This window comes from Lissotriton helveticus, chromosome 5_1 (genome assembly GCF_964261635.1).
Source record: "Lissotriton helveticus chromosome 5_1, aLisHel1.1, whole genome shotgun sequence".
In the NCBI taxonomy this organism is placed as follows: Eukaryota; Metazoa; Chordata; class Amphibia; order Caudata; family Salamandridae; genus Lissotriton; species Lissotriton helveticus.
In genome coordinates, this window is record NC_136065.1 from 132,690,016 (window position 1) to 132,834,194 (window position 144,179).

Genomic DNA, 144,179 nt, shown 5'->3' on the forward strand with positions numbered 1-144,179 from the left:
AAGGGTCCAATTTAGAGTTTGGCGGAGATGGTTCTTTGTTGTGATACAGCACTCTCCCTACCAAACTGTCAGTCCAAATTCCCGATTTTGAGTTGGGTGGAGTGGGGACACAGGACGAAGCACACAACTCCATCCATCCATCCTATTTATGGTGAACTTTGTTAATGTGTTTTTTTCCTGTCCAGGTAGATGGTGGGGAGAGGAAACAGTGTTTACAACGCTGTCTCCACAACGCGGTACCTTTACAGTGCGGTTGTTACAATGACTGCATTGTTGCCGAACGTACCATTACATCACAATTCGTTACAACGACTTTCTGTAGGGGGCATGCTGGAGTTGGATTTACAATCCAAACACCTTCCCTGCCGTTGCACAAACTGGAGTAGGAATAGTAAATACTATAGCACGGCCCCTAAAGCAAGTCGTTGTAACGACTTGCGATGTAATGGTACGCGAGGTAGCATTGCGTCGTTGTAACAACCGCATTGTAAAGGCATGCGATGTATCCACATGCATTGTAAACAGCCATATTTGGTGGTGAGGGACAGTAAAAGAAAATAATGACCCCAGCCCATGGGAGAAAACTTCCAAAGTGTGGGTCCATTTGTTTTTATTTTTCAAAAACAATCTCCTTCTTTGGGAGTTTGTTTTTGATAAACATAAAACTTTGTAAAAATGTGACAGCAGGCCATCATGTTTGACAGTGCTGTCCGATAAACCTTTTCAACATCAACAGGAACCACGTGTAGAGATGTGCGTAGGGCCGTCTGACATCTCTCAGTTTAGCAGGTGGGTTAAAGACAGGGTGGTGACTTAAGGTTGGCTCCACCTGTCTGCCTTTACTGCGCCCATCAAACCCTAAATCAAACCCTAAGTTACCAAAAGCAACCACTCTGCAGGCTCTTGTCTCGGAGCCACGCCTCAACCTCCATCCACTCTCAGACGGACTGCACACCCAGCTCGAGAATCCCCCGTGTTCTTGCATGAGTGAAGCGCAGCATTGGATTGGCAGGGCAGGCACGTTCCATTGCCAGAAGGTTCTGAGGCAAATTGCAGCTGGTGGGCCATTTTTTTCAGCTGTAGATAAAATCACGTTTTCCTGGGCAGACTTGGCCGCTGGCGCTTGGCCTTAGAGTGAAGAACTATTTTTTTCTTAGAGTTTTATATAGCACCAACTAGACCCGAGACATCGGGTAACAGAGTGCTTTACATGAGCACCAGTTTCGTTACAGACGGACACATTCATTTTGTGAGGCGCGGGGAGATTTGGGGCCAGATGTAGGTAATCTCAATTTACCTATTCTTAAATACCGAATCATACCGATTCAGTAATTAAGAGTGGGTAAATGGGATGTAGGTAATTTTTCGTTAAAAATTACTGAATCGTAAGTTTTGGTAATTACCGAATCGGTATTTACCAATTCGGTAATTGCCATTCATTCCTATGGGCCTGGAGGTAAAAGGGGGGAAACATTGAAGGGTGGCAGGGTGTCACTTTGACACCCTGTTGCACCCCTCAATTGTGTATGGGTGCACATGTGACACACATATGTCTGCCACATCGCACTGTTGGAAAAGCAAAAAAAAGGCTTTTTCAAAGGTTTTCATTATTTACCACCAACTTGTAGTTGGTGGTAAATAACGAATCCTTAACTGAGGAATGCACCAAGTTCAGTTATCCCTACATCCTGGATTTGGTAATTTACCAAATTGGTATGTTAAGAATTCGGTATTGTACCGAATCCTTAAATTACCGATTTGGTAAAATACTGAATCCTAAAAAAATGCCACCTAGATCTAAAAAGCCCAATACCGCTCGGTAACGGCTGAAATTCGGTAATTTCGGCTATTACCAACCGGTATTGGGTGACCTACATCTGGCCCTAAGTGGTTTGCCCAGAATCACGTAGTTGCCGAGACTTGAACCTGGTTCCCCAGGTCCAAGGTCGACCGCTCTAACTACAAGTCTACATCCTCTCCCTGAGCTCATTATAACCAATTACAGCACATAGCTGGCTCAGTGTCTTGTGCAGTAGGTCAAAAAGCCAAGCTGAGCAGGCACAGCTTGTGGTGGCCCTCCTCATATCCCGAGTGTCTTAGAATGACAGTGAGGCCACTTGGAGTGGCTGTGCTCTTTTTGAGTCTCACAGCTAGCACTAATGTTACTTGGGGTTGCGGTGAAAGGTGGCTGTGCCGGGAAACATATTGCATGTCTCTAGAAGCAGACAGATGAGCCAAAGGTGCCCACTGCCACATTGTCATCTGAGAAACTGGAAGAGGACTCCGGTTCACCACTGAAGGAAAATAAAAAAAAATGCAAACAACCACATGAGCAAAAAGAAAACATTTTTGACTGCACAAAACAATTTGTGTTTTTTAAACATTACTATGAAAAACGTTCCTTCTGGGCCAAAATGACAAAGGAAATGGAGACTATACATGGCAGGACAGTAACAAAATAAATGGATTGAGTGAGAAGAGCAATGTAGAGAGAGGCAAAAGGAGAAGCGAGTCAGCAGAGTGGAGAAGAATGACAACAATATGGGAACAGGAAAAGGAAATGAAGTGAGGAAGAAAGGAACGTAGAGGAGAGAGGATAAGAGTGATAGAGATGCAGACAGATGGAGGGGGTGAGGAGGTAGAGATTAGGGAGAAAAAGAAATGGAAGATATTGGTGAGAAGGACAGAAATTATTAAAGATAGAGAGAAAGCTTGAAAGTGGAGAAGCGGGAGACACAAAAGTGGTAAAGGACGTGATGTAACAACCAGAGCTGCTGACTTTGGAACTTGGGAACGATGTTTGAGTCTCGGTGTTGGTTCAAAATTCTGTGATTTAAGGCAAATTACCTAATCTCCCCGTGTCTAAAACACAATTTAAAAAAATGACTGCATCCGTGTATGGCACTCCAATACCTTTTGGAAGAGTTTGAGCTATATAAAACAACAAAAAACAAACAAAGACAATGGAAATGATGGAGAGGAGCAGAATATGGAGTGAAACATTTCATGGTCCATGGGAAAATGGGAAGGATGGTTACTACCTCACATCCACTATACAGATTTTCTCCCTTAGTCTAGGGCTTGGTTTAGAGGTTGTTCATTCCAGGAGGTAGTGCTAAACATAGATTACAATCCACCAGTGGAATTTCCTTTATCAGTGGGATGGAATGGTAAAGTAAATTCCACCTTTGGAATCTCCATTTGATTTAAACTGACCTTCCGTTACTTTCTGCAGCAAAGCGATAAAGGAGGCACATAGGAATATAACATTTAGGTATACTATGCAGAAATTCAAGGGGCAGATGGACATGATGGACAGCTGCTGGAAGGGTAATTATTGTAAACAGGCCAAAAGCAAATCTGCAATTCCTCCTTCGCACCAGATGTTGGTGGCCCACCATGTTAGAGTGAGTGGCCAAAAAGGGCTAAAAAATACAGTACTCCTCCACCTTGAGCAAGAGGTGGACATTTGATTGTCTATACACCACAGCCTCAAGGAGATGTCCCGAAACCGTTCCCAGGATGCTTGTTTCCAATCCATGGAGGTCCTGGCATGGCAGTTTGGGCTGGACTGTTCCCATTGGGCACAGTGTCAAGACTGACTTGCATATGGCTGTATCCAAACTGGAATGGCATGGTGAGCAAAAAAACGATGGATTTAGGCCCAGATCTCTGTACTGGGGTGAATGTATGACATTGTTCTGCATTCTGTCCATCAATTGTTCTTTTTGCATTTGTCACCCGAGTGGGGCAGGTATGCCCAGACGTGGATCCTGTTCTCTCCATGCCACTGGAGTCAAACTATTCTGGCTGGTGAGGGCTGAAAGCCCCAAACCGCTCCTAGGATGCTTGTTTCCAGTCCAGATAGGACCTGACCTGGCAGTTCGGGCTGGACAGTTCCCATTGGGCGCAGGGTCATGACTGATTTGCACATGGCTGGGTTCAAACTGGAATGGCATGGTGAGCAAAAAAATGATGGATTTAGGCCAAGATCTCTGTACTGGAGTGAACGTATGACACTGTCCATCAATTATTCTTTTTGCATTTGTCAAGGAGATGTCTGGCAGCGGCTGTACACAGTGTTGAGGTAAACATGGAGAAGGAGGCAGCCGCTGCACGTGCCCTGACCCTGGGATCATGAATTGAGCAGCACCAGGCACCAATGGGACCCCATGATCATGGGCTGTAGCAGTACCTGGTAGGGTTGCAACCCAGGCGCGCAGTCTCGGTTACAGCATCCAGAAGGATGGAGCCAGCTTGGCAGGTCTGCTTGACACCCCCACAGATCCCCTGGCCCAATGGAGGAACAAAGCCAGCTGCTGGGGGTGTTAGCACTGCTAGAGCTCTCTGCTCGCTCCTTTTCATTGACATTTATTGAAAAACTTTTGCCCGCCTTGAGCCATTCACAGAGATGACCAACTTTAGAAAAACACAACGTTGAACTAGCAAAGTTTTGTTTATTCAGCCACCAGTAACTACCATATTGATATCACTTTTTTTCTTCTAATTTTTAGGTATCCCCATAAACATATTCTCTATCAGATTACTTGTTTTGGAGAATATAGACGTACATGATTTATTCTAGGGGTGGGCCTAACTAGCGTAATTTGTTGTAAAAGAATGACGCAAAATTCCAGCAAAGTTACGCAAGATTATGCAAAATTACACACAGAGCGTACCTATGCATTTAGCGCTATTCTCAGCGCAAATTGCACAAAATGGACTAAATGAAACCCAACCTTAAAATGCATTTAAAACTAAGAAAATGGCTTTCAAAACAACTGAAATAGCAGCAGCCCCTCATGCTCTGTTCCTGTGCTCTTGGGTAGGAATGTTTTCGGTGAATTACCCAAATGGATGTCATTGCTTTGTTTTTGGGGATTTCCTGTCAAAAAAGGGAAAAGAGGCCAGCATCAGTAATTTAACTACAAGTTTATTAAATTAACCAGCACTGGTGGTCAGGCAGCAACTGCAGTCCACAGAATTTCACACTTCAACATCCACCAACGTTCTATCACAATATCCCACAGTTTTGTAATACTAGAATTCCAACTCATATCCTACAAAGAGTAATGTGAAATTTCTGAACTTACTCTGAGTACGCTGGCATAGAAAAAAAAAATTCAGGCCTGATTTATATACAGATCTGGTTCTTCCGAAGACCAGGTAGGACGCCTGATGACGCCATCTTTTGATGGCACCGAATTACTGAACAAGACCTGAAAAAAAGGATTCTTCTCAGTGTACGGGTATCAGAAATTAAGGGACAGATTTACAATTTCTGGCGCATCTCTGCTAATCAGCAGGGATGCGCCAGAAGAGTTGCGACGCATCTGCCCACCCGTGCGCCACCACTGATGTGCCGCATTTACAATGCGGTGCACCATGGCGCAAGGATGGGCAGATGAGTGTCGCATCCCCCAGCGGAAAGGTGGCGCATTACTGGAGTCGCGTCGCATGTGGCATAGGTCTTTACAACGTGACGCATCTCCCGTTGTAAATACCCATAGCATGGCTGGCGTTGCGCCGCTGCTGCATCACAAAAGTGACGCAACGGCGGCACAAATGTGGCGTCAGGGGCTTGTAAATCTGCCCCAGAATCCCTAATATGGAAGGCAGTGCCCCCTTCCAACTTAATAAACACATCCTGGTTGAACTAAAACACAGTTCATAAAGAATCTCTGCACAGCCCCTGGTTGGTTTGGCACAAGCAGGAGGAAAGCCCTTAGAGAAGTGTCTTTTAATGCCAAGCTGTTCCTAGTCTAGTGGAATGCATATCAAATTGTGTCTTTATGATTAAAGCCAATGCATGCAATGACTGGGTCAACGAGTCTGTGGGGAAGAGATGAGTAGGATTTCATTTGGAAGGACAAATAGAACATGACAGGAGAAACTTACTGATGTGGGTTCAGTTACTATGGGAATGAAATAAACATGTTATACAAGATGTACACTTTAAGGTGATGGCTCATTTGCTGTTTCATGCCAAATAGTACAAGTAAAATACGTTTTAATTGGTATTTTACATTTGTAGTGCCATGGCTGCATCCTTAAGAATATGTTGAGAACAGAAAGCTGTAGGAATTTTATTAGTGTTGCTTTTTGGCTCTCCTTAGATGTGTGTAATAGAAGCAGGACTCCATCCTTATTTTCAGATGAAACCTAAAATGCCATCTTTGACGATGATGTGTTAGATGTGTTGTTCTGGAACACAGTCATTTTAGGTCACGGTCAGATGTATGTGATCCTTCTATTTCATGTCAAATATTTAGTTTGCTCTTCCTAACCTTCTGACTTCTGTGGATCCCCACTGAATCACTACTGACCGAGGATCCCAGCCTAAGCCATTTCTATGATATGACGCACAACACAAAAATACAGAAACAATTCTATGTCAAACAAATACATAAATGATGCAATATTTTCTGAAAGTCACAAAGAAGAAATATAAAAAAAAATTGAAATTTTAATTTTAATGGGAATAGTTGAGCCTTTCAGAATTTGGTTTTATTTCAGAAAGACAAAGCCACCAATTGTTCATACTAGATTGTGTTTGCTGTACTTGCAGTGCTCTCGTGAATCAAGCCAAGTTTTCTAATATAATTTGTAGCCTCCAGTTTCAAATCCCTCCACATTTACTGAGCATATTAAAATGTTCAATTTTCTCATTAAAATTTTACCTATATATACTTTATTAATCTGTAAATATTTGAATTTCTGAACAGACGAGGACCCAGTGAGTAGGCGATGCGGAACCCATATCGCTTTGTGGACCCCGCGTTAAAAATCATTGCTTTAAAATAAATAAAAAAGGAAAATTTCTTAGATCCAGGATGTAACTAGCACCCCAATTGTAAGACTTAAAACAAAGATTGCATTTATATGTGTTATTTGCATGCTGCTGCCCTCCTCCCCCCCTATCACAGCTACAGTGATAATGCTGGTAATTAGAGACCCAGCTCGAATGCATCATTGTTGCTGCCTTTATATGACAGAAGAGATAATCTCCTGCTCTCGGAAGTCACAAAAGGAGCAATTCTGCTTGGAAGTTAAACAAAACATCATCAGCAGTGGTTAAGTAGAAGGTTTTCTAAAACACTAATGGCGTGGGAAGGAAGCGTGCACTTCTGCCCATTAGCGAGCAGCAAGATTACTCCTGCGGTGGAACAGGAAATGAGTGCCCTTGTCTATATGGTCACGCTTCTTTTTCAAATCATAAAAACAGTCCACTGCTTTAATGCATTTCTCACTGAAACGTGTAATTAGAAGGTCACAGGATTGAGTCCTTCCCTGGTCAGTGGGTACCAATGTACTATAATATAAAGGATAAAGTATCCTCTGCTGTACATTATAAGGATATTGCAAGTCACTGAGGTGCTTCGTGACCTTAGAGAGGAAAGTGGCCTAAGACCAAGGTCATCTATGAATTCCTGGAACTTCAATGCACACCATATGACACACAGAAACGCCACCAATCACATATGGAGGAGTTGGTGGAAGGATGGTAGACCAATACCCCTGTGGAGATATCCAGAGGGATAACTTACATACAGCAGTGACACTCACAGCATAGGGAGTGAGGGCAAGAAGGCATGGTCCTAGAGTAACACATCTAATGGGACCTGGAATATACTTCCAAGAAGATGTGGAAAATGAATCACAGTGACAGACTGGCCTATAAGGCAATCAGCCAGAGTCCATGGGGCTGATCTGATAGGTCAGGGTTGGGGCTGGTTTTATGGAGGTTTGTGGGCCTGTTTTATAGTCTGGTGGGCCAGTTTGTGCTCTTTGCTTCCCAGATATTACCCCAAAAATAGCCTGTAGCAAGCACAATTGCATGCAGTCTCCCATATCTTGCAAAACACATATACAATGTGTCATTACAAATTTAAAACTGCTCTAATTGCAAATGTGCACCAATCTTTTAGCTATCTGGTTCACTAACGTGCCTGCTTGATTTGATGCCCGGTCCTATTTCCTGTACCAAGCAATGGACGGAGTGCTGAAATATTTCGGGCACTCACCCCCAGTCACAGATCTGGGTTGAATCCATCATCATTCTTTAGCTTACTTCACCACCTCAGTTCAGACCCAACTATATATGCAAATCAGTCTTGACCCTGTGCCTCATGGGAACAATCCAGCCCGAACTGCCAAGCCATGTCTTCCCTGAACCGGAAACAAGCATCCTGGGAATCGTTTCTGGGTAGCACCCTTCATCAGCCTGGCTAGCTGGAATCTAGTGGCAAAGTGAACAAGGGATCCACGTCTGGCCTTGCTTGAATTCAGTGGTAAAATGAGCAAGGGACCCACATCTGGGCATACCCTGCCAACTTAGGGTGAAAAAAGCAAACACAAGGAGAGGATGGGCGGTCGCTGAAACTTTCCAGATACTCAACCCCAGTCACAAATCTGGGTTGAATCCATCATCATTCTTTAGCTAACTTCACCACCTCAGTTAAGATTCAGCTATATGCAAATCAGTCTTGACCCGGTGCCCCAAGGGAACAGTCCAGCCCGAACTGCCAAGCCAGGTCTTCCCTGAACCGGAAACAAGCATTTTGGGACCGGTTTCTAGATAACAACCTTCAACAGCCTGGCTAGCTTGAATCTAGTGGCAAAGTGAACAAGGGATCCACGTCTGGGCATACCCTGACAACTTAGAGCGAACAAAGCAAACACAAGGAGATGATGGTCGGAGCACTGAAACTTTTCAGACACTCACCCCCAGTCACAGGTCTGGGGTGAATCCATCATCATTCTTTAGCTCACTTAGCCACATCAGTTCGGACCCAGCTATATGCAAATCAGTCTTGACCCTGTGGTTCATGTCAACAGTCCAGCCTGAACTGCCAAACCAGGTCTTCCCTGAACCGGAAACATGCATCCTGGACCAGTTTCTGGGTAACACCCTTCATCACCCAGGCTAGCTTGAATCCAGTGGCAAAGTGAGCAAGGGACTCTTGTCTGGGCATACCCTGCCAACTTAGGGTGAACAAAGCAAACACAAGGAGATGATGGATGGAGCGCTGAAACTTTCCAGATACTCAACCCCAGTCACAAATCTGGGTTGAATCCATCATCATTCTTTAGCTCACTTCGCCAACTCAGTTAAGATCCAGCTATATGCAAATCAGTCTTGACCCTGTGCCTCATGGGAACAGTCCAGCCCGAACTGCCAAGCCAGGTTTTCCCTGAACTGGAAACAAGCATCCTGAGACCGTTTTCGGGGTAACCCCTTCATCAGCCAGGCTAGCTTGAATCCAGTGGCAAAGTGAGCAAGGGACCGACATCTGGGCATACCCTGTCAAATTAGGGCGAACAAAGCAAACACAAAGAGATGATGGACGGAGTGTTGAAACTTTTCAGACACTCACCCATAGTGACAGTTCTGGGTTGAATCCATCATAATTCTTTAGCTCACTTCGCCACCTCAGCTCAGCCCCAGCTATATGCAAATCAGTCTTTACCCTGTGCTTCATGGGAACAGTCCAGCCCGAACTGCCAAGCCAGTTCTTCCCAGAACCGGAAACAAGCATCCTGGGACAAGTTTCTGGGTAAAACCCTTCTTCAGCCTGGCTAGCTTGAATGCAGTGGCAAAGTGAGCAAGGGACCCACGTCTGGCATACCCTGCCAACTTAGGCAAGCAAAGCAAACACAATGAGATGATGGACAGAGGGCTGAAACTTTTCACACACTCACACCCAGTCGCAGATCTGGGTTGAATCCATCATCATTCTTTAGCTCACTTCGCCACCTCCGCTCAGCCCCAGCTATATGCAAATCAGTCTTTACCCTGTGCTTCATGGGAACAGTCCAGGCCGAACTGCCAAGCCAGTTCTTCCCTGAACCGGAAACCAGCATCCTGGGACCGGATTCTGGGTAAAACCCTTCATCAGCCAGGCTAGTTTGAATCTAGTGGCAAAGTGAGCATACCTTACCAACTTAAGGCGAACAAAGCAAACACAAGGAGATGATGGACGGTCGCTGAAACTTTCCAGATATTCAACCCCAGTCACAAATCTGGGTTGAATCCATCATCATTCTTTAGCTAACTTCGCCACCTCAGTTAAGATCCAGCTATATGCAAATCAGTCTTGACCCTGTGCCTAATGGGAACAGTCCAACCCGAACTGCCAAGCCACGTCTTCCCTGAACCGGAAACAAGCAACCTGAGACCGATTTTGGGGTAACACCCTTCATCAGCCAGGCTAGCTTGAATCCAGTGGCAAAGTGAGCAAGGGACCCACGTCTGGCATGCCCTGCTAACTTAGGGAGAAAAAAGCCAACACAAGGAGATGATGGATGGAACGCGAACACTTTACAGACACTCACCACCAGTCACAGATCTGGGGTGAATTGATCATCATTTTTTAGCTCACTTCCCCACCTCAGTTCAGACCCAGCTATATGCAGATCATTCTTGACCCTGTGCCTCATGGGAACAATCCAGCCCGACCTGCCCTGCCAGGTCTTCCCTGAACAGGAAACAAGCATGCTGGGATCAGTTTCCGGGTAACACCCTTCATCAGCCAGGCTAGCTTTTATCCAGTGGCAAAGTGAGCAAGGGACCCATGTCTGGGCATACCCTGCCAACTTAGGGCGAACAAACAAATTGCAAAGAGATGATGGACGGGGCTCATCAGCTGTTAATAACCTCAAGAGAAATAGAACCCTATTTAAGAATCGTTAATAATACTAATCATCGATTCTTATTGACAAAGTTCAGATTGAACAAATTCCATCTTCTTCTTACAGAACGTCCAGGTTGGACTAAGGAGAAAGACCTGGAGATCTGTTTGTGTGATGGATTTTCCATCATGGACACTGTGCACTTTATTTTCTTCTGTGAACATTTTCGCCCTATCCGCAAAAGGTTCATTATTCCTCTTATTAAAGACAAGGGCTTTAGACAAGTTAAACCTGCCCTCTTGTATTTGCAGCTACTGTCGAATGTTTGGGAGATTTTTAACATAGCAAACTTTTTGACAATAGCTATTAGGCTTAAGAGGAAAAGTAAGTGGATCTATTGAACATAGCGGAGGTGAATCGCTGAATTGTGACTGAGGGCTTTCTTTTTTTTAAACGTTCTTCTCTTAATGGTCTTTTTATATGTTTTTTGCAGATATAATGACATTTTCCCTTGCCTATATTGTTAGTGTATGTTTTTTAACTATGATAATGTACTGTATGGATTGCTAATTTGCACAATGTTTTCCTGTATTTGATTGTGGTCTTGACTTTTGATGTTTAGTATACTTTTATGGTTTCTGCTGTGAACCGAATAAAGTACTTTTGACTGACTGACTGACAGTGGCAAAGTGAGCAAGGGACCCACGTCTCGGCATACCCTGATAACTTAGGGCGAACAAAGCAAACACAAAGAGATGATGGACAGAGCGCTGAAACTTTCCAGAAACTGAACCCCAGTCTCAAATCTGGGTTGAATCCATCATCATTCTTTAGCTCACTTCGCCACCTCAGTTAAGATCCAGCTATATGCAAATCAGTCCTGACCCAATGCCTCATGGGAACAGTGCCAAGCCAGGTTTTCCCTGTACCATTCAGACTCTGCTAGGGCAGAGAAAAGTCAGACTCTGTAGTGGAGGACTCATACACACACTCACATACTACAAGGACATACACCCACACAACTACACCCCCAACACAAAAAGTTTGGCCTTACCCAATCAATTTAGAGGTAAAGTAAGCCGTGTATGCTGTTCTATATGTTAACTAAGCAATGTTCGTTAGATAAACTCAAACCAAGAAAATTGAGGCTAGTTTCTATTAAAATTCCAAAATTGTGGGATAAAAATTCCAACACTTGATCCTTCCACAGTTTGAAACTAGCGAGCCAGCTCTGTAGGCTGAGCACCTTCCCAAAGGCATGCAAAACAGAGCCTCAAGGAAGATCCCTGATGGGTGGACTCAGCCTTTCATCCGCCTGTGATTGGTAAAACAAATTCAGTAGAGTTAGGTACTGATAACACTTTTGGATGGAGGACTTGATGCTTGAGTTTGTCATATGTAGTTATTGTTTTAAAACTATTTGCAGCTGGTATTTGTCTCTTAAAAATCTTGCCCCCTCCTTTGTGTTACTGAGTACCATACCTAGGAGTAGGCCTGATTTTATTTTTATGTACAAGTCATCATTACCAGTCTTCTGAACATCCTCAGTCTTCCCGCCTGGGTGTAACTTGGGTTTTCCTGCGGATTTGATCTGGGCTTGCTGCTTTATTGGTATGATGGCGTCGACTGTGTTAATCCTCTGCTTATTTCCTAACATTTGCTCTTGACTTTCGGAAACACCACAGGAAAGGGATTAAAGCAGGAGCCAAAGCAACCCCTGGTGGTGCAGAGCCAGAGGCTGTGTTGTGCTTTTCACTGTACATTAGTGCCGGGTGACTTTTTTAGCTTGTTCTGTCCAGGAACCGCAGTGGAAGCAACGAGAACCGTGGCTTAAAAACATTCTGCGCACCACATGAATGTAAAATAAAAGCACAGACTATTAAAAGGGCGAAAAAGGGAAATCTGTGCACGTGGATAAAGGCACCTGCAATTCTGAAACAAGCATTGGCAAAGCCAATGCGTTACACTCGTAGGTGCCTTCTTTGGAGCTGTGGAACTTGGTTTGGGTCCTGGTATGGGCTAAACATTCTGCGATTCTGAGTAAATCACTTACCCCCAGATGCATCAACAACCCATTTTGCGATTCCTTAATAGCGAAAAATACCGATTCACTATTTAGGAATAGCAAAATGGAATGCATCAAGAAATCACTAAAAAAATAGTGATTTCTTAGAATTCCTTAATTGCGACTCGCAAATTGCGAGTCGCAATTAAGGAATACCTCCCCATTCATTCCTATAGACCTAGAGGCCCATAGGAATGAATGGGAAGACTATCTCAATTTGCGAATCGCAATTAGCGAATCGCAAATTGAGATTGCGATTTCAAGGGTGCAGGTGCACCCCTGAAATTGATCTGTGCACATATGTTGCGCACACACATGCCCTTAGGGCATGTGTGTGCGCAGCATGAAACTTTGAAAAATGCACTTTAGTGCATTTTTCAAAAGTTTTTGCAAATTACCATGAAGTTGTACTTCATGGTAATTTACGTGCCCTATTAGCGAATTCGCTATTTTTAAAACTTTCATGCATTGCATTTAAGGAATCTCAATTTGAGATTCCTTAAATGCAAATAATCGCAATTTAGCGATTTCTCAATTTGTGATTTTTGCATTTGGGATGATGCATCCCAAATGCAAAAATACCAGTCGCAAAGGGGCAGATTCTGAGAAACTACCCCTTTGCGAGCAGATTTTCGTTTGATGCATCTAGCTGGTAATCTTTCCATGTCTAAAAAATGAACTTGTGTAGTATAACTGGTGTTCAAGTAAGTGGTGGTGCGGGGGTGGGCGTGGCGATCTACAGGGGGCCCCCTCACACAGTACTCAGGCCTGAGAGTTCTGGATTAAGTTGCAGGGGGTCCCCCTCAACGTTTGTTATGCCACTGGTTCAAGTCATGTAAATTGCTCCATGGTATTGGGCTGAGTTAGTGCTATATAAAACTGCAAAACAAAAACGCAAATAAGGCCTTGCTTTAGCTGCAAGCCTTTTGTCTATGTAAATCTTTGACTTGTTGTGGCTTTGGTAAAACTGTATTGCTGGGAAGCTGCCAGACTTTCAAGAAAATAAAAACATTAGCTGAAAGCAAAAATCATTTTTAGGTCTCAAAAGCACACATTGCATTAATAGCCCCTAGCACTGATGGGAACTGCTTTGTGGGTGAATGCACTCCTTGTGAAAGAGAAGAATGTAATCAATCAAAACAAGGATAGCCAATGGCTAAAGTGAATACAAACACTTCTGTATGCTCTAGTGGTTGGAACAAAAATGGGAATGACTCAATCATAATAATAATAATAATAATAATAATAATAAAACAACAAAGATACAGATTGCTGGCTGAAAGCCTCTATATGAAAGTAGATTATATATATACTTTTACAAAAATGTAAAGGTTTCTACTAATACAAAATCTACAATGTTGGCCTGGTACACCAAAGTTGTATGGTAGCACTAATGCATAGTTACTGAAATTGCTCTGATTACTCCAGTATAATTAAAATATTGCCCAGGCCTAATATCGAGGTAATTTCCAGTCGCTCACATTCAAAAAAAACTGCCACTCTCATTTGGATTTGTAGTTTTGGGCACAAGTCTGTTTTGGGCAAGAAGATTGCAGTGCATCTCCGGAGAGAACGTGGGGGAAATTGTTTAGGTCAAGAAGGTTGAGGTGCATCCCTGGAGAGAACCGAGGGAAGATTGTTTTGGGCAAGAAGGTTGAGGTGCATCCCTGGAGAGAACCCAGGAGAGGTTGTTTTGGACAAGAAGGTTGCAGTGCATCCCTGGAGAGAAACCAGGAGAGGTTGTTTTGGGCAAGAAGGTTGCAGTGCATCCCTGGAGAGAACCCAGGAGAGGTTGTTTGGGGCAAGAAGGTTGCAGTGCATCCCTGGAGAGAACCCAGGAGAGGTTGTTTTGGGCAAGAATGTTGCAGTGCATCCCTGGAGAGAACCCAGGAGAGGTTGTTTTGGGCAAGAAGGTTGCAGTGCATCCCTGGAGTAAACCCAGGAGAGGTTGTTTTGGGCAAGAAGGTTGCAGTGCATTCCTGGAGAGAACGTGGGGGAAATTGTTTTGGTCAAGAAGGTTGAGGTGCATCCCTGGAGAGAACCAAGGGAAGATTGTTTTGGGCAAGAAGGTTGAGGTGCATCCCTGGAGAGAACCCAGGAGAGGTTGTTTTGGGCAAGAAGGTTGCAGTGCATCCCTGGAGAGAACCCAGGAGAGGTTGTTTTGGGCAAGAAGGTTGCAGTGCATCCCTGGAGAGAACCCAGGAGAGGTTGTTTTGGGCAAGAAGGTTGCAGTGCATCCCTGGAGAGAACCCAGGAGAGGTTGTTTTGGTCAAGAAGGTTGCAGTGCATCCCTGGAGAGAACCGAGGGAAGATTCTTTTGGGCAAGAAGATTGTAGTGCATCCCTGGAGAGAACCCAGGGAGATTGTTCTGGGAAATAAAAGATTGCTGTGCATTCCCTCGAAAGAACCCAGGGGAGACTGTTTTGTGCAAGAGGGTTGCAATGCATCCCTGGAGAGAACCCAGGGGAGATAGTTTTGTGAAAGAAGGTTGCAATGTATCCCTGGAGTGAACCTATGGGAGATTGTTTTGGGCAAGAAGGTTGCAGTGCATTCTTGGAGAGAACCCAGGGAGACTTTTTTTTTTGGCTTGAAGATTGTATTGCATCCCTGGAGAGAACCAAGGGGAGATTGTTTTGGGCAAGAAGATTGCAGTGCATTCCCTCGTAAGAACCCAGGGGAGACTGATTTGTGCAAGACGGTTGCAGTGCATCCCTGGAGAAAACCCATGGGAGGTTGTTTTGGGCACAAAGATTGCAGTGCATTCCTAGAGAGAACCCATGGGAGGTTGTTTTGGGCAAGAGGTTGCAGTGCATCCCTGGAGAGAACCCAAGAGAGGTTGTTTTGGGCAAGAAGGTTGCAGTGCATCCCTGGAAAGAACCCAGGAGAGGTACTTTTGGGCAAGAAGGTTGCAGTGCATCCCTGGAGTGAACCCAGGAGAGGTTGTTTTGGGCAAGAAGGTTGCAGTGCATCCCTGGAGAGAACCCAGGGAGATTGTTCTGGGAAAAAAAAGATTGCTGTGCATTCCCTCGAAAGAACCCAGGGGAGACTGTTTTGTGCAAGAGGGTTGCAATGCATCCCTGGAGAGAACCCAGGGGAGATAGTTTTGTGAAAGAAGGTTGAAATTTATCCCTGGAGTGAACCTATGGGAGATTGTTTTGGGCAAGAAGGTTGCAGTGCATTCCTGGAGAGAACCCAGGGAGACTTTTTTTGGCTTGAAGATTTTATTGCATCCCTGGAGAGAACCAAGGGGAGATTGTTTTGGGCAAGAAGGTTGCAGTGCATTCCCTCGTAAGAAACCAGGGGAGACTGATTTGTGCAAGAAGGTCGCAGTGCATCCCTGGAGAAAACCCATGGGAGGTTGTTTTGGGCACAAAGATTGCAGTGCATCCCTGGAGAGAACCCATGGGAGGTTGTTTTGGGCAAGAGGTTGCACACAAGGAGCATTGCAAACCTTGGAAAAGGTGCAGCTCAAAATCTATGTATTGGCATGCTGCACAGAGAAGATGAATGGGCTGCTAGGATGCATCTGTCCGCCAAGATAAACATATTTTCATGCCATGTTTTGTCTTTATTCACTCTCCTATGCTTAATGTTGTATGTTACAAATTAAACGAGTATGTTTTATGCTTAGGGTAGGTTATGTACTGTAGCTTAGCATCACGATGGCAACGGAATATAGAATGTAGAACAATGTCACTATGTTCAGCCAGCACAGGCAGTTGCTGATCCAGGTCTGCCAGGGTTGGTCGCACACGTATTCTTGGAAGAAATAAATAGAAAAAGAAGGAGTTTGTGGAGTATGCTCTTTTTTACTTAGTGTGCCAAGTACTGTTTATTTATTACATTCTTTTGGGACCGAAAATTCCCTGCAATGCTTTAGAGAGTCTGTGCCCCTACCCCATATTGATTTTCTGCTTTTCTAAAACGTTTTCACCAAACGCTTAATTTGTCCAAAGCTTTGCTCAGAAGCTCGGTCAGTGCTATTAAATGTCAGAGCACCAAATACCAAGGCTTCAAAGTCCTGAATCCACCTCGGGCCTCTTTAATGCATTGGCAGACACTGCCTGCCTCTTTATTTTACTCTTGCAAGTTCATTGTTTCTCCCTTCAATGGCTTTTCCATCTTTCTCTCCCTCCTTTTTTCTAGTTTGTGTGCTTTTCCTTCTCTTGCTCTTAGGAAATGTCTGTTGAGAAAAAATAAATGCTGGTCCCCAAAAATGAGTGCTTGTGATCCCACTGACAACCACTGGCTACAATTAACTACGGCTCACAACATACTTTCAAATGCCCGTTATAAAATGCAAACATGACACATCTAACGCAAATTAGGATTTACATTGGACAGTTCCCTAAAGTAACACAAAGTTGCTCTATGCACTGCTTTGCACTACACTGCATCACGAGGGGGTTCCATGGGCAGTACATGGGCACTCCCCTGCAACCTCCCATGTGTTTTGATGCAAATCCCTACCTACAAAAAAGACAGGGATTTGCGTCAAAATACCATGCATCCTCGAGGCAAGCATAACAAGGAGACCTTTTTCCTTTCTCCTTATTTTTACTACTTTGCATGTATCTTGCATTTTTCAGCACACATACAAAGCAGGAAGTGTTAAAGGATATGCACTATGGCGCAAAGGCGTGTACATTGGCTTATGGCAGCCAAAAGTGTGCCAGCTCAGGGAAAGAGGAAAACAGTGCCACAACCTATTACATATAGTGCTGTTCTGCACCCTCCCTTTAATGTATTTTATTTTATTTATTTTTATTTTATTTATTTTAAAAGTTTTATATAGCGCTAGCTAGACCCGGAGGTATCAGAGCGCTTTCCATGAGCATCAGATCATAGTAACAGGTTACATCGTTACAAAGGTTACACAGTTCTTAGAGCATGGCAACATAGTTACTTGTAAGGTAGGGATAAACAATAAGCACAAATACGAAAGAGGAACAGCAGGCAAGGAGAGAGATTCAGGGGAGTGGGGGTTGGAGCGGGGGAAGTATATAGATAATGAAGGCGGGAAAGAGGAGGGGAGGGTGAGAGACATAGCATGGGAAGAGGAGGGGAAGGGTGACGGGGACACAAACCGGTAGTAGAGTCAAGGCAACGTCCAAAGTCCAGTAAGCTGTGATCCCAGGGGAAGGGTTATCACTTTCCTATCTTTGTTGCAAGAGGCTCCCTTTACGCAGTGGACTCTTTACTCTTTACTTTTATTACTATTTAGGTCTCACCTGAGAGAGCCCATGAAACTTACAAGGGGTTGTAAAACATGCTCATTGATTGCCACGGTTGGCTTCATCATCTCTCTCACTTCCTTGCTTTTCTTTGGTCATCGCATGATTGCTTCACTTCCTCTTGGTGTGTGTGTCTCTCTCCTGGAGCATCACTCAAGTACTGCTTCCTTGCCTTGTCTCCTTCCACTGCTCACACTTTTACTTGCACACTCCTTTCAGCATTGTTGCTTGCCCCCTATCTCCATCCCTCATCCCATGGTGCTGTATGCATAGTCCCTCCTGCCTTGTTGCTTGCTTGAAGTACAGGAAGCGTGTGCTAATTCGTGAATAAATCAGGACTTGTTTACTTTTTGAATCAGGAAATAAGTGTTTTTTTCTTTTGCACATCCACTGCTCCTATTCTAAATGCCTTAGCTTTGCACAGCTCCTGTTAGCCCATAAAATGAATGAAGGGAAAGTAGAAGAAATCACTCGACCTTTCTCATTTGAGTGGCTTTTAATGACCTATGTAGCATTGATCCCACAATTCTATGAAACTTCTTACAATATCTTTGCTTGAAAATTGCTTTATGCCATCAGTGACCCCCACCACAAATTGCAGACCCTAATCCTTTCCAAGGTCAAGGTTTAAATACTTTATTTAGATAATCAAGTCTATTGAAGTGGCAGCAGAATAAAATATAAATATAAAGAAGTAAAGTCAATGAGTAGAAACATTGTCACCATGTACATCACAGTCGGTTCATGAAAAGTTAAGACGCAAATGGCACCTAATGTGCAATTGAGCGAAAGCATCGATCAGGTCTCAGGACATTTAGCGCTGTGTTCGTCTGAGCCTCACTTACTAACCACATAACTGTTTTCAATAAATAACCATAGCTGGAGGATGAGAGATCACGAGGAAGTCTAGTCTACTAATGGTGGTTGTCGTGCAAATTGTTGTTAATTAAAAACACATGGAGCGGGGCATAAAAACGTTTGCTTTATTGTTTATACATTCTAAAAAGCAAAAATTGGTAGAGGGCCAGGAATTATTACAATGTGCAGAAACAAAGTGCTGTGAACTACTGTTAAGAGTGCAGAGGGTTAGCGAGCAGCTGTATTAAACATTTTTCCTGCATCAGAAACTGGACAATAATCTTCTGGGATGGCAGGGTAAATAAAGTTCAGCAGTGAGTAAACGAAAGACGGCAACAGCCTCATGTAGCTATCAATAATAGTGGGGCAAAGGTTATTGATTTAGCAATGCTAGAGCTAAACATAGTAACATTTCACTGCTGATCTTACATTCTAAACAGTAGAAATTGTCGGGGACCAAGAAAATCATCTAAAGTGCTAAATCATAAAGTGCGTGCTAAACATTATCGTGATCTTGAAGGCACAACGGGGTTATGCACCTAAAGCCCTAAAAGGGATTGGGCGTGTGGCTAAATTCTTTACTAAATTGTCTACTCTGTCCATAAGTTTTATCATGCTGGCTATTACTTGTGTGTAGGGATCCTTCAGAAGGAAGTCGACGGCAGTGAAGTTAAGGGGTGATTCACCAATTTTGGTGCATAGCGGATTATTGAATCCAGTGCCCGTACCAGATCGCACACAAGCAAATTAAAAAAGGCTAGAGCTAAGACGCACCCTTGTTTAGCACCTTGTTCAGTTTTGTATCCTTTCCAAGACTGCTGTGTTGTTTCCCACTTTTACTCTGGAGTAAAGTAATTGAATACCACAAAGTAGTGCTTCTGGGATCTACCAGCCTTTGAGTTTGGACCAGAGGAGCTGACAATTGACATGGTCAAAAGCCTTGTTAAAATCCACAAAACAACAATAAAGTAACTCCTTCTACCTTATCTGCTTTGTCACCAACATCCCAATGACCACAAGGTTACCTGTAGTGCTCAAGAAGGGTCTGAACCCAGTTTAGTTTAGAGATAAAACTTTTTTGAGACTTACTATGAATCCAAGTCTTGCAGAAGAAGAGAGGCAACATATTTGGCCTCAATATCCAAGAAGGCTATAAGGCTGTAGCTGTCAGGGCTCACCACTTGGCCCTTTTTAGGTCTTACCTACGCAGCGCGCATGCGCTACAAAGGCAAAAAGACCTTTCCCGAACGCTTTGACTTTTCAGCCAAAAAGGTGCACGCGTTCCATTGCCATCAATGGCAACGCGTGCACGTGAGGCGATCTACTTGCCGGAGCGCGCACCACCATATGGCAGCAATTATCGCTCCCGCAAGTGCAGGCCCCCCCCTCCTCCCCTCCGCGAGCTTGTTGTTTTTTGGGGGCGGGACCGACCAGAGCTTTGCTTGTCACTGCTGGTGTTTACGAGGTACATCTTGATAGCGAGTGATCCAGACTTCTTTGCCCAACCTTTTATTCTGATGGATAGCTTTTTTTTCTTAAATTGAGAAATATATATTAACCATTCAAAAAGATCTACTAAATATTGCTATAGTTAATTCATGCCAGAGACTTGTGCGTGCACGAAGATCCCGGCTGGGCCGCTGACACTGGTTGCGCTCTTGGTGCACACTGGTCAGGCATTTGTTTCACAGTTAACATTTCTCGATTCTGGAACCTATTTTCTTCGAAGTATTTCTAAAAAGGAAGAGTGAAAGCCGACTCAAGAAAAGGCCTAATTCATAAGAACCTTGGCTCTGTGCCAGCAGCATTTATCACTTCTGGTGTTGTGTTTCCTGGATGCTCGCACCTGTGCATGTCCGGAATGAAGGCCTGGAGCGGGTCCGGCCTGCTGGGTGGGATTCCAGCATGAACGCACCGAGCCAGGACCACGTACGTCAAACTCTGCTCGTCGGGGACTAGAGCAGAGGGTGTGTAAGAAAGTGCAACCATAGTGCACTCTCACCAGTAGAGCCCTTGGTGCATAGTCAGTGTTCACTAGCGTGTTACAGTGCAGTGCTATCTGCGGCAGAAGTGCCAAGCGTCTCTCCTGGCATCTAGGCGCCCTGTTCATTCTATTTATTCACACTTCCCCAGTCTAGATTGACCCATCACCCCCATTTTCCGATGTGCACCGGCCCATATCCTTTTACTCCCTCGGATGTTACGTCAGGCGTTGCCTCCTGCAGCTTTATGTTCCTTGTTCGGAGAGTGCCACTAAAATGGGATCTCTTGGTTTATAAAACCATAGGCTGATGACGTCACCTCACAAGGATTTCAGAAAGTCATACCACGTGCCAACACTCGGATAAATACACCTCTAGCATTAATAGTTTTCAGAAATGTGGGTTAGATTTATAAATGTGCACAACAAATGGGGAATAACGTGCACAACCCGTGTTTGCAGCCGTATTGTTTCTATATTTTTGTCATGTGTCAGTAGTAAGTGCTTGTGTAGCCCTAAAGCAAGGACACTTAAAGGTCAGCCGAGTCACTCCAGAGATTAACATGGGTGTAAATTAACAATGGGCTTCATTGTGTAATTTTTCCTCATGAAATTATGCATGGCAATAAAAGAAAGTCACGCTTTTATAGACAATGTGGCTCGATGGCAGCTTGCTGGACTTGTTTGAAGCGAGTCTGCAACCTGCTGATTCCGGCAGTGACCGGTTCGAGCAGAGAGTGTCTGCTGAGGGACGTTTACTACTCAGAAATGTCTCCGGTGAGACGTGTTCTGTGTCAACCAATCTGTGCTGCAGGTTGCAAGACATCATTACACAAGGAGTGTATTCGCTTAAGAAAACACTACGCGAATCAAAAGTCTCTGGCATTTAACATGCCCCCTAACCTGATGCACACACAGGTTTACTACTTCCTGAGAGGGCTGAAGGGCCCTGAATTGAAATCTGACAGAATTGTATTTTTTTGTTTTAGGTAAATGAACCAAAATACAGTATGTGAATCATCTTTAAAAAAAAAATTATCTTGCGGGTGATATACATACTGATGGCTTATTTCAACCCAGAAGAGTGCATTCAGGCCAAAACCGAAGGGTAATCTTGCCCCTGTGAATGAATGAATGGATGAATCAATTCATGAGGATCTTGTACCGCACACAGCTACTGGGAGAGTGTCCCGGCACTATTTGCAGACGCGGATTCAGAGTGATGCGGCGCATTCAGCCAGGACAATAAATACTGCGAGGCTTATCTTGAATAGGGCAGGTAAAAATCACAAACATGTGACCACTACTTCTTGCCTTCTAAATGCAGAGCTGCCACAGCGAAGTGTAATGTAAGTTCGATTTGTAGAGCGCAAACCTGTCATCCACGAGGGTGTTGAGGCGCTGAGCAGGTGCAGGTTCAGCAAGGAGCGTATATGGGACACTTACAATTGTACCGTCCCTGTCATCCCCTGATGGTTTCACGCCACTGAGCGACCCCGCCCCATATGAACACTCACTCACCAATGTGAGCATGGAGGTCATGCCAAGGTTCACTCCAAATAACTGACTAATATCCACCACTCAAATGACTTTCATATTTCACCATACTAATTCACCACTAATCCTTTATGGGCTTCCGGAGTAGAGTGCTTCAACACCCCATCAGGGGTAACAAGCACTATATAAATACAAACCTTATTTCCCTCTTCTATCCTTCTGCTATCCTTCCAAATCGAAAAAACGGACTAACCTACCCACCACTTAAAATGTACTTGCATGTTTCACTATACTAATTCAACACTAATCCTTCTTGGCTCCCGGAGTAGCGTGCTACTTGCAGAAAAAATGCTTCGACGCCTTGTCAGGGGTAGTACGCGCTATATAAATGCAATTACAATGCAATAGATATGGAATTCAGAATAGTGAACCTGTACTTACCTTTATATGCCCTCCTTGGCAATATAGTGGCGGTCGATATCTGGGAGATGATATTTTGTATAATTTTTTTTTTATTATGAAACATGATAACGTAGCAGAGCACTGTGTCTGTGTCAGTGTGAGAGAGAGAGAGAGCGCTTCTGTGTAGTGGGCACCTGTGTCCTTGTATATATGATAGAATGTGTTCAGTGGTCGCTCTATGTTGCTGGTCTGGTTGACTGTGAGTCTGTGACTGTGCTGCCTGTTCATTTGTTGTTCTGTGTACTGTGGTGGTTTATCGTCTGTTGGTCTGTCGGTGTGGTGATTTGTGTTTTTGTGGATGTGTTGGCTTGTGTGTGTGTGCATGGGTGACTGTAGGTGTGTTACTCTGCATATCTGCATTTATATGTGGGCTTGGTCAATATGTGCCTGAATGTGGGGTGCACATGCACTACACAAACCCCATTCATTGGCTTTGACAGAGCTTGCTTGTTAGGTCGAGCCTCGGCAGAGTATGCGCTGCTCTGCGAGGCATGGTGTATTAGAGTATGGCTTAAAGCTCTGACCAATCCTCGCCCACATTTGTCATTGGCTTTCGTCAATGCCCTTCATAAAAGCTACGCAAACAAATGATGGAAGGAATGCTGAATAAATCATACATTCACATCCAGTCAAGAGATCTGGGTTAAATCCATTGTTCTTTTGCTCACCATGCCACACCAGTTTGGACCCAGCCATATGCAAATCAGTCTTGACCCTGTGCCCCATGGGAACAGTCAAGACCGAACTGCCAAGCCAGGTCCTCCCTGGGCCAGAAACAAGCGTCCTGGGAGCAGTTTCTGGGTATTACCCTTCATCAGCCAGGCTAGCTTGAATCCAGTGGCACAGTGAGCAAGGGACCCACGTCTGGGCCTACCTGGCGCACTTAGGGTGAAAAGTGCTATGCAAACAATGCTGGCTTCTGATTCGGTAATAGGTTTGTTAGTCCCTCCTCAGTATCGCCTTTTCTTAATTTGTAACTTCCCATGAGGACTGGCCCTTTTACTTCGGTTGTTACACTGTACATTTTTTTAGTCTGTAAGCACTATTTTCTTTAATGAGTTTCTCCTACTGCAGGCTCGACGTGCTTTCTTGCAACATTCAGCGCTGCATGCGCGCTTTCTCTTTCCAAGCAGCCAGGTAAATCGCAGGTGCTTCTTTGAAATGCAATAGGTCTCCCATTTACAAGAGTTTGAGCTATTGGATTGTAAATGAAAATGCCTTTTATGTACATGGTAAATAGCAAAACAGATAAATAAAAGGAATTATCATTTACAATGCCAATAGCTTAAACTCTAGCAAATGAGAGACCTATTGCATTGCAAATGCTTGTTATAAATGGGATGTAGGATCGATCCATGCCAGGATGAAGGGATGAATTCGGTGGCAAGGCAGATTTTAAATAGGTTTTCCATCAACATGGACCAAAACTCAACATCCTGCTTATAAACGGAGACAGGGATGTTATCGGGGCCCGGGGCGCCATCAGCTATACCTTTCTTGATCAGGTTTGCTATTTTTTGGGGAGTAAAAGTTAATGCATATTGAGGAGTTTGTGCCTTTAGCCTCAGTATTTCCATGGGGGGGGGGGGGAGGGGGGATTAGGCTTACTATAGCTAAGATGCAGGTTGGGACCTTCTGGTTAGGCTTTGTAGAGAGTGCTGATGTGTTTAATCCAGTTTTCAGAGGTGAAGGTGGGTTCTATCTCTCTACTGAAGCAATTGATGATGATTCAAAATCCTTTGGATTTTTCTAATGGCAGGCCAGGAAAAGCTCAATCTGGATGGCTTCCTCATCTTTATTTTGCTTGCCAAATTAGTTTTTTATATCTGCTGCGTAGGATGTGCATCTCCTCCGGTTGGACAGTGCTAAGACCAGATTTGTGCAATATCTTTTTGTTGAGAGATCGCTTCTGAATCTTACGATCATTTGTAAATCAGGGATGCAAAGAGAGGGGCCTGGAGGGCCTTATATTTGAACTAGACTGTTGGCTGCTGGTCAAACAACTCCTAAAAACTGTATGCCACGAGGGAGGGCTGTGGTTTGATAATGATGTTTTCCAGATGGTATATTTCGTAGCAACTTCTGAGCTCCATTTAATGCATCTCTGGTTGTGATGAGTGTCGTTTGAGCGAATAGACCTTAAAGTGATGTGTTCATTGCTGTAATTTTGTATTAGTAGGCTCTGGGGCATATGATCACTTTCAGAGTGCAAGATGATGGAAAAAGACTTAATAGAGATGATCAGTGGGATTGAACAAAATGTGGAATCTAAAACAGCAGATCTTTCTGAGGAGAAATGTGTAAAATAAGGTGGTTGATCTTCCCGAAGGAGACCATTCAATGCTTGCGGGACATTCCCTCTAGAGTTGCTATCAGAGTGCGTTCCGTCAAATCGGTACTTTGTGGAATTGTTGCCTGCGATGGAATCAACTACAGAGCAATTGCTGTTTCTTCAGAGAAACTGCGAAAAGGATTATGGAGTATATTTAGATTAAAATCTTTGGTCAAAAGGAGATGGGATTTGGGATGGTTATGTCTAATATCTAGTATTAGCTGCTCTAGCTCCGTCACCTTTTGTTTTTTCTGTGAGGTCATTGCATGGATATACACATTTAGCAGGAATAGTTTACTTTTGCAGGATTGTAGCTCCAGCTTTTAACCTTGATACATAGAAAGTCTTTAAGTCTGGGGAGTACTCAGAAGCCACAAAGTCCCAGCAAGATGATAAAAAGGATGTCTGTGCCTCCCCTTGCATGTCCCTTAATATGCTGTCTGGTGGCAGGTGAACAAAATATATAATAGCTTTCAAGTGGGGATTCCACATCTTGCCAGGGTACCTGGATGCATATAATGTCATATGATGTTGAGAAGGACATGGTTCGTGGTCCGGTAGGAGTTTATCATGACCTGTCACATTCCAGGAAATTTGGGATATATATAATTGCTGCTGGCATTCTTCAGGTTTGACTTTTCACTGGTGTGCCCTTTACATGCAAGTCAGTTGGATAGGGGTCTGGCTAGGATTGCAGCAATATGAGAATTGGTTTCAATAGCGCACTCCGTGATTATTGTAAGTCCTCAGTGTGTAGGTTTTTGAGCAAACTCACTAGAAACCGTTTTGCGTGCTATACAGTATTTGGAGGCTGCCGGTCCCCCACTGTCAATATTCAAAATGGTGTTCAAGTCAACATGTACATGAGTAACTGTTTGCACAGCTATGTGTCTTAAGGAATATTGTTTACAATCTTTACATAGTGAGAACACAAATTATGACCACATAGTCAATCAACATTTCTTAAAGTTTTCATTGATTCACATATGCCATTCTGACAAATCATCCTTAATAATTTAATCAAATTCGCTTCAATGTGTACAAACAGCAACTAAAAATTAAAAAAATACAAAATCATGTGGTTGATGGACACTTCTTCTTTGGTGTGACTCCATCTTATTCATGCGGTGCCCTATGAGGTTGGCACCTGCTAACTCCGTTTGTGGCAAGGCCCCTGAAGAAGGGACTACGTGTCCTGAAATGCATAGGGCACTGTATGAATAAGAAGGAGTCCCACCAAAGAAGAATGTGCCCATCAACCACATGATTTTGTATTCTGTATTTTTTTGCATTTTTAGTTGCTGTTTGTACACATTGAAGCGAATTTGAATTTTTAGGGATGATTTGTCAGAATGACATATGTGAATCAATGAAAACTTTAAGAAATGTTGATTGACTATGTGGTCACAATTTGTGGTATTACTATGTAAAGATTGTAAATAATATTGCTTAAGACAAATAGCTTTGCTCTCTGTTATCTAGGTACATGTCGGCTTGAACACCATTTTGAATAAGATGGCAGCAAGCCATCCCCAATCCTCCTGAGGGTTCTCAGCTGTTGGATACGTGAACATGCACCATCTCCCTACTTGATTGTGAGTGGAGATGATTCATATTTGTGGTTTAGTGGTGGCTGTTGATTTCAGGTGGACAAGCGCATTTCTAAGAAGAGATGGTGGGTTTGGTGTTTGCCTGAAGTCCATGTGCCTTTGGGTTTTGCCGTGGTTAACTGAGGGTTGACTGCTGACCTGCACGGGTTCCTTCTTTATGAAAGTTGTTAGATATTGAGGCTTTGCTGGAAGGGTAATCGGTATGCCTCACGGATCTAAGACTTTATAATTTTTACAGGTTATGTTGACTGATGATTGGGTAGGCCATGTCACTTCAGCTGCTTCCTTATGGACTAGTATATTAGAAGGAATGAACTTTATAGCAACTATGTTATTAGAGTATTAGTGACAGAGATTTGGGTGTGAGGGCAGAAGTTTGACAATGTTACCTAGACTCTACATGTTGTTATTTCCTTGAGAGGTGTATTCCGGTAGACAGATCTTTGTTAAGGTGGAATCATCTTGGGCGATGTTATTACGTGCTGAATATATACCTGGGTTGATCAGAGACTTTGGCAGGCCATATGATTAGGAATCCGGATTCCTGATTGAAGTATGACAGTGGGACTATCTGTTTTTTTGGATATATCGTGATCTGGAGTGGCGACAACATTGGAATACAGCCTTGGGGACGCTGGTTGGGTTATTTCATATTCTCAAAAAATTTGCCAATTTTATAGTTCAAGACCCTTGTCCACCTGGATGACAGGTGCTGTCCTTTTAGATACCACATACAGCTGATACTGTTATCTGCTTAACCTGTATCTTGGAGTGACCCATTCCAGTAAAAAAGCACTAAAAGAAACACTCATCCCTCCCACCCTACCTGCTATTTGTGTTGTTGTTCTCTCACCCCCCTTCCTTCTCTTCCATTTGTCTCCATGTTGCTTCCCATGCCCACCCCGCAATGGAAAAAAGGTCTGTGACATGGCCAGCAATGGATGCGCCGCACCACTTTTTAGCCGACACCCTCCGTCCATGTTGCCCCAGCCCCTTACCCCCTTAGGCACTCCCTCTGTGTTGCCATTCGCCCATGCAAAATAAACCGCCATGACAAGGGCAGCATATGGCCAGACTGAACTGGGGTGGTGGAGTAAGCTAAAGAATGATGATAGAATAAACCCAGATCAGTTGACTGGGGGTGAGTACTTGCAATGTTCAACACTCCGTCCATCATCCCCTTTGATTTTGCTATGGGCAGCACTGGCAGCATCTATTTTTTTCTTCATTTTTTATGTTCTTTGTAATTCTTTTACATCAGCAGAGCTCCTGAGCCATATGGTGTAGAGTAAATCTGGACCTGAGGAGACATTTTAATGGACCCCTTCAGTGACTGATGTCACAACAGGCTTTGAAACCCCAACCAGCATTATCAAAGAAAGTAACATTCCGGAATGCCTACTGATGATTGTTAGCGATGCAGGGCTAGGCAAAGAGAACCGTTTCTTCTCTATTTCCCTCCACACCTGATGACCCTTTAACCCCTTGGCTGCGGGGCAGATTCCCCCGCTGTGCTGGGGGGATGAGGGGTGCGCACAGCGCCCCGGTGCTCATGACGAGCTCAGCTCGTCATGAGCCACGTTTCTTGTGTGCTCATGAGGAGCTGAGCTCATCATGACCACGCCCGTTTCTTAGAACGACCAGCACAGCAGGGGAATTAGCCCCGCACCTGAGCGTTCTAACGGTCATGACGAGCTCAGCTCGTCATGAGCACACGAGAACCGTGGCTCATGACAAGCTGAGCTCGTCATGAGCGTCGGAGGGGTTAAACAGTTCAAAGTCTTGAAGAAGAAACCCTCCCAAATCTCTCGGACTTGCTCAGTGCGTGAGGACGGTGTCTGTAGACACTGACTCTACAGGCAGCCTTCTCAGGTGGAAGGTCGAGCCATTTCCTGATCCCACAGCCTATTACATGAAAAGAGTGCTGGTTATTCCCCGAAGAGCTGATAAATGGAACACAATTTACTATATTATTATTAAACTTAGAAATGGCAAACTTGTGATTGATGGCGGTATGTACAAAATGCAAGTAATAATACTGGTTTATAAATAAGGCTCCCCGTTTTCCATATTTACTGATTTTTACAGATAAATACATACCGAAAACCATTTATTTTCCTGTCTGTATTTATTTTTAAATGTGGATAAAAACGGAAATTGGGTAGTTTTTTGAGTGATTCTAAATGCTGTCAATCATGACTGCCAGGCCAATAGCTGTGCAGATTGACGGGCAATGGGATTAAAAAATATAGGGATTTTAGCAAAGAGCATTAAACAGCAGTAAATATGCACAACTTTGATACTAAAAAGGGCATATTTTAACATCTGAGTGTGTGTATTCACAATTGAAACCTGTCAGGCGTTCAGGCACAGGTGCACATTAACTGGTTAAATAAAAGCAGAAATATACACATTTCAGCTCTCTTTTTTCACAAAAGCTAAAATAAATATGGATAAATACAGGTGAAATTTGCAAAAAATAAATATGGATAAATACAGACGTAAATTACAAAAATATAAATACCATAAAACCGGGAGCCCTATTTATAAAATCTCTAGCAATATTCTGTGAATACACAGACATTAGTCATCGGCTTGTGGACTAGCAGGGGGGAGGGGGGTTTCTCAGTGAACAGAAGCCATGTTAGATGGATGATGAGGACAGGAACTTGCAAATAGGCAGGGGGGCGGGCCGCGTTTGGGGGGGCGGCAGCACTTTACCAGCCACCACCCGGGACCGCACCCTCCTCGCCCCGCTCCGGCATGGCCAACGCAGGGACCGCCACGGGCGGCAACAACCTCCACAAGGACAAATGCGAATTCCTACGCAAAGATATCAGTTTTTTTGGGTACAAGTTCTCCGATCAAGGAGTAGGTCCGGACCCGGAGAAGGTCAAAGACATCCACAACGCGCCAGCCCCCACGTCTGTGACAGCCGTCCGCAGCTTCCTGGGCATGGTGACATACTGCGGGCGTTTCATCAAAGACCTGTCGGACTTGACAGGCCCCCTTCGTGACCTCACAAAATCAACAACTGCCTGGACATGGGGCCCGGAACAGCAGGAGTCATTTGTAAAGACCAAAGCGGCTCTGTCAGCGGACACAACCCTGGCCTATTTCAACCCGTGACATGAATCACAACTGGTGGTTGATGCCAGCCCGACAGGCCTCAGGGCTGTCCTGTCTCAACAGCAAGCGTGTGGAGAATGGGCCCCAGTTGCATACGCCAGCCGCACCCTGACACCTACCGAACAACGGTATTCGCAGATTGAACGAGAAGCCATCGCCATTTTATGGGGATGCCCCCATTTCCACATCTACCTCTATGGACATCCTTTCTCAGTAATCACCGATCATAAACCCCTCATTCCACTCTTCCAAGGCTCGTCATCTCGCCCACCCCCGAGAATCGAAAAGTGGGTGCTGCAGTTGCAGGAGTTCCAATTTACGGTGGAATATCGACCTGGCACCCGGAATCCTGCAGACTACTTATCGAGGCACGCCCGCCCAGTCACCGACGCAGAAGCAGCAGAGGCAGCAGCCACGGAAGAGTACGTCCGGCTAATCGTTGAACGGTCAAGACCACGGCCGATGTCCCTGGAGGAAGTGGCGAGGGCCACCAAGGACGACGACTGCCTCCAGATTGCAATCCGAGCCGTAGAATCCGGTGACTGGAAGGCGCTCCAAAGCCCAGCGTCATTTCGCACCCCGGAAGCCCAGGCTACTCTAAGGGCTCTACACCAAGTCAGACACGAGCTGTCCATTTCAGCTGAGGGGTGCCTCCTGAGGGGTCCTCGCCTCGTATTGCCCAACAGCCTTGCCCAGCAGGCCGCTTTGTTGGCGCACGGATCACACCAAGGGATCGTGAAATCCAAGAACAGGCTCCGAAGCAAGCTGTGGTTCCCGGGGCTCGATAAGGCTGTCGAAGAGGTAGTCCACAGATGCCCAGTGTGCCTAGTGACAAGCCTACCCAACCCCCCAGCACCCGTACTCACCAAAGAAGGGCCATCCTCCCCGTGGGTGCGAGCCAGCGCGTGCTCACAAGATTTCTGTGATTCATTGGCTTCATTCTTTTTTAGCAAAGTGAATGACATATTTTCAGCCTTTAATCTAGCCGATAACCAATGCCTTGAAAAAATAAATACCCCATCCCCAAGTATAAATTTTTCCTGTTTTGCAGAGGTTACGGAAGTTTATATTCAGGACACTATTAAAACAATTAAATCTGGATCAGCCCTGGATCCATGTCCCTTAAACACCCTTCGTTCAATACTGGATACGGTTATCCCAGCCATTACCCAAATAATTAACCTCATGTTCCGCACAGGCATCTTTCCAAGCCAGTTAAAAAAAACATTACTCAAACCCCTTTTGAAAAAACCTGGCCTGGACAAAGCAGAACTTAAAAATTATCGGCCCATAGCGAATCTACCTTTCCTTGCTAAAATAGTGGAAAAAACCATGAATACTCAACTTACGGAATTCATCGAGCAATACCACCTGCTCGATGAAACACAATTTGGATTCCGTAAATATCATGGAACGGAAACAGCACTCATCAAAGCTGCAGATGACATTCGACTCATCAGAGACCAAGGTGGCACTGCACTGTTGGTACTCTTAGATTTATCTGCTGCTTTCGACACGGTTGACCATAAAATCCTGGTCAACCGTGTCGAAAAGATGGGTGTACAAGGCCTAGCAAAAGATCTGCTAGCGTCTTTTCTAGCAGAGAGATCCCAGGCAGTTATACTGGGCCGGTTTGAATCTGCTGAGTTATCGCTGCCATGTGGGGTGCCTCAAGGTTCATCCCTTAGTCCGACACTATTCAATATATATGTGTCGGACCTCGCTAATACCATCAAAGCGCACGGGATGAACCTTACCTCATATGCGGATGATACACAGCTGATACTGGCTGTTAGGAATAATGGGGAAACAGTGGCGGAAAATTTCAAGACAGGTATGCTGGCCATTGGAAAATGGATGTCAGCAAACTGTCTGAAATTAAATTCTGATAAAACTGAGGTGGTCACCTTTGGCCACCTCAGTCCTAGCTGGTCCCCAACCTGGTGGCCATCATCTTTTGGAGCCGTACCCAAACCGGTTACGAAAGTAAGAAATTTGGGTGTCATCTTCGATGACAAGCTAAATTTTCTGGCGCATGCTAATCAGACGGCCTCTACGGCGTTTTACAAACTACGTCTGGTTAGGAAGATTCTTCCTTTTCTCCCTACTAATGTGGGAAAGACACTGGTCAGCGCTCTGGTATTGTCAGCACTGGACTATTGCAATGGCTTGTTCGCAAACGCACAAGTCAGGATAATAAAGAAATTGCAAACAATCCAGAATGCGGCAGCCAGACTTCTCCTGAACATTCCCAAATTTAAGCCAATACAAGAATCCCTGAGGAGTCTTCATTGGCTCCCGGTCAGGAACCGAATTAAATTTAAAACACTTTGTATCGTCTACAAGGCTTTACATCAACAAGCACCTCAATTCCTGTGCGACCATCTTGTCCCATACATTCCCACTCGAATGCTACGATCAGCAGGACAGAATGACCTAGCAGTGCCTCGGACTAGGCTGGTCAACTGGGGAGACAGACGTTTCCTAGTTGCCGCCCCAAGATTGTGGAATTCTCTCCCACAAATCATAAGAACTTGTCCGAACCTAATGTCCTTCAGGAAGAAATTGAAAACCTGGCTGTTTAACCTCTGAAAAACATCCTCAGTATCAAACAAGTGAGTAATACAATACAGCGCCGAGACGCCTGCGGGCAATTGTTCGCGCTTAATAAATTCTAAAAATAAATAAATAAATAAATAAATAAATAAATAAATAAATTTCGGCAGCCTCCCCGGGGCGAAAACATGCTCGTTGTGGTTGATGATTTCTCTCGCTATCCTGAGGTGGAGATCGTAGCGTCCACGGCGGCGTCCGAAGTGATTCCAAAGTTCGAAAAAATCATTGCCACCCATGGACTCATGGAAGAAGTCCGCATGGATAAAGGGCCTCCGTTTAACGGCAGTGAGTTCACCGAATACCTGCAGAACCATGGCATCAAGCACAAGCGAATAACACCAAGGTGGCCCCAAGCCAACGGGGAAGTCGAGAGACTGATGAGGACTCTAAACAAAACAATCCAAATCGCTATGGCTGATGGCCACAATCTAGAACTGGCCCTGTATCAGTTTCTCCGTGAATATCGTCTGACTCCACATTGCACCACCGGGGTCTCTCCAAGCTGACTCTCTTTCAATCGAGCCATCACAGACACCATCCCACACCATCCCACGTGGGAGCTGTCCCCAGCTCCTCGGAACCGGTCCATGGAACAGTGCGCCAAGAACAACCAAGAGGCGTCCCAGAGACGGAGAGCAGCAGACAGCCCCATTCAAGTCGGAGACAGAGTCCTCGTCAAGGACCGTCACCCCGGAGGAAAATTCCGTCTACCATTTGAACTTGACCCCTGGAGAGTGACTGAGGTAAAAGGGACAATGGTAACTGCCATCAGGAATGGCGAAGTGGTAACAAGAAACGTATCCTTCTTTAAGAAAGTACCCGAAGGACGTGATGATACTGAACTAGACGATTGGCTTCCGACCCCCCTGCACAGACCGTCAGAACCAACTGGAGCAGAAGCCCTGGCAAGCCAGTCAGACACCGCCACCCCGAGTGACCGTGAGCCCGAAGGACCAGCAGAGAGCCCCAGCGTCAGCGACACCAGAGACTCCGGAGAGCCATCCCAGACCTCCGTGGAGGGGCGAAGCCAAGGAAGGTACAGTCTACGTCCGTGTCCTAAACCATCCCAGAGATACCGGGACTTTGTGGCACAGTGCTGGCGCTGAGCGGAACCGGAGGGTGACCCCGCCGAGAAGTAAGTAAGACTGTTCTGTTTGTGTATTTTGTACGTTTTCAGTCACACTGTGGTTCCAGAGACTCTACCAGCGAGATGTTTAACTGAGACTATCAGAGACATGTTTTGTGTTGTGATCATCAACCAGAGACTATGCCAGCGAAATGTGTGCTATTTTGTTCCAGGTTTTTATTTTTGTTCTATTCCCAGGTAAAGGAGGAATGTAGTGTTGCTGGCAGTGGGGTGTACCACTGCAGCACACGCCCCCTCCCATTCCTGTGAGCAGTTGTCCCCTCCAGCGTAGGAGGGTCTTGGTTCAGCCCAGCGTGAGCGCTGGAGACGTGGTAAGCGTTAATAAAAAGCCCTGGACACGGGGCGTGGTTTAGTTACGTGCTAGCCACCATCAGTACATGTGTGTGGTCGAGCCTGCTTTATTATAGGCCCAAGCCAGGACATTACAAGGTCCACCTACGCACTGAGGCAGGTTCAAAGGTCTTGCCGCGCGCGCTCATTAGTCGGATAAGCTGCACTCTCCGGAAGTGGAGATTGTTTTAACCATGCAATTGGCAATTCTCATCTGAAACGATTGCTTTAATGGAAAACATGCACAAATAGCAGTACACCGAATTACAAGACTTCCCTTCAAAGTATTTCTTCAATACATCATGATTAAATATGTGTAAAATGTATGAGCTTCGAATAATAAGCTAAAAATAACGTGGAAATTCCCACTAAGCGTTTATTTCACAGAGAATAAAACAGCAACAATCTTACTGCAGGCGAGTTTTTCTATAAAATTCTCTTGCGAATATCTTCTTTTGCTGAAACTTTCTTCATATCATATATAATACAATATGTAAATTAATATGCCGAAATTCGAAAACGAATCAGCATCCAGTGGTAGCCACAGACTGCCAAATCACTGCACAATAAACTGGCAGAAAATGTTTTTCCCTTCCCAAAATTACTGAAAATCCATGCTAAAAGTAATTAATGCAGATTGTTTCCATAATATATTTTATTTTTTCGGCGATACCTATTTCTGCCAACTCTTGCAAATGAGTACTGCATTTTAGAATTGTGTATTAAGGGACATTTTTTACAGCACAACGACTTTACAGATTTTCAAATTAAAAGCAAATTTTGCCAGCTGAAGCGCTCTCCATGCACTGTAAAAAAACTATATTTTCAGCAAAAAATGTTAAATCTTTTTCCATAGAACAACAGTATGTCCATTGAGGCTGGGGTGTCTTCTAACCCCAGATACCAATGCAGTGAACCGAGTCAGGGCCGGCCTTAGCACTGGTGGTGCCCGATGCAACCATCTTTGTTGGCGCCTCCCCCCAAAGACCGCCTTCTCCACTGACTCCCTCACTACCACCCTCCAACGGGGCCACTCCTCTATCCATATCCTCTCTTGAATGCATTTAATTTATTTTATAGTGTTACCCATCTGACTGTAAGGTGTTGGAGCACTTTACGTAACACACAAATGTGCATATTAAGTGGAGACAATGACTCATATAAGTGTGTAAGTCACTGTATAGGAAATAATACCTAAATCAATGATGATTATGAGGTGTATGAGTCCCATCTCGTCCATACTGGTAGAAATGATATAACTTGCTCTGGAGAAACATAAACTCTATATTAAAAAGAAACATAGTGGTTGGGTTTGCCCTTAACAATAAGAATGTATTACTATCCAAAGAAATCATTTGCGGCAGCGGTAGGATAATGAAAGATGGTGGATAAACATTAAGGTTCTAAAGCCATGCTTTACAATTTGCATGCTGCTATAGTATGATGATCAGGGGTGGCTGGTAGCCTTAGAAAGAGGTCGGGCGAGCGAAGTGCCCCGCCTCTTCCCAAAAGCATAATTAAACAAACCCTCTCTTCAAAAGGCAAAAAAAAAAACCAACCCCTCCCTTAAAAAGACCAAATAAAAACAACCCATGCAACCAAAAAACCTAAAAAAATATAACCATTAACTTAATCACTACACTTATGAGCATTACACATTACTAATAAATTATATAGGTCCAGATGTAGGTAAATACCATTTATCGATTCTAAAATACCCAATTTTACCAATTCGGTATTTTAGAATGGGTAAATGGTATGTATGTATTCATTCGGTAATTTTTACCGAATCGGTAGAATTCGGTAAATACCGATTCAAACAAAACCATCAACTTGTAGTTGGTGGTAAATAACGAATCCTTACAAGTGAAAAGCACTCACTTGAGTGCTTCCTACATTAAGGATTCGGTAATTTACCGAATCGGTATTTAAGAATTCGGTAATTTACCGATTCCTTAAATTACCGAATCCTTAAATTAGGCCCCTACATCTCAAATGCCTAATACTGGTTGGTAACGGCTATAATTCGGTAATTTCGGCCGTTACCGACCGGTATTAGGCTTCCTACATCTGGCCCATAGTGCTTACCCACAGGCTCCACGTCCTCCTCGGTGTTCCTCTGCAGTCTGAAGCAGGAAGGAGGACCCCCTAACCAATCCAGACACTGCTCACATGCTGATAACCAGCATGGAAGAAGCACCCGGATTGGATGGAGTGGATTGGCTGAATACTCCTTAATGCCCGGAGGCCATTGCTTGTTCTCAAACCAGCTAAGTCAGCTGGGTGGAGAGGTTCAAAGTGCGCATGTCACTCTAGCCGATGCAAGACAGATGGCCAAAGTGACATGCACACTTTGGAGCGTACAATCAAGCCACTGCTCCAGTCTCTGCTGCCAATCAACAGTAGAGGTCACGCCCCCAGTTATCCTGACTTGGGGCCAGGTTGGCGGCTCTGGCGCTCCATAGGGAAAAATGGAAAGGAAATGAAATTATTTTATTGACATTTCATTTTTCATGTTTAGTGTGGATCGCAGCGTGCGGGGGGGGACACTTCCCCACCTTAATGAAGAAACCGCCACTGAGGAGTACAACTTATGAACTGCAAGTAACAAAAGGACATCTGTGGCAAAAGCAGTAACCCATTTAGCTATCTGGATAAAATACAATTCTGTGATCTGTGTGTTACACGTAGTGCTTTGCGGGAGGCACGTTATACCACTGTGCTACTTCACGACAAAACCGAAACCTCTGGAACAAGTACATTAATCACCAGACTTATCTTGACATTGTTATTATTGCTTGAAAATTGCTGGGCACACAAGGAACTTTGCAGCAGGTGCCTTTAACCACTTTAGACGTTTCAAAATGCAGTGCTGTGAACTTGTCGTGTTACATCTCCTTAAAGCCACCACTGACCCAAATAAAATGCCTGCACATGGTTTTTCCTGAATTTAGTCATGCTTTCAATCTTTCGATATTTGTGCAAAGATGGTGGGTGCACAATCCTGCCTGTATTTGCATTTTGTAGTAAATTATGTGCACTGCGTATCCTTTGTCAAACATTTTACACGTTTTTTTTTTGTTTAAATATCCTTTATTATAGGTATAGGAGAATTAAAACATGAATGTTACAATACATACATTACCACATCTCAGAGATGTCTGTCATGTTTACGGGGCATATCACCCAATGCACTAGTTCTCCGCTTCATACATCATGGCTATTTTCTCCATCACAAACGTTTCAAACCATGTTTGCGCAACAAGGATATAACTTTCTGAGATAAACATTGAGGGAAGGAGGGAAGGATAGGGAACAGGGGACATAAGGGGGAAAATGGGAAGGGTTGGGCATGGTCAGTTGATGCTGTAGTGAGACGTGTGCGTCCGGTTGTGGGTGTGTCGATATGGGGGGCATGGGCGACATTCAGAAGTGACTAATGGAGTGAGCATGGCTTGGGGGGGGAGATAATGTGTCTGTCATGGCGAGCATCTGGTGTGAGGGGAGCGACGTGATGGGGGAGCGTCATCAGATCCGTCTGCACGGAATAACTGCAGGGGGTGCGTCGGCAGCATTGTCTGGGTGGATGACATCAGTCGTGGTCTGTGTTAGAAGATATTCCCTGTGAAAGGAGTTGAGCATTGTGTCCCATAATGTCGCAATCGGGAACTGACGTAGGCCCGCCGTTTCCTCGTTATGGAGGGTGGTGCTTTCCGCCTTCGCCCAGGTGTCTAGGGAGGTGTGCCAGTGTTCTGGTAATGGTGGGGTGACTCGCTTCCAGTGTTTCGTGAGCAATCTTTTGGCCGTGTGGAGGCCAAGGTCCCAAAAGCGAGAGGGGGTTTTATTCAATGAAGTCCATTTATATAGGCCTAGTATGCATGCCTCCCATGTGTGTGGTATCGTCATGTCTGTGCATTTGTCTAGTATCATCAGTATCGCCCCCCAGTACGTCTGAATCCATGGGCACTGCCAGAGCATGTGTAGCAGGTCCGCCTCTTCCAGTGCACATCTCGGGCATCTGGCTGCAGCACCCGGGAAGTAGCGGTTAATTTTACTGGGCGAGAGGTACGCTCTATGTAGTATGTAGAACTGTATCAGTTTGAAGCGTGCGTTTCGCGGCACGTGTCTGGGGCCCAACAGGATCATTTTCCACTCCTTATCTGTCCAGTCTCTTCCCCTGTCAGTTGCCCAGTGGTCACGCAGTGGTTGCAACGAGTGTTGCGTGTGTGATAATAACGCCAGGTGCAGCCAGTGCACCACGTGCGTGCCGTTTCCCATGACGTGTAGGCTCTGTATTAATTGATGCGTTGGTAGTTCTTCAGTGATGTTACCCCACCGCTGTGTGTATGCTAAAAGTAAGGAGGCGTGTTGTAAAAATTGTCCTGGTGGGAGACCTGTGTCAGCAGCCAGCGTCACAAACGGTATCAGGACACCATCGGCATATAGGTCTGCCATAGTGTCTACTCCAGTGCGCGTCCAGTGCTCTAGCGCTGTTTCTGTGACTATAGAGGTGGACTTCGGGGTGCCTAAGAGTGGGAGTGCTGGGGCATACGGTTTTGTCAGTCTTGTGAGTCGTAGGCTTCTGACATAGCATCGTATCGCCACTTTGACGTGAAGCTGAGTGGCTTTTCTTGGGTGCGTCAGGGGGTGAAACAGGGTATGTATTTGCGTGGAGGAAATCACATCCATGTTCGTGGCTGTGTCTTCCAGGTGGTTCCCTGCAAGCCAAGCAGTGACCCATTGTAGCTGGGCTGCCATATAGTAAAGTTCGAGGTTCGGTACCGCAAGGCCACCCTCATCGACCGGCGCATATAGTTTTCGGAGGGCCACTCTGGGTCGGCCCGTGTTCCATATCAGGTCTCTGATCATGGAGGCCAGTTCTCTGAAGGTGTGTGCTTGCACGTACACTGGTAGGTTGGCGAAGTAATATAAGAGTCTGGGGAGTACTATCATTTTTGTCAGTGTCACTCTGCTCGGGACATTGAGTGGTAGGGATTTCCAAAAGGCAATCTGGGATCTTATGGACGTGATGGCGCGTGTTAGGTTGCCGTCTAGTATGTCCTGTGGTGTCCTGTAGATGTGCACTCCTAGGTATTTGAACGTGGTGTGGTGCCATGGCAGTCTCTCCCCATTAATCGTGATTTCAGGGTCTGGGATGTCAGGGTTGAACGAGTATGCACCCGACTTGGCCCAGTTTACCCTGAGACCTGACATGGTCTCGAAGGACTTAAAGATCTCCGAGAGGCCTTGCGGTGTTTGGGTGAGGTCTTTGACGTATAAAAGAAGGTCGTCTGCATATAGCGAGACTGAGTGTACGCCATCCGCAAGTGGGATCCCCCAGTGTATGCCCTCAGTGCGCAGTAGTTCAGCAAGGGGCTCAATCGCTAGTGAAAAAAGTAATTGGATAGCGGGCAGCCCTGTCTGGTGCCGCGTTGTACTCTAATGGCGTCAGATAGTAGCCCGCCCGTGCGGACTCGCACCACCGGGTGTCTATACAGTAATCCCACTAGTTCAATAAAGTCTTCCCCGAGGTCGAATCTGCGCAACACTGCCAGTAGATAGGGCCATTCGAGCGAATCGAACGCCTTCTCTAGGTCCAGGACCAGGCAGCCCGACCTGGGCCAGTCTTGTGTTGCATACGTTTGTACCCGGAATAGCCTACGTAGGTTGTGGGAGGTGCATCTGGAGGGCACAAAGCCGTTCTGGTCATTGTGTATCAAGCCAGGCACCAGTTCTGCCAGTCGCCGGGCGAGAGTCGAAGCCAATATCTTATAATCAGTGTTTAGTAGTGCTAGGGGTCTATATGAGCCGAAGAGTGTATCATCTCTACCTGGCTTTAAAAGAGACACTAGTGTTGCCTCATTCATAGTCAGGGGTAGGTCTAGGTCATCTAGCGCCGCTGCATATACCCGTAGGAGCTCTGGAATTAGGATGTCAGAGCATGCTTTATAATATTCCGCTGGTAGTCCATCAGGGCCCGGTGCCTTGCCATTCGAGAGGGCAAAGATGGCCTCATGAAGTTCCTCAGCTATTAACGGTGACCCAAGGTTCTCTCGTTGATTAACCGTCAGGGTAGGTAGCATGATATCCTCTAGGTACGTAGTTATGACGGGTAGTGTTGTCAGTAGACGGGATTTGTATAGCGCGCTGTAATGAGTTACAAAGGCCTCGTGTATCTGCGCCTGTGTGTACACCATCGGGCCTGCTAGCGATTGTACCGCTGTCACTGGTGTTACGCGGTTTTCGCGTGTATCAGCCACACTAGCAACTTGCCGGGTTTGTCGCCGGTGTGATGTGAGCGGGCTGAGTGGGCCCTGTAGTTTATATTTTTCAATCTGTCAATCAGTTTGTCATGCTCCGCCCGTGCTTGTAATAAGTCAGTGTTCGGGACTGTGGCTGCGGTCTGTTCCAGTCGTAGCAGGTCAGTTTCTATGCGCCTGAGATCTGCTTCTAATTGTCGCCTGGAGTGGGCTTGGGTGCCTAGACATTGTCCCCTGAGGACCACTTTGAACGCGTCCCATTCAATCTGTGGTGTCGATGCCGAGCCTGTGTTGTGTTCAAAATATTGTGCCGTCTGTGCGCTAATGGAGCCCCTAAATGTGGCGTCCAGTAAGAGGTCGGGTTGTAACCGCCATGTGGGTATTGGTGGTCGGGGTTGGTCCCACATCAGGTCTAGGAGGTGTGGGTTGTGGTCGGAGTGTGTGCGTCCCATGTAACAGGTGTCCGTAATATTGGGCAAGAGTTCGCTAGAGACCATGTATCGATCAAGGCGTACATGCAGGGCGTGTGCTCCCGAGTAATACGAGTAGACCCTGGAGTGTGGATTTCGAGTGCGCCACGCATCCTGTAGGCCCCATTGTGTGGACCACGCCTGTAGTGCTTTCGTAGTGGTCTGAGCTTGCGAATTGGGTAGAGTAGGATGAGAGCGGTCTAGTGCCAAGTCTAGTGAACTATTGTAGTCCCCACCAATTATCCATGGGACTCCATGCCAGGGGGCTAGTGTGTGTGACAAGCGGGTGAGAAAGTCTGCCAACCCCGTGTTAGGCGCGTATATTGATGTTATTACCAGTGGGGTGCCATCTAATCTGCCGTGGATTGCCACGTATCTGCCCTCGGGGTCTATGTGAACGTCCTGTGTGGTCCAAGGAATGCCTGGCCTGACCCATACCAGTGTCCCTCGGGCGTATGATGAGTATCCTGTAGCATAAAGTTGTCCGCGCCATCTACGTCGTAGTGTGGCAATTTCAGTGTTGTTAAGGTGTGTTTCTTGTAGGAGGGCAATTTGTACGTGGTGGCGTTTGAGGTAGGAATAGATTTGGTAGCGTCGGGATGGCGTGTGTATGCCCCTCACATTCCACGTGCATATCTTAATGGGTAGCATTACAGTAACTCAACAAAACCCCCACCCGTCACTGTTTCCACCCCCCGCACATTTTCACTCACCGTCATGTAGAAGGCCCCCGCCGCCCCATAAGCGCCCAAAGTGGCGCACCACTGCACTGTGACCATAGGGGGGGAAAAAACATGGCCAGTGGAACAGTAAACCATTGAACAATATGAACTTTCAAAATACCAAAAGGTCGGATGCGAAACGTGCTCCCGTCCATACTCTCTAGGAGAGCAACAATATTCAAGTCTGAGGGGGTGGGTGTGCTATATGCACGAGATCAGATGGTCTATGTCAATATGATTGTTAAGCGAAGGCAGATTGCCTTCCCGGGGAGGACGTATCAGTCTATGCCGCCCTTATACATGTACATGATGGGTTCATTCTGTACAAGACTCCATACATTACGTGTTCCAATCGATCCGTCACCAGGCAAGGCAAAGCGTCTCTGCAGCTGTGCTCCGTCGAGCATGGATCACCACCGCCAGTGCCTGGATGCGTGTTCATCGGTGGGTTGTTTGGCGCGTATGCCCCACGCACATAGCATGGAGGATGATGGGGTTAGTCCGTCGTCATGATCAAGGTTCATTGTAGCCGTGTTGCCGTAGGTCCGTTGTGGTGGCCACTCGTAAGCGTTTCCGTGGGGTGTTGCATCAGTCTCGTGGTCAGCTGATGTAATCTGCCGTTTGGGGAGTGACATCAGGTCGGTCTTCCGAGGTCGGGGAGTCTGGTACTCCATAGATGGCTTCATCGTCACTCTGAAGGTCCTGTGCGCTGCCGCCCGCCACCTCGCTCTGTGTAGGGGAACCGCTGAGCTCCATCAACAGGCGGAGGGCATCTTGTTGTTCCTGCCGCCTGGCATCTGCAGGCGGGGAGGGTCGTGCTACTGCGCGTGCACCTGGCTGAGAATTCCGGCGAGGTCTTCGTCTGTGGTTGCTGGGTTGTCGACGGGGCGTAGGACCCGTTGTCGTTTTGGGTTCCGTATCTACTCCGCTGTCCAGCCATGTTTCCACCTCCGTGGGGTCTGTGAAGAAATGAGTCCGTTCTCCCGCCACGACCCTCAGCTTTGCGGGAAATAGCAGTGAGTACTGAAGGCCCATCTGTCTCAGACGCTTTTTCACCGCCAGAAAGTCATGTCTTTGCCACTGGGCCTGCACAGTGTAGTCTGGGAAGAACATCACCGACGCGTTCTCTATCCGAACCTCTTGAAGTTTGCGGGTTTCTCGTAGGATGGTATCTCTATCCCGATAGTTCATTAAGCGGAGCAGCATGGGTCTCGGGTTGTAGCCCGTCGCTAGAGGTTTAGTGGGGACTCTGTGAGCTCGTTCTATCACGAAGTGTGGGGAGAGTGATCCTTCCGATAAGATATTCTGCAGCCACGGCTCCATGTGTACTTCTGGGGACCTCCCTTCCCATTTCTCCAGAACTCCGACCAGGCGCACGTTGTTCCTGCGGGTCCTACCTTCCGCGTCTTCAGCCCTTTCCTCCAAGAACTCCACCCTGTTCAACAAGTCCTGGATGTGTTTATGTGACTTGTCGGTTTGGGGTCGAAGCGTCTGTAGTGTGTCTTCCAAGGTGGTGGTGCGTTCCGCCAGTTTTTTGTGATCTGCCCGCAGGTGTGTGAGATCGATGACCACGCTGTCGATTTTGGTGGCCAGGGAGGTGCGGGTTAGGTTCAGTGACTCTTCAAGCCTTTCCATCGCCGCCAGCATAGTGTCCAGTTTGGCCGCCGTCTGGTCCGAGTCGGCGTTTTTCCCGGCTTTATCCATCTTGGCCTTCTGGTTAGCGTTGCCAGTACCAGTTCTCGTTTTGGGCCCGTTAGACATCTGCGTCTCCTCTTCGGGCCTTGTCCAGTAGCTTGCGTCACCCTCAGAGGACCGGCTCGCGTAGTCGGTAGTCCAACCGCTGGGCAGGCGAGTACTGTGTAGCGTTTGTGGCCCCTACGTGGGCACGCTCTCCGGCAGTGGATTATGGTGTCCTGCGCTTGGGGGGGTTGGTATGAGTGGGCTGGTGCGTGGCGTAGGCTGAGTGTGTGTCGCGCTGTGGAGGGTTAAACACCGTGGTGGGCCACGTGGGTCGTTACGGCACTCCCAAGGCGTGTGTGGTATTGTAGATGCTCCAAGACTTGGATCGGGGGCGTTTGCACGGCCCCACCGGCTCTGGTCTACACGTGGGTGCGTTCTATGTAACGCGTCGCTGGGTAGGTCGGCGCCGTCGCAGCAGCGTGTACCTTGGGTCTTCCGTGGTCGCCCTGCCTCGTCGTTGTTACTTCACCAGCAGAGGAGCAGGGTGTCTGGGCTGGGGCGTGCTCCCGTGGCCAGTGGGTCGGTCCGCTCCTACCGCTGCTTAGCTGCATTGGCCTGGGTGGCTCCTCTCGGCTTCGTGTGACTGCACCACCGGTGTGGTATCTGGGCAGGTAGTGCTCCGCCGGTAGAGCCTCTGATCAGGCCAGGTCTGGTGCCGCAGTCCGACTCCGTGTCCTCCCCAGCGTCACGTGTCCGCTGCGCATGCAGGGCCGGGCCTCGGGCCTGTGACTCCGACTGAAGCCTCGGACTGTCCTGCGCGCCTCCCGAGAGCGGGAGCGATGAAGGCGGCAGTGGCACCGCGAAACCTCCGGTGCGCCTCGGGTGTGCCGATTTTCTGCAAAGTCGACCGGGAGGTCGGCAACGATGTCCAACGGCAGCGCCGGCGATTTCCGCCGTCTGTGGGCGGCGATTCTGCGGATAAATGCCCCGGGAAGGCAAGCTCGGCGCGGAGCTTCACTCCAAGGCGGCCATTCCCGTTGCGTGCTTAGCCACGCCCCTACACATGTTGCTGGTGAATCAGTTTATTTCTTTTCTATATATGCTATACGTTTTAACATAATAAATGCAGTAGTAGCAGTAGCTGTTTATTACAGAACAAAATCCATATAACACGCATAAAATTAGCACATTTATTGTGATTGCAGCAGTCAAAAGAATGTAAAATCCATAAATACATTATCATACAACTAGCAGCCCGTCCCGACGTTGTCCAGGTATGAATTGTTGTCGGCCAGTAGTATATTGTTTTGTAGGATTTCGTTTTGATAGCATTTCTTATCTGTGACAGGCCTGTGAAACGCTCCGATTCACAGTGCACTGCTGATGCACTTAAGAGTGCGCGCTCAGTAGTGTGTGAACTCGCGTTTCCCTATTTATTTTTCCTTGCAATATTATATAGCGTGAACTCGACAACATGGCATGAGCACAATTTACATTACAGAAGAACACATTCATTTGTGGTAGGCACCGGGAGACAAATCGATTTGCCTGGAATCACAGGATGTTGAGCTGATGCCGAGATTCGAACGTAGCTCCCCAGCTCTAAAGTTCGCAATTCTAGAACTTGTGGCAGGAGGTGTGTCTAAAAGTGTATGTCGGTGCTGGCCATCAATGAGAGAGACCTGTGCATTTTTCAAATTGTGGTGAAAAAATATGAGTATGTTGCTGGAGATGTGGGCCGCCGTGCCACCAATGTACTTAGAGGGGAAGGGTAAACCCCCATTATTCAGCAACTTTCTTTCCGCATACCATCACTCCACATACTTTCATTACGAAAGTATCATGACTCCGCAATGCAATTATAACGCATGGCATTACATTTTATATGCTTTTACCACGCATACATTTCAACGAAATTCGTTGTAAATGCATGAATGGTAAAAGAATGTTTTTTTTAATGTTTGGATAAAGTAAGCATGGGTATAGGGGTATATGTTTTGGGGTACTGAGGTATATGTTTTGGGGTGTTTGGGTATTTTAAGCATTCAGATATAGTTTTGGGTTATGGGATACAGGGGTAGTTTTAGGGTTTAGGGATAGGTATGGGTTTTAGGGTACAGGGGTATTTTTAGGGTTCAGGGCTAGGTTTGGGTTTTGGGGTATAGGGGTATTTTTAGGGTTCAGGGGTAGGTTTGGGTTTTGGGGTACAGGGGTATTTTAAGGGTTCAGGACTAGGTTTGGGGGTACAGGGGTATTTTTAGGGTTCAGGGCTAGGTTTGGGTTTTGGGGTACAGGGGTATTTTAGGGTTCAGGGATAAGTTTGGGGTACAGGATTATTTTATGGTTCAGGGCTAGGTTTGGGTTTTGGGGTACAGGGGTATTTTTAGGGTTCAGGGCTAGGTTTGGGTTTTGGGGTACAGGGGTATTTTAGGGTTCAGGGGTAAGTTTGGGTTTTGGGGTACAGATGTATTTTTAGGGTTCAGGGCTAGGTTTGGGTTTTGGGGTACAGGGGTAATTTTAGGGTTCAGGGGTAGGTTTAGGTTTTGAGGTACAGGGGTATTTATAGGGTTCAGGGCTAGGTTTGGGTTTTGGGGTACAGGGGTATTTTTAGGGTTTAGGGATAGGTTTGGGTTTTGGGGTACAGGGTATATTTAGAGGGTTAAGAGGGGTTAGTGTTTAAGGGTGTTGGGGTATTTTAAGGAGTAAGGGAGGGTTATGATTATGGGGTGCAGGGGTATTTAAAGGGAGCAGGGTGGACACCCGGAGCTGGAATGTACAGAACCTGGAAAGAAAAAACAATGAAATATTGGGCACAACGCTTGCTTTTTTCCCCGTAATCCCGCGCCCGCACACGCCCACAGCACACAATATGAGCCATGGCATGAAGGGCGAAACGTACCACACGCGTGTGTCACGCCCCCAGCACACGCCCACAGCACAACGCAGACACGCCCACAAGGGACTACTTTGCTGGCACGGTTCTCTTACCTTTTAAATGTATATGGTGGGCGTCTGCATAGCCTATGTCCTTCTGCTGCAACTGCCCTTTCCAACGCTGTATTGGGTGTTGTGATTGGTGCTGTTGTTCCTGAGATTACCCGCCTCAAAGCTTTGGGCTCTCTCTTTATTATATTATTACAGATCAGCTACAACATTCTAATAAAATCAGTTTTACCACAACCTAGCTGTACACAATCATTCATATTTTAAATTTCTACAGAAAAGCATTCCATACTATAGTGAATAAAAACTAAAAAAAGTATAATATTAGCAACAACCTTTATGAAACCCAGAAGAAGTAAACTTTTGTAGTAACTGGATCACTGTACGCTGTTTCCGGATAGTTCTTCTAAAATACCAAATAGTTTTGGATTAACTACAAATGATTTCCGAAGTGAAGTTCCTCCGCCAACTGCGGATCATCCATGCAGCATGTAAAAATGTAGCTAGAGTGACAACAATCACCTCCCATGTATCAGTTTTCATTATTTTCAAAGCTGGATGAGAGACCTTATGCCTAATAAATGACATAATAGAATGTTCCACTTTCTTCTTGACAATGTATAGGCCTCAAAGAAAAATACAAGATGTTCTAATGATTCTGGAGCCTTGTCACAACCGGGGCAGATAGTTGCGTAGTCCTATACCTAAACTTTAAGTATATCTGTCTGGGGGAGGAACCTTGGGTGACATCTAGAGATGGTGTGTAGAGAGGAACAATCTTATGGTCCAAGAATTTGTGTCAGGATCCCTGATTTGCAGTCTTTGAATGTTTCTCCCCAGAAATATTCTCTGCACCAATCTTTTATCAATAGCTTTGGTGTCCAATGTGAACCATCTGGACAGTCTCAGATTCGCACGGTTTAGAGACTGAAATGTTTTCCTCACATAGGACAGGCAAGGAATTCTCAGATGCCCAGCTGCTTTTAAAATCTCTCTGAGGGGTGCTCTTTAAGGTTTGAGTTCTGCTGTTGTCCATATCCTGTCCCAAAATAATAATGGTCTCGACTGAATAGTAAATGAGATGGGATATAAACCTGTGTCCTGCATTAATGGAAGAGTTGGAGAACTATATGGGAGATTCATTAAATGCTTGAGAAACCTATTCGCTACTACTGATAACTCATTGACATCTGTGTAGCACCAGAGTTATCACCAAATAAAGCGGCACTTTTTGCCCTAACCTTGTATTCCTCTAATGCAGGTGCTACGCTTGTTGTTTTCAGCTTCATTGCCACCCTTAGTATTGCCCCTGCTCTAAGGGTGTATTCTTGCGGTACAAAAGGGGGTGGTGATGGACGGAGCATCTGAACCAATCAAACACTCACACCCAGTCAACAGATCTGGGTTTAATCCATCACCGTTCTTTAGCCCACTCTGCCACCCCAGTTCAGACATGGCCATATGCAAATCAGTCTGACCCTGTGCCTCATGGGAACAGTCCAGCCCGAACTGCCAAGCCATGACTTCCCTGGACCGGAAACAAGCTTCCTAGGACCGGTTTCTGGCATTCCAGCCGTCTTCAGCCAGGCGTGCTTGAATCCAGTGGCAAAGTGAGCAAGGGACTCACGTCTGAGCATACCCTGCCACACTTAGATCGGGAGGAGAAGCCTCTTGATTTTCATTAGAACAATAAGATGCTGGAGCTCCAGATTTAATAGCTATTATTGAGCTGCTTGACTTATCAGAAGTCGTGTTGCTATTAGGATTAGTGCACAGTCCTTTAATGTCTTTCAACGATGAAAAGATACTGATGGTGCATTGGCAATGATCTGTGAAAGTTTGCTTCCCAAAGCCTTGCGTGCCAACTACTGTTATGAACCTTAATGTACCCCAATATAGGGCTAGGTAGTTACACAGCCATTTACCTACATTTGTCCTACCTTGTTCTACATAACGGTTCTGGCGCTGACTTTTTACCTAGTTATGTGCAGAATAAATTGTTGTGTGATTTTCTTCGAAATCTAGCCTCATTTATCATACATGAGGATTCTTAGTATCACAGCAGGATTACCATCTTCTGCATAATAACTCTGTACAAAAATCATCGCTGTCGTCTTGAACGACAGGCACACAGTTCCATTCTAGGTAGACCCTGTGAGGGCACCTTTTGGGTATATAAGCACCACATCTTCACTGGGAAAACCAGAGGAGGAGCTTCCATGCTGACATGAGATGCTAAAGTCCCTGCACGCAGACACTCCAGCAGGCAGTGTTCTGACATCCCTCGCTGGGTGTCCAAATCGAGGCCAAGACAGGGTCCTTCATTCTCTCCCATCAGGTAATGGGGTTGCCTCTTTCCTAGGGGGCTTCTTTGCTTCACACCTACATACATGCTAGGTACACTTAGGCACATTTATTTAGGGTTTTGCTTCTTAGGAGTACTCATGATTTCTACCATGTATCTATATGCCTGCATATATTCACTGTTTTAACTCCATGCTAGAATTCTACCTTTTATTTACTCTGTGCTTATAATCGTATATATAATTTATTGTCTAATTGTTCTTGCAGCACAAGTATTTTATACTAGAATGATGCTGGTTCATTAAATGATTATTCAAAAAATCCCCTCTGTGTATTCTGTGTATCTCTCTGAGAACGAGTGAGCATGAGTGACTGAACGAAAAGTAGTGCACTATTTCCACGATCACTGAGGGCTCAGGGTTGTCATGTTCAATTGTTGCCAGAAACTATTCGCTCCTTGGTAATGTTGTGGGGCTGATGGCGGCACTGTGAGCTAGCTGGTCTACAGACTAAAATATCCTTTAGGGGTGTCTCGAATCAGTCTGGGCACCAATCCCTTAGTTTATGTTGTCTAAATGCGCAGATCCTATATAGATTTGTAGGAACCACACAACACCACTTCCCGTGGCACCTTGCTGGTCAAGCCCAATTATTAGGTTTTTTGGACTCGACCTAATGGTACTCGCACTGGAATCCACATGTCCAGCTGTGTCTGGCAGTATATGTGAGATCCTATTGTTGTGGATTAAAGAGCAATCATTAACACGAGTTATAAAATATGGCCCTGTTTTAAACTGAATTGCTGAGCCAAGGGGTGGGAAAGAGCCATTGTCCATTGCCAAAAGACCATAAATGACAGCCTGAAAGCTTATGATCAAATTTATATTGTCATAACAGCACTGATTATTAGTTATACATTGGACTGAATGCACATCTGAGTGTATGAATGAAAGACAATTGTGTTTGTGATTAATCTAATGGGCAATCTTAATAATTAAGGCGTCTGTCAGTCAGTCAGTCAAATCACTTTATTCAGTTAAGTAAAACCATAAAAGTACAGAACATACACATATAGACCCCTACAAAATACATTTAGCCCGAGTATTTCATAAAATGCAAATTATAATACATAAATATACACTACTGGATTAAAAACATAAATGTATATATAAAAAAGATCTGATAAAAAAATCAATTGCATCGGTTCCTAATTCTCACAGCTGCTACTAAAAAACTTGCTACATAGAAAATTTCGCAAGGCTCATTTAAGAGTTGGAGGTACATTAGAGCCAGTTTAACCTGAGTAAATCCCTTTCTCTTTAAAACAGGAAATAAAAACTTCTTTCTGATTAATTAAGGCGTCTGGTTATTCTCTCTGGTCGAGAGCTAATCTAGAAACCCCTGTCATGTAAACTATTCCTTCCTGTGGATTTAATGGTGGAAAATATGACCTGCCTTTTGGGGAAAGTGACAGTACGATAGGGGGTCAGTCAGGTTTCAAAAACTGTGCTGGTGCCTAGAATTGGAGGGCAGGGCCGGACTGAGAACAGAAACCGGCCCTGGCAAACTGCTCAGCTGCCCCCCCCCTGGGGTCAGGGGGAGTGCAGCTGAGCAGTTTGCGATGGCCGGTTTCAGCCGATTTTCTTACCGGGGGCCGACATTGCTGACCCCCGGTAACAAAAACAGCGCCCCAGGGCCCCAAAACCGGCCCCCACCCTAGCGGCCTACCGGGGAAACGCCCGGTGCCTGCTATGGCCAGGTCTGGCCCTGTTTGAGGGGTAGTCAGTAGATATAAACACAGTAGCGGGTATGTTGTTGCACATCCCTTGGTCTTTGTTGCTGTGTACTGCTAGTTTCTATGCCTATGATAGTCGGTATGTGTTCACCTTCACCTTGATAGGGATAGGATGACTGTGAGATTTGTGCAGAGAAAGAAATACCAAGTGATGTTTTCCCATCCGCTCCATTAAACTTTGAGGGGCATCCATATAGCTGCTATTTGCATGGCCTTGGTTAGCGACCCTTTTCACATCTGGAGACTGTTCTTGCTTTCTTAATAGCTCCATATTGGATTTTTTAGAGGCTCTCTATCAAGGAGCTGAGAGATTGCACGGCCTGTCATGACTTTCAGCTCTTCCTTTATGGAAGCGACCTGTGCTAGGGCCACTCCATTTCCAAACCCTTATCCTTAGCTGGATCAGAAGTTATAAAGTCTTGGTTTTCACCCTTTTCCAGCATAAGTGGAGCGTACAGATTTGTACAAGGGATGTTGATTAGAATTGGCACTTCAATTGGTCTTGACTTGGTGGATCCAAGGGCGATTGGGTTGTTACAGTAATGGGTGAGGAGAACGATGACTTTGATTTAGTGGACAGATCAATATTGGTAGAAACTTGGCTTGTGGCATGATCGCTTACACGGATAGCTTTCTTATTCTTTTCCTTGAAATAGTGTGTTATTTTAGGTTTAGCTTCCAATCTCTTATTCCACTCTGATGCATCGCCTAATATGCCCTCCACCTCTTCTATTAAGACATTTATGGCTTCTAATGTACTATTGCCGCTTGCGGATGTTTTGTCTATCTTCCCCTGTTGGCCGATATCTTTATCCAGATTTTTCCTTTTCCCCATAATTACACTTAATTACAATTAAGCAGGGTTGGAGATTTACGTTTAAATGAATAGCCGGAATACAGCGTCATTGCTGTGGATTTGATGCAGATTACAGTGGTTGCTAAGGCAGACTCCTACTTACAGAATGAACCAAGTCTAGTGATCACCCTTAGACAATGGTTGATGTACTCCTCGATGTCAACACTTTTCTGACTGCAAACAAAACTAATCCCAGAAAGGTCAACCATGTCACAATTGATAACAAAGCAATCACAAAGAGATGATGGACTGAGCGCTGAAGCTTTTCAGACACTCACCACCAGTCACAGATCTGGGTTGAATCCATCATCGTTCTTTAGCTCACTCTGCCACCTTAGTTCAGACACAGCTACATGCAAATCAGTCTTGACCCTGTGCCTCATGGGAACAGTCCAGCCCGAACTGCAAAGCCAGGTCTTCCCTCAATCAATCAATCATAGCATTTATATAGCTCGCTACTCACCCGGAGGGTCTCAAGGCGCTTGGGGAGGGGGGGGGTCCGCTACTGCTCGAACAGCCAGGTCTTGAGCTGCTTCCTGAAGGCGAGGTGGTCTTTGGTCAGGCGGAGGTGGGTCGGGAGGGAGTTCCATGTCTTGGCGGCGAGGTAGGAGAAGGATCTTCCTCCTGTGGTGGCTCTTCGGATGCGGGGGACTGCGGCGAGGGCGTGGTTGGTTGATCGGAGCTGGCGTGTGGGAGTATAGAAGTTGAGGCGGCTGTTGAGGTATCTTGGTCCTTGGTTGTGTAGGGCTTTGTGTGCGTGGGTGAGGAGTCGGAACGTGATTCTCTTGTTGACCGGAACCGGAAACAAGCATCTTTGGACCGGTTTCGTGGTAACACCTCATCAGCCCGGCTAGCTTGAATCCAGTGGCAAAGTGAGCAAGGGACCAACATCTGGGGATACCCTGCCATACCAATGGCCAGGAACTTGGCTAAAGAGAATGGGCCTAGCCTGGCCTCTTCTGGTCAATGACTGGCAAAAACAGGCCCGTTTTGGCTCTGTCTTCACCGGTTGCATGCCCGTGCACGTCCCACGTGTGTCCTGCACTGTGGGTCTGATGATGCACTTTTAGCGCATTGATGCTGGCCCCGTCCCTCAGGTGCATGGCGGACCGGGGGACCAAGTCCTACCCCAGCCAAAGTATGGCAAAGTCCCTGAAGGGACCGTGAAACGCCGCCGGTTAGCAAAAGGTTGCTTTTGAAAGTGATGATGTCATATAGATCAGTTTCTTTTTAGAAGTGGTGGGTGTAACTTGTAAAATTTTTGGTATGTGAAATTACTGAATAATTACGTGAAATCACACGCACTTACGTGAGATGCATCTCGCACTGAAAAGAAATACCCGAATGATTTCTGATTGATCACATTCAAAACACTGCCGCCATTCAGATTTGTAGTATTTCACTCAAAAATTACCTGAACGGCCCGTTTGGGTAAAATGTCTACTCGGAAATGCCACCGGCATTAAAAAAATGCCTGACCAGTACATCTTGCAATAAAATGGTCTGCTCAGGTAAAAAATATACCTGAAATGCTGCCTGATTAAAAAACTACCCAAACGGTACATCTCGTGCTAAAATTTCTCCCCAAAATTATGTGATGTGGAGCAGTGGCGTAATCTCGGTAATTTAATATAATTTTGTAACACAAAATTATCTGATTTATGACAATTACTCTGGGGTAATCAAAATGTCACCCAGGACAACTTTTTAGTTTACTTAAAAACAATTTGCCCATCTTGAAAGGGAGATAGATCTCCGACACATATCGGCCTCATTTGAGAGCAGAAAATAATCTTCTTCTTCTGTAATTTAGCCCTTTATAAAGTTAAATGTAATTTAGATTAACTCAGTTTTTCTGAGGAATCTCTATTATCCCACCTGTATCTCACACCACTCACTCTGTGAGTGTCCAAAATCTCTTGTGAATTTCTGTGCATGCAAAATGCAATTTTACCTGATTTGTCTTAGTGCTGATCAGGAAAATGGTTTAGTGAATAAGGCCGAGGGCTTTCGGAAACTTTTGGCGAATCATGAGTCATAAACTTTTTACCAATCCCTCTCGGGTTTTCCTGCAGCCGGAAGAGCTCCTTCATAACAGAAACAATGTTCAGGAAAACTTTCGTGGGTAGCTCCAGTATATAGCACCACCTAGAGGCGGCCGCCGTTATCTGTCGTGAATATATCATGAAATAAGACAAGGCCTGCGTGCGTGGGATTGAAATGCATTTTGCAGAGGCAGCCAGGCCCTAGCAGCTAGGGGCCCAGACAATTGCAGGGCCTGGTGCAGACAGACCCAGCAGCTCTCCTTCAACTTGTGAAAAGTCTAGTTCGACCCACAGAGCCTCTGTACATATCACTTTAAACTATTAAACCTCTTCTGATGCTGCAAAGCGTCAATATGTTCTGTGGGTGGATTCTGAACAGCATTAGAAGAAAAAAACATTGTTCCTGCAGTCAACTCTGCATGATCAGATACACATTTTGGCTTTCACAAATTAAAGAACTGGGCAGTCTTTGCCTATCTTGCTTAGAGAGATTCCGTTTACAGATGTTTTGTATACCTAAGTTGACATAGGCTCAATAAATATATATTATGAAGGCAAAATCTGGTTCCTAATTATTTTGTTAGAAATGTGCTTTCTAGGGTTAATCTTACATTTGGAAATATTTCTGACTTTCTTGGAAGCATAAGAAGTATTCACACACGTGTACATTTATAAACTTAACATTTGACCATTTTTGAATGAAAAGGTTTGATGCAAAAGTACATATGCATGTGCTATTCTTCATGTTTGTTCCTCCACTGGAAAACATGTTATTGTCTTATAAAGTATACACATCTCAGGCTTTTTCTGGTTCAGAAACTACGTTAGATGCTAATGAATACCCTCAAACTTGCAAGTTTGTGGTTGTTTGCTACTTCTTCCAGATGCTCCTCCTCTGAATATTTGACAACCAGCCAATGAAAAGAGATGTACTCTCAAGTAAAATTATAAAATTATGCCATGCAAGTGTTTTTGGAAAGGTTTTCAAGTACAAAAGAGCCTTGCCATAATATGAGCCGGATTTAGAGTTTAGCAGACAGGGTACAAATGCAATAAAGTTTACTGTTTGCCGAATTGACAGTCCTCCCACCTCATTAAGAGTTGGGTCGACAGGAGGGGCATAATTATGAGTCTGGCAGTCCACGGACTGCCAGACTCGTGGGGGCGTGGTGGTGGCAGTCTTCCGACCACCCTCTTATATTTAGGGCAGTGGGACCGCAGTTGCCCATCCGCAGCTGCCAGGAAACCACCATTCCCTGGCGGTGTTGCAGTAGTCATGATGCTGCAGTATGCTTGGCAGGACTGCCGCGGTCCCATCAAGCATATTACGAGTTTCCTCTCCACCACGGTTTTGCCATGAAAACCGTGGCAGAGAGGAAACAAAGGGGGCCCTACAGGGTTCCATGGTGCCTCATGCCATGTGGATGCACACAGGGGGGCACAACATGTGCCCCACTGTGTGCATTTGCAGTCCATGACATGCAGGAACTGTTTTTGGCCTTCATATTGTAGTGCCCATTATTAGAGGCACTGCTGTGGGAAAGTAAAAAAAAAAAGGCCTGCAGACACGAGAAATACTTGTAATCTGGCAGGCAACCCGACCACGAGGTTGGTGGTTTGGCAGCGGGGCGGACCCAGCGATGCACTGCCAAACTTGTAATCAGGCCCTAAGTATTCCGTTGATGGAGCTCCCATTGACTCCATCAATGGAATACTTCCTATCATCGCGCTACAGATTAGGGCCATCAGAGACGGGACTTTACACTGGAAAGAACCATAATGACCCCTTCACCTTGGTAGATAACTCCCACGGCGTAGGAGCAATTTTTTTCTTTTTTTTTTTTAAACTCCAAATTCAGGAGTTTGTTTTTGAAAAAAAAAACTTTCGAAAAGTTTGATGGCCATCATCATGGTTGTCAATACGGTCCCTGAAACTTCCTAAAGTGACAGGTACTGCTATGATGGCAGTTCCTGTCAATGTATTGAGTTGTATGGAGGTGGCCAACTCTAAATCTGGAGGTCAGAGGTCCCTCAGGGTGGCGAGGTATTGTCCTCTGCCGACCACATGAAGATAACTCCATCTGTCCAACCCTAAATCAGACCCTATAAGTCTACAGTATGCAACTGTCACTGCCACTCTGCATCCTCCTGTAAAGCTTCACCACACCCCTGCTCAGAGAGCCTCCTTGAAGCCGGGCAGTGCCACAAAGTAAGAACAGGAGGCGCTGCTCTCTTGGTGAGGGGAGCTAAGTGGTGGAGCTCTCTGCCCCTGAATTACTCAGTCCGGTGAGGTCACGTTTAGACTCACGTTATCCCTTCTAGTGGAAACTATATACCTTCCTCGATAAACCATGGAGTAGTGGATAAGAAGCAAAATAAGACCCCTGAAGAAGGGCAGAGCCCGAAATGCATAGGGCGTACCATATGAAAAGCATGATGGATATAATCTTTGTTGAAGACTAAAAGATCTGAATAAATGTAATAAAGAGAATATACAGAATACTTGTCTAAAAGTTATTGAAATCACTTCTTGAGCGCATCCTGGGGACTATTCCACTAGAAGGGATAACACAAGTCTTGGTACATTCGCCACCCTCACACTCAGGAGGGTTAACTAGGTTGCACCTACTTACCGTCGTACATTACCTACCTTCATTCACCAGGTGTGCGTTTGCCCTTAAACCAACTGGAAAGCTTGGTCACATTCTTGTGCTTCTTAGGGGTCTTTTAAGAAAAAACAGTTTTTTGTTTTTATTAAAATAGCGCAAAGCACGATGCAGAACCAAGGGCTACATTTGTTTAATCAGTTTATTATAAAATGATATGTAAGTAAGTAAAACTTTATTCGATCGGTTTTGTGAAAATAAAATAAAATTATATATTTAGAGCAGATAGCATCTAGCATGCATGATTGGTGAACCAGAGCCATAAACTCGCATAGAAAGTAGGAGTATGGATATTTGTGGCTGGATTATGTTTTTAGGTCGTGAAAGTCTGACTATTCGATTCCCTGCTGTTTGCCTTTTTAACACACCAGCACAAACACATTACAAGAAATGGCATGTAGCAACAGTACAGTATTGAACAACCTGTCCCATTACCATATGTGAACGTTATACCACTAACTAGCACTAGGTTACACGCAAATGACTCAGATAAACCCAGGGCAAATTTACAAAGTGACGCAGTGCGGCAACCATAGTTGGAGCTGTGTTGCATCGGAGGGAGAGAACAGGACAGCGTCATAATGAATATATGGTGCTGTTTCTCCCTCTCACCCTACTCTGGTGCACTTTTGGCAGCCTTGCACCATGCACACACCCCTGCACCACAGTGCAAGTGTATCTATGTAAGATCTAGCATAGGTTCTGTACTGGAAGGGTACCTCTCAGGAACATACGACAATGCTTAGACATGGCATAATACTGTTCCAAGTTTGTATGTGTGCTGTACCGTACAGAGCTGGAAAAGTTTTCTCTAACGTAATAACTGTCTGAGGAGGCAGTATCCCTGCGACCAATTCCAGTAGATAGGAGATTACAAAAGCCATGGGTGATGGCATGGAATGCATATATACTACACATGGAACACCAGCGTAATGCAAAGGACTGGCACTACTTTGGTTTATTATAGTGATGCTAAATTCCAGTTCAGCATTTTTCACCGGTTTGCATCACTTCTGTGACCAAAACCAGATGCCAAGTGTTGTTAACCCTGTCCCTTACCTTTTTATGTTATTTTTTAGGGTGTATATTATATGACACTTTTTTGGCAAACAGGTGCTGTAGGGAAAAGCCAAGAAGCATAGACAACAGTGTACCTGTATAATAGCTTAATATAACACCAGTGAACCCTTAGTCAATCCAAAGCTATTAGTGAGACAATTAGCCCTCCTTTCTCTCATTGTCATGCACAAGATATAATTGTAAAAAAAAGTTCTCCTCTAAACTGTGCTGTGAATTCTGCACATTAACACGTGGAAGAAAAAAATACGTTTTTTTGTGCCCTAAATGTGGCAATTGCAACATCTCTTATTTACAGTGCTTAGAAAAGACAGATCTCAAGTACGAGGCACTATTGAAAATACAGATTATCGTTACTAATAGTTAATATAATTAACTAATGTTCCCACAGAAAAATGCTCACAGGGAGCGGTGCACTCCTGATGTTCATGTGAATCCTCCTTCCTCTGTTCCAGTAGTTCTGGTAAGCAGCATCGGGCACTATTCCTGGCTTTTGCTCCCCGCTGCATGTGCTGACCTGTGGCAGTCAAGAAAGAGCAGCACTCAGGCACAGGTGGGACCCTTGAAGACTCCTGTGGCCCTTGAGACACAAACAGGCTCATGTGGCTGTTTTAGGAGCCACACCCCTACATTAAAGCCCAGCAGGGGAGCTGGAGAATCCTGCATATCTTGGGGATCCCCAGAGATCAGTGGTCTCAGGGCATCATATTATTCCTAAGCATTACCTCTGCGGTTCGGTGGGCACCCACCACTGACAAAAGGTAAATCCCTTCACCAGTAGCATCACCAAGAGTGCCATAAGAATGCCACCTTTGTCCGAGAAGGGGTGCCTTGTGCCCTCCAGGGTAGACAATCCTTAGGATCGCCATGGCTCCTTGGGATGGAAGCAGGGCCAGATTGGCCATAGCGGGCACCGGGCAATTCCCCGGTGCGCCGCACGGATGGGGGCCAGTTTTGGGTCCCTGGGGGCCGTTTTTGTTACAGGGCCGATTTTGCAGCATAGCTGCAAAATCGTCCCTGTACCAAAATCGGCCGAAAACCGGCCCCGGCAAAGAGCTCGGCGGCACCCACAACCCCCCCGAGTGGGGAGGGGGGGCCGGCCGAGCACTTTGCCTGGGCCGGTTGTGCTTCCCAGCCTGGCCCTGGATGGAAGGACGGTGGGAAACATCTCCCAAGGATTCCCCTGGCCGACTGAACATGCATGGAGGTCACTGGGGGAACCCAGGCTATTGTCTGAGCCCCGCTGAGGTGGATGTGGGGACTACAGCCCCGGGCAGATACATGGACCCAAGGGCACCATTCTGCATCATCAGCCCAAGGACACACACAATGGCTAACACCACAACCAGAGACTTATAAAGCAGAGTTTGGTGGGACTCGAGAGGTGGTGAAGGAAGGTATACCACCATCTGATTGGCGCTATCCGTGGTCTGCCTTCTGAATGGAGGAAAGGTGGTGGCACGTTTATGAATTGAGGCTGCACTAAAATCAGGAACCAAAGCTTCATTGTCAGATTTTCTAATTTCTGAAGCACTTCTTGTACAATAATGCAGGGCAGATTTGAAAGTTTTCAAGTATGGTGTTTTGGATTTTCCTCCCACTGATGCTGCCAAGAACCTCCAGCAAGACCCTTCTAGCGCCCTTCGATACCCCCTCATCCACAGATTGATATTTAGTTGGCTACTCCATGGTGACTATTAAGATATTTCAGGATCACGTGTCGCCTCTGTCTTGCGGACCAAGATACGCTGGGCAGAGGTCAGCGCCAGGGTTCTCAGCCAGGCCCATCCTCCACCCCAGCCAAAGCGGGGTTGAATCAGGGAGACTCACGGCCAGTCCACATCGGATACATCCTCTTTTAATCACAATAAGCCAATGAAATTACAACAGCCACAAACTGAACCTCTGATTGGTTCAGATGCTAAGCTTGGAACCGGCAAATTAAAGTTGTAGATACCGTGACAGAGCCTGGCTTCTTCCGTTCCGTCTATATTTGTATGGACTTATTGTTGTCTTCTGTGATCTCCTAGTTCCTTGTTGCTCAGCCAGTGTGAGTGTGATGTAATAGAATGGTCATGAGTGCTTGGTTTGGATGAGTGGTCAGTTGAAATGAGTGGGGCTTAGCAGCAGGATGCTGTTGCCGGTGGGGCTGTACCATCTTACCTGTAACTGAATATACCTACATAATCTACACTACTGGCTACTTGACTGATTACCTACAAGGGCCTTACTTTGATTGCAAAAGTGGCGACGATTTTGAAAAGAACCAAGCGTGAAGAGCCAAGAAATATAACAAGAAACTAAAAGGAATTTTCCAGAGTCTGAAAAGAAGCCTTAAAATAAGCATGATCATCGCCTAGGATGCCCCACCAGTGTCTTCTACAACAGACAGCCTACACATTGTACCTTTCGGGCATTGAACATTGTGTGGCTTGAAACCTGCCAGCCTACACACAGCCTACTGAATTGAAGATTTGATGTTTGACCTGTGTGGCTTGAAGACAGCCAGCCTACCGCATTGAAGTGAACTGGCATCTTTGACTTTAAAACCAACTGGCAACATTGTAGTGGAAGTGTATTTACAGCCAACCGGTAGTGCAAACATACAAACAGCACAGTAAGCTGTGAAGGAACTCGTGCTGTGAATTAGTTTTGAGAGTTGTGACCTTTGGCACAGCCGACAGCAAGACTCGTGTTCAACTCGTGTTCAACTAGCTTAAAGTTTTGGCCCTGAGTAATTGGCAGTGCATGCAGCAGTGCAACTCAGGAGAGGAACCAGTAACTTGGTTGGCGCGTAACTTGGGGAGCACACCATTATGTGTGTTTGGGCTGTGCATCTACAGTGAACCGGTAATCTGTGTTGTGAAGTCGTCTGGGGAAAGCAATGGAAATATCATGGATGATCAAGTCACCGTAGTGTGGGACATTGCCTGCTTTCTGCATTAACAATAGCAATGTATTTGGGGGCTAAGTTGGGCCTCGGGGATTGTTTGGCTGGGTGTTACATCCAATGTGCTGGTGGAAACCATATTGTGGACATTTGAAAAGACGCACCTGTTGGGTCCTATAGCTGCAATGTCGCAACTGTGAGACCCTGCTGTGACATGTCACCCCGTCCCGGCAGAAGCACTTTCGGCGTAATCTAGCTGCGTGATCCGGCTGTCAAATCAAATCAAATCAAAATATCTTCATTCGGTTACAGTGGCAATAACCATAAAAGCACATCAATGTACATAATTAAAATAATTATTTCTCAGCCAACAAACTACACACCTGGCAGTCACATTTTCATAGATTTCCAAAGGTTAAAAACATTTTTAAGAAACGCAATAACAGATGCAATAATAAATTCATTTTCTAAAAATTGCAAAGCTAAAAATACGGGTCAGCAATGTCTCAAACCTAGTTTCTTTAACACCGGAATAATCCATCTCTTTCTTTTTTTTTGAATTTTTTTTTATTAAATTCAAAACATACATAAACAAAGGAAGAAAACAAAACACAAGGCAGTACATTACAGATGTGTCGCTGCGGCGTCGGGGGAGGGAGTACAGGAGCAGTGCAATCTGCAGGGCTATACATTGTGGGAGGGGGGAGGGGGACCAGGAGCAAGCAAGAACACCTAATCAACAGTGGAGGAAACAATAGGTTTGGAGGAAGATAGGTCAGTTTCAAAGTCTGTGGGAGGGGGGGTACATATATCACCACGGTATGTGTTCCACTGACTCCAGATCTTACCCCATTTACGGGGCGTGCCACGGCAACATAAACTGTCTTCTCTCGAAACATGCACCAATCCATGTTTTGTTGCCACAGCAGAACCGTCGGCGGCCTCTGAGCACCCCACAATTGGGCAATGTCCCTCTTAGCAATCATATTACCCAGGGTCACCCAGCGAAGCTGCGCGCCGCTGTAATCATTCGGTTCCCAGACATTTAACAAGCATCTCCTCACCTCAGGCATTGACCGCACACCCGTGACCTCACTCATAACCTCATGCACCCGAGTCCAGTAGCGCATCACGGCAGGACATTCCCAAATAATATGGAGAAATGTAGCCACGAGACCACAGCCACGCCTACACAGACCATCCACAGAGAATCCCATACACACCAGACGGGGACCAGTCACATACACCCTATGAAGAATTTTGAGCTGCACAAACCGAAGGCGCGCCGGGATCGCCACTTCCTCCGGGGAAGAGATCGCCGCCTGCCAGTCCTCATCATCAAGTTCCAGACCGTCACTGGTCCAGACCTCTCGAAGATGACAGAGGAGGTCAATCCTGTTGTTGATCAGTTTTTTGTATATGAGCGAGATCGTACCGTCCGGGACGTGCCCGTCCAGAATCCGATCTTCCAGCGGGGACGCCTCCGGGATATCAGTGCCCGAGGGGATAGTATGGCATGTCGAATTTGCGCATAGCGAAAAAACTCCCTATCATTCAAGTCGTACTCCGCTTTCAGCTCCTCAAACGTCTTGACCCTACCCTTGGCCCACACATCATTCACCCTGCTAATACCGATCACATCCCACTTGTCAAAGCCCTTTGATTTCCATAGGGACCCGAGCCTATCAGACGCGTAAAGCGGAGTCGCACAAGTCAGTTTATCTGTCCAGCCCAGAGCCGCCGTCGCACGATACCACACCTGCACGGCTGTCATGGTGGGGCCCGTGAGGGTCCTGCAAACAGACCTCGCGTACAGCGCCCTGTTATAATCTCCGCCGGGCAACAGACACCTGTCCATTTCAAACGCCGGGCCATAAGTACCATGGTTAATCGCCCCCAGCTGAGAGGCCCAATAGTACCGGCGGATATCGGGAAGCGCGATGCCCCCGTCGTACCACGGCAGCGTCATCTTCGCCAGGGCAATACGGGATCGGCCCCCCCATAGTAATCGCCTTTGTAGACTCTCGACCTCCCGAAAGTAGCTAGCAGGCACCGTGTCGAGTGTGTTTTGGAGCGCATAAAGGAACCGGGGCAGCGACATCATCTTGAACAGCGCAGCTCGTCCCAAGGGGGAGCTTACCCCACGCAACAACATCAGCGCAAAGGCGATGGAGCGGGGGCAGCAAATTGCGCTCATAACGAAGTACCGGGTCCAAGGTAATAAAGATCCCCAGATACTTAAAGCCTTCCCGCACCACCGAAATAGGGCAGCCGCGGGGCAAGAGAGGAGCCTCGCCCGAAAGAACATAGACGCACGACTTAGACCAATTGATGACGAGACCAGAGTTTTTACGGAAGGAGGTCAAGACGTCGAAAAGAACGATCAACGATTTCCGAGGCGACGTGAGATACAGCAGGATATCGTCTGCATATAAGGACACCCGGTCCTCAAAGTCCGAGTTCCATCTAATGCCCTTCAAAGATGGCTCCCATCTCAACCAGGCCGCCAGTGGTTCCAGAGCAAGGGCAAATAAAAGAGGGGACAAAGGGCAGCCCTGGCGCGTCCCTCTGCCGAGGGCAAATGGGGCGGAGACACGGCCGTTGACGACCACTTGTGCTAAGGGATCGGTATAAAGCAGTTTCACCCAATTAATAAAGTTCAGGCCGAAGCCAAATTTAGAGAGGACCGCCCAAAGATACTGCCATTCCAGCGTATCAAACGCCATAGTGGCGTCCAGAGACGCCAAAATGGCTGGTTCGCGCAACGTCCCCGCCCGCGCGAGGACACCATGCAGGCGCCGGAGGTTTAACGCCGTGTTGCGGTGTGGTATAAACCTGGATTGGTCCGGGTGAACCAGATCGCCTATGACAGTAACTAAGCGGTTGGCCAGCAGTTTAGCCAGGATCTTCGGTTCGGCATTGATCAGAGATATGGGCCTAAAGGAGGTGCAGCGGTCGCGTGGCTTACCATCCTTGGGGATCGCAACTATGGTGGCCAATCTTTGGTCAGGGGGAAGGGAACCCGACTCCAAGGATTCCAGGAACATCGACCGTAGATACGGAGCTATCGTGTCCGGACGGAGCTTGTAGAGTTCAATGGGGAGCCCATTGGGGCCCGAAGCCTTCACCGAGCGGACCGAGCAAATGGCAGCAACTACTTCCTCCACTGTGGGTGGTGCCTCGAGGAGCCCCCTCTCAGGGTCCGACAAACAAGGCAGCGAGAGGTCTCGCAGGAGTAGCTGGGAGTCATGCTCAGGTCGATCGGACACAGGGGAATACACATCCCGGAAATAGTCCGCAAAACAGTCCACAATGTCGGCGGGGTCAGTAAGACTCACTCCTTGCACATTCACAACCACAGGGACCACCCGACTCGCGCGCTCCCTCCTATCCAGCCAAGCAAGCAACTTCCCAGCCTTGTCTCCCACATCATACAGACGCCCCTGCTGTTCCCTGCCCATTTCTTTCGCAGCATCCGTAACTAGTGCTCTGTAGTCAAGTTGTTTAAGACTCAGTAGGTGCAGTCTATCCGGGGTGACCCCAGACTCCAACTCCCCCTCAAGGACAGCGATTTCGTTCTCGATCCGGACAACCCCCTCCTGTCTAACCTTCCTAATATTGCTAATCAAGGAAAGGGCATGGCCCTGAATCACAGTTTTGTACGCTTCCCACAGTGTAACAGAGGAGGAGACGGTGCCCACATTATCAGCAAAGTAATGGTCAAGCGCTTTAACCAGTTCAGCTTTCACCTTTGGAACCCGGAGATACCAGGGGTTAATCGGAGCCACTCGGCCCTCAGTCCCCAGCTTCGTATCTATGACTAACCATAATGGGGAGTGGTCCGATATACCCCTAGCAAGGTGTTTTATCTCCCTGATAGAGGAGGCCTGTGAGGAGGGCATCAACACATAGTCTAGTCTTGAAAGACTGCCGTGAGCCCCAGAGTGGAAAGTGTACTGCGACTGTCCCGGGTGGAGCAGGCGCCAACAATCAGTGAGCCCCAGAGTGTCCAAGAAGTCCCCCAGCCAAGATTGAGACCGTACATTTTCCCGGGGAGGGTAACGGTCACACAACCCTGACACTACAGAGTTAAAATCCCCTCCCACTACAAGCAGACCCTCAGGGACCCCCAGGAGTACTCTTCCCAGATCGGCAAAGGTAGTGGCCTGCAGACCAGGCGGGACGTAAACAGAGAGCAGGGTGATGACCTTCCCCTCCCAGCGTCCCACAATGGCGGCGTAGCGGCCCCTATCATCAAGGACAATGTCGTCAATAGCGAGAGGGAGGGAGCTCCGTACCAGAATGCCCGCCCCCCTAGAGCCAGAGGTGAAACCGGAGTGGGCCAGGAGACGATATCTACGCCTATTCATTGCGTGGCATGTATTACCAATCAAGTGCGTCTCCTGAAGCAACACCACATCAGGGGATAAACGCCGCAACAGTTGCAATACCACACCCCGTTTTATCCTGTCCCCCAACCCGTTGACGTTCCAACACAACAATTTAAGGCCCCTACCCCCATCCCAGAAACCAATCCCAATCCCACCCCGCACCAGACGCAACACTATATAGCAGGAGAACATCAACACTATGCCTTGAAGAAAACAAAGAAACACAAACTGTAACCCCCCAACCCCCAAAGAACCCCTGAACATCTCGCCCCCCACCCTGCACCCCTGCGTAAGACTCAAGAGCCACCCCAACTTGCAGTGTGCCTGTCGCCCCATCACACAACTAGTCTATGAAAAGAACCCCTGACGAGGAAGACTCACCAACCCCCCGCCCACACCCCGAAAAGACCAAACATTAGCAGGCAATAGTTGCATAGCATCAAACCACAGCTGAAAGTCAATGCGGTGGCCCGGGAGCCAGCGTCGCTCCCTATTCCTGCTCCACCGGGCCGCCCTCCGCTCCTCCGGAATGTCCAAAGTGTTCAGAATGTTCCTGCCCGGAGGGCAGCGTGTCAAGCCAGTCACCTGCGGCCCCAGGATGGTCGAAGAAGAATGTTCGATCCCTGTACACCACACGTAGTCGGGCCGGGAAGAGCATAGCGTATTTCATGTCTCTGTCTCTCAGCCTCCTCTTCACCCCTTGGAATCCGAGTCTTTGTTTCTGCACCTGCTGGGTGAAGTCTGGGTAGAAACTGACCGTAGAGTTTTCAAAAGCCACAGGACCAGATTGACGCGATGCTTGGAGGATCGCATCCCTGTCTCGAAAATGGAAGATCCGAGCAAAGATGGGACGTGGAGTGGCTCCCTGCTTAGGCGGGCCTCCCGGAATCCTATGCGCACGTTACACGGCAAAGAACTTACTGAGGCCTTTAGGTGCTAGATGGTTCAGAACAAGGTCCTCCACCAGCAGGTCCACCGAAGAGGCCTCCGATTTCTCCGGGACACCAACCAGACGGATATTATTCCGCCGCGCACGGCCTTCAAAGTCCTCCAAGCGCCGGGAGAAATAGTCATTGGAGGCTCGCAAGTTGCCGACTTCTGTCTGTAAATCAGAGACGTCAGTAACGAGGCTGGATGTTTTAAGGTCGAGTGATTTGACCTTCTCGTTGGTCTTTGCAAGATCAGCCCTGATCAGGGGAACATCGATGGCAACCGTGTCCAGCTTATGAGTCAGGGCCTCATACTGTTGACCCAATGAGGCCTTCATGCCAGCAATGGCGCCCATGACGTCCTTTAGCGACAAGTCCTCACCCGTCGAGGAATCCTCTCCGGCATTAATCGGGGATTTGGTCGGTCCACCCGGGGAGCCTTTGGCGAGGGTGTATCTGTCCATGACGTTAGACTGCACGGCACCCCCCCGGAGAGCCGGCTTGGTCTTGCGTTTTTCGCCCTCGGGTTTGGTGGCCATCTTGGATATCGTACCCCGGAGGGTTGCCTGAGACCTGGTGAAAATGGCTACACTCGGTGCGCCCGCAACAGTTTAAAAGCAGAAAGTGGGCACTCCACACCAATAAGTGAGCCACACTAGGCAGGTCCGCAAAAGTCGAGATCTGGTAGGGTGGAGGGCAACCGAGAGAGGCCGATCCAGACAGAGTCAGAGAGGTCGCAGGGCGAGAAACGAAACCGAAAGTAGACGACCGAGCCGAGGTGACTCAGGCGATCCATTGTTGTTCGATTACTGTCCGGCTGGCAGAGAAGCAGAGCCCGGGGTGGCACCAGGGAGCAGGCCAACAAGATTCCGAAGTCCGTAACTTCGGTTCCCGGAGTCGAAATCGAAATCTGGAAACAGATAAATGATCAGCTGGGCCGTGCCACAAGCGACCCGTCCTCTAAGTCAGGATAGGGTTCAGGATAAACGGCGGAGGCGGCAAAGGTCCGGGAGCCCTGTGCTCACGCGACCATCTTGGTTGCGCGCGAAGCTCCTCCTTCCATCTCTTTCTTGATGTTTCATAAAATTTACAGATTGATATTTAGTTGGCTACTCCATGGTGACTATTAAGATATTTCAGGATCACGTGTCGCCTCTGTCTTGCGGACCAAGATACGCTGGGCAGAGGTCAGCGCCAGGGTTCTCAGCCAGGCCCATCCTCCACCCCAGCCAAAGCGGGGTTGAATCAGGGAGACTCACGGCCAGTCCACATCGGATACATCCTCTTTTAATCGCAATAAGCCAATGAAATTACAACAGCCACAAACTGAACCTCTGATTGGTTCAGATGCTAAGCTTGGAACCGGCAAATTAAAGTTGTAGATACCGTGACAGAGCCTGGCTTCTTCCGTTCCGTCTATATTTGTATGGACTTATTGTTGTCTTCTGTGATCTCCTAGTTCCTTGTTGCTCAGCCAGTGTGAGTGTGATGTAATAGAATGGTCATGAGTGCTTGGTTTGGATGAGTGGTCAGTTGAAATGAGTGGGGCTTAGCAGCAGGATGCTGTTGCCGGTGGGGCTGTACCATCTTACCTGTAACTGAATATACCTACATAATCTACACTACTGGCTACTTGACTGATTACCTACAAGGGCCTTACTTTGATTGCAAAAGTGGCGACGATTTTGAAAAAAACCAAGCGTGAAGAGCCAAGAAATATAACAAGAAACTAAAAGGAATTTTCCAGAGTCTGAAAAGAAGCCTTAAAATAAGCATGATCATCGCCTAGGATGCCCCACCAGTGTCTTCTACAACAGACAGCCTACACATTGTACCTTTCGGGCATTGAACATTGTGTGGCTTGAAACCTGCCAGCCTACACACAGCCTACTGAATTGAAGATTTGATGTTTGACCTGTGTGGCTTGAAGACAGCCAGCCTACCGCATTGAAGTGAACTGGCATCTTTGACTTTAAAACCAACTGGCAACATTGTAGTGGAAGTGTATTTACAGCCAACCGGTAGTGCAAACATACAAACAGCACAGTAAGCTGTGAAGGAACTCGTGCTGTGAATTAGTTTTGAGAGTTGTGACCTTTGGCACAGCCGACAGCAAGACTCGTGTTCAACTCGTGTTCAACTAGCTTAAAGTTTTGGCCCTGAGTAATTGGCAGTGCATGCAGCAGTGCAACTCAGGAGAGGAACCAGTAACTTGGTTGGCGCGTAACTTGGGGAGCACACCATTATGTGTGTTTGGGCTGTGCATCTACAGTGAACCGGTAATCTGTGTTGTGAAGTCGTCTGGGGAAAGCAATGGAAATATCATGGATGATCAAGTCACCGTAGTGTGGGACATTGCCTGCTTTCTGCATTAACAATAGCAATGTATTTGGGGGCTAAGTTGGGCCTCGGGGATTGTTTGGCTGGGTGTTACATCCAATGTGCTGGTGGAAACCATATTGTGGACATTTGAAAAGACGCACCTGTTGGGTCCTATTGCTGCAATGTCGCAACTGTGAGACCCTGCTGTGACATGTCACCCCGTCCCGGCAGAAGCACTTTCGGCGTAATCTAGCTGCGTGATCCGGCTGTCAAATCAAATCAAATCAAAATATCTTCATTCGGTTACAGTGGCAATAACCATAAAAGCACATCAATGTACATAATTAAAATAATTATTTCTCAGCCAACAAACTACACACCTGGCAGTCACATTTTCATAGATTTCCAAAGGTTAAAAACATTTTTAAGAAACGCAATAACAGATGCAATAATAAATTCATTTTCTAAAAATTGCAAAGCTAAAAATACGGGTCAGCAATGTCTCAAACCTAGTTTCTTTAACACCGGAATAATCCATCTTTCTTTTTTTTTGAATTTTTTTTTATTAAATTCAAAACATACATAAACAAAGGAAGAAAACAAAACACAAGGCAGTACATTACAGATGTGTCGCTGCGGCGTCGGGGGAGGGAGTACAGGAGCAGTGCAATCTGCAGGGCTATACATTGTGGGAGGGGGGAGGGGGACCAGGAGCAAGCAAGAACACCTAATCAACAGTGGAGGAAACAATAGGTTTGGAGGAAGATAGGTCAGTTTCAAAGTCTGTGGGAGGGGGGGTACATATATCACCACGGTATGTGTTCCACTGACTCCAGATCTTACCCCATTTACGGGGCGTGCCACGGCAACATAAACTGTCTTCTCTCGAAACATGCACCAATCCATGTTTTGTTGCCACAGCAGAACCGTCGGCGGCCTCTGAGCACCCCACAATTGGGCAATGTCCCTCTTAGCAATCATATTACCCAGGGTCACCCAGCGAAGCTGCGCGCCGCTGTAATCATTCGGTTCCCAGACATTTAACAAGCATCTCCTCACCTCAGGCATTGACCGCACACCCGTGACCTCACTCATAACCTCATGCACCCGAGTCCAGTAGCGCATCACGGCAGGACATTCCCAAATAATATGGAGAAATGTAGCCACGAGACCACAGCCACGCCTACACAGACCATCCACAGAGAATCCCATACACACCAGACGGGGACCAGTCACATACACCCTATGAAGAATTTTGAGCTGCACAAACCGAAGGCGCGCCGGGATCGCCACTTCCTCCGGGGAAGAGATCGCCGCCTGCCAGTCCTCATCATCAAGTTCCAGACCGTCACTGGTCCAGACCTCTCGAAGATGACAGAGGAGGTCAATCCTGTTGTTGATCAGTTTTTTGTATATGAGCGAGATCGTACCGTCCGGGACGTGCCCGTCCAGAATCCGATCTTCCAGCGGGGACGCCTCCGGGATATCAGTGCCCGAGGGGATAGTATGGCATGTCGAATTTGCGCATAGCGAAAAAACTCCCTATCATTCAAGTCGTACTCCGCTTTCAGCTCCTCAAACGTCTTGACCCTACCCTTGGCCCACACATCATTCACCCTGCTAATACCGATCACATCCCACTTGTCAAAGCCCTTTGATTTCCATAGGGACCCGAGCCTATCAGACGCGTAAAGCGGAGTCGCACAAGTCAGTTTATCTGTCCAGCCCAGAGCCGCCGTCGCACGATACCACACCTGCACGGCTGTCATGGTGGGGCCCGTGAGGGTCCTGCAAACAGACCTCGCGTACAGCGCCCTGTTATAATCTCCGCCGGGCAACAGACACCTGTCCATTTCAAACGCCGGGCCATAAGTACCATGGTTAATCGCCCCCAGCTGAGAGGCCCAATAGTACCGGCGGATATCGGGAAGCGCGATGCCCCCGTCGTACCACGGCAGCGTCATCTTCGCCAGGGCAATACGGGATCGGCCCCCCCATAGTAATCGCCTTTGTAGACTCTCGACCTCCCGAAAGTAGCTAGCAGGCACCGTGTCGAGTGTGTTTTGGAGCGCATAAAGGAACCGGGGCAGCGACATCATCTTGAACAGCGCAGCTCGTCCCAAGGGGGAGCTTACCCCACGCAACAACATCAGCGCAAAGGCGATGGAGCGGGGGCAGCAAATTGCGCTCATAACGAAGTACCGGGTCCAAGGTAATAAAGATCCCCAGATACTTAAAGCCTTCCCGCACCACCGAAATAGGGCAGCCGCGGGGCAAGAGAGGAGCCTCGCCCGAAAGAACATAGACGCACGACTTAGACCAATTGATGACGAGACCAGAGTTTTTACGGAAGGAGGTCAAGACGTCGAAAAGAACGATCAACGATTTCCGAGGCGACGTGAGATACAGCAGGATATCGTCTGCATATAAGGACACCCGGTCCTCAAAGTCCGAGTTCCATCTAATGCCCTTCAAAGATGGCTCCCATCTCAACCAGGCCGCCAGTGGTTCCAGAGCAAGGGCAAATAAAAGAGGGGACAAAGGGCAGCCCTGGCGCGTCCCTCTGCCGAGGGCAAATGGGGCGGAGACACGGCCGTTGACGACCACTTGTGCTAAGGGATCGGTATAAAGCAGTTTCACCCAATTAATAAAGTTCAGGCCGAAGCCAAATTTAGAGAGGACCGCCCAAAGATACTGCCATTCCAGCGTATCAAACGCCATAGTGGCGTCCAGAGACGCCAAAATGGCTGGTTCGCGCAACGTCCCCGCCCGCGCGAGGACACCATGCAGGCGCCGGAGGTTTAACGCCGTGTTGCGGTGTGGTATAAACCTGGATTGGTCCGGGTGAACCAGATCGCCTATGACAGTAACTAAGCGGTTGGCCAGCAGTTTAGCCAGGATCTTCGGTTCGGCATTGATCAGAGATATGGGCCTAAAGGAGGTGCAGCGGTCGCGTGGCTTACCATCCTTGGGGATCGCAACTATGGTGGCCAATCTTTGGTCAGGGGGAAGGGAACCCGACTCCAAGGATTCCAGGAACATCGACCGTAGATACGGAGCTATCGTGTCCGGACGGAGCTTGTAGAGTTCAATGGGGAGCCCATTGGGGCCCGAAGCCTTCACCGAGCGGACCGAGCAAATGGCAGCAACTACTTCCTCCACTGTGGGTGGTGCCTCGAGGAGCCCCCTCTCAGGGTCCGACAAACAAGGCAGCGAGAGGTCTCGCAGGAGTAGCTGGGAGTCATGCTCAGGTCGATCGGACACAGGGGAATACACATCCCGGAAATAGTCCGCAAAACAGTCCACAATGTCGGCGGGGTCAGTAAGACTCACTCCTTGCACATTCACAACCACAGGGACCACCCGACTCGCGCGCTCCCTCCTATCCAGCCAAGCAAGCAACTTCCCAGCCTTGTCTCCCACATCATACAGACGCCCCTGCTGTTCCCTGCCCATTTCTTTCGCAGCATCCGTAACTAGTGCTCTGTAGTCAAGTTGTTTAAGACTCAGTAGGTGCAGTCTATCCGGGGTGACCCCAGACTCCAACTCCCCCTCAAGGACAGCGATTTCGTTCTCGATCCGGACAACCCCCTCCTGTCTAACCTTCCTAATATTGCTAATCAAGGAAAGGGCATGGCCCCGAATCACAGTTTTGTACGCTTCCCACAGTGTAACAGAGGAGGAGACGGTGCCCACATTATCAGCAAAGTAATGGTCAAGCGCTTTAACCAGTTCAGCTTTCACCTTTGGAACCCGGAGATACCAGGGGTTAATCGGAGCCACTCGGCCCTCAGTCCCCAGCTTCGTATCTATGACTAACCATAATGGGGAGTGGTCCGATATACCCCTAGCAAGGTGTTTTATCTCCCTGATAGAGGAGGCCTGTGAGGAGGGCATCAACACATAGTCTAGTCTTGAAAGACTGCCGTGAGCCCCAGAGTGGAAAGTGTACTGCGACTGTCCCGGGTGGAGCAGGCGCCAACAATCAGTGAGCCCCAGAGTGTCCAAGAAGTCCCCCAGCCAAGATTGAGACCGTACATTTTCCCGGGGAGGGTAACGGTCACACAACCCTGACACTACAGAGTTAAAATCCCCTCCCACTACAAGCAGACCCTCAGGGACCCCCAGGAGTACTCTTCCCAGATCGGCAAAGGTAGTGGCCTGCAGACCAGGCGGGACGTAAACAGAGAGCAGGGTGATGACCTTCCCCTCCCAGCGTCCCACAATGGCGGCGTAGCGGCCCCTATCATCAAGGACAATGTCGTCAATAGCGAGAGGGAGGGAGCTCCGTACCAGAATGCCCGCCCCCCTAGAGCCAGAGGTGAAACCGGAGTGGGCCAGGAGACGATATCCACGCCTATTCATTGCGTGGCATGTATTACCAATCAAGTGCGTCTCCTGAAGCAACACCACATCAGGGGATAAACGCCGCAACAGTTGCAATACCACACCCCGTTTTATCCTGTCCCCCAACCCGTTGACGTTCCAACACAACAATTTAAGGCCCCTACCCCCATCCCAGAAACCAATCCCAATCCCACCCCGCACCAGACGCAACACTATATAGCAGGAGAACATCAACACTATGCCTTGAAGAAAACAAAGAAACACAAACTGTAACCCCCCAACCCCCAAAGAACCCCTGAACATCTCGCCCCCCACCCTGCACCCCTGCGTAAGACTCAAGAGCCACCCCAACTTGCAGTGTGCCTGTCGCCCCATCACACAACTAGTCTATGAAAAGAACCCCTGACGAGGAAGACTCACCAACCCCCCGCCCACACCCCGAAAAGACCAAACATTAGCAGGCAATAGTTGCATAGCATCAAACCACAGCTGAAAGTCAATGCGGTGGCCCGGGAGCCAGCGTCGCTCCCTATTCCTGCTCCACCGGGCCGCCCTCCGCTCCTCCGGAATGTCCAAAGTGTTCAGAATGTTCCTGCCCGGAGGGCAGCGTGTCAAGCCAGTCACCTGCGGCCCCAGGATGGTCGAAGAAGAATGTTCGATCCCTGTACACCACACGTAGTCGGGCCGGGAAGAGCATAGCGTATTTCATGTCTCTGTCTCTCAGCCTCCTCTTCACCCCTTGGAATCCGAGTCTTTGTTTCTGCACCTGCTGGGTGAAGTCTGGGTAGAAACTGACCGTAGAGTTTTCAAAAGCCACAGGACCAGATTGACGCGATGCTTGGAGGATCGCATCCCTGTCTCGAAAATGGAAGATCCGAGCAAAGATGGGACGTGGAGTGGCTCCCTGCTTAGGCGGGCCTCCCGGAATCCTATGCGCACGTTACACGGCAAAGAACTTACTGAGGCCTTTAGGCGCTAGATGGTTCAGAACAAGGTCCTCCACCAGCAGGTCCACCGAAGAGGCCTCCGATTTCTCCGGGACACCAACCAGACGGATATTATTCCGCCGCGCACGGCCTTCAAAGTCCTCCAAGCGCCGGGAGAAATAGTCATTGGAGGCTCGCAAGTTGCCGACTTCTGTCTGTAAATCAGAGACGTCAGTAACGAGGCTGGATGTTTTAAGGTCGAGTGATTTGACCTTCTCGTTGGTCTTTGCAAGATCAGCCCTGATCAGGGGAACATCGATGGCAACCGTGTCCAGCTTATGAGTCAGGGCCTCATACTGTTGACCCAATGAGGCCTTCATGCCAGCAATGGCGCCCATGACGTCCTTTAGCGACAAGTCCTCACCCGTCGAGGAATCCTCTCCGGCATTAATCGGGGATTTGGTCGGTCCACCCGGGGAGCCTTTGGCGAGGGTGTATCTGTCCATGACGTTAGACTGCACGGCACCCCCCCGGAGAGCCGGCTTGGTCTTGCGTTTTTCGCCCTCGGGTTTGGTGGCCATCTTGGATATCGTACCCCGGAGGGTTGCCTGAGACCTGGTGAAAATGGCTACACTCGGTGCGCCCGCAACAGTTTAAAAGCAGAAAGTGGGCACTCCACACCAATAAGTGAGCCACACTAGGCAGGTCCGCAAAAGTCGAGATCTGGTAGGGTGGAGGGCAACCGAGAGAGGCCGATCCAGACAGAGTCAGAGAGGTCGCAGGGCGAGAAACGAAACCGAAAGTAGACGACCGAGCCGAGGTGACTCAGGCGATCCATTGTTGTTCGATTACTGTCCGGCTGGCAGAGAAGCAGAGCCCGGGGTGGCACCAGGGAGCAGGCCAACAAGATTCCGAAGTCCGTAACTTCGGTTCCCGGAGTCGAAATCGAAATCTGGAAACAGATAAATGATCAGCTGGGCCGTGCCACAAGCGACCCGTCCTCTAAGTCAGGATAGGGTTCAGGATAAACGGCGGAGGCGGCAAAGGTCCGGGAGCCCTGTGCTCACGCGACCATCTTGGTTGCGCGCGAAGCTCCTCCTTCCATCTCTTTCTTGATGTTTCATAAAATTTACAGAAAAACATGATATGGAAAGTTGATTGTACAGAAACATCGTCGCATGGGCACTTACACAAAACTCTCAACCAAACATTTACTGCAGGGAAACTTAGGGATCTATACAAAATATCCAATCTAAAACGTGTCAGGTGAAAACGGTCAAAATCTCCATCTATTAGTAGTATATACGGCTGGATTGTTGGAGTCAACAAAGTTAAATGATGGGTTTGTACCGTGGGCTTTCTCATTTCATTAGTGGCTCTAATTTCTCTAAATAGGCCCATACAACTAATTTTAAGGGCTTTTCTAGGTACACTGCACATGGAAAGAGGCTCTGTGAAATATTCCGGATGTCTTAATTTTGTAAGCAACATTTTCACATATTCCAGCCATCAGACCCCAGCACATCCGCCAATATGTAGCGATTAAAACCGGTTTCATCTGACGTTCAGATTCTATGCCAGACAAGGACTAGCTGAATCTTGATCGTGTGCTCCAGGTGTGGCATACCCGATTCCAGGTGACAAATATAGTTTGAGGTACTTTCTGGTAGGGCCAGGAGAAACTTAAGAAAAATGTTTTCAGCTGTCTGGAGAGTTTTCACGTCTGCGGAACCCCATGTTCCTGCTCCATAGTTAGCTATAGCCACGCATTTTGCCCTATAAATATGTAGGAGTTCTGCCGGACTAAAATTTGATAGGGCTATTAACGCCTTGGCAAGCAGCAGGCGTCTAGTTTTAACTGCTACAGACCATAATCCTGTCCAATCAAATAGTGTCCCTAAGTATGAGAATGTTTTAGTGCACTCTATCGGTCTTCCATCCATGTCTAATGTTTTAATGCTCTTATTAGACCCGACCCCGCAATTCATTGTATATGTTTTGGAACAATTTATAGTAAGTCCCAAATTCGACATTAAATTAGAAAATGAATCAACAACTCGTTGGAGGCCTAGGGGTGTAAGGGCCATTAAAACTGCAACATCTACATATGAGAGTGCAGGGATAGGGCGCTTATCCGCCTTGGGTAGATACCTGCACTCCTTGATTAAAATTGTTTCTAAGTTATTTATATATAGTGTGAAAAGAAATGGGGCAAGGGCACAGCCATGCCTCATTCCTCTCCCAACTCTAAAGTGACTAGTGCATTCTCCACCCAACCCATATCTGACCTTAGCCTTAGCCCCTGAGTAAAGTTCCCTTAAAAATACATCCATGCCCAAACCTTCTAAAATTGACCATAGTTTTTCATCCGGCTGTCATGTGAGGTAACTCCTGTGATGAGAACGGCCATGCCAGATGTAGCTTTTTCAACACAATCCGATTGTGACGTCAGGGCTTCCTCTAACAGCAATTCATTGGTGTGAAGGCCGCGCCCAGTGTAGTGATTTCAGCGCCATATCTTAGCAACGTTGGGGACGTCAGCATGAGGAAGAGCTCATCAACTACAGGTTTTGGCGCTGATGTTTTGAGGGATCGTCAACAAGAGAATTATCGTTACAAGTACTAGTGCGCACTGAACTTTAGGGGACGGCATTGTGTGATGTAAACCTTAAACTGACTTGCCGGTTGAATGTATCAGCTCTTTCTGCAATTTACAGCACATTGGTTCCAGGCGGCGTTAGCTTTTTGTATGCTGGTGTCTATCAGGATGTATGTCGTTACAACGCATGCTTTTTCCACGCATGCCTTTACAATGCAGGTTTTACAACGCAAGTTGTCACAACGACTTGCGTTGGGGGGCGCGGGATAGTGAATAGTTTAATTTACTATTCCAACTCCAGTCCCCGTGGATAGTAGGGAAGGTTTTGGATAGCAAATTAAACTATTCCCTATCCTACAGCGCCCTCCAGCGCAAGTCGTTGTAATGACTTGCGTTGTAATTTCTGCGTTGTAAAGGTACTGCGTGGAAAAAGTTTTGTTGTAAAGGATGTTTACCGTCTATCATACAGCTGCACGCAGGTGCTCAGGGTCTGTTGTCAGGAGGAGTTGTTGCACAAGAGCTGATCAGTGGTCACAGGAGGATTCATACTGATGCTATTTGAGGGTGGCCTCGGGTGAGAAGTCTCTCACCGGTCATTTGAATGTTTTGGTAGCTACTGTTAGTCACACAATGTATTTTTCTACAACTATGCCAGTACATATTGTGATTAATATTTATTCAAATGTATGGTTTACCATGCTCAAGGGCTGTTGTCTGCTGTGGTGAGTGATTAAGGTGGGCAATATGTGGATGTAGTTGCACTTTTGGATGAGTGTATGTGTTTTTTCGGCAGTTTGAGTACATATTGCGTTTTGAGTTGTACAGTGAATTCCCCTTAGGTGAAGGGGTCTCTTTGAGTTAGGACTAGTTTTGTAACCGTGTGTGGTAGTATGTCGTGTTAAACCTCACGTTGTGACTGTGTGTGACTACTGGGTTGGAAAATACCCATTGCATGATCCCCTGTGAGTGGGGGTGGTTTGGGGTGAGATAATACCCTGATCATCGGGATAATGCCCCGATCGATGTTTTCCTATAGTGGGAATGTCTTTGTTTGGAAAACACCATAGTGTGCAGTAGTGGGAACATGAGGGTTTCTTTGTCCTGCAAGTGAGTGTGCTGTATTGGGAACATGCCCATTCCTATGTCCAGCAAGATGTGTGTTATAGTGGGAACATATTTGTTCCTTTGTCCAGCGAGATGTGTGCTGTAGTGGGAACATGTGCATTCCTTTCCCCAGCGAGATGTGTGCTGTAGTGGGAACATGTGCGTTCCTTTGTCCAGCGAGATGTGTGCTGTAGTGGGAACATGTGTGTTCCTTTGTCCAGCGAGATCTGTGCTGTAGTGGGAACATGTGCATTCCTTTGTCCAGCGAGATGTGTGCTGTAGTGGGAACATGTGCGTTCCTTTGTCCAGCGAGATGTGTGCTGTAGTGGGAACATGTGCATTCCTTTCCCCAGCGAGATGTGTGCTGTAGTGGGAACATGTGCATTCCTTTCCCCAGCGAGATGTGTGCTGTAGTGGGAACATGTGCGTTCCTCTGTCCAGTGAGATGTGTACTGTAGTGGGAACATTTTCGTTCCTTTGCTCAGCGAGATGTGTGCTGTAGTGGGAACATATTTGTTACTTTGTCCAGCGAGATGTGTGCAGTAGTGGGAACATGTGTGTTCCTTTGTCCAGCGAGATGTGTGCTGTAGTGGGAAGATGTGTGTTCCTTTGTCCAGCGAGATGTGTACAGTAGTGGGAACATGTGCGTTCCTTTCCCCAGCGAGATGTGTGCTGTAGTGGGAACATGTGCGTTCCTTGGTCCAGCGAGATGTGTGCTGTAGTGGGAACATGTGCGTTCCTTTGTCCAGCGAGATGTGTGCTGTAGTGGGAACATGTGCATTCCTTTCCCCAGCGAGATGTGTGCTGTAGTGGGAACATGTGCGTTCCTCTGTCCAGTGAGATGTGTACTGTAGTGGGAACATTTGCGTTCCTTTGCTCAGCGAGATGTGTGCTGTAGTGGGAACATATTTGTTACTTTGTCCAGCGAGATGTGTGCAGTAGTGGGAACATGTGTGTTCCTTTGTCCAGCGAGATGTGTGCTGTAGTGGGAACATGTGTGTTCCTTTGTCCAGCGAGATGTGTGCTGTAGTGGGAACATGTGCGTTCCTTTGTCCAGCGAGATCTGTGCTGTAGTGGGGACATTTGCATTCCTTTATCCAGAGAGGTGTGCTGTAGTGGTCCTGTAGTGTGTGCTGTTGTAGGTCCTGTAGTGTGTGTAGTTGTGGGGTGTGTGAGTTTGCATTCTGGCGTATATATGTATCTGGAGTTCTCTTGCAGAAGATACAAATATATGGTATGTAATCTTTGTGTGATCTACCTTTATAATGAACATCCTTTTCTATTCTAGGAATGTAATGATTCATGTAATTTTATTAGCGTGATTTTATTTTTATGATGTGAGCTTTCTTTACAGTTTAAAGAGTGAAATAATTTATTGAATGTAATCTTTCTTGTAATGTAGGATTGGTTACATTTTTACAGGACATGCATTTTTCTCACCCTACGTCCTGTTGTTTATTTTGTTTTCTGAAGGAAGGAGATGTGTTGTATTCTGTGACCTCCTAGTTCCTTGCTGCTCAGCCTCTCTGAGTGTGATGTAATAGAATGTTCATGAGTGCTTGGTTTGGAGGAGTGCTCAGTTGGAATGAGTGGGACTAAGCAGCATGATGCTGTTCCCGGTGCGGCTGCACCATCTTGCCTGTAACTGAATAAACCAACATAATCTACCTACTGGTTACTGGACTGATTACCTACAAGGGAGAGGATGTAGCCTTATGGGTAGAGCGGTCGACCTCGAAGCTGGGGAACCGGGTTCAAATCTCGGCAACGACGCTCAACAACCTGTGATTCTGGGCAAATCACTTAATCTCCCTGTGCTTAGCAAAAATGAATGTGTCCTTGTGAAATGAAGCTGGTGCTCATGTAAAGTGCTCTGATACCTGATATCCTCGGGTCTAGTTTGCACTTTATAAAACTCTACAAAACAAAAAGGGCCTTACTTTGTTTACAAAACCTATGATGCATCGTTGGATGTTTAAGGCATTTGTTCCACGGGGGCAGGTAAAAGGCAGCACAGCTCGTGTAAGATACCAGGTGCTCTCTTCCCACTGGTGCTCACAAAAGGAGTCAAGAGGGTGTGGGCGATGAACAGGTGCGCTGTGGCTATGGCAACAAGTCAAATGGGAAGAGAAATGCAGTTTTGCATCAGCCTGGGCTTCCCGACTAGAGACTGCAGTTCTAGTTCTTCTTGCTGAAAATGGACATCGCCCCCTCCAGGCCCAGCAGAGATCTCTTGTCTGAAGTGGTTTAACCTTGATAATTGCCCCGTGGATTTAAACCAGCGGTATGTGGAGGGATAGGATGAGAAGGTAAGAGAGTGCTCAAAGGGGTATCCATGAGGCGGTGGAGGGGAGGCGCCAGCAGCGAGTGGGCCTGAAATGCCTGCTTCCGGTTCTAGTGCTGTAACTTCCTGTTGCAGAATCAAAAAACAGGAGTACACCCGTTAACCCAGTTGAGACCCGGGTAGAGTATGCAAACAAAAAGCAATGTCTCAACCAGTAATCATTCACAAGGCAAATAAACAGAAAGATTATTCAAACAGAGAGACCACGCAGCGTTACTTCTGGAATTAATGGGGTCAACCTAAATTATTTAAAGGGGGAAAACTTACCTTGAATATACCTTCATCCTTTGTTGTTGACCACCAATTTTGTTGTATTTTTGCGCCGTTCATGCTGTTTCTCCACCTTATTGTGTCACTGCGCCGTTCACTGTCACAAGCACGATTAGTGCACAACCCACTTGCGGCTACTTATACATACATTGTACTGTAGTGCTGATATAACTACTTGCAAATAAGAACCTTTTTTTGTTTTCTTGCGATTTCCTTTGGTCTCCCTTTTGTTCATCTCTCTGTTTGAATAATTCTTCTGTTTAATTGCCTTGTGACATTGGTTTTTTTTTTGCGTAACTTCCTGTTGCACTACCAGCTGTGTGTCTGTGCAGTCACTGGTGTGCGCTGTTCTGTGCACACACGTGGTGTTTTCCCTCTTCCCTCAGGTCCCCCTAGGAATGATGCAAAATATCAAATAACACTATTAATCTTCAGTGATGGCCCAAGGCAGATGACTGCATGACTTACATCTATTAAACCAGTGATATTTTTTGTGAACTTTCCTTAAGCGCTTGGTTACCACTGAGTGAAGAGGACATAGAGTGCCTTGTAGGGCATCAAGCACCTTATGCTTTTAACACCTGCCTTCCATTTTGATTACCTGCCTTACAAGCAGAAGCAGTAGAGCACCTGAGCTGGTTGTAGACCAGGGCGACACCTCAGAACATTAACCACAGAAATACCACTCGATAAGAATGTCATTGCAAAAATATTGATAACCTATATATTTTGGGGATATGTAATTCTATTGGCATAGAGTTACTATTCTTCACTCCACATTTACGTTCCTTGAAAACAAATATACATTATATACATATAATATATCAACAAGTAACATATATATGGATTTTAAGTCTGGTAAACATATTAAAAGAGGGTGGTAGCACACTGTCTCACATCCAGCACTCAGTTTGCCCCATTGCACCATGGTAAATGCAGTGCATGATAACACTTCAGTGACAGTCTGTAGCTTTCACTCCTGTTGGTGCAGCCAGCTCTGTGTATCTCTAGGATCGTGTTTCAGGATATCTGTCCCTTTTCAGTAGAGAGGAACACATATTTTTGGAGTTAGTGGAAATGATGGCCAAAGTCTTCTCAGGCCTCATTGGGGAGAACTGAGTGCTGGGATGTGAGGCAGTGAGCTCCCACCCTCTTTATGTAGTAAACATATTTATACCTATGCATAAGTACTTTGTAGATATTTTGCTTATTGGTATTTTTGCTATGATCTTTGTTATAGTGTGAGATTTAAACCTAAATATCTCACTGCCATGCCACTAGGAGCTCCCCAAGGATGACCCTGCAATGTGTTCCCCTACAAGCAGCTACAAACTTTGACTTGTAATCCTCTCAATCACAATCATTTTATGAGGTTTATGAGCTCCAGGCAAAGTGATGTTTTGCCACTTGGAAACTCCCTTTAGCTTAGAAACTAGGTCATTTTTACACCATTTGTTGGAAACAAGCACACTTTTGTGGCCTTTGTGCTGGCACCAAACAGTTGTTTAGAAAAGCAATTTGGTGGATTGCTTAATTTAATCTCAGCCACCTTCCATCATTTTTGTGCCCGCTACGATACTCAAGACAGAGACCAGCCGTATGTAAATCAACCTTGCTCCTGCTCCAATAGAAACAATCCAGCCTGAACTGCCAGGCCACGCCTCCTCCAGACAGGAACACAATCTACGCCAAACTGGTTTCAGCCTTTTGAGCCTCGTCAGTGAGTGCAGCTTGAGTCCAATGACACAGTCAGCAGCGGCCTTCAAGACTTCATGGAGCTCTGGCCCAACATCTGATGGCTGCTGGAACGGCTGTAATGCCAGAAACCGGTCCTCGGAAGCTTGTTTCCGGTCCAGGGAAGGTATGGCTTGGCAGTTCGGGCTGGACTGTTCCCATGAGGCACAGGGTCAGACTGTTTTGCATATAGCCATGTCTGAACTGGGGTGACAGAGTGGGCTAAAGAACGGTGATGGATCAAACCCAGATCTTTTGACTGGGTGTGAGTGTTTGATTGGTTCAGATGCTCCGTCCATCACCACCCTCTTTTGTACCGCTTTTGGCCGCCATAAGTGTGGCAGGGTATGCTCAGACGTGAGTGCCTTGCTCACTTTGCCACTGGATTCAAGCAAGCCGGGCTGAAGACGGCTGTAATGCCAGAAACCGGTCCTCGGAAGCTTGGTTCCGGTCCAGGGAAGGCATGGCTTGGCAGTCGGGCTGGACTGTTCCCATGAGGCACAGGGTCAGACTGATTTGCATATAGCCATGTCTGAACTGGGGTGACAGAGTGGGCTAAAGAACGGTGATGGATCAAACCCAGATCTTTTGACTGGGTGTGAGTGTTTGATTGGTTCAGATGCTCCGTCCATCACCACCCCCTTTTGTACCGGCTGCTGGAAAGGAGCACCCGATATGGCAGTACCTCTAAGACCTCAAAAATGTTTGCGTTGACCCGCACATTACCTGTTATTTCTTGGGCCTCAATTACACCTGGGAAACTTGCATGCAGATATCGGATGGTCACACATTTGAGTAATGCAATATTACCACAGATTGCAGACTGTCAGGCTCCCAACACCCATGGTGTGTGAGTCAAGCACATACACACTTATGAACATGTCCTCAGTGCTGATCAGCAAACATGTTAGTGCCAAGGAAATGTCCTCAAACTGCGGCCATTGCATGTGCGGTGTATGGGAACGCGTGACCAGTAACTATATGCACCATGCTGACCACCCAGCCACTGCCCCTGCCAGCTGTTACTGTCATCTTTGGGATGTCATTATGTCCTTGTGAAAGCCGCATGCCCTCTTATCGGTGTTTGGCACCAGTGGACATGCGCCGCACCATTCCATAGACCACAGTCCTTCCTCCACTGTGGCAGGGTCTGATGAAGCTCCACAGGGAGTCCAGTCCACAAAAGCAACATTAGGACTCCCCTGAATGGCAGTACTGAGGAACAGATCAGGGCCGGTCGGAGTAAGGGTTTCAGAGGAGCTCCATGTCTCACCGCCACCTGCGCGTGCATTGCATCATTACTCCTTCCAGTGGTCCTATGGACTTGGACTCTGATGATGGCTATCGTCTTTATATCATAGATCATGGTATCCTTCCTCATAAGGACCACTGGCTGATGTCTTTTAATGCTCCACTGACACAGAGGGTCAACTGAGAGACACAGGGCATGGAAAATGTTCATGGAGGGACAATCCAACTCTCTGACTCCAAGCACAACACTAGCATGAGTCTGAGTGGCAGACACTGGTTCAGTGTATTGTGTTGTTTATTGTGCAGACAAAACAGGGTTGTCTTGTGAACCACAATCTGTGGCATCAAACTCTTGGCCATCTTAAGCCTGGCATTAATCAGGGCCACATGAAGTGACACTAAATACAGCAGTGTCCCACAAGCCAGTGAACACCGAGCATCCTCCTGGGTATTTCCTGTGTCAGACCTTCAGAAAGTATGTGTGTGCCGAGGGAATTTACATGTTCCTACTGGAAATACTATCAGATAAAGACACAGCCTTCATCCATACATGTATCAGTTTAGCCTCAGTAAGTTACGCAATCACAGCCAGAATACCTGGGCCCTCATTTATGAAAAGTGATGCATCGCTGCGAGAAAACAGAGATGCATCACTTTTTACGGCGCCCTTCTTGCGACACCAATGATCTATTTACAGTATGACGCATCATGTCGCAAGGAGTTACAGATACGTCAGTATTTCTGACGTATCTGTAGGCGCAAAAATGATGCATTGCTGGAGTGTGTCACAAAAGTGACGCAACTCCAGCAATGGGTCATTTCACATGGGCAAGTCCCATTTCAAATGTGCCTGCGTCAGTCTAATGCCTGCTGTGAGGCAGGCGTAAGATATTGATGCATTTGCGTCCTAGAAGTGACGCAGTGAAATCTCATAGATTTCACTGCGTCACTTCTACGAGGCTTACTTGCGTCAGAACGCTCCCCCTGCATACATTATACCTGGCGCAGGTATAATGTGCTGCAGGGGTTTACAAAGTGACACATCTACCTAGATTCGTCACTTTGTAAATATGATGCACCATGGCGCATGTTTACGCCGCTGGTGCGTCACAAAAAGTGACGCACCAGCAGCGCAAATGTGACGCAGGGGCTCATAAATAAGCCCCCAGGTGTTCCAACCTGGAATTTGTCTGCTCTCTAGAAAAGGGGTGAAAATGTTGGTTGTGGACTCTACCCTTAACATAACAATGTACAGCAGGCCCATGAGTGCTTTCCTCTTGCAGTGGGAAAGAAAGCCCATCTCACCAGGTTCATATGGACCTGTGGGCCCATCATAGTCTACCTGCCTGCACCATCATCCTTGCTCACCTTTTCCTTAAGTGATCACTTGATGAATGCAGGACTTTGAAGGCAAAAGCCACAGAGAAGGGAGTCTGTGGGAGAAAGTGGAGCTAAAGGTCAAAGGGTGTGCTTGGGTGACCAAGCACAGCTCTAGCTCAGAGCTAGAGCTGTGCTTGGTCGTGGTAGACCACGGTTCGAATGTCATTGCTGCCCTAAATATCAGAAACTCAATGCTTGGTCCTTGCCGAACCCAGATTCTACATCTTGTAGTGACACAGTTTTTGAGTGCCCTCCATACTGCTTTTGACATGCTCAATGCAGTACAAAATGTGTGCTCTCATTCGAGACTGGCACACAGCACCAGGTATGTTCTGTGTGTATTGCAGTTGCTTCGGATGTATGACGTTACAATGCACACTTTTACAACGCATACCTTTACAACGCATTTTTTACAACGCAACATCCATTACAACGCATTCCATTACAACGCATGCCATTACAACGAAATTTTAAAAACTACATTTACAACGCATTCCATTACAACACATAATACCTTTACAACGCATAACATTACATTGCATGTTTGGTAAGTATTGGATAGTGTAGGGGTAAAAATTACTATTCTAACTCCAGGGGGTGCAACAGTAGGGTAAGTGTTGGATAGTGTAGGGGTAAAAATTACTATTCTATCTCCAGGGGGTGCAACAGTAGGGTAAGTGTTGGATGGTAATGTTATGCGTTGTAATGGTATGCGTTGTAATGACTGAGTTGTAATGACATGCGTTGTAGTGGTGTGCATTGTAGTGTCATGCGTTGTAATGTTTGCGTTGTAGTGTCATGCGTTGTAATGGTTGCGTTGTAATTGCATGCGTTGTAATGGATGTTGCATTGTAAAAGTTTTGTTGTAATGGTAGTGCGTTGTAAAAGTTGCGTTGTAAAGGTTGTTTCCCGTTGCTTCACAATCTCCCACGACATCACATGTAAATGTGTGTCTGAAGACACTGGGATTCATTATTGCAGCTGTTCAACCAGCATTGTATTACAGCAGTGTAATGATGAGAGTGAATACATCAAGGGTCACACCCAATCTGTGGGTTGGATCTTTTTTACACCACCACAGTAGAGGTTCATGCACAATGTTTCTTGTGTACTGTGGCCCTCTGTGAGAGAAGAGCAGCCAAACACGTGTGCCAGAGTTCTGTGTAACTTAGTAAGGTGCAACTACTTACCTACGTGTTGGAAATGAACCTGTCGACAACAGAAAGCGTAAAAGCAAATCCTCCAAGTTGGGCCATGGACAGGTGCTTAGACAACTGGAAAGTACTATAGAAACTTTGTAGTGTTGCAAAAATAGGGCACATCGAGCTGCACCAGCTTTGCTGCTTGTGGAGTAAACAGTACTTGCACTGGAGCAAACATTGCACAAACATATCACAAGAATCCAGGGGCCCGATGTAGGTGACCATTACCGGTCGGTAACGGCCGAATTCGGCCGTTACCGACTGGTAAATGGGTCATTGAGATGTAGGGGACCTTTTTTACAGAATCGGTAAATTTACCGAATCGGTACATTTACCGATTCTGTCAAATACCGAATCGGTATTTTTACCGATTCGGTAAATCTCACATGTAGGTGGCACTGCAAACAGTGCCACAGGCCTTTAGGAGTCGGTATTTTACCACCCAATCCAATTGGGTGGTGAAATACCGATTCCAAGTGTGCATGCACATCTGTGCATGCACATCTGTGCCATGTGACACACAGACATGCCCTTAGGGCCCTTAGGGCATGTCTGTGTGCCACATGGCACACATGCCTGTAATTGGGGTGCCAGAGGGTGTCAAAGTGACACCCCCTGCACCCTTGCAAAATTAGGTATTTACCGATGTGGTAAATACCGATTCGGTAATGCCCATTGATTCCTATGGGCTTCAATGCCCATAGGAATCAATGGGCATTACCGATTCGGTATTTACCGAATCGGTAAATACAGATTCCTTCCGATTCGGTAATTAATTACCTACATCTGCCCTCCTCTTTTATACCACTTCTTAAATACCGATTCGGTATGATCGGTATTTAAGAAGTGGTAAAAAAGATTTACCTACATCGGGCCCCAGGTGTCCCTACATAGTAGGAACACATGTGCCCCACTCTTTGTAAGTGAAATATGGTACTATGTGTGTTGCAAACTCGGTGTATTTCTGTTTATGACATTAATATGAGTAGTGCAACCTCATTTTGTTCTATTCCCTAAGTTTAAACTGTGCTAGGATTTCTTCGTTGCAATATATATAACGTACATAAAAATGAATGGCAAGTAAACTATTATTGTAAATCGGGTTTTGGGGGCAGAAAATTACACATATTCAGAATTAGAGAATTATGATTCTGTGGTTTATAAGCAAACCACTAATGTAAATGGGGTTTTGGTTTTTAGAAATTGTTCAAATAATCTGCATTTTTGAATTCTGTGACTTGAGCCAATCTGTTAGAAATGGGGTATACACCCTGTCCAAGAAGGGACCTTTCCTTCCAGTCAGGATGAGTCAAGTAAACCCCTAAGTTTGCCTGTGCTCACCCTCTAGTAGCTTAGCACAGAGCAGTCAGGCTAAATTACAGAGTCAATGTGTAAAGCATTTGTATATAACCCACAGTAACACAGTGAAAGAACCAGAAATGGACACCACATCCAATTAGAAAAATAAAGTATCTTTATCTAAATCAAACAAGGCCAAAACAAAAAAAATCTAAGACATAGATATCAAAATATGACATTTAAAAGGTAAAACTGTTCTGTGTAGGAAACTATGGATGCACCACTTTTTGAGCAAAGTACCTTAAATGCATCAAAATTACAGGACGAAAATGGGCGCAGGGAAGGTGATGCATCAGTTCCATAGTCAGAGGGAACGTGATGCGTCCCTTCCTTGCTTTAAGGGAGTTGATGCGTCGGTTCCTTACTGCCGCGCAGGGGTGGTGATGCGTCGGTTCCTTACTGCCGCGCAGGGGTGGTGATGGGTCGGTTCCTTACTGCCGCGCAGGGGTGGTGATGGGTTGGTTCCTTACTGCCATGCAGGGGAGGTGATGTGTCGGTTTCTTACTGCAAGGCACAGGTGCGATGCATGAGAAAATCCAGGCGCTACAGGTTGATATGATGGCGATACAGGCACTGCGCTGATTTCTGTAGCTGTAGACAGGTGATTTTTCCAGGCGCAAAACAGGGCCTACGTCAGAGCGGGAGTTTCAGACTTTGGAGACTCGATGCTCGGGCAGTGGCGATTTCTTGGGCCGCGAACAGGTGCTGCGTCTGAATTTTCAGCTGCACTGCAGTGATGCGTCTGTTTTTCAACCACACGCCCGTTTGCGATGGGAAAAACTGTACTGTAAGGGCGATGCATAGAGTTTCAGCAACAGGAGCAGCAAAACAACCTCCAAGGGCCCAGGAATGGAGTTTGGCACCACAAGGCAGGTCAGGACTCCCAGCAGTGGAGTTCAGTTTTTTTTTTTGCATAGTTTTATATAGCTCGAAGTTGACCCGCAACCGAATCGGGTATCAGAGCGCTTTACATAGCACCAGTTACGTTACATGCGGACACACATTAATTTTTGTTAGGTACGGGGAGATTAAGTGATTTGCCAGAATCACAGGATGTTCAGCGTAGTTACCTAGACTCGAACCCAGTTCCCCAGGTCCAAGGTCGAACTCCCTAGTAGTTAGTCCAACTCCTCTCCCCTGAGTGATGCTGCAGGTGAAGTCTTTGTGTCCCTGAGACTTCTTAACAGGAGGCAAGCTCTACATGAAGTCCTTGGGGAATCTTCTCAAGCAGGATACCCAGTCTTTGTCCTTTCCAAATCAGAAGCAGCAACTGCAGGCCAACTCCGCAAAGAAACATGCAGCAGAGGGGCAGTTCACCTCCTCACAGTTTCTCAGCTCTTCTCCTTGGCAGAGGTTCTTCTTGGTCCAGAAGTGTTCAAAAGTTCTGGGGTCCTACCCCTTTTTAGGTTTCCCCTGCACAGCTTTTGCACTATGCTTGTGAAATCTTTTGTTTTTAATATAAACTTAAAAGGGGCTTACATCTCGCCCCTCCTGGCTTTTCATTGGTTCCTCGGCTTGCCACTTACTTTTCCTCCATTTCTATTGGCTGTAGCATATATTCCTGCATTTACCAATGCTTTTTCCTCGTCTACTTCTCTTATCAGTTTCCTGTAGCTGAAATTCTGTTAACGTCAGCTTTGGTGGAGCTGTGTTTTTCATAAAGTTTTGCCTCTTTCTAGGTTTTGGTCTTGCAGCAGATTTATATAGCAGCAACTTATCACCCGGAGAGATTAAGTGATGTGCCCATAGTCAAAGGCTGCTGCACCACTGAGACTCGAACGGGGATCTCCAGCTCTCGAGTCACCAGCTCTGGCCGCTGGGCCACATCCTCTCCAATCCTGTGATACTTGTTATTCATGTCACTTCAATGCTTTCACGTGAATCTGAAATATTCCCCAAAATAAAATGTGCAATATTCCAATCAGGAAGATTAGTCGGGGCAGAACATCAGGCAATAAACGGTTTACTGCCTCCAGAGAGCAGGGCGACCTCGTTATTCGTGGAGCAGTGCCATTAAGTGAGCCGACAGAATGGGAGGCGCATTACAGTGAGAGAGTATCTGAGGGTTGTCTGCTGCAGCTTTAGTGTTGATGCCATACTCGTGTCACTCGCAAGTAATATTAATATTGAACTGCCAGGGCGGCTGTGGTGGTAACACAGCTTCTCTCTCACTATCACCAGCACCAATGCACACCTCTGCTGCTGGCCCATCTGTCCACCCTGCTCCCCACCACCTTCCTTACTGCCTCCGGGCCACTAAAGCCCTGCGTCCCCAGCCTTCATCGCACCCACTTCAAGGAGCGGTGCAGTTTAATGTCGTCTCTGCTCCTCAGGTCTGGTACTGTTGTATTTTAGACAAATGGCTTCCCCATGTTGCCGTACTGTGGCCAATTGTAAACCTTGAAGCCCTTCTGAGCCCCGCTTTGCCAAGCACTTCATAGGTTTACGCCCCATTGTTTCAGAGACAGACAGATAATGGTATTTTCCCAAAATCACACAACATGGAGAATCTATGGTTACATGCCAGGTTTTATATATTAATGGTTCCCTTGGCCATTTTCTTGCCATGCACCTGCTCCAGGCCCTCAGTGGCGCGGTTAGCCCCGGAGACAACTGCTATTCGGTTGGCAGCTTCAAAGACACCAATTATGGTAAGGAGAAGCTTTGACTTTGGTTCAGGGAATAGATCCGCTGCATGTCAGGGAGCGGCATTCTCTGGTGAATACAGGGATATCCATCCACCAAACGCTAAACCTTCATGGCCACCATAGTGCGGTGCTTATAGAGATGCTATGAGACCCATCCCTCGGCACCGTTACCAAACCCTTAGTCAAGTACCACAAGGGCATATCTAACGACTAAGGGTTTGGTAATGGTGCCGGGAAACGGGTCTCCATTTTATTCAGCTATCATGGCACCACTCACAAAAGATGTTTTAGCTTCCTTATCAGTAGACCATGTTAGAACATCTCTGGCAAATCCAACTGAGTTTAATAAAGCTTTTGTGGTGCCAAACTCAGGGGTTGCTACAGTGGCATGATGCTACTGCATTCCTAATCTCTGTGCTATAAAGCTCCCACATTGCAAGCCCATGGGCTGCTGCTGAAGCTCACCTGGTATTAAATATTTTCAGTGCTTTGTTGTCCTATCACCAATGCAGATGTTCTGAACTGTGCCCTAATATCTGGATGGTGTTTGGCATGTCCTGTCTCCAGGATCAATTTATGCTACGGATTCCTGGGCCGCAAACACTAGCACACAACATGAATTGTACTAAAGCCCTCTGCATCACAGAAAAATAACAATTCAGCTTTCTCCGCTGCAAACACATGGGTTGCTACAGTTTCATGCTACCACCAAACGCAAATCATATTGGAGCTCTCACCAAGTCTCAATTCTGATAGAGCTGTTTTAGCTTTGAAAATGAGAAACAGAAGGTACTAAACCTAGTGGGTACTAAAGCTGTACTGCCACCATTCCCAGGTACTACTGCTGTCCTTAGATGCTACAGGCACCTGCTGCTGATACCAGGTATATTCACTAATTGAACAGCTCCACCATGTTATTTGAGCTGTTAATACTGCTTTGGCACTACATTTGAGTAGCTCTCTACACTGCTCTGACACCAATTAGAAGGCGTTTAGAGGAGCTGTCCTATTACCAAATTCAGAAAGTTGCTAGAACAAACCTGACACCAAAGTAACTGAACTACCCCATCAGGTCTCACAAAATATGTTTCCTGTAAGTAAAGTATCTTAACAATAAGTTAACTTGTTTTTTTCATTTCAGAGCTTTTAAAGCTTGCATGACTTTTCCAAGTACGTCTGTTCTTTGCAATTTCAAATTGTCATGTATTCCTATAGGTTCTGAATTGATCCCCCTATTCCTGACCCTATTCTGGTTAAACTAACTATCAAGTTAACTAACAGTCAGCCCATGAGGCAAGACAAGCCCCCATGATGCAGATACCGTTATCTGACGCAGTCACACTACGGCACAGGAACGTGTTATCTGATTAGGTCATAACGCTTGAGATCTAATTAGACAAGCGACATTCCTCCAGCCCCTGATAAGGCATACGACGTTCTCATAACAAATCAAACCTATGACAACCTGGGCAAAACCCTGCGGCCATTGTTTTGATTTCACCGAGAACTTTAGTAAAAGAATGTGCTAACGAGCAAGTCGTATGACATCTTTATTGACGTATCTATGTCCATCCTTACGTCAATCTCGGCACCTTTAAGGTATAAATATTGCCGATCTTGCCCTATGCAAACACACGCGTGGTGACGAGACGGAGCAGCCATACTTGCCGAAGCCGAGAGCAGAGCAGACCCCGCTGGCAGCAGCCCCGCCTTCCTGACACGCTGAGAGACGCGCTGCTATCTCCTGCCGAGAGACCCAGCACCGGCGCTTTCAGGCAGCCCTCGCAGGCGGCCTGGAATATCGAGACCAGAGAAAGAGATACCATTCCTCATTCATCCTAAATTCCAGGTACAGAACTGAATAACCCCTCACAGAGAATTCTTTAGTTATTCACTTTGCAAAAACAAACTTAACTTAAACTGTAACTTTCTATTCCCACCCACGCATTAGACTTAGGTCAGGTACACGGGGTAGGCGTATTTAGAAACACCAGTTGAGTACGTTTAGTCAAATGTATATGTGTATGTAAATATATTTTAATCATTTTAAACATCATATGGCTCAGAAACCATATCAATGTTTTTACAGTATTATTTTATACTATTGCTTTTAATGTATGCACTTTACTTAACTATAAGTATTGCAATAATATCGATCCATTTCTCTTGTACGAGAAAAGAGACTGATCAATAAATAACACCTTTTTATTGAACACGCCCGTCTCTTCCTTTTCTCTACATTCTGATGAGACTAAGAATGCACGTACTGACTGAGTAAAATAATTGCCTTGTGCTCACACGACTCTGGAGATACACTCTTGATTAGGGGAGAGCAAAGTTGTCATGTTCTATGGTTGTCAGAAACTAAATCCCTTCTTGTCTAATCAGGGGAGTTAATTCTTTCCTGAACATTCGAGAAAGTTTCTAGCGAACTCTGAGCTACGCTGGCAAACCCAAAACTTAAGTCTAGTATCGACAGTAGTAGACCTAGTTAACGTCTGGCCTAGGCCTTTACTGCTGTAGGTATTATTCCAATGCGCAGAGCCTATTGGGAAGATAGGAACTACACTACATGGCGCCCAACGCGTTTGGAAAGGGCGATAAAACTAACGTAAGACATTTAGAGTAACTCAGTCGTGCTTTCTCATTCAGACCCCTTTTCCCAAATACTCCAAAGACGTCTGGAGTGGGTGAAAGGTTATATCCTCCAAAACCTCGCAGGAGGGAACTCCTATGTATGGTTCTTGGTATAGTCAACGTTGAAGGATAAACAGTTCCAAAATATTGTGCATCTAATCTCTGTTTCCATAAGAAACCTGATCTGCAAACAAACATAATACCATCCTGTCAGTAAAATGGGAGACAGTGATGAAGAAAGAGAGGCAGTTAGATTAGCAGCTGAAATAGCAGCAGCTGATACTGCAGCACTAAATGCGGACGGGGATATAATACTCATCCCGGTCGCCAAAAGGAAATCTATAACCTTAAAACTTATAGAAAATGGACTGACACCTAGAGGTGGCACAGTCATATTCGTAATTGAGGCACACGAATATCGGCAGACGGAGGTATACTATACATGGATACATTTTCCAGCAGCAAATGCTGTAACAAAGTACTTCCACTATTACAAAATAGAGGTACCACCTGACATTTACACTCCATTCGAGGAGGTGGAAGTACCACTCAAATTTCAAGAGCATTTGCTCTTATTTGATGGCGCCCTAATACATAATAATCACATCACCAGGCTCGGTCCTTTAGGTAGACCAGGAGCAACGTGGCCGGTCTTAGCCGGATACACACCACACCCAGACATCGAAGAATTGTCTACAGGAGAGCTGTTAATACAGCTAAAACAATTACTAAAAATTCATAGACAATTAGTACAGTATGTAATGCGGAGTTCAACAATTCAGCCAGCGATTAAACTTCCACAGCTGACCCCTCACCAGGGGAACACAAATAAAATTACACCACAGAACATCCAATCCTGCCTAGGTAAAGTACCGGCTAAACGGGAACAAATACCATTCTGGTTGGAACAAAAAATCACCCAAATAGAGGCGGTGTTTCCTGACACCACCCCATTAGAAAAACACAGGATACTGACTATATGTCTCCCCATGGGAATCGCACCACACATTGAGGACTGTGACACTTGGGGTACAGTCTTTGCTTCCATCTACACAAAAACGCACGGTGTTCCATCCATTTCAGTGATACCAGATGTGCTAAAACAAATTCAAGACGAATACGGTCCAGAGCCTGCTTTAACTCTTGGTATGAAATTACTGAAAGCCTTCAAGCAGGTCTCGGCTATATTATTAGCCAACATAAAAGGTGAAGCAGCAAACGTGGCGATCCGCCAGAGGTTAAAAGAGACAGATATAGCAGACCAACCAGCTGAAATTGCCAGAATCATAGAAAAATCCTATGAGGAACTAGGTAGAGATAGTTTAGGTGGAATACCAGTAAAACCGCAACTGACTGAAAGTCCTGAAAAAATATTTTTTTATAATAATTCACCAAAAAAGAACTGGGATGGAAACAAACAATCCAATCCTAAAGAAAAGAAATTCCAGTCCCGAGGAAGGTCTCCTAGGCGAAGAGAGAAATCTCCGAACCAGAGACACAGGTCACCCCAGAGTGACCCCTCTGGGAAAAGATATAACCTTAGAAATAGGGATAATATTAAAAAACCTGATAGATATCAAGACATTGATACACGTCCCTCTCAATCTTTTCAGACTTCCTCGCAGAAATCGGAAAGAAGAGGACGATCAGAACAAAGAGAAGAGCACGCCAAGTCCAAAGACAAGGAACCTGCTCAACTAAAAAAGAAATTACAATTTCCAAAAAAGAAGGTAGCCAGTATCAAGGTAGTTAACAATGCCGAGAATACTGAGGACACAACTGAAAAACGGAGAGTGGGCTCAGACAATGCTAGACAGCGCAGCAGAAGTGAGCATAGCTCGCAAAGTCCTTATGAATCATCTGGAGACAGTGGACACGAATGAATATCTTCAAGTGGAAACTGCAGACACCAGAGTTAGCAAACCCCACAAGATATACGAGATAACATTACGTATAGAGGGAGATAAGACTAGAAAAATAAGGGGACTATTTTGGGATAACCTCTCCAAGGGTTATGACATCCTTCTAGCTGAAAAAGACTGGCCACCAGAGTTTGTCAGGGAGTGCCCTCATGGCGAAGAAGTAATTATGCCTGCCTTCTCGAATCAAATCCCGATTCATAAAAAATATACACTTGCCAGAAAGTGGGCAGTGGCTCTTGCACCTGCTTTATATAAAAATCATGTAGGATGGGATGAGGATTCTCCTCCTCACAAAATCCAGTTAAAATCATAACCAACTGCACAAAGGCAGTACCCAATTAAGCAAGAAGCTAAAAAACAGGTAAATGAAATACTAGATCAGCTAGAATACCAGGGGGTGATTGAAACTTGCACCTCACAAATGAACAATCCTTTGTTTCCGGTCTCCAAACCAGACAATTCATATCGTCTAGTTTTGGATTACCGACACCTTAACACATGTTGCAAAACTTTTGCAGTGCAAAACTCACACAGTGCTGCACTAATGAATAACATAGTGCGCAAAAAATACAAAACTACCTTGGACATCTCCAATGGATTCTTTTGTCAAAACATAGCACCAGAGAGCAGATATTTAACTGCATTCTCAGTAAATGGCACTCAAAAACAATTCTGTCGGTTAGCCCAGGGGTACAAGAACAGCCCGGGGGTATTCTCAGCGAGAGTAACAGAATTACTACAACTATATGATGATGAAGCATTATCTTATGTCGATGACATATACTTAACAGATGATGACTTGGAGACTCACTTGAAAAGAGTGAACACCATAATACTTGGGTTCGCTGCAGAGGGTTACAAATTCAACTTTAAAAAGTCCAAAATTGCCCATCTGACGGTCCTATTCTTAGGATATGAGTTATCAAGTGAAGGCAAAAGCCTGGCTGACAATTTTCTAGAGAAATGTGCCGTACTCCAAGCACCTAGAACACTAAAAAACGTAGTCGATTCTAGGCTTCCTAAATTTCGGAAGAACATACATTGCAAATTACGCAGAAAGGGTCAAACCCCTTTATGATCTAATTAAACCAGACTTTAAAAGATCCTGTTGGACTCAAACACACACAGAAATTTTGAGATCCTTACAAACAGACATGCTAATTAAAACAAAATTAGAAACACGTGATAACACACGCAATCTTGTGATTCGAGTCATCCCAGGGAGATGCGGATTCACATACCTAACCTCTAATGAGGGAGAAAAGGTACCAATTGCATTCAAATCACACTTGTACACTAAGGCTGAAATGAAATTTAGCCCAACGGAAAAAATTCTTACAGCAACACAGACAGCTATAGCAAAAGAACGAGCCCTGGCACAAGGTAAACGAATAATAATCGTGACACCAATACCAGCCTTAGAGGCGGTAACAAAAGCAAGCATTCCAAATGCTAAAGCACTCCATCCGAGATGGATACAATGGGCTAACTCTCTTGCTGCAACAGACGTGGTGTACGAATTTGATCCCTACTTAAAAACACAAGAATTTCTCCAATATGAATTTGAATGTCCTCCGCCAACCGAAATTCTGCCTCTAGATCACTACGGCTGTATAATATATACAGACGGATCAGCACAACCCGCAGTAGGGGGTAAACAAGCTTACAGTGCTGCGTGCGCGATTGTTAAAGGTCGTTGGCACGAAGGGAAATTTAAACCAACCCTCACTAAAACACAATCCCTAGGAGATTGTACAGCTCAGCGAGCTGAACTACTAGCATTCAAGATGGCGCTTGAAAATACCGATCGAGAATTCCCCACACTCATAGTGTGCGATTCGTATTATTGCGTTCAGTCTTATAATGAATACTTGCAGATCTGGCTTCAGAACGGTTTCAAGGATGCGAAAGGTGGCACAATCAAGCATAAAATGCTCTGGGAACAAGTAGCTCTTTTACAAAAAGAACTACCAAAGACTCACGTGATACATACACTGAGTCATCAACGTGATGGCGTTCACGTTGCAGGGAATTCATTGGCTGATGAGGCCGCGAAGGCAGCTGTGCAAACGGCTTCCGTAGCTGCCGTCACCCGGTCAAAAACAAAAATAGACAGCGAAATATTACAAGCTGTCAGCGCTTCAGAAAAGGATTCGATAGAACCACTCCCTAAAGGCTTTCCAGTAAAATACTCATACATAACTGATGCAAACAATGTTCCTTTTGCTCGAATCCCTGGAGTGGGGGATAGGGCAATTCCAAACATGGAACATAGGTTAGGACTAATAATAGCGGCACACGAAGGGCTTGCTTCTATCCATGCTGGCGTCTCAGCCACAGTATCATTATTAAAACAGAGATACTGGTGGCCACAAATGAGAAGACAAACTAGGAACTATGTTCTAGAATGTGAAATATGTCAAAGAATGAAAGTATCAACGGTGAGACGTCCAGCGCAGACGCCCCTTCTAATCTCGGATAAACCATTAGCCTGTGTTTATCTAGACCACTGCGGTCCCTTACAAAGGGATGGTAACTATAAATATATCTTGGTTGCAGTGGACTCATGCATGAGATTCATATGGATGTGGCCCCAGCGAACGGCTGACGCCAGAACTGTTATAAAAGATTTGCGAGTCTTTATCGGCACATACGCAATTGGCATGCTGCATTCGGACAATGGTCCTGCTTTTAGCTCTCGGGCTTATAAGGAGGCCATGGTCAGCATGGGCGTGCAATTGCGGTACTCTTGTCCATTTCACCCTGAGGGGAACGGAATTGTTGAAAGAAAAAACCGTGACATAAAGCAATCTATAACGGCAAAGGTATTAGGTTCGGGAGCTGGGTGGGTCAAACATCTAATAAGTGTCCAACGTAGTCTAAATAACTTGCCAAGAAATTCTCTGAAGGGATTCAGTCCGTACGAATTATTATTTGGAACTAGAATGATTATCTCTGACCTCGACAGTCAGACTTCAGTGGTTAAAGAAAAAAGCTTTGATGTCAAAGACCGTTTGGCTATTTTGCAGGACTTAAACAAAACAAGAAAAGACCTGAGCAACATACAATTGAAACAACAGCCAACAACCACTGAAGAATCACCACCTGTCCCAGCAAGACCTGTCTGGATTCCAAAAGTCGGGGATCTAGTCAGGGAGAAGATCACGGTAAAGAAGGAATTTGGGCCTTCTTACAGAAAAGCAGTTCCTGTCTTGTCTGTCAACGGGACAAGATCAGTTGTACTACCGCCACTTGCTGGAAAAAAGGAGAACCGAGTTGTATCCATCGACCTGGTAAAACCACAACATGTGGCCGATAACAAACAGTAGGCCAAGTGGACTCCCAATAAGTAGCAGAACACCAAGGTTTGCTACCAGTACAGAGGTCCTAACGAAGAGGCTCATCACATTCGAAACGCCTACAGAAGAACAGCAAGGACTATGCAACAATGCAAAAGAACTCAGACCTCTGAAAACCCAAATAAAAACATTTAGCAGAGACACACCAATCTATACTGAAGTACCAAGTGACAATGCAAGAAACAAAAATCCTGAACCAATTGGATCAATTGACAGAACTGCATCCGGTTACTTCATAAACTTCGATAATTCCTCTGAAGGCTTCAGTGAATCAAAGACACAGCCATCATCAAAAACCTTTAAAGATAAAGCTAAAGAACTTTTGAAACAACTGAAAGAAACATATCTAATTTCTCCATGGATTGAATTTTGGGTGGGTTTTGGTGCATTTATCCTCATACTTTGGCTCATCATGGTACTTACTTTGGGACGCTTCATTGAGGGAGAATATGCTAAAATGGACACAGCAAGTCAGAACATCAACTTGGTCCTCAAACCACACACATCTTCACACGTCGAGAAAAGCGAACTTTCTTCAGCCAACTTCACAGCCAATCCGATACCTGGTGGGGTAGCCTGGGACAACACTGACTATGAAATTTATGGTCCGGTCGAGATCCTGAAATATCCACACCAAATTAAGATCTCCTTGAGTGACTTTGCAAAACCAAACTCATTTGCTGATGATTGGGACTTCGAAAGCATTAATAACATGATGTCTGATTTAGTAATGTCTGCTAAATTTACCAAACATGATTATTTGCAAGGTTCTACAAATTATGACAGTATGTATTGCTATAACCACTATGGTAATCACTTTTTACATAGATCTGCACAACCTAGAAATGTTTTAAATTATAATCAATGGGAACATTGTGCAACACCTCCAAAAGGGAGCTCAAGAACCGTTTACGACAAATATTCATATTTTTCAGGTTTTAACACAAGTAATGCTGAAACATTTTATTTTAAATTGTCAAACAAGACAGGGATGAAAACCATGATAACCAACACAAAATTGTTATATTCAGACTCATTTTTTAAAAAAATGAATACTTTTGGATTTGATTATTGGGACAAAAATGTTGATTTGAAAAGTGTTTGGGGTACAAAAGAATGGCAAGTACAGGGTATAGAAGCTTTGTTTAGAGCCTGCATGATCCCAGAACAAATGATATTTTTAAATGACACTGTTCACCAAACCACCTGTCTTGGCTTAGCCAAAATCAAAGATTTAAATAAACCGTCTATTCCAAAGCCAGCAATGTTTAGCAATAGCTCTGATACAGATGAAGAGATAGACGTAAACCATATATTAAACCAAAACAGAACACATCCTGATTGGAAACAGTGGTTGATCTGGCCCACAGATACAAATAACTGTCAAGACAGATTCCTGAATAAAACACAGGGGTTCAAAATGACCAGGCCAGACCCAAGATATCCCCAAAGACATCACCCAGGGATAATAACAACCTACAGTGTGGGCAAATTATGCCTTCAATGGCTACAAACCTCCACACTGGCAGAAATTAAGCAACACCTAACTTTACTTACTGATGGTGCTGACTTGCGTGATTTCACTTTGGGACCACGCAAACAGCGTCAAAAGCGTTTCATAGCAGCCTCTGTATATGCAGCATATAATGAGGCCTGGAAGGTTACTCAAATTGAAACAGCTGAAAGTACACGGGAAATTGACCGTATTAATTTGGAAAAATCACTTTCTGTAGTGGACAATGGGTTAATGACTCTGTCCTCCAGAATTTTTTCATTGGACAGCATTGTGTCTTCAGCAATCGACATATTATCGCAGGACTTACTGTTATTACAACACGGTCAGTCACAATTGCGTTCTATTATACAGCTTGGCTGGACGTTACAAAATTTGCGTTCAGGCTATGTGCCTTGGCGTTTAATCAATACAACGTCACTATTCCAAATCTTTAACCTTACTGATAGACAAATCGGTATGGCGCAAAAGGGTGCTGATTATACAATCTTGAGCATTGAAAAACTAGAAAGATTACCAATGACAATGTCAGAACGACCTGTCAGTGAATGGATAATACACGGAATCATAAATATTCCTATCTCAACCTTCAGGTTTCAATACTGCCAAAAATATATACAGGCTGGCATGTACGAGAAATTGGGAAAGGGGTACCTTAAAACAACATGGAACCTGCCCTATTCACATGCATGTGTCAGTAATAAAGGACAGAAAGTGTTTCTTAGTGGCAACAATTGTGCTATGTCACTAAGCGGCACGCTTCTGTGTAACGGAATTAGTTTGCATGGAGCCTGTGAAGGGAATTCATACAACCTTTCATGTCACCAGCAAGGCGCACCTGCAACTGAAATAGAACCATTCTTTCAAAGACTCTATAATGGGAGTTACATTCTTATTGTAGACCGCAGATGTTGTAGTCTTATGCCCGGGACTCCTTATCTAGTAACTACGACTGCGAAGGTCAAGTGTTGTGGACGCTCATTGTTCCCCAGCTCCTTCCCAGACAGGGAGGCAAGGGCATGGCCCGATTTGAAAATTACTTCTATTCGAATAGATACTTTAAGCAGAATGAAAACAGTGCTTCTTCAGACGCCTACAAGGCTCTCGTCATCAAAAGAAACGTATGATCTACAAGTCGCAAGGACGACTGCAGAGATACATACATTATTATCAACTAATTCCCCCGTACATTTCGCGGAAATCCTGAGCGAAATCTTAAATATTTCTGATACCACAGGGGTCTCAAAGGTATTTAAGACAGTATTTTCGATGGCATTAACACCATTCAAAGCCATACTGGGTATTTTTCCAGATTTCGTCCATTTGATTTTTGGCGGACTTCCCCTGATCCTGGGACTAATTGCAGGAATCCTATTCTTAGTCCTTATTTTTCGTTATGGCAACCCATGTCACAGACCAAACTCTCGCGACAATGGAAGAAACAATCCTAGCCATTGGATACCGGGACCGGATATCAAAAATCCTGGGACTCTCCCGGCTTAGAGACCTGAACATGACTTGGTTTCTATCATTTCGACCAATGTGGCAAAGATGTGTTTTACCTGTATTGAGGTGTCTGCTATGCGGAGAAGAATGCGTGTTAGACACCTGTCTGACGCTACAATCGGATGCGCCAGTGGATGCAGATACATTGTTGGTTCCTACCAAGGTTCACGCTTTGTGCTGCCCTCAAAGGCTGCCAATCCTGATGACGGCATTCGTGGAATCTTCACCACTACGATTGAAGAGTAGTGAAGTTCAAGATGAAAGCAGCATCGAACAGGTACGACCTTCTGTCAGCAATGCGAATCAGAATGTCAATGGAGACAATCATGCGCACGAATGCATGGTTACACCTATATCCGACTTAGTGGAACTTTCCCATGAAGCTGTTGACAGTTTTTTCGAAAGCCTTAATGATATGATGTTCTCTCCAGAACAGAAATAGAGACTTTTGAGCAAGCTCGCACACGGCGTTCCCTGAATTCGGCCTTCAACTTTAAAAATAAAGTCACATGAACAATTTTTCCCACCAGTTCACGGACAGCAATTTTTTAGCAGCCCCAAATTAATTTTTACTAAATTTTCGGGACACTTATCTTCTGCTTAAAGTAAGAAACTATTCCAAGAGAACTAAGATTTCTATTTTTAGATACTTTATAAACTTTAGTTGCCCGCTGGTATGTTGACGAACATTTTATTATGTGATGAAATGGTCTCGAACTTTCTTTCCGTATAGCCATATTAAGAGCCATTTCATGTGTATTTCTCATATACCAAATAAGCAATAATGTATACAAATGCGTGTTTACTTTAGCGTTTAATTCATAGCTTGAGTGCATACAAAATATATGACTGCAATTTTTCAGTATATTTGAAAATTTCAAAATGCATTTATGTATTTTGGGGTGGTAAGGTATACACTATACTCTATAGTATGTTGTACTATGTTATACTATGCATAGATTAGTAAATATGACCATAGTTAGCGTGGAGTGGGTGTCATGTATTCCTATAGGTTCTGAATTGATCCCCCTATTCCTGACCCTATTCTGGTTAAACTAACTATCAAGTTAACTAACAGTCAGCCCATGAGGCAAGACAAGCCCCCATGATGCAGATACCGTTATCTGACGCAGTCACACTACGGCACAGGAACGTGTTATCTGATTAGGTCATAACGCTTGAGATCTAATTAGACAAGCGACATTCCTCCAGCCCCTGAGAAGGCATACGACGTTCTCATAACAAATCAAACCTATGACAACCTGGGCAAAACCCTGCGGCCATTGTTTTGATTTCACCGAGAACTTTAGTAAAAGAATGTGCTAACGAGCAAGTCGTATGACATCTTTATTGACGTATCGATGTCCATCCTTACGTCAATCTCGGCACCTTTAAGGTATAAATATTGCCGATCTTGCCCTATGCAAACACACGCGTGGTGACGAGACGGAGCAGCCATACTTGCCGAAGCCGAGAGCAGAGCAGACCCCGCTGGCAGCAGCCCCGCCTTCCTGACGCACTGAGAGACGCGCTGCTATCTCCTGCCGAGCGACCCAGCACCGGCGCTTTCAGGCAGCCCTCGCAGGCGGCCTGGAATATCGAGACCAGAGAAAGAGATACCATTCCTCATTCATCCTAAATTCCAGGTACAGAACTGAATAACCCCTCACAGAGAATTCTTTAGTTATTCACTTGGCAAAAACAAACTTAACTTAAACTGTAACTTTCTATTCCCACCCACGCATTAGACTTAGGTCAGGTACACGGGGTAGGCGTATTTAGAAACACCAGTTGAGTACGTTTAGTCAAATGTATATGTGTATGTAAATATATTTTAATCATTTTAAACATCATATGGCTCAGAAACCATATCAATGTTTTTACAGTATTATTTTATACTATTGCTTTTAATGTATGCACTTTACTTAACTATAAGTATTGCAATAATATCGATCCATTTCTCTTGTACGAGAAAAGAGACTGATCAATAAATAACACCTTTTTATTGAACACGCCCGTCTCTTCCTTTTCTCTACATTCTGATGAGACTAAAAATGCACGTACTGACTGAGTAAAATAATTGCCTTGTGCTCACACGACTCTGGAGATACACTCTTGATTAGGGGAGAGCAAAGTTGTCATGTTCTATGGTTGTCAGAAACTAAATCCCTTCTTGTCTAATCAGGGGAGTTAATTCTTTCCTGAACATTCGAGAAAGTTTCTAGCGAACTCTGAGCTACGCTGGCAAACCCAAAACTTAAGTCTAGTATCGACAGTAGTAGACCTAGTTAACGTCTGGCCTAGGCCTTTACTGCTGTAGGTATTATTCCAATGCGCAGAGCCTATTGGGAAGATAGGAACTACACTACAAAATATAATTATTTTTGATATAGTTGTGTCGTTGGCTCTGATGCTTTATATCTATATTTATACTAATATAATAAAGAGAGAGCCCAAACCTTTGAGGCGGGTAATCTCAGGAACCACAGCACCAATCACAACACCCAATACAGCGTTGGAAAGGGCAGTTGCAGCAGAAGGACATAGGCTATGCAGACGCCCACCATATACATTTAAAAGGTAAAAGAACCGTGCCAGCAAAGTAGTCCCTTGTGGGCGTGTCTGCGTTGTGCTGTGGGCGTGTGCTGGGGGCGTGACAAACGCTAGGGGCGTGTGGTACGTTCCGCCCTTCATGCCATGTCTCATATCGTGTGCTGTGGGCGGGTGCTGGGGGTGTGGGCGTGTGCGGGGCGCGGGATTGCGGAAAAAAAAGCGAGTGTTGTTCCCAATATTTCTTTGTTTTTTCTTCCCAAGTTCTGTACATTCCAGCTTCGGGTGTCCACCCTGCTCCCTTTAAATACCCCTGCACCCCATAATCATAAATCACCCTTACTCCTTAAAATACCCCAACAACCTTAAACACTAACCCATCTTAACCCTATAAATATACCCTGTACCCCAAAACCCAAACCTATCCCTAAACCCTAAAAATACCCCTGTACCCCAAAACTCAAACCTAGCCCTGAACCCTATAAATACCCCTGTACCTCAAAACCCAAACCTACTCCATAACCCTAAAAATACCCCTGTACCCCAAAACCTGTACCCCAAAACCCAAACCTAGCCCTGAACCCTTAAAATACCCCTGTACCCCAAAACCCAAACCTACCCCTGAACCCTAAAAATACCCCTGTACCCCAAAACCCAATCCTATCCCTGAACCATAAAAATAACCATGTACCCCAAAACCCAAACCTACCCCTGAACCCTAAAATACCCCTGTACCCCAAAACCCAAACCTAGCCCTGAACCCTACAAATACCCCTGTACCCCAAAACTCAAACCTAGCCCTGAACCCTTAAAATACCCCTGTACCCCAAAATCCAAACCTACCCCTATACCCCAAAACCTATCCCTGAACCCTAAAAATATCCCTGTACCCCAACCCCATACCTATCCCTAAACCCTAAAACTACCCCTGTACCCCATAACCCAAAACTATATCTGAACCCTTAAAATACCCAAACACCCCAAATTATATACCTCAGTACCCCAAAACATAGGCAGGTTCAAGGGGACTTTTTTAAAAGTACCTTTTATAATTTATTTAGTACAAATTCTACTTTACCAATTAAATGAATGTGTAATAAATATTTTAACAAATCAAAAAATTAACTTTTTATCTGGTTCCAAGGTGGAGATAACATTATGTACTTTTTATATTGTATTCCAAATCATTCATATAAAACAGCTAACCTTCCTATAGTGAAACTAGCTTTTAGGGCATTGCCACAGTAAACTTTTACATGTCCTACTTTTGAATATGACGCAATGTACCTTTGGGGCATTTAAGGACTAAGTAGGGGTGATGTACAGCCAGGTTGGCAGACATGTAGTAATGTTTTGCATTGTCACTTTAGTCGTGGCGAAATATGTGCTGCAGTCCACTGGTGACATTTAATTTGCAAACAGTGGGTACACCGAGTATCATATACTATGAACTTATAGGTAAATGAAATATACCAATTAGGTATAGCCAATCATGTTTTAGGGGTCGGCGCAGATGCACTGAAGCGTGGTTAGCACAGTCCTAGTGCACAGAGTCAAAAAGCCAGCTGCATCAGTCTAATAAAAGTGAGGTGACCATGCAAAAAGAGGCCTTTTCTTAAAAAGATGTTTTACATAGTAATTTCCAGATTATTGCACGTGGGATATAGGGCGAGTTGTATGAATATCTGGGTGCAAAATGCTGTTTTTTTTCTCGCAACTGGTAAAGATTTTTGAAACCCAACCTATGTACTAATGGGTCGCTTCTTAAAAATCCAAATCATAGTGGGACAGAATCTGACCTACCTTATGAATATTAATGAGTTAGACTACAAATTGCGATTCACTGCGATTGGACACCATCATAGGGATGGCGGTCTGCTGGGGTCAGCAGACCACCATGTCTGTGATCGCAGTTAAATAAAGTATTTTTTTTTTTTTTAATTCAGCTCATTTTCTTAAAGGAAATTGGGCTATGTTTAAAAAGAAAAGTTAACTTTTTTCTTTGAGTGTGTAGCGGTGCCGTTGATCACAATCTACTCACAAACACTTTTTTTTTTTTTTTTTAACATTCGTACAGGTAGAGGGGCCCCAAAGGGAGGCATTCCTTTTTGCAAAAGGGTTACCACCCCAACTCGGGGTTGGTACCTTTTTAGTGAATTACAACCTCTATTTTGGTCCTAAACCATTGATACATACATATAAGTATACTTGTTTTGAAGGGTCGTCTACAACGTGCTTCTTCGAAATAGCGGTTCCTTATCCATTTCTAAACCCATTTTAGGCCTCGGTAATAAGTTACAAACTACTAAATTGGTGTAGTACTTTGCTGAAGTCCGAATCGGACCGTTAGTGACCAAAACACTGCTATCTTCACTTTGCTCATGGTGTTGATATTCTGTGAAACTGGATTTGGAAACTCCGAACCTACATCCATTTGCTTACCGTCAGAACTTTAAATTACGGCTGCAAATGTTATGTGACTAACACCCTGATATTCCAGTGTTGTGGTTTCAGTACTGGAGTTTCAAGTGTCTATGTAGTAATTGTTGATTTGAATTCTTTATGCACCCAGTGATCTCAGGCAAATTCTTTAAGTCTGTGTCGCAAAACATTTTGTGTACCTAATCTTTGAATTTTCAGTCTAGGTTATCAGGACAGACACCTGAATCTGAATGTTCTGGGTTTTCTATTCACAAATGGTGCTTACTACTGGTTGTAATCTGTTGATGTTGTGGCTTTTTTACAGACTTATGTGCAGGGAAATGGGTGGGAACACAGGGTGTATCCAGAGGAGGGGCTGAGGAAGGTGGTCAAACAAACTTTCAGCACTCACAGGACTTCGTGGGTATTCACAAGCATTTTACATGACCACCCCCACCCTTAAAACGCACGCGCACATGTTGCCTTATAAGGGTAAGTGTCTTTGAGATTGGAAAGTGCATGAAACACTGTCCTATCTTCATTGGGGGTGCAGGGCAAGGGGATAACTTAACTTTAAGACCACATTGTAGGTGAGGAAAAAAAGAAAAAGGTTGCATGTGTGCGCCTGCTCAGCCTACTCTGTTTACCTTTGCAGACTGCCCTCAATCCATAGGAGTAAATACAGAGCTGCAGTGGTACTTTCCAGGTGTACCACTGAAGTTTTAGTTACTCTCATAAAAGTTAGTAATGTACAAACACCGCACGAAAAAACCTGTGATGAGTAGATTTTTACCTTTGGAAAAATGTTTCCGAATCAGCTCCTTATGCTCAATGAACCTCAGGTAACTGAGCTCTGAGTAGTCACTCACTTACCAGGATGTTCCTTTGGTTGATGGTTGGGTAATAATGCATAGCAGGTGTTCTGGTGTTTGATGGTGGAAATGTTCTTTTGAACAGGCCATTTCTGCTTTTAATTGTCCTGTAATTGCTTCCTTATCAGTGTGTGTTTCAGCAAAGTGCCCTGTGAATGTCTGATATCTCCCTTCCAGAGCTGAACCCCCAGCACCTTTCTTTCCATATCAACGGAGGCATTTCTTATCTGTTTCCAGCAACTTCAATCTTTCATTTGTTATCCAAATGTATTTATTTAATGGGGTGTCGCACTATTCCCGCAAATCAGTTTCGTTTTGGTTCACTGTCTAGCACACGGTTGAGATTCCATGTGGGAAAAGTGGCACATTCCCTTCTGTGGATATTTTATTTATGGTTTATAATTGGGTTTGCTTGAACCCACGTGCACAGAGTGTACAATAAGGCATTGTATGGTCAGTAAACAATTGCACAGTGTGCATCACGTGTCCATATGCACATAACTGCATATTCTGTTAATAAACATTAATCACATCTTATGTCAGCCAAAGCCGATTGGTTCTCTAACCTCATTCAACTTTTCTTTCTGTGTCCTTCTGCCTCCTCTCTCTCTCTCTCTCTCTCTCTCTCTCTCTCTCTCTCTCTCTCTGTCTCTCTCTCTGTCTCTGTCTCTGTCTCTGTCTCGGTCTCTGTCTCTCTCTCTCTCTCTCCACCCCTCGTTAATGCTGCTCTTGCATAAACCCATACACACAGGCAGACATTTTAAATGTTTTGGGCTGGACCCATTCAAAGGTGGCACCCACCCATGAGTGTGCATGCATGTATGCTTTGGTAAAAAACCTGTACCAATACAAACAAGCACTGGCAAAGCCAGTAGGTCTGTTGTGGTACATTAGAGCAAGGCATTATGGCTTTGCCAATGCGTATTTAAATTTTAGTCAGTTTGGGTCATTGGGAAAGTGACATGGGCAAGATAGGAGTTGGAGAAAATCTGGTGATGCAATGGAATAATAAGAGATTTGTGTCCCCCTAGGATACGTTGATCAATTTAACTCTATCTTGATTTCTAGATGTAGGCTTTTACATAGGTTACATCATGTTGTAATAACGTTATGCTTAAGTTTATATATTTCCAAAACTCTGTTAAATTATTGATTGTTCTATTATTTATTGATTCCAGTCCTAGACGTATGGGCTGGCTAAATGTCAGGCTGAATATTTATGAATTGTGCTGGACATAATAGAGTAACTGTTTTGTGCTTTAAACAACTAAAAATATACATTAACTTGCTCGATGCTCCAAAGATGTTGTGAAGTTCATTAAAAACCACATAGAGGAGTGAAGCCACTGAAAGGTTTTTATTAACACCTGCTCCGGTGGGACGTAAATGATGCCGTTAATAGTCATAATCAGGATATCAATTATAATGGCAATATTTGTAACAGGGAATACTATCACATCAACATCATTACAATGATTATGGTTATTATGATGATGATTATTATTGACATTATTAATAATAATGAAAAATAGTTACAACAGCCATAATTACACAACTAATACTATTGCTATTACTAATACGAAAATATATATTTATAATAACATTAATACAGAAGAAATACAGATTGTTAACCTTGATACAGGACCTATGTCCTTTTTGTTCACAATCCACATATCTTCTTCAGACAGTATACGTGCCAAGTTAACAAATAATGACAAACTCCATGCCATTCTGAAGCAACCTCAACAAGTGGTATCTGCAGAGTGGGTGCAGAGATGGAGTCTCTATTTGGGCACTTCTGCAAACAGATGTTTCACAAGAAAATTAGCTATATAGTGCTAGGAGATGTGGTCACGTATTTCACAGGAGCATAAAATAAGTAATATGAAATTATCAACCAGTGCTCTCATTAGTTTAAAAATCAGGGATTTGAGTGGGCCAAACTGGGCTACAGGCAAGGTGAGAGATGCCTGATGGGATGCTACAACGTGGACCGGTTTACTGCAAGTTGATAAGTGATGCTCTTGGCTAATGCAGCAAACTCTGCAGTATGATGCATTTTTCAAACTTTGCTTGTGAGAAGGCCCTCATCTCACCACAGAACACCCCTGCAGAGAGTAGGCCTTGCTCCCTGTCCTTCCCTGCAGCCTCATGAGGCTGGCATTGCACAACATACCGGGGCCACTTTTGGTCACCAGGCTATATATGCAGAAGTGCCATTTGATTTGAAGTACATAATGCTGTGAATTTGTGGGTGAAATATTCCCAAGTATGCCAGTGCTTCACCCTGCTGTGATCCTCTTGTATTCTCCATTAATACACACAGCTGGCATTACTGTTCTGGGTGATTAGGATCAAAGAGCCTGCGGTTCAGGGGTTGGCCAGCTGGAAGTCTATGAGTGTTCATTGATGAATTAATCATGTGTGCTGTGCAGGACTACCACAATGTGGCATTCAGGCTCCTGTGGCGGCCCATTTTGTTTTAATTATGTTGTTAGTCATTTAATACAAAAATCTAGTTGATTAGAGTCTCCAGGGTGCCAGACAGAATGTTTTACCATGTGCAGCTCGCCAACAAGTGACGCGGGGCCTCGTGAGAGAGTGCAGTACATAGGCACCGCTTGTGCAAATTACTTTTGTGCATGTTTTTGCAGCAGACTTCTTACAAAAGGTCCTCTTGGTGCTATCTTTTTTCTTGTGTGGAGGTAGTTGCACACTCAGATGTGCAGATAACGTGATTCACTAGTGTGAATCCAAGATTGGGATTCTCAAAAGGAAGATTTATCCTTGTAAAAGATTTGCTCACACATACGCGTATATGTAAGTAAAGCTAACCTCCCTAATGTAACATAACCCATCATAAATGCCTTGTCTTCGCCACAGTCCTCCATCATAGGAGCACGTCTGTGCTTTCTGATGAAGCTGGACTGTGGGTTATGGGTGAGCTGCAGCTGGGCCACATAAGCGCATCACCCATGTGGAATATATGATGTTACACCGCGAGCAAATACCGAACGGTAGGTTACAACGTGGATGTTACATCGTCCGCGTTGTTATTACGCATGGCATTACATCGCAATTCGTTTCTACGACTTGCGATAGATGGCGCGCTGGACTTAGGAATAGTATAAATTACTATTTCTACTCCAGTTAGCGCAACAGCGGGGAATGTGTTGAACTTAAAATCCAACACATTCCCAGGTGTTGCATGCCATCTAGCACAAGTCATTGAAACAACTTGCGATGTAATGCCATGCGTGGTAACAACGCGAACGATGTAACGTCTGCCTTGTGATCATCCTGCGTGGTACTACCAGCATTGTAAACGCTGTCTCCCCCCATGTGAGCACTACAAGCCAACTTTCTATGTCCTCTGGCAAGAAATGATGGAACATTTTGCCCTGATGTATATTCTGTAGTACAACAGAGTGGCTGCCTCCCTCCAGCCAAAAGATGCTCCAAGTATCAAAAGCCCCTCTTTACCCCTTCTCAGCGGTATACTCAAGTGTCCGGCAGATACAGCAGGTGCGTGCATCCACTTTTTGTCTGTGTATGCATATATGTACATACATTAGTGCAGGCCCTTCTGTAATACAGATTGGACCGCTCTCATGTAGCACCAGTGCGAAATCAAGGAAGCATTCCTTCATTTGCAAGGTAATGAGGAGATACTTTCCCTCAAGCTCGCTTTGTATTATAAACATGTTGGCAGAGGCAAAGAAGCCATCAGGCAGTGCATTGACTCAAGGCTACATAGAAGTGGAGCACAGCCAATGCGCCATCCAAGAGTACCCTTTGGGAGGGGGATAAATGGTGTTGTATGAAACTCCCCACCCACCCCCAACAGGAGTGGCCCGTCCCCTACCAAAGTGGCAGGGCGGGACAGAGGAGGGAGTTTGGGAGGGGTCGGGGGACAAAATAAAAATAAAAATCTTACCTTATCACCACCGCAGCCATCCGCTGCATTGCGCTCTTCCATCCTCTGGGCATGGGCTCCCAGAATGCACTGCGGCAAATCCTGACGCCGCGTATGAGCAGCGTCAGGATTGGCCTGAGCGCTAGGACTTTGCACTCCCAGACCGACTGGGAGCCTGCTTTCTCCAGCCCCAGCAATAACTGCTGTTGCTGGAAAAGGCTTCACTGCACGTGAGGGTTTGGCCGGCCTGAAACAGCCAGACAAACCCTCAAGCACAGTGAAGGGAGTGCCCACCACTCCCCAATCACAGTTTCATTCCCCTGGACCCGCCCCCAAGAGTTGTCAGAGTCCTGGGGGCAGATCCAGGAGGATTAAAATAAAATGATACAATTCAGGCATAAAACCCATTTTATTATCGTTTTCTTTGCGGGTGGTGGCGGGGGGCACTCCTCTGCCGTAATCCAGGGGCCGCCACTGCCCATCAGGTAATCCTCTGCAGGCAGGTGCAGTAACTCCCTGCAGATATCACACGCACAGGCACCAGTGTCCATGTAGGCAGTAGCAGCACAGCAGTGGTGCCTTTGGTAAGTTAGGATGTCACACTGAGTGAGGTTAGCAATTTGCTGTCAGCCATGTGGACAACTTTGGTATGTGCATAAGCTGTAGAAATGAGAGGAGAAACTTGAATGTCCAAATAATCAGTGCCCCATGCTTTTAGACCCCTTCTGTGCCAGCCTGTGCAGTGGGTACAGGTGAGTAAAGATTTGGATACATCACGTGAAAAAGCCTAAAACGTATGATGTTCGGTCTGGAGAAAATGATAAATAATTTTGGCCATAGTTCAGTGTCCTTGCCACGGTTCTGCATTGTAACTCATACGATGTGTAGTGTTGGGGTTCTGTGTTATGGTGGGTGTCTAAAGTTGTCTGCTGCAGACATGGGCTCCCCCGGCTGAATAACTAGTGAAGCATACCTTGCATCAGGATGTTCTATAGCAGCCACCTCTGTTCTGACAGACGCAGCATTCTGGGTGTAAGATGCGGATGATCACCAACAGTTACAACAATCTACCACCTAGAAGTTAACACCAAGGGCCATGAGGCCCCTTGCTCCGCCGGAAATCTTTGTGATGTTCCATGGCACATGAGCCTGCTCCATATTTACGAGACGGCACTAAGCAACTTCTTTTGGCTTAATGCTGCCTCGTAAATATTGTTTCCTTTAACACAGTTTTCTGCATTAAAGGGTCATGCAATGGGTGTTGCTGGGGTGTTCCCAGCGACATCCATGGCTTCTTGACACTACCCTAGATTTATGAGAAATCCCCAGGAGAGGCGCAAGGGAGGCACAACGAGGAGAAATATCTTTATTTATCCTAATTTTTCCTTTCTCTATGTGTGCTGCATCCAGCATTTAAAAAAAAAAATGCATCCCTTTAAGGAAAACGGGCTGCATTTAAAAAATAAAAAACTGCTTTATTTAAGAGCAGTCCCAGACATGGTGGTCGGCTGAGCCCAGCAGGCCACCATCCCTGGGGGGGGCCTATCATTCCCAAAGGGCTCCCAAATTGCGAGAGGCTCATTAATATTATTGAGCCTCTCTATTAGCGATCCCATTGGGAATCGCAAAGAGTGTTAAACACACTGTTGTGTATTTGATTTTGCCCCACGCAATTTGTCGCAAATTGCCTCGCAAGTTGTCGCAAATTTTGAGGTGCAAAATCAAATGGTCATACATCTGGCCCCAGATTCGCAAAACAGTTTCTCTTGAAAGCTCATCTTCTGGCTGTCAGTATGTAAAACAATCTGGTGCATTGGGTAGTAGGAGATCATTTGCGAGTAAGCACCGAAATTTCAACTGCCCAGGGGCCTCCACAGGGTTTAATTCTACACTGAATATTACTCGAAAATATTCTTGTGGCATGCATATCAAAAATGCAAGTTTGCGAAAGATGTTTATGTACCTTATTTAGTAAAGTGTCGTATTGATGGGGTTTCAATGTGCTCCCAAGCCGAGCTTAAAAAAGAGCTGCTTTTGCTCTGATTTGTACAGTGCTTGCTGGCAGTCCCGGGGAGAAAATGACTCTTCAGCTGATATTTGTACTCCTGCAAGAAGGCAGAGCTGTGCATTCTTTATTAAATCTGAGCATTTTGCAGCTAAATTTTGCTGCCTCAAGGCACACTTGCAACTGGCTCACTCAAAGTCAGATCTATCAGTAAAGAGTCAACACAGGCTCATTTTAAATTACAGTACTGAAGCCGAACCTCAGTTTGTCATGGATGTTTGTCACGCCATGTGCTGGGTTTTGGGGGTTACACAAGGATGGTGAAAGTTTTTTTGTGGACCTCACTGAGTATTTGCATTTTTAAACCAGGTATGCAGTTTGTGCACACTTTGTAGAAGCCTTACTCAAATGGCAAATTACTTCTCCCAAGAGGTTACCATGTTTAAAGGAAAAAGCACATGAAGACAGAGTCGTTTATCATTGAGCAAAGTTCCAGCAATTTAGCTCTTAAATATAAAGTCCAGGGAGAGCAGGCAAAATGGCAGATTCACCTGTCAATACGAGGCCAACGGAGGGTGGGGGCCAGGCACCCAACACCCATTGGGCTCACCGGGCTTCAGCCCCCCCCCCCCGTTGTGTGTCAGCCCAGGCTGAGACAGCACAGCTTCGCGGTCTGGCATCCGTCTAATTGCATTCGCACCGAGTACTTTACAGGTCTTTCAAAGGCCATTTACTTGTTAATGAGGCTTTTGTTGTGTTTTCAACCCTTCTTAGAGCCACTCTGCCTATGGCTGGAAGAATTAGCCCCCCCCCCCCCCCCCGGAATCTTTTTCAGTCCCCCCCACCCCGAAATTTGGCTCTAGTTGCCCATCTGGTGGGGGCCACACTTATACTATTATTATTATTGGAATGGAATGGAATGGAAAGAGTATTTGTAAAGCGCGATAGCTACCCTGAGGCGTCCTAGCGCTAACAGAATTGTGAGGTGAGCAGGAGAGGTGAACTGATGGACTAATCAGGGTGTGAGAAAAGCAGGGTTTTTAGATGTTTATGGAAGAATAGCAAGTTAGGTTCTGCGCGAAGGCGGAGTGGGAGGGAGTTCCAGAGCCTGGAGGCATTGTATGAGAAGGCTCGGCCTCCACATCTTGCCCTTTTAATCTTAGGAACCGTCACTAGGAAGGAGGTCGATGATCTGAGCTGTCTCGAAGGGAGATACAGGGTGACCAGGGGATAATTGATGGCGGGCCTGTTCTCCAGAAGGCTCGATGGGTGGTACATAAGGACTTAAATTCAATTCTTCGCCTGACTGGCAGGCTCCTCACGCCTTCCTTAGCCGAAGTGCAACGAGGGATTTGGAGCAATGTGCGGGCTGCACAGTTCTGTACAATCTGTAGCATATTCAGGGTGGACTGGGAGGCGCCCAAATAAAGGGCATTAGCAAAGTCCAGTCTAGAGAGACTAAGTCCCTGGATCATTATCTTCCTGGCTTCAAAGGGCAGTACAGGGAGGATCTTGCGTAAAAGCCTGAGCAAGCCGAAACAAGTTGCTGACAACTTGGTTGCTTGAGCATTGAAATTGAGGGCTTTATCGAGCCAGATTCCCAGGCTTTTAATTTTGTCTTTGGGCTCAGGGGGTGAGCCCAGTGAGGAGGGCCAGAGAAGCCGAAGCGCTGTGGGGGAAGGATTACCTAAGAGCATTAGCTCAGTTTTTTCACTGTTCAATTTGAGATGTGACATGGTCATCAGCTGGAGACCTTTTCCAGGCAGGTTGTAAGATTGTCGGGGTTGGACTCCAGTTGGTTGAGGGACACCACTAGCTGGGTGTCATCCGCGTAAGTGATGATTTTTACTCCAAACGGGCGGATCACCTCAGCTAGTGGTTCCAAGTACACATTAAACAGCGTCGGGCTCAGGGACGAGCCCTTGGGGAAGCCGCAGACGAGTGGTTTGCTCAGGGATGTAGTGTTGCCCTCGAACACTTGGAAGGAGCGGTCGGAAAGGAAAGATTCTAGCCAGGACCTGGCCTTACCCGAGACCCCGATGTTCGCCAGCCATAGGAGCAGCGTGCTGTGATTGACAGTGTCGAAGGCGGCACTGAGGTCCAGGAGGATTATGGCTGCTGAGCCCCCCTGGTCCAAGATCATCCGTGCCTCCTCCGTCACTGCCAAAAGTGCCGTTTCGGTCCCGTGTGTGGGCCAAAAGCCAGTCTGTGAGTTATTGAGTAGATGGCTAGATTCGATATACTCCATTAATACGGTGTTGACATGTTTTTCGAGCAGTTTGCTCACCCAGGGGAGCAAGGAGATTGGCCGATAGTTTTTTGGGTCTGCCAGGTCGAGGTTTCTTTTTTTAATAATGCCCTGACCATGGCCCGTTTCCAAGGAAGCGGAACTGAGCTTGAGGTGAGGGAGGAATTGAGAAGATTCGTATAATTGGGAGAATGTTGTCAATCACCAATTCTAGGGTACGTGGCGGAGCCGGGTCGTTGGGAGAGCCAGATTTTACCTGTGAAACCATAGAGTTGAGTATGGCGCAAGTGATCAGGGGAAAGGATTGCAGGGAGGGGGTGGGGTAAATCTCGGGAGTGAGGGTAGGAGTGGGGGTGGTTGCTATCTGGAGAGGAGCAGGACTCAGTGGAAAAGTGGAGTATATAAGTTGAATTTTTTCAGAGAAATAATTAGCTAGATCGTTACAGCGAGCTTGTGCGTTGAGGGGATCAGGGGACGGTTCTTGTCGTTTCAGGAGAGTCTTTGCAATCCGATAAATTTCTTTCGGTTTAGAGGCTGCTAGATGGATTTCTTCTGCGAAAAAGGCTATTATTATTATTATTATTATTATTATTAAATTTGTAGGGCGCACAGCTACCCGGAGGTTTCCCGGCGCCAGGGACAAGAGCAACAGAAGGATAAAGTTACTAGTTAAATAGCCAGGTCTTAAGGTTTTTGCGGAAGCTTATATGGCTGGTTTTGTGTCGAAGAGGGATAGGGAGAGTGTTCCACTACACAGTTGCCAGGTAAGAGAAGGAAATTCCCCCCAAGCGAGCAAATTTGAATCTTGGGACTCAGTATTTGGCCTGGGAGGATGATCTAAGCAGGCGTTTCGGGTGATAAGTCTGGACCAGAGAACATAAATAGTGGGGAGCTATACCTGGTTCAATTTTATTCATATAGCACAAAGCTTTAAATTTAGTCCGGTTCTCAATTCTTAGCCAATGCAGGTCCTGAAGGGTGCCTGAAATGGACGATGTTTTGGGAACATGACCGAGCATCCTAGCCGCAGAGTTCTGTACAACCTGTAATCTGCGAATTACCTCCTTGTTGGCTCCTAGATAAAGGATGTTGCCATAGTCCAATCTTGACATTATCAATGCTTGGATTACTGTTCTTTGGGTAGGTCCCGGCAGCATCCATAGTATCTTCCGGAGCCCCCTCAAGATGGTAAAGCAGGTGGAAGCAGTCTTTTGGGGATGTACAACATAAAGGACTGGTACCCCAGATTTCCTGGCTCGATATTTTGGCCAGCGTTCATTCCCTTCATTACTCTTTTGCTTTGCTCGATGTGACATGCTGGTATGGGTATGCCCAGACATGGCACTCTTAGCTCTGTGGCACATGGACTCAAGCTGCACCCCACCAGTGATCCCAGGAAGGGACAAAACCTGTTGGATGTTGCTTCTGTTCCTGTTCAGAAGGGAAATGGTGGGAACATTTTGGACTGGGCTTTCACATCCAACACAGCACCAAGACTGATTTGCACATGTTTGGTCCATTCCTAAAAAGTACAGACAGCAAAAGACAATTGAGTTAAATTTGCCTGTGGCATTTACCAGTGGTTTGGATTAATTTAAGTGTTTCACCTATCACTGCTTGTAGGAAGTAGCAAAGAGCACCCATTGGTCCACAATAGCTAGGGCAGCCATTGGTTCCTAATAGACCGGGGGACTGAAAGGAGCAATGTCTTGGTTCACGGTATTCTACCCCTTCATGTGCATGTGATGAGGGACAATATGCGATATTTTCACCCCATAGAAAGTGATATTTCCTGCTTTATATTTTTAGCTTTGGCCTAGTCAAGAGTAAAACCTTTTGTCATGAACAAAACCTTGATTTATGAGTTGAATAAGAAAGGAGGCCAATAGGACAGCTTCAAAATGGCAGCTTGTTAGCAGATATAAAAGAACAAAATTATACTTTTCTATACAGTGCTGGCAAATGCTAGACATTTCCCCAGTTCAGTGATTGGAGTGGTGTGCTTTAGTCGTTTGTGTATTTTGTCCTTCAACTAGTTTAAGGCTGCTATAAGAAGCCTTCAAGGGGTCCAGAGCTCTGCCAGCAGCTTAAGGCTGCTATAAGAAGCCTTCAAGGGGTCCAGAACTCTGCCACCAGCTTATGGCTGCTAGAAGAAGCCTTCAAGGGATCCAGAACTCTACCAGCAGCTTAAGGCTGCCAGAAGAAGTCTTCAAGGGGTCCAGAACGTTGGCAGCAGCTTAAGGCTGCTAGGAGAAGTCTTCAAGGGGTCCAGAACTCTGCCAGCAGCTAAAGGCTGGTGGAAGAAGTCTTCAAGGGGTCCAGAACTCTGCCAGCAGCTAAAGGCTGGTAGAAGAAGCCTTCAACGGGTCTAGAACTCTACCAGCAGCTTAAGGCTGCTAGAAGAAGCCTTCATGAGGTCCAGAACTCTACCAGCAGCTTAAGGCTGCTAGAAGAAGCCTTCATGGGGTCCAGAACTCTGCCACCATCATAAGGCTGCTAGAAGAAGCCTTCAAGGGGTCCAGACCTCTGCCAGCAGCTTAAGGCTGCTAGAAGAAGCCTTCATGGGGTCCAGCACTCTGCCACCATCATAAGGCTGCTAGAAGAAGCCTTCAAGGGGTCCAGAGCTCTGCCAGCAGCTTAAGGCTGCTATAAGAAGCCTTCAAGGGGTCCAGAACTCTGCCACCAGCTTATGGCTGCTAGAAGAAGCCTTCAAGGGATCCAGAACTCTACCAGCAGCTTAAGGCTGCCAGAAGAAGTCTTCAAGGGGTCCAGAACGTTGGCAGCAGCTTAAGGCTGCTAGGAGAAGTCTTCAAGGGGTCCAGAACTCTGCCAGCAGCTAAAGGCTGGTGGAAGAAGTCTTCAAGGGGTCCAGAACTCTGCCAGCAGCTAAAGGCTGGTAGAAGAAGTCGTCAAGGGGTCCAGAACTCTGCCAGCAGCTTAAGGCTGCTAGAAGAAGCCTTCAAGGCGTCCAGAACCCTACCACCACCTTACAGTTGCTAGAAGAAGCCTTCAAGGGGTCCAGAACTCTGCCAGCAGCTTAAGGCTGCTAGAAGAAGTCGTCAAGAGGTCAAGAACTCTGCCAGCAGCTTAAGGCTGCTATAAGAAGTCTTCAAGGGGTCCAGAACTCTGCCAGCAGCTCATGGCTACTAGAAGAATTCTTTAAGGGGTCCAGCACTCTGCCAGCAGCTTAAGGCTGCTAGAAGAATTCTTTAAGGGGGCCAGAACTCTGCCAGCTGCTTCTGTTCCAACTTCTGAAACATAAATCTGTGTCTGGTCTCCTTAGCGGCCTTCATTGGCTTGCAGTAGACAAGCAAATCCGAGGCGAGATTCTGCCTTTTTTTAATGTTAACACAGCGGGTTCACTCTAACTAACAATGTTTAGACTGTGTAACCTAAGTAAAAAAAGTTAATTTATTTGTAAAACATACAAACACATATACATAGTCATCGGACTGTGCTGCAGTACCAGTGGCTGATCATGTGTCATGCTTGACTTAATCCAAGGTTTGGGCTGGAGCACATTTAAGCCTAGTGTGTCATTATTAAGGCTGTAGCAGGTTCAGAAGTGTATTCTGAGAATAGTAATTGTCTTGCACTGATGTGGGTGGATGCCATGTCCTTCCCTAGGCCCCCTCTTATATTTCCCTCATCCTCACCCTATTTGAAGACATTGCTCCCCAGTTTCAGACCCTTCCCTCTTGTCCTCCCATTCTCTAGCCACTAAATCTTATGTTTACATATGCAAAGATCAGCATATAGAAAAGTTAGAAGAGAAGAGTAAGGAACACCGAGGACATAGGTTTATAAATTGCATGTTTCAATATATGTAGTATAAGACGTAGTACTATTGGAATACTATTTTAAGTACTCCAAAATGCCTTTTATGAATTGGGCTCTACAAGTTAATTTTTTGGGCAAGGTTCCTTGCTTCTGATGTTGTGTTTGAATCCTTTTCAAGAACAGGTTGGTAAATTGTGTACTTACTATATAATTGGGTAACAGTAACATCCGTGGCAGCATCATGTGCACTGTTCACATGCACAGACTGGAGCTGTGAGCCTGTTTTCTCCAAAATCCAGACAAGATCCATAAACTAAATTAAACAATTTGAGCAATTAGTTCAAAAACATCTCAGAAACACAACGCAGCATCCAGGAGCTTTGTTTCCCTGCTGTGTTTAATCCAAGTCATACACTAATTTATGAAATGATCAAGTCAGTGCATCCACTGTTGAGAGCATAATTGCTTTGAAAATAGATGCAGGGCTCCATCCTGTGCCTTTATGCTGTCTTTATGATATGGCGCCTGCTATTTACAGCACTTGGGCCCTCATTATGTGACCCATTCTGCTTAGGGCTTGATTATGAGTTTGGCGGCCTCACACCGGATGGTGCATTGCGCGGTCCTCTGTGGGCCCGCCAAACCCATGGTGCAATGGCCAGCTACTTTGGAGTTAAATCCTGGTCTGGCCTGGTCCTGTGGCGGTCTCTCAGGCTCATTGAAGAACCTGAAATACAGACCACCGCTCTCAGAGTGCCGACTGCACCTTCCTTCACATATGCCACATTGTGCAGGAACTAGTGCCGCAAATACAGGGGGGCACTACATGTGACCCCCACATGCACCCCTTGGGCCCTGAGGCAGCAGATCCTATTAGGGCCCCCTTAGTTGCCTCACCACCACCCTTTTTGTAGCGGGCTCATGGTGGTGAGGCAAATCTAAATATGCTCAGTGATGCCGCTGCAACACCATCAGCATATTTCTGCCTATTTGCAGACAGACGGCCCTGCCGGATCCTTGTTCCTGGGGGTGCTGGCGATCTTGGGGTGGTACTACCACCGCAGTCAAAATACTGTGGTCGGTCCCGCAGTGCAGTTGTGGTTGGACCACTACCACCGGTTTGGCCGTCCTATGGACTGCCAGAGTCGTAATCAACGCCTAAGTGTCTCTGGGATCACAGTTACTTGGTCCTCATATACCTCAATCCTGATAATTCAGGGCCCAGGAGCATCAGGCCTGCACTTGGAACCAAAGATGCTGGGACTGTGGCAACTGTGCATCCTGGGCTTCCCCTCCTTGTGCACAGCAGGGGAGCAGCACATGCCTCATAGCTCATGGCGGACTCATCAATTTTGAGGCAAGCATCCTCCCGACCCAACATTACACCTCCTTGTAAGGGATCTTTACTCAGGGATTTCTGTGGAAAAGGAACAAATAAAGTAGGATCCAGAAATTGTTCCCCATTCAGGGCTCATTATCTCATAGAGGCCGGATTTTGGTGCTTGGGATACTAGTCGGGATCAGCGATTCTGGCACACTGCACCAAAACCCACATGACGTGTAATGAGAGCGGCACAAAACAGTTGATATGCAGACTACAGTAAACAGAGACATTCTACTCCAAAAGCCCAATAGGCAGATTTGTGCTTCACGAGGAGATCACATGCGCTATATGTTCGAAAACAAAAACAATGACCATCGAAGACATAATACTGAAAACATAATGTCTATTTTTGGGAATCATCTCAGAAAAGATAGAAAAGTTGTGATAGTGTTAAGAGAGGTAATGTTAGTAGTGTGTAATGCCCTACAACAATAAACAAGAAAGGATTAGGGAAGCTTATGGGAATCACAATGGGGTAAGATTAGGGGCCAGATGTAGGAAGCCTAATACCGGTCGGTAACGGACGAAATTACCGAATTAAGGCCGTTACCGACCGTTATTATGCTTTTCAGATGTAGGGGCCTAATTTAAGTATTCAGTAATTTACCGAATCAGTAATTTAAGGAATCGGTAAATTACCGAATTCTTAAATGACGATTCGGTAAATTACCGAATCCTTAATGTAGGGAGCACCCCGAGTGCTTTTCCCATTTTAGGATTTGTTATTTACCACCAACTATATGTGAAACTTAGCGCCATCGCAGGGGGAAACCCAATGAATATGGTGCAGCCTTGCGAATATGGTGCAGCCTTGTGTTTCCGAAGTGGCGGAAAGAGGCGTTAAGCCAACAAGGCTAACGCCTCTCTCTGCCACTTCCTTGTGAATATCCCCCTTTGAGTATTGACATGGGAAGCAGGTGAAAAAAGTTTTAATATTAAAATAGCTGCTTCTTTTTTTCTGAAGTTGACAGGTATTTGGAAAAGAGTGACCCTTATTGGAAGGACAAGTACAGCAGTTTATATTGTGATACTTGAAGCTTTTATTAAGGTCAAAATGGACTGGGATCCCTAAGTGAACTTTGTGTGATACACACAGACGTGAACCATTCTCAGTTTTTGTGCTCTTTTATAAGTAGTAGTTTTTCAAATGATTATAACATGACTAAAGATCAAGAAATCAGAGAATATATTACAATACCATAGTACGTCAGCAGACTAATACATCCATTGCCAGTATCGGTGTTTGACCATATGGTCATCCTTCTGAGGTCGATACAAGGGTACCATTGAGTTAGATGGAAAAAACACATCATTTTTCAATACCATGAAGAGAGGCCTAAAATAAATGTTCTGCTAGTATGCAGGCTTCTACAGTGTCTCTTATGGACATAATTAAGGGACTGATTATGACTTTGGTGGTGCAGGTGCGAAGCGGAACCTCCAAAATCGGCCGCCGGCCGCCCGCCAGATTAGTAGTTATCTGTGAGTAGATCACCAAGCAGTTCCGTGTAAAGGTTGAAGATGACTGGAGACAGTATATGTGTGTGTATATATATATTCACTGAAAAAAACATAGGTTTCACACCAGTTATAGTTAGCTGAACATTTTACTCATACAAAACCATTGAAATTCCCACGTTATAGTTAGTTGGACTCACTATAACTCGCTGGCCTGCAATCCACTGCTGATGATGGCACATATTACATCATTCATGACATGGTCAGTGACATCACTGATGACATCACTGATGACATCTCAAATGACATCACTCATGACATCACTGATGACATCATCCAGTGTCTGTGTGTTCCTGTAAAGTTAAAATATGTTTAACATATTGAAGAACGAGTGTATGTATGAGTGTCTGGATAATGGATTTAGTAGGTGCGTGACTGACTGTATGAGTGGGAGATTAAATGTGGCTTACTGAATGCATGGGTTAGTGACTAACCTGTCTGAATGTGTGCATTATTATGTCTGTTGTTGTGTAAGCTGCTGCATGTGTTGATCAGTAGCTATATGAGTGGCTATATGGGTTATTGATTGGTTGCCCAAGTATTTGTATGTGAGGCTGAGTGTGTGTGTGGGTGCCTGGGAGGTGTGTGACTCTGTGCATAGATGTGTGAGCAGTTGATTCACTTGGTATATGGGTTCAAGAGTGCATGTGGGAAGAACTGTATGGGTAGTTGACTGTGTGCATGGGTGTGTTGGTGAGTGAATGGATTTCTCAGTGCTACATGTCCAAGTAAGTACATATATAAAAAACAGTGCATGTGAGAGTTGGCATATATAAATGACTATACATGAAAACCTGTGATTGCGTAAGTGACTGTATGGATTAATGTGTAGTTCAGTGATTGTAAAAGAGAGTAAGTATGTGTAAATCTATGTTTGAATAAGTAAGGTTTTGTGTGTATAACTGTATAGATGAGGAAATGGGAGTGTGATTGATTCTTTGCATGACTGACTAGGTGTGTGCGTAACTCTATGAATGAGTGACATTGTGTGAGTGTCTGTATAGGTCTTTGAGTCCATATAACAGTGTTGTATTGATGACTGACTATGTATGCGCGATTGTATGTGTGAATGAGTGGATATGTGTGTAGACTTAGGAATCAGTGAGTGCGTATGTAGTAACTGGTATTGGTGTGTCAATGGTTTCTGGAATGGTAGTCTGTATTTAACACTGGATGTATCAAAGGTTAGATTGGAGTGTGAGGAGGTGCATCGTATTGTCACATGAATGATGTCATCAGTGATGTCATTTGAGATGTCATGAGTGATGTCATGAGTGATGTCATCAGTGATGTCACTGACCATGTCATGAATGATGTAATATGTGACATCATCAGCAGTGGATTGTGGGCGCGCTAGTTATAGTGAGTCCAACTAACTATAACGTGGGAATTTCAATGGTTTTGTATGAGTAAGCTCTCCCGAGAGCGCAGCGAGAGCGCTATTTCTGCGTTCGTAAAAAAAGAAATATGTATGAAAACTAAATAATAATGCAAGACATTCAGTACCATGCTTATAAAAGTAGTATTTTTGATTTTCCGAATGAAAATGATTTTGCATTTCCGTAAAGCTACCAAAACGTCACTCAGGCGCGCTGCGTAAGCGCCCCCGGAAGCGCCTATGTTCGCGCCGCGTAAGCGCCCAAGGAAGCGCTCCGGTGCGCGCAGCGTAAGCGCGTCAAGTCATGTGAGCTCAAATTAACACTTTTCATTGGTTGCTAACAGTTTTTTTTACAAAGAATGAAAACCTCACCCATTTCCTTCACTTCTTCTTTCACTTTTGTGACTGAAAGACCTGTTTTTTGTTGCTCATCCTTTTTGGAATTATAATGGCTGCTAGACCCACCAGTAGCAGTGAGGACTCAGATGGGTTCATAGAGGAAGAGGCTCCTCAGCCTAGAGTAAAGGAGCATGTCATATGGAAATTTTTCTCAATACCTGCAGACCAAAAAAAAGTAAATGCTCCAAAGGTGGAGTGCCGAATTTGTCATACTGTGCTGTCACGGGGTGACCCTACCAGGAAATACTCATTTGGAAATTCAACAATGATTCGCCACGTTCAACGCAGGCATCCCCAGAACTATGCCCGGGAGAGTGTCAGGGCTCTGGCACGAGAGGCTCCAAGGGATGGTGCTTCTACTTCAACTGGAGGAGCAACTGTATCGGTTAGGGGGCAACCAGAACAGCTGATTCCAAATATTCAGCCTGTTTTCGACGGAATCAAAATCAAATGCAAAGATTGTGATGAATTACTTTGTTATGGCGAACAAAGTATTATGAACATTGTCCGGACCAGAGAAAATCACCGCTGCCGTCCCCACCACTAATTTTGATTCTTTTTTTTTGCTCCTGTTGAGCAGTTTGCCATTCCCTGTTTTTGTTTTTGTTAAGAAAAAAACGAAAAAAGAAGAAAAAAAAAGTTCTTTTTAGAACTACCTCCAATTCTCAAAAAAGAGCTGTATTCTTAAAAAAATCAAAAAGAGTAAGTGAAGTGGAGTGCAGTGAGAGAGGAGAGGAACATGAGTGAGAAAGTAAAGAAAGGGACGAGAGGGGAAGGGAAGTGAAGTAGGGGGACTGAAAGAAGGTGAGTAATGGAAGGTGAGTGAGGAGAAGGAGAGTGAACATGTAGAATGAGGATAACTGAAGAAAATGTAGTAAAGGAACGGGGGTGTGGAAGGGTAAGAAAAGAGCAGTGATGTTTAGGAAAGAGTGGAGATACAGACTGGATAAAGGCAAGTGAGTGTGAGACAGAGAAAGTGAAAGAAAAAGTGAGAGTAGAAGACTGAGTGAGGGAGGAAAGAAACATAAGTGAGGGAGTGTGGCTGTGTTATAGGGAGTGAGCGTGATAGAAGAGGAGTGACAGACTAAGGGGTCAGAGAGAATGAGGCTAACAGAGAGAGAAAGAGGGAAGGGGAGTGCAGAACTAAGAGGACAGAGGGAGTAAGAGAAGGAGTTAGTGAAGTGGAGTAAGGAGAGTAAGGGAAGAGAAAAGAGTGAAGGTGTACAGAAAGAGGAGTGAGAGGAAGGAAAGTGAAGGAGAAGGTCTGAAAGAAGGTGAGTGTGGGAGTATGGCTCCGTTATAGGGAGTGAGCGTGATAGAAAAGGAGCGAGAGACTAAGAGGACGGAGAGAATGTGGGTAACAGAGAGAGAGTGAGAAAAGGGGAGTGAGTAAGTTAGTGGACAGAGGGATTGAGAGAAGGAGTTACTGAAGTGGAGTAAGGGGAGTACGGGAAGGGAAAAGAGTGAAGGAGCAAAGGATGGGAAGAGAGAGGAAGGGAAGTAAAGGAGAAGGTTTCAAAGAAGGGGAGTGTGGGAGTATGGCTGAGTTATAGGGAGTGAGCGTGACAGAAGAGGAGTGAGAGACTAAAGGGACAGAGAATGAGGCTAACAGAGAGAGAATGAGGAAGGGGAGTATAGAAGTAAGAGGACAGAGGGAGTAAGAGAAGGAATTAGTGAAGTGGAGTAAGGAGAGTAAGGGAAGGGAAAACAGTGAAGGAGTAAAGAAAGGGAAGTGAGGGGAAGGAAATTAAAGGAGAAGGTCTGAAAGAAGGTGAGTGTGGGAGTATGGCTCAGTTATAGAGAGTGAGCATGATAGAAGAGGAGTGAGAGTCTAAGAGGACAGAGAGAATGTGGGTAACAGAGAGAGAGTGAGAGAAGGGGAGTGAGTAAGTTAGAGGACAGAGGGAGAAACAGGAGTTAGTGAAGTGGAGTTAGGAGAGTAAGGGAAGAGAAAAGAGTGAAGGAGTGAAGGATGGGAAGGGAGAGGAAGGGAAGTAAAGGTTAAGGTCTCAAAGAAGGTGAGTGTGGGAGTATGGCTGAGTTATAGGGAGTGAACGTGACAGAAGAGGAGTGAGAGACTAAAGGGACAGAGAATGAGGCTGAGAGAGAATGAAGGAAGGGGAGTGTAGAACAAAGAGGACAGAGGAAGAAAGAGAAGGAGTTAATGAAGTGGAGTAAGAAACTGCACATTTTAATTAGTTGTGCTTTTGAACACTTTGAAAGTCACATAACATTCACCCATCCCCCCAGTGCTCATTCCCCTGTTACCAAGGTAACTCCCTCCTCACCCAGCACACAGTTCAGAAGTTCATCATACTATGTTGCAAAAAAATGCAGCAAGGGTGTTTGACCACTCAATGTACCAGCTAATCATGTGCAATGTTTCTTGAAATGACTTTTCCTCAACCATTGAAATGACTTCTTTCAAAAAACAAAAGCATGCGCCCTAGTTTTCAGTAGAGAATGTTAAAAAAGCACCAATAATTTTTTGTTTTTCAAGTGCACTGAATCTCAACCACCTTTTTTACATAACTCCTACTTTCAAACTGCCATTTCATTTCTACAACTCATCTGAATACAAGCACATCTACCTTCAAGATGCCAAAAGTCTGGTTTGTGGGTCATAGCTTTGTCCACTGGAGTCAAAAATACGCAGCTAACAGAGGTATTTACAACCTTGATTTACTAAATGTGGACATTGTATGGATTGGACAGAGAGGATTGAGAAGTCACCAATTGATACCATTGGTAAAATCCTTTATGCATCTACCACACCCTGACCTCATAATTGTGCACTGTGGTGGAAATGACCTGGGCACTTTGACTGGGGTAGGTCTGGAAATGCTTTTAAAGGACATCTTTGGGCAATTGATGTCACTTTTTCCAAAAACTGCCTTGGTATTTTCTAATATATGCCAAAGGCAAAAATGGAACTGGTCCAATCAATTTTGTCCACAGATTGAGAAAGCAAGGAAACATGTGAATAAATCTGTTTCTGCTTTCCTCAGAGACTATGGTATGGGTTCCATTTACCACAACAACTTCCGTTACAACATGCAAGACATCTATAGGAGAGATGGTGTGCATTTTACAGATGAGGGGAATAGAGTTTTCCTCTTGAATATAAGACTCTGCATTGGTACCTACTTGTAGGTACAAAAAACACCCACATAACACAACAGCTCTTTTCAGAGCTACCCTACCTCTAAGCACTCTAAATTATTTTTTTACTATAATTTTTTACACTGTTTTTCCCTGTGGTGCGCTCAGGGTGCGTGTACCAGAGCGCGCACCTGGGAACGCACCCAGCGCTTACCCTGCGAAAATTACTCTGCCCCCTTTTAATTATTTCCCCCTTTCTGTTTCACCTCTTGTGTCTCGATTCTACCGAGACACAAGATGGCGGACTCTCCGGACTGTTTAGAATGTTGACAGACACCCGACAGCCAATCAGCTTTCCACTCGCGCACTCCCGTAGCGCGCCGGGTGCGCTCCCCGGTACGAGCCCCTGTGAGCGCTCGGAGAGCGCCTATAGATATATATGTGTTTTTTAAGTTAATTTTCAAAAAAAACACTGGAGCAATTTTCAACAAATATAGCAAAGGCACATCTGCGTACCAGTCCCTACAATTTTGCCAAGTTTGGCGTAATTCCGTTCAGCGGTTCGGGCTGTAGACTAGTCAGACCGTCCTATGGAAATTAACATGGGGAAAACACGTTTTGGGACCCCCCTTTTTTCTCGGGCCTCACTTCACGAATCCCCCCGAAACTTTCAGAGAAGGAGCGGAGCGCAGCGAGGCAAATTTAAGGAAAATTACAGGCAGATCCCTCAATCGGCGCCAAAGTTATTCCCAATAGAATGCTCGCAATTTCCTATGGTAACTAGGTCCTAACTATAACTACCTACTGGCGACCGCCAGTTGGTAATATATATATATATATATATATATATATATGTGTATATATATATATATATATATCCCAAGCGCCGCTTAGAAAACTCGGATGCCAGAAGCTCTTCCTCGGCAATTCACGAAAAGCAGACAGGAACCCAGGTAAGTGCAAAGTAATATATATATACATACACACACACACATACACATATATATGTATATACTTTTTGCAATAATATTGATGTTAACAATATTACTTAATTGATACATAACAGGGCTAATTTTCGTTTTATAATTTTAATGATTATGCACATGCACAGGCAAGGAATGTTACTGCCGATGTGATCAAGCAACGATAAAGACAACATATGAAAGCTCTTACACCAAATTGATTACCTGGAAGGGATTTGGGCTTTTGAGTAAAGATGAATATTTATTTCTAAGGAACAATTCACCAACTATACCAGTACTTTACTTTATACCCAAGTTACACAGGGATCCAAACAAAACCTCCAGGACGTCCCATTATTTCGGCCAAGAACAGCTTAACAGAGCACACATCCCAATACATCGATAATTTGCTACACTACTTTGTCCAAAAACTTCCCTCATACCTAAAAGATACCGGTGACTTCTTGGCTAAAATACATAATTTTGAGTGGCACAAAGACTATCTACTACAAATAACTATGGATATAACAGCTCTTTATACGAGCATCAGCCATAAAGACGGTATGAGGGCAATAGAGTTCTATCTGGGACAGAGACCTAAGGGGCACAAACACCATAGCAAAATGATCATGGGCATGATTGATTTCTGCTTGCATAACAATATTTTCTTATTCCAACATGTACTATACCAGCAATTGCGGGGTGTTGCGATGGGGGCCAGTTTCTCTCCCAGGTATGCCTGTCTCCACATGAGCTGGTGAGAGGAACTGGTCCTACATAGGAAATTTGCCAACATCCTCGACCAGCATGTGAAATGCTGGTGGAGATACATAGACAATCTGTTCTTATTTTGGCATGGTTTAAAACTAGAGGCAACTGAGTTTATTCATGAGTTGAACCTGAATGACATACATTTACAATTCACATCAGAAATCAGTGCAGACCGGGTCCTCTTTCTAGATGTAGAAGTATATATAGAGGGGCATAAGATTGAAACTAAGACGCATAGAATACCCACTGCGGTCAATGCAGTCCTACATGCAAACAGTCATCATCCAAAGCACCTGGTCCAAAGCATCACCTATGGGAAAATGCTACGCATAAAACGTATCTGCAGTACTGAAGGTGAATTGAAAAAAGCCCAGCTTGAAAGTAAACGGAGATTTTTGGAACGGGGTTACACTGCTAAATGCATAGATGCAGCTATTCTCAAAATCAAGGCAACTGACAGAGACAAGCTTTTAAAACTGACAATATCTTGGCCAGGATCCAATGTTGATACAGATATTGCTGTACAGCCGGTAAAAACCACAGATCAACCCACCAAAGAATTTAGAATAATTGTGGGCTACAGCAAGCAACATAAAGAAATCAACCGTATCATACGGAGAAATTGGCTATTGGTCAAAAATGATCCGGTCCTGGGACACATGTTACCATCAAAACCCTCTATTACAAATAGACGTGCCCCCAATATGAGAGACCGACTTGTGGTCAATAATCCAACAGAACAGCCAAAAGTGAACTGGCTAAGCCAAAGAAAGGGCTTTTACAAGTGCAAAACTTGTAAAGCCTGCCAACATGGCGTTAACACCACTAGTTTCACAACAGCATTTGGGAGAGGGGAGCACACAATCACCAAGTCTCTGTCATGCAAAACAGAATTTTTTGTGTATATCCTCGAGTGCCCCTGTGGGCTTAGGTACGTGGAAAGTACCAAGTTGCAGGGGCATAAGAGGATCTTACAACATATCAGAGCGATCAAGAATCGTGATCCAGTATACCCCGTTGCTCGTCACTTTAAAAACTTTGGGTCTGCTTGATGAAATTAATTAAAGTATTATTTAACCCCTTCCACGCTCATGACGAGCTGAGCTCGTCATGAGTTGCGCCGCTCGCATGCTCATGACGAGCTCAGCTCGTCATGTAACGCAGCTTTTTAAAAAAAAGCCACACAGCGCGAAAAAAGCCGCCACACGCATGCGGTTAATTGACAGTATACCTTTTAATAAGAGAGAGGGGGCAACAGCGAAGGAACCGTGCGCAAATTGAAACCAGGTATATTTTAGAACTGGATTACAAACACCCCAACGGCCTTAATATTACAGAAGACCTACACACATGTCTATGATCTGTATTTCAATACTCCTCTCAACCTGGATAAACACAATTTACAGGTTTTTGGAACTTTGAGGTACTGTAAATTCTGCTTAGAATCAGGGTTATCAACAACAGGAATGAAATGATGTCTCAGCTAGAGAAATAGGAAACTGGGCAATATGTACCATGTAGAGCTTAAAAATGTTAAGAACCTCACAGTGAACATTTAATACCGATAGCAGGATAAAGGCTTTTATCTTGTGTTTATATGTAGATATTTTATGGTTTTCGTACACATATTACATTTTCATCTCACTGAAACGCAGACTACTTAAGACAGAGGCTTCTGCCGATAAGTAGGGGTTACTGCAGGGACAGGGGGTAACAATGAATAATATTGTATATCATTGTGACATTGACTTTGTAATACAAACAACTGATAACCAGACAATACAATATATAAGTACATAAATAAATAGATTTAGGTGGGATGAACCATGTAACAAGAGGGATGGACTTTCAGGATGTTAAGCTATCAGTTGAGTTCCCACATAAACCTACCTGAGGTCCACAAAGATGTTTAACGTTGTATGTTTACATTAACATTTGAAATGAGGGTATTAACACCCATAATTGCACAGATTTCATCTCTTGCACAAACAGTGGTTTATTTTAAATAGAGTTTATGAAATATTTTTAGATCTATTTATATATTTATGTATTTATATATATATTTATGTACAACCATATTGCACTTTGTCAAATTGCGTAATTTTGCACAGGGATTGACCGGTGAGTCACATGGTGCAATGTAATGTGTGGTATTCATACCATGATTTCAGACTTAGGTATTTTATACCATGATGTGCAACAAAACCATTGTCTAAGATGCATACAATGTAACATTTTGTTTTTCCCGGCTACAGTAACTAAATTCAAATGCACTATCACTTTAACACAGAATGGTGAAAAAATTGAAAACAATTGTATAAAAGCAGTCAGGTGACTGACTCACATGTCATGTGATCAAGGCACCCTGGTGCCGAAATGCGTAATGGCCCACAGAGTTTGAAACCAATAAAGAAGATTCTGTGCACTGAATTGTGGTCCGTGCTCCATTCTATATACTTCTTCGCCATGCATTCAACAATGCGCCGATGCCCTCCCTCCAATTGAAATTGCCACTCCAAGTTTGCTACGAGCGGGATTATTTATTTTGTTCTAGCACAGTGAGCCAAAAAAAAAACACCCAACGAGTTTCGGCGAACGACTGGCCTTGCTCACAGGTAGTTAACTTCCTGAAACAGATCCATTAAATAAAAAAACAATAAAGTTACGTGAAACACAAGTGTATCAAAAATGAACATAGGACTATCGTTCCAAACAAGTATGTCAGCCATCTTATAGTGGTTAATCTAAAAAAAAATTATATATTGTTTAATAACGCCCCCGAACACTATATAAATGCAAAGACTTTTCCATTGTGCTCCAGAAATGTCAGAAAACAACAATAACATTTCTCTCCAAATCAATAATCATTTGATCGTCATCAAAATCGCTTGCCGTTAATTTTTATTAAAACAGTTTTTCTGGCAATTATTCTAACATTTCATTTCATGTTGCATAGCCCACCAACAAACTATATTCTGTCACCATGTTAAGCACATTATATGCTCTGTAAGCAGCTGAAGTAATCAAACCGGCATAATTATATATTTTACATTAAAAAATGTCTTACATTTGTCGTTATTTCCATCATTGAATTTAATTCAATGGAAAAAAAGAGGATAGTACAAAAGCCCAAGTGGGTTACTTCTGAACACTTTTAATAACTCTTGACGGGAACAGCCTGTCCAATCAATCTTGCAATATATTCATAGGTTATTGGTTCAGTTGCTAATCTTAAAGGTCTATCACCATGAACTATCTTCCCCCAAGTGGGCAAATCTTCAAATTTCCTCCTAGCAAGCCAATTACAGAAACCTCATGCTGCTGTCATCCTCCGGTCAGATATACCTGGACATAGAAGAAAAGAGGAGGTGAGACTAAAAGATGGGGGGTCGTTTTTAGAATCAAGCCATTGTTAGGAATTCAAAATGAATGAATACATTGTACGTGAATTTAAAAGCATGTTAAAAACTATACCAGAGATGATACATAGGATGCTCAGAGAATTACACTTTACAATTTGCAATGACGGAGAGAAAACTTCTAGGTATCCCTAAATTGCTTCAGAATAACTGTACTCAAGATTAGTTACAATAAGCCACTTAAGGTCTTTAACAGGAGCCCAGAAAAACCCACAATAGATGGAAAGATTTCCGAAAATGTACAAAAAGATAAATTAATCCCCCAAATGCCACAATATTTTCTCTTCGGAATTTAATCCTCCCGGGATCTTGGTGTCCAGGTCTAAAATATATCTGGACTCCAATTGACACAACTTACGTATTCTGTCATCCCCTCTCTTCGTAGGAGGGATCCTGTCATTTACAAAGAACTTCAATAAATTGCGATTGCTTTTATGAAGTTCCTCAAAATGCCTAGCAACTGGCGATAGTTGGTCTCTTTTCTGAATAGCCCTCATATGTTCAAGTATACGTTTTTTCGCTGCAAACATGGTACTCCCCACATATTTTTTGAGCACGGACATACCAAAACATATATGCAGTAGTCCGAAAGACATGTAAGATATTTAACCATATTTCTTTCTTTGTCATTCACAGGGTAATACACACTTTTAACATTGGAGCTAAATTTGCATGCTTTACATGACATACATGTAAAGAATCCTTGAACATCCATTCTCTTATTTTTGACAAATGATACCTCGTTCTTACTCTGTTTATCCTTCAGTGAATCAGCCTTCCGATATGTAATCCTGGGAGTACAGCCCACCACATCCACCAGAGTTGGTTCAGTTTTAAGAACTTTCCAGTGTTTCCACAAACACTTTTGTATCTGCCATGAGTTCGAAATATAGGTCGTGACAAATCTCACAGCCATATCTTTCTCTTCAGCTAAATTGTCTTTAGATATCAGAAGCTCAGCATGTGACAGTTTACTTGCTTTCAAAAATGCCTCTTTAATGACACTCGGATGGTACCCTCTCTCCACAAAACGCTCAGTCATACAATTCCCTTCTAGAACAAAATCCTTTTCTGTGCTGCAATTCCTCCGCACCCAGAGGAATTCGCCAAAAGGTATGCTACAAATGAATGATCTAGGATGTCCACTGTCTGCATGTAGCAGAGTATATCCTGTAGTGGTCTTGCGATACAACTTGGTCGCCAGTCTGTTGTCTATCACTTCAATTTGTAAATCTAAAAATTCAATGTCCTGATTACTCATTTTTCCTTCAAATCTCAAGTTGAGGTCGTTCTGGTTTAGGCTCAAAGTAAACTGGTCAGCCAGTTCATAAGAACCATCCCAGATGATGAATAAATCATCTATATACCGCAGCCATAATTTGACATGGCTGTGGTATAAATCATGTGTCCTGGACACCTGCTGCTCCCAGATATCCATAAAAAGATTGTCAAAACTGGGAGCAAAACATATATATATGTATATATACACTTACACATATATATGTATATATATACATACACATATATATATGTGTGTATATATATATTACCTACTGGCGGTCGCCAGTAGGTATATATAGTTAGGATTTTTTCTCTATGGGTTTTTTGAAAATTCTATGTCTAATAACTTTGGCGTTTGTGGACGGAATTGGCTGAAATTTTCAGGAAAATGGCACATTTTGTTTCTGAGCAGCCCCTGAAAATTTTGGGGGGGTTCGTCAAGGGGGGGCCGAGAAAAAAGGGGGGTCCCAAAACGCGTTTTTCCCATGTTAATTTCCATAGGGCGGTTGGCCTCACTTTTAGCCCGAACGGCTGAATGGATTTGCACGAAACTTGGCAAAATTGTAGGGACTGGTAGCCCGATGTGCCTTTTGTAGGTCTCAATATATGTGCTTCAGTGGATTTTGAGAAATTAATGTTCAAAAAAAGATATATATCTGTAGCAGCGGACTGGGCAGCGCTCCGCTACGCGTACTTTTCGCGCAACGGAGCTTTGTGAAGCGAAGCTGATTGGTTCTCCGGCGTCTGTCAACATTCCAAACAGTCCGTAGCGGCCGCCATCTTGTCTCTCGGTAGGATCGAGAGACAAGAGGAGGCCAAAGCGAAGGGGCAAATGACCATAAGGGGGCATAGTACATTGTCGCTCACCCCCTAGGTTTGATGTGGAGGTTTTAAAAGGGCCCCGCGGGGCAAAAAAAAATAAACATAATAATAATCAAACAGCTGAATGGATTTGCACGAAACTTGGCAAAATTGTAGGGACTGGTAGCCCGATGTGCCTTTGCTAGATCTCAATATATGTGCTTCAGTGGATTTTGAGAAATTAATGTTCAAAAAAAGGTATATATCTGTAACAGCGGACTGGGCAGCGCTCCGCTACGCGTACTTTTCGCGCAACGGAGCTTTGTGAAGCGAAGCTGATTGGTTCTCCGGCGTCTGTCAACATTCCAAACAGTCCGTAGCGGCCGCCATCTTGTCTCTCGGTAGGATCGAGAGACAAGAGGAGGCCAAAGCGAAGGGGCAAATGACCATAAGGGGGCATAGTACATTGTCGCTCACCCCCTAGGTTTGATGTGGAGGTTTTAAAAGGGCCCCGCGGGGCAAAAAAAAATAAAAATAATAATAATCGAACAGCTGAATGGATTTGCACGAAACTTGGCAAAATTGTAGGGACTGGTAGCCCGATGTGCCTTTGCTAGATCTCAATATATGTGCTCCAGTGGATTTTGAGAAATTAACGTTCAAAAAAGGTATATATCTGTAACAGCGCACCGCTTCGCGTACTTTTCGCGTTACGGAGCTTTGCGAAGCGAAGCTGATTGGCTCTCCGGTGTCTGTAAACATTCCAAACAGTCCGTAGCGGCCGCCATCTTGTCTCTCGGTAGGATCGAACAGCTGAATGGATTTGCACGAAACTTGGCAAAATTGTAGGGACTGGTAGCCCGATGTGCCTTTGCTAGGTCTCAATATATGTGCTTCAGTGCATTTTGAGAAATTAACGTTCAGAAACAAGATATATATCTGTAACAGCGCTCCGCTTCGCGGAGATAAAATTATATGTGTATTACCTAGCTGTTGCTAACACCAGTTAGCGACGGCTAGTAGAAGATAGCGACCATCTTGGGCCCCACTTTGCATGTGAGTGATATTTATCACTAATGACATGCAAAGTGGGCATGCCAAGATGTTAGCGACTGGAAACAGTCGCTAACATCGCTATCTCCTATTATCAACTTTTGGAAATATTCGAGATAAGGGCGAATATCTCCAAAAGCTACCACCTGCCCTGAGCAGTTCTTAGCCATGTTATCCAATGGGAGGTGGATAACATGGCTAAGAGCATTAGCTCGGTAATGCATGAATATCGCTGAGTTTTCAGCGATATTAATGCATTGCGGTCGTTTTTTATCGTATTTCCGATAAACCTTGATAATAGCAAGGTTTATCTGCGATAATTTCTGACGGTAAAAAAATCGTTGCTAAGCATCGTTAGGGATAAATATCGCTTAACTTTGGTAATATGCCCCAACGTCTGTTAACGTTCGATTCGAAGGAAATCAGGAAGTGCTGAAAAACATTGTCTGCGCCATCTTGTCTTTTTTCAAATGCCACACTTTTGTCGTGCACGGCAGCCATTTTAGATGCCTTGACCAGACCCACTCTGTGCACGCTGTCGATCCTTAGCATGGCTCCCCACCCTCGCAAGCATCTCCCCCAGGCAGTGGTCACCCCCGCTCTCTGTCTTATGCATGGGTAATAAACCTCCCCCATCTGCGCTGCTGTTCCCTGAGAATCACACCCTGTGCCCGCCCGACACCTCCCTTTCGCCCTATTCACTACCGCACCCTCTGACACTCCTTTTCCTCTGTGTCCGATTGTCCAGGCTGGTCCTAGGGTATCAGCTAGCCCTGCAGATGTAGTTTATGGCCACAGCTGTAAAGAATCACCCCTCTTCAAAGGAGTTATAGTAGATCAAGGCCCACACTCGATGAGATCCGTCACAGCAGAAGCGTTGCTATTATCTGAAAACCATCCTGTATTGTGATTGGGGAGGGGACCGAGCCTGAAGCGGAAGATTCCAGGGATGACTGTTTGTACATCAAAGTTTTTACAATTATGTGTCACATTAAAAATATATAGCACTCCGACAAAGTAGTAAGATTATAAAACTTTAATAATTTATAAATATATACAAGAAAACAAAAATAGTAATAACATATAAACATTTTTAGGGAAAAACAACGAAGTAGCGGTCGGCTGTGCGAATAGTCCCAACGCAGCACAACGTCCAGATTTCCGGCGTGGGGCGTCGCGGGGGGTGGGTCATCAGTAGCAAACTGTTGTGCGAATAGTTCCAAGGCAGCAGAACGCGCCGAAATCTAGATGACACGAAAGTGATGTCTAGTAAGTTGCCACCCAGCAAATAACGGCATGGGGCGTCGCGGGGGGTGGGTCATCAGTAGCAAACTGTTGCGCGAATAGTTCCAAGGCAGCAGAACGATGGCACCAAGGTGATGTCCAGTAAGTTGCCGCACTGGTTTTGGTATCCTACAATGCTGCTCCGAATAACGGCGTGGAGCGCCCCGGGGGAGGCGGCGTGAACGGGCCTCTCCAGGTGGAGTGTCATCTGTTGTAGTGGGGCGCCCCTTTACCGTTTCAGTTGCCATTCCGTCCGTTTTTGGTCCACTGTGTCAAAAGCCGCAATGCAGCTGAGTTGCGCCCACTCTTGCGGTGCAGCGATAGGCGGCTGTCACAGGACTCTCAAAATGGCGGCAGGCTGTTTCCTTTTTGGGCCTGGTCCACTGAAATGGCCCTGGGACACCTTGGAAATCGGACGCTTGTCTGCTAGGTCTTGGACCCCATTCTCGAAAGCGTCCCCTCCGCCTTGAGAATTCATCAAAAGTTTTGGGGGCTCCGACTCCTGCAGGCTTCTGGTGGGGAGCGGCTGCCATGATTGCTCGCGGAATGACCACGACGGAGCCACGAGATGGTGGTGCTTTCATGCTGACGCCAGCTTCAGTCTGAAACATCCAGAAACAAGGTGGGGCTTTCATCGTTTGGGAAAAAAAAAAAGTTTTCATCCTATGAAAAGTGTTGTTTTTAGGTCACATGATCATGCCTTCCATCATTAGGAAACCAAAAGTAAAATGAACCAATGAAAAGTTTTATAAACAAGTCACATGACCTGTTATGCGGCATAGGGTATAAAATGCGGAGAAAATACGTTGGCACGTGAGGCGGCGTCAGTAGCGGACCGATGTGCGAATAGGCCGAAGGCAACACAACGCGCCAAGATCCGGATGGCACCGAGGTGGTGTCCAGCAAGTTGCAGCACTGGTGTGGCCATCCTACAATGCTGAAAGTCGGCGTGGGGCGCCCCGTTGGCCTGTGAGTTTGCGTCAGTAGCGGACCGATGTGCGAATAGGCCGAAGGCAGCACAACGCGCCAAGATCCGGATGGCACCGAGGTGGTGTCTAGTAAGTTGCCGCACTGGTGTGGCTATCCAACAATGCTGAAAGTCGGCGTGGGGCGCCCCGTTGGCCTGTGAGTTTGCGTCAGTAGCGGACCGATGTGCGAATAGGCCGAAGGCAGCACAACGCGCCAAGATCCGGATGGCACCGAGGTGGTGTCTAGTAAGTTGCCGCACTGGTGTGGCCATCCTACAATGCTGAAAGTCGGCGTGGGGCGCCCCGTTGGCCTGTGAGATGGCGTCAGTAGCGGACCGATGTGCGAATGGGGCCAAAGGCAGCGCAACAATATTTTCTGATTTGAAGACACCACAAGGCGCTGAGATGCCAAGATCCGGATGGCACCGAGGTGGTGTCTAGCAAGTTGTGGCACTGGTGTGGCCATCGTACAATGGTAAAAGTCGGCGTGGGGCGCCCTGTTGGCCTGTGAGATGGTGTCAGTAGCGGACTGATGTGTGAATGGGGCCAAAGGCAGCGCAACAATATTTTCAACTATATTTTCGGAGTAGAAGACACCACAAGGCGCTGAGATGCCAAGATCCGGATGGCACCGAGGTGATGTCTAAGTTGCGGACAGATGTGCGAATGGGGCCAAAGGTAGCGTAACAAGATTTTCTGTATGGAAGATACCACTAGGCGTTGAGATGCCAAGATTCGGATGGCACCGAGGTGATGTCTAGCAAGTTGTGCCACTGGTGTGGCCATCGTACAATGGTAAAAGTCGGCGTGGGGCGCCCTATTGGCCTGTGAGATGGTGTCAGTAGCGGACTGATGTGCGAATGGGGCCAAAGGCAGCGCAACAATATTTTCTGACTGACACCACAAGGCGCTGAGATGCCAAGATCCGGATGGCATCGAGGTGATGTCTAAGTTGCGGACTGATGTGCGAATGGGGCCAAAGGCAGCGTAACAATATTTTCTGTATGGAAGATACCACTAGGCGTTGAGATGCCAAGATTCGGATGGCACCGAGGTGATGTCTAGCAAGTTGGTGTGGTCATCCTACAATGCTGAAACTCGGCGTGGGTCACCCCATTAGCCTGTGAGATGGCGTCAGTAGCGGACCGATGTGCGAATAGGCCGAAGGCAGCACAACGCGCCAAGATCCGGATGTCACCGTGGTGGTTTCATAGTTGAGAGGCACTTCATCTGCAGTGGGGCGCCGAGATCCGGATGGCACCGAGGTGATGTCTAGCAAGTTGCTGTACTTGTGTGGTCATCCTACAATGCTGAAACTCGGCGTGGGTCGCCCCATTAGCCTGTGAGATAGCTGTTCTTTGGATTTGGGCCTGGTCCACTAAAATGGCCCTGGGACACCTAAGAACTCGAACGCTCGATTTTTTTTTCCTTTCCTGTACATGCAAAAAAAGGTAAATGCCCGGTATGTTACACGCTTCATCTGCCACGATGAACTCTCCAGAGGAACCGAAAAAATATATAGTTGTGGTAACTATACCATGCATCGTCATATGGAGAGGTGGCACCAATTAATTATAGTGCTGCATAAAAGAGAGATTTGGAGGAGAACCCCTGACCTGCTAGTACATTCATCAAAGAAGTGGCACTGAGAGCTTCAGAGGCAAGGGAAACGGTCCCAAATATTTAGAAGAACTTTGGAAAGATTAAAATGACATGTTTAGATTGTGGTAAATTAATTTCATGTGGGCAGATGAGTGTTACTCTAATAAATACAGCATATGAACATCATCATAGTCGATGGTTGGTAGAGACATTTTGACTATATCCTGGACCTGCCCGTCCTCGCCCAAAATGGCGCCGGAATAAATGGGACTCGTAACTCCTTGTTGTGTACTGGTTGCAGAACCTTGAAATCACGAGATACGTATGCAGTTTTGAAGCACATGGCGGGCGGGGACGAGAATTGATTGAATATTTCGACATCCCTATTGATATTAAGTTCTGATGTGTTATTGATTACTGTACTGTTGAAAATTCGAATTAACGTCACCCATGGTACTTGCCCGCAAATGTATATCTAGATAATTTTATTGTAACTGGCCCTGTCGTATTTTAATTATAAAATGTACGTCCACCGATTCCGTAACTGTTAGACACCTTAGTTTTTGCAACCTAATGGCCCGCCCGTTACGTTCCTCTACAGTGTAAATGTCTATTCATCATATACGATTACAGTTTGCTCCGTGGCAGGCCCACGTGGTTATAGGCTCGTATTTGTATAATGAAATTTTCACAATAAAGGTTTTTAAAAGAAAACATGGTAGTAGTGTATACATTGGTAAAGTTTTTAATAATAGTCACTGTTTTAGAATCATTAAAAGGCAAGTGAAATAAAGCAGACCAATTACATGAAGGGTAAAAGGTATAATACGAAGGAACGCAGTAAAGATAAATGGTCAAGGGCTGTTGTGTTTTCTATTCCTGCAACATAAAGTGATCGATAAGAATCTCATATTCAGGCGTATCGGCGACTAAGACAGCAGGTCGACCCTCTTTTGCTCAACGGCTCCGTCATGGGACGAAGAAACGCTCTTTTTCTCGAAAAAAGAATATATTTTACTTGCAGGACAGTTGTAAAATTTCCGGGAAAGTACATTAGCCTGGAACATTATAACATATATTTAAGAGAAAATAATGTTCGGAAGTAATTAAAAGCGTAATTTTTAGGTGATATGACCAAGGCTTTCATCATTAGAATAAGAAAAGTAAAATGAACCAATGAAAAGTTTTATTAACAAGTCACATGACTTGTTATGCTTACGTTACGCGCTGCGCGCCCCGGATGACTTCCGGATGCGCTAACGCGGCGCGTCATATGACGCATTACGCGACAACGCAGGTCCAGAATATAGTCAAAATGTCTCCACCAACCAGCGGTCGAAACACAACCCCTTTCAGCAGGCTAAATAGTTCTGTTAAATGACAACAGAAGGGACAGGCAACAAGAACCATCAGTCAAAGAGGGGAGGGCTAGTTCTTCTCTACCGGGTTACATTGGGGCGCTACCGGAACTGATCGAATTGGTAGTCTACAGTGTTTCTGGATGTTTCAGACCGAAGCTGGGGTTAGCATGAGAGCAGCACCATTTCGTAGCTCCGTTGTGGCCATTCCGCAACCAATCATGGCAGCCGCTCTTTATCGTTATTTTGGGCGGGGTGGGTGGCGGAGCCGAGCTGTTTTGCAGCCATCATTGTGTGGAGTTCAGTTCATCTCACTAGTTTTGTATTTGTCATGAGGGGTTGTTCCTAATGTTTCTATTTTAGCGAGGTCAAAAAGAGATCCCATTAGTGGCCTACTGATTTTGCTCGATTCCTTTTCTTTTTTTTTACACGATTTTTCGTTATCTGCAAAGACTAAACAGAGTATTGCGACTCTGTGTTTGTTTGTAAATAGAGAATGAACCAAAGAGAACTAATTCTAAAACAGTAAATACTTGGATAACAATCAATCAAATGGAGAGAGAAGCAGGCACGACGGATTACAACGGGGGCAAAGGCCTGCGTTAACTACCTTTCACTATCTGCAAAGAGAGAGTACTCCTAATAGAAATGAGGGGGGGGGGCACCATTCAAAGCAGATCAGTGTGCATAAACACGAAAATGTTTTCACTTACCACGTACTTGACATTCGACAGCTTATGATATTTGCTATTAAAAAACCATTGAAATTCACTGACAAAACCATAGGTTATAGACCATATATAGTTAGGAATTAGCATTTACAAAACCTTGAAAATTCACTGAAAAAACCATAGGTTATAGACCATATATAGTTAGGAATTAGCATTTAAAAAACCTTATTTTACTCACACAAAACCATTGAAATTCCATATATAGTTAGTTGCACTAACTATATATTGCGCACCCGCAATCCACTGCTGATCATGTCACATATTACATCATTCATGACATGGTCAGTGACATCACTGATGACATCACTGATGACATCTCAAATGACATCACTGATGACATCACTGATGACATCTCATTTGACATCAATGACCACATCACTGATGATATCATTCATGTGACAATACAATGCATCTCCTCACATTTTAATATAACCTCTGTTTCACCCAGTGTTAAATACAGAGTATAATTTTTGAAACCATTGACACACCAATACTAGTTACTACATACGTACTCACTGATTCCTACGTCTACACACACATTCACTCATTCACCCATACAATCATTCATACATACAATCACTCATCTTTACAACACTATCATATGCACTCATACACCTATACAGACACTTACACTCTGCCACTCATCCATGGAGTTACTCACACACCTAGTCAGTCCTGTAAAGAATCAATCACACTTCCATTTTCTTGTCTATACAGTTAAACATAGAGCACCTTACATTTTCAAACATATAGTAACACATACTTACTTTCTTATACAATCATTGATACAAGTACACATTGATCTGCACAGAGTCACACACCTCCCAGCCAGCCACACACACACTCAGTCTCCCATACAAATACTTGGACAATCAATCAATAACCCATATAGTTAATCATATAGCTACTGATCAACACATGCAGTAGTTTACAGAACAACAGACATAATGATGCACAAATTAAGACAGTTTAGTCACTAACCCATGCACTCAGTGAGACACATTTAATCACTCACTCATACATTCAGTCATGCACCTACTAAATCCTTCGTCCAGACAGTTATACATCTACTCATTCTTCAATATCTAAAACATATTTAAACTTTACAGAAACACACAGTCACTGGATGATGTCATCAGTGATGTCATCAGTGATGTCATTTGAGATGTCATCAGTGATGTCATCAGTGATGTCACTGACCATGTCATGAATGATGTAATATGTGACATGATCAGCAGTGGATTGCGGGTGCGCAATATATAGTTAGTGCAACTAACTATATATGGAATTTCAATGGTTTTGTGTGAGTAAAATAAGGTTTTTTAAATGCTAATTCCTAACTATATATGGTCTATAACCTATGGTTTTTTCAGTGAATTTTCAAGGTTTTGTAAATGCTAATTCCTAACTATATATGGTCTATAACCTATGGTTTTTTCAGTGAATATATATATATATATATATGCATACACTTTTTGCAATAATATTGATGTTAACAATGTTACTTAATTGAATTTCATGATACATAACAGGGCTAATTTTAGTTTTGTAATTTTAATGATTATGCACATGCATTTTTAATTCAATTACTGATTTCATATGTATTTTCGATTGTTATGTTTTTTTTGGTTCTATTTATTTTCGGTTTTGGTTTACCTTCGGAGATATTGGGTAACACTTAATTTACAAATGAAAATTATGAATTTATTATCAATGTCTACATCATATTTATATAGTTTTATATTACAATTCAAATGTGTGTAAATATGTTGCCTATATTAAGGTTAATATCTTTTATGGTCTATATTTAAGATTATTTTCTAAATGGGTGGTGGGGTTTATTTAGGGTTAGGGCAGATGATGTTTTGTTTGTGGGGAATTCAATTATAAACACCATACTTGATGTGTTTATTTTTAAACATTCTGTAATTTTGGGGATTCAAACTTGTATGCTTTGTTTTCCTATGACTTATTTGATTAACATTTTTCCAATTATTTTTTTTAAATAAAAATTATAAAAGATTATATTTAAATACTTTAAAAAATGTATTGTGGGCATTACACATTTAACTGTTCATTTATATTGTGGTTTACTGGAGCCTGGGTTGTGTTTATAAAGTTGTTTTTCTCTTAATATTTTTACATTAGATTTAATATTCTTGTCTTTGTGGTTTAAAACAAAAAGGTTTATTTAATTTGTTGTTGGTGTAAAAATGTAAACATGAAAAAATTCACATTTTGAAATCTATATGTTTGTTACAAGTTTCATTTTTCATTTGAACTTTGGTTTGTAGTTTGCAGTTTGTTTATTTACTGCATAAATTAGTGTGTTTTTATTAAATAAAAGCATGATATATATGAAACAAAAATACTACATATGAATATTTTTTGTTAGCCGTAATTTATTACAACAACCCAACCCTTTTTTTAAATGCAACTACTTTCTGTGAATCTAGAGTACGAATAACACAATTAATCGCCTCACCCAAATTTAGACACACTCTCCAATTTTATTTGGACTGGAAATTAAACTGTGATTTTCCATCTATTAATTTATACACTTTCTTCAATTTAATTTGGTTTGGTGTTAGAGTTGTAAATCTCCCCTATTTCACTTAACGCCTTTCCCATTTTCTGTTGGATTGAATTTAGAAATGTACACCTTAACCCCGTTCTTAAAATATTTTCCACAATGTTTGAGATAGGAGTTAGAATAGAAATTCTCACCCACTTTTATTAATGTACTTTCTCTAAAAAAACATTGGACAGGAGTTAGAATAGTAAATCATATTCATATGATATGTCTATTTCCCCCAGTTTTACTTGGATTGAAATGGGAATAGTAAATCTCAACCACCCAAACCTGGTTTAATCACTTTCCCCACAGTTTGGAGAACTAGAGTTAGAATAGTAAATCTTACCCCTTTCATTTATGCACTTTCCTGGATGTTAGTTGGATTGGAGTGGCATAGAAAATCTCACCTTTCTGATTAATGTCTGTGAGATTGAATTTAGAATAGTAAATGTCACTGTTGCAAAAACATCCAGGGCACCTCTTTTTTTGCTGACTGGTACTGGTGGTAACTAATTCTGACTGTCCCTGGGTTTTTGCCTAACCAGGCCCAGGGGCAGTGCAATGCTGAAAAGACACTTAGGGGGAGATTTACTGAGATTTTGCACAGTGTTTGCATCACATAAGTGACGCACTATGGAATGAAAGCTTTTTTCAATAATTTACTTTCCAGTGCTAAACTTGTTTAGCGCTTGAAATAACATAAAAGTAATGTGACACAGCGCATAGCCCTGCTTCGCATTACTTTGTGCCATTGGGGCGTACCAAAGGTGGTGCATGGGCATTCTCATGCAACCACACAAGGTTTCTCATGCTAAACCCAATCGACTAAATACAGTAGATTGGGTTAAGTGTGAGAAAACTGCACTGTTTTACGCTAGGCACAAGGAAAGAGAAATGCTTTCATTTCTCCTTCCTTTTCAGACTTTGCATGTGTGCCGCACCTTCCTTGTGTCTAGGCATAGCATTTTGTACAGGAAGGGTACCCCTTCTGTACAAAATCTATGCCAGACTCACACACACACCCTAGCGCTATGGCGGTAAGGTGGTGCATGGCACACAACACCAGTAATCAGCGCCGGCACAAGGGAAAGGGGCGGAGAGAGACATATTTCTGAAAATATGGCACTCTCCTGCTCCTTCCCTGTCGTCCAATGAAGTGCAGCCTGGTGGGGGACTGTGCTGTGTTGCGTGGAGATTTGGTGAATCTCCCCTTTAGAATACAGTGAAAACACCTACATACAGTAGGGTACACTATGGGTTAGGGACCCCGATGATAAGCATGACCTCCCCTATAAGGCCCTGGTACATAAAAGGGCAGGGGGATTGAAACTTCCTTTAAGTTCCCAGTATATAATATGGCATGGCACTTTAAAGGCCAGCAGCCTTTCTGCACTTGCATGTGTGAACTGCTGAAGCCTGAGGTCAGTTTAAAAGAAGCCCTGCGGTGTGGACTGCTTTTAAAAGGCAAATTGTGCCCAAACTCGGCATAGGTTTTTGGGGCACTTACACATTAATAAACTACAATGTTTGGGCATATTAGGGACCCCGAGGGCCTCCCCTAGGTGTCCCTGGGGTGGGGTGGGGGTGATCAGGTACTTATAAGGAAGAGCTGTATACAATTATTTTTATATGCCCTCTGGCTAGTGAATTTGCACATTTCACTCCCCACATTTTAGTAAAGTGATTCCCAAAATCTACTTTTGTGTTATGAGCACTGTGTAGTGAGCATTTGCAATCTTTTTGCATATTCAGAAACTCTAAAGTCTCCCTGAGGTGTTCCAGGGGTGCGGGACTTCCTAGAATAGTATTGATAAATCCAAAAATATGGTAATGTGGAAATGATCCTAAAATGTACAGACAAGAAGTTATAAGCCTTTCTTAGCTGTAAGCTAAAATGTAACCCTCTATGGATCTGATCTGATTGGCCAGAGTTAAGTGGATTAGCTAGGCTGCTTTGATAAGGTGATAAGTAGCCAAGGGGGTCAGCAATCCACACTGGGTTCTGCTACATAGGAATGATATGGCAGTAGGAGGGGTCATAAAACATCTTCTTCAAAGAGAAGAGAACACAGACAGTGTAAGTCCGCTCCAGTTACAGCCCTACCCTCTGAACCCAGCCAGATGACAGGCTTAAGGCAGGAATTTTCAGATGCAAATGGGAGGGAGCATATGTAGATGAGCCATCATGTACACTGGTTTAGTTACCTCTTTTCTCTCTGCTGGAAAATCAGTCTTGATGAATTTTGGAAAAACGGTGCTCTCTGGGAGAATATAGGGGCATATTACCAAGCAATAGCGATACTTATCGCTATTGCTTGGTTAGAGACAAAAATTCACCACTGAGCTGCGGCGATTTTTATCGCTGATAAACCTTGGTATTACCAAGGTTTATCGCAAATGCGATAAAAAACGCCCGCAATGCATGAATATCGCTGAAAAGTCAGCGATATTCATGCA